The sequence below is a fragment of the Cibotium barometz genome, chromosome 19, assembly GCF_041138505.1.
Source record: "Cibotium barometz isolate CiBa-2024 chromosome 19, ASM4113850v1, whole genome shotgun sequence".
NCBI classification, from domain to species: domain Eukaryota; kingdom Viridiplantae; phylum Streptophyta; class Polypodiopsida; order Cyatheales; family Cibotiaceae; genus Cibotium; species Cibotium barometz.
The window spans coordinates 16,701,614-16,836,170 of NC_141064.1; the positions used below are offsets into that span (position 1 = coordinate 16,701,614).

General features: G+C 42.8%; 2 protein-coding genes across 3 annotated transcripts; one reads left to right on the forward strand and one right to left on the reverse strand.

Annotated features, from left to right (window-relative positions):
- Positions 1-47,910: 47,910 nt before the first annotated feature.
- On the reverse strand, positions 47,911-96,311 carry LOC147628276 (rhomboid-like protein 19). Of its 2 annotated transcripts, none has more exons than XM_086813349.1 (9): positions 96,138-96,311; positions 95,348-95,472; positions 95,175-95,235; positions 50,417-50,583; positions 50,218-50,323; positions 49,342-49,544; positions 49,087-49,221; positions 48,841-48,977; positions 47,911-48,267 (listed from the first exon to the last, which is right to left on the reverse strand). In XM_086813349.1, the coding sequence occupies exons 1-8, from the start codon at positions 96,165-96,167 to the stop codon at positions 48,860-48,862; spliced, it is 945 nt and encodes a 314-aa protein (XP_086669475.1). In that variant the 5' UTR covers positions 96,168-96,311; the 3' UTR covers positions 47,911-48,267; positions 48,841-48,859. The 2 variants fall into 2 exon arrangements, with proteins under 2 accessions (XP_086669475.1, XP_086669476.1); XM_086813350.1 differs by having other exon boundaries at positions 48,016-48,227.
- A 13,247-nt stretch (positions 96,312-109,558) lies between these two features.
- On the forward strand, positions 109,559-110,192 carry LOC147628277 (uncharacterized). The gene is made up of 2 exons (XM_086814129.1): positions 109,559-109,918; positions 110,005-110,192. The coding sequence occupies exons 1-2, from the start codon at positions 109,649-109,651 to the stop codon at positions 110,008-110,010; spliced, it is 276 nt and encodes a 91-aa protein (XP_086670255.1). The 5' UTR covers positions 109,559-109,648; the 3' UTR covers positions 110,011-110,192.
- Positions 110,193-134,557: the final 24,365 nt, after the last annotated feature.

Here is a 134,557-nt window from a genome sequence, read left to right on the forward strand (position 1 = left end):
CTCTACTTGCTGCTGTTTTACCCACTATTGAACAAGCTCGTTGGGATGGTAAAGATGCGCAGGCTCATGCCTTGATTGCACTTTCTATGAAACGTAACATCACCCCACATATTCGTTCAGCTAAAACAGCAAAACAGGCTTGGGATATTCTAGCTGGTTTGTATGCAGGTCGTAACGAGGCAAAAATCGCTTACCTCCGTAAAGAGCTAGAATTGAAGATTATGCAAGAAGATGATGACATGAATGTTTTTCTTGCTGAGATTAAAGATCTCAAAGAACAGTTGATTTCTGCAGGTGAGGTTATTCCTGATCATTCTCTTGTGCAGACTGTTCTTGATGCTTTACCTGAGACATATCAGACTTTTGCTTCCACGTGGAGACTTCTTAATGAGGACAGACCTGATGCTGTCAAGTATGATACTTTAGTCAACAAGCTCTTGCAAGAAGCGCAGTCCAGGCAAAACAGGGCCAGGCAGCGTACAGTTGATCAAGCATTTATTGTTGCCCAGCAGCAGCAGAGAAGAAGTGGTAAGGCAGCCCCTTCCACTGTTTCTTCTCCTATTAGTAGGTCTGCAACTTCTTCTCCTTCCACAGGTAGCAACAATAAGACTGAGAAGGCTCTTGATAAAGGCAAGAAAAAGACCAGGTGCAACTATTGTAAGGCAAATGATCATGTCATTAAGAATTGCCCTAAGCTAAAGGCTAAAGAGGCAAAGAAGAAAGAGTCAAATGCAGCCACAATAGCGGATGCTTCTACAAATGCAGATTCTGCAAATGTTGTGCAGGATACAGAATGGGCGTTTAGCGTGTATTGCCAGTATGACCCATCTGTACATGATGCATGTTTGGCAGTTTCTGTTGACTCTCATGTATGGTATTTTGACAGTGGTGCTACAAAGCACATTACCTCGCATCGTGATATGTTCACTTCTCTTGAGGCTGTCCCTAATGGGAATACTGTCTCTTGAGGCTGTCCCTAATGGGAATACTGTCACATGTGCCAATAATGCTTCTTACCCAGTGAAGGGCATTGGTAAAATTATGCTTACTGCTACAAATGGCAGCGCTTTCACACTTTCAGATGCTTTGTATGTGCCAGGGATAAAGAAGAATCTATTGTCTGTCTCTGCGCTTGCTAGACTTGGACTTGTAGTCAAATTTGTGGATGACAGATGTACTGTTCATGATTTGACTTCTGGTGATACGATTATTGTATCTGGCACCTTGTTTCGTGGGCTGTATAGGCTCAATTCTTATGACAAGTGTGTGGAAGATTCAGCAAATGCAGTTTCTGATGAAAAGGCAGTTTCAGATGCAAAACTATGGCATGCTCGTTTTGGTCATTTGAACTTTGCTAGTTTGCTGCGTTTGCAGAAATTTGATATGGTTGCTTCATTGCCCCCTCTTGAGGCACCATTGAAACATGTTTGTGAAGGCTGTATTTTGGGCAAAATGCAGCGTTCTGCGTTTCCAAAGGATGGTTCTGTGCGGGCCACTCGCAAATTGCAACTTGTACATAGTGATGTATGTGGGCCTATGCAAACTCCGTCATTTGGTAAACACTTGTACTTCGTGACTTTCATTGATGATTACTCAAGGCATGCATGGGTATATCCACTGAAGACAAAGTCCGAAGTGTTTTTGTGCTTCAAACAGTTTTTTCTTATGGTTGAAAATGTATCCAATTGTACAGTGGGCACCCTCCGTACTGATCGAGGGGGGGAGTACATGTCTAAAGAGTTTGATGCATTTCTGGCTAGTCGTGGGATAAAACACCAATGTACAGTGCCGTATACCCCTCAGCAAAATGGTGTTGCTGAGAGGAAGAACAGGTCACTTATGGAGATGGCACGATGTATGGTCAAGAGCCAAGCTTTGCCACATGCGTTTTGGCTTGAGGCTGTCATGTGTGCTGCATATGTACTCAACAGGTGTCCCACTAAGGCCTTGCAGTCTATTACTCCATACGAAGCTTGGCATGGCAGGAAGCCTTCTATTAGTCACTTGCGTGTCTTTGGTTGCTTGGCCTATGCTTTAGTGCCTGTGCAACAACGCAGAAAATTGGATGATAAGGCTGTCAAATGCATTTTTGTTGGTTACAGTGCTGAGAGCAAGGGTTACAGATTGTATCATCCGCAGTCAAAGCGTATCTTGATTAGTCGAGATGTTGTTTTTGTGGAAGATGCTGTGCAGCCTTTGTTATCATGTACCAAAGAGACAGGTGTGAGCTCACGGGATGTATTTGATACGTTGTTGCCTCTCTTTACAGGTGGGAATTCAAATGTAAGTCCTAATGAGGCAAATATTCAGCCTATACAGATTTCAAACGACATCATAGATCAGCCTATTTCTGATGCAGATTTACAAGATGTAATTCATGAGGATAGGGCTGAAAATGAGCAGGCTAGAGGTATGCCTAAATGGCTGGTGCAAACCTTGCGTGACAGTAAAATTGATGCACCTATATCTAGTCGTACTCGTTCAGGTTTTCAGCATGCCTCTTATGCATCAGATTGTTATGCTTTGGCTGTGTCTAGTATGTGTGAAGAGGAAGAACCTCTTTCATTTGATGAGGCACAAAATTTAGAAAATTGGTTGGCTGAATATGATGCTATAATGAAGAATGGTACATGGTCTTTGTGTGATTTGCCTATTGGTAAAAAGGCCATTGGATGTAAGTAGGTTTTTAAATTAAAACGAAAGCCAAATGGCAGTGTTGATCGCTATAAGGCTAGACTTGTTGCAAAGGGTTATGCTCAAGAAAAGGGCATTGATTTTGATGAGACCTTTGCTCCCACTTGTCGTATGACTACCATTCGTAGCATTTGTGCATTGGCAGCTCATAATGGTTGGAATGTACATCAGACATAAAGACTGCATTCTTGAATGGAGATTTGCATGAGGAAGTGTATGTATTGCAGCCTCGTGGTTTTGTTCAAAGAGGGCAAGAAAACAAAGTGTGCAGGTTGAAAAAGGCTTTATATGGTTTAAAGCAAGCTCCACGAGCTTGGTATGAAAAGATACATGCATATTTGACTGCACATGGTTTTCAGAATAGTCCAACAGAAAGCACTTTGTATGTTAAATGTGTGGATGGTGTACATCTAATCATTGCTCTCTATGTCGATGACATGCTGCTCACAGGACCAAATGAGAGTCATATTGCTGATTTTAAGGCTGATTTGAATGCCTCTTTTGAGATGTCAGATTTGGGGCATTTGCATCATTATTTGGGGATACAATTTAAGCAGTGTGATGGAGGTATTGCTTTGTGTCAGACAAAGTATATTGAGACATTGTTGCGGAGGTTTGGCCTTGAAGACTGCAAGCCTATTGCTACTCCAATGGAGACAGGTTTGAAGTTGAGTCTTCATGATGCTTGAGATCACTTTGATGTCACACTCTATCAGACAGCTGTTGGTTGCCTCATTTATGTCTGCATTACGAGGCCGGACATTCAATTTGCAGTCTCACAGGTGAGCAGGTTTATGCATAGCCCAGGGTCTCAGCATTGGAAGGCAGTTAAACGCATCTTTCGCTACTTGAGTGGCACCATACATCTTGGGTTGTTTTATCCCAAGGGGGGATCGTTGCCACCAGATTTACATGCTTTTTCGGACTCAGATTGGGCTGGTTGCTATGACACAAGAGTGTCCACAAGTGGTTTTTGTTTCATGCTCGGTAGCTCATGCATATCTTGGTTGAGCAAGAAGCAACCTACTGTGGCCACTTCTAGTTGTGAAGCTGAGTACAGGGCAGCTTTCACAGCTACGGTTGAGTGTGTGTGGCTCAGACGGCTTATGGCTGACTTGGGTGTTGGACAGGAGTCTGCCACCTCTATCTTCACTGACAGTCAGAGCGCATTGGCAGTCGCGGAAAACCCAGTTTTTCATGCTCGCACAAAGCACATTGAGGTGCATTATCACTATGTCAGGGAGAGACTCTCAGCAGGAGAGATCAGCTTGGCCTATGTGCCAACACAGGACAACCTCGCCGATCTTTTCACAAAGGCGCTTCCTCGTGAGAAGTTCGAAGCTTTCCACAAAGCTTTGGGCTTGCTCCCCTTTGTGGATTGATCTACTTCGGGCATGGCACTCCCCTATACATGAGTGCCAGCTCTCGTTCACACCATCACTCCCAAGGGGGATTTGTTGCCATATACATAGGCAGTGATGTGTGTGAACACACTTAGGACCGCCGGGGCACTTTTTTCCTCTTTAGCAGGTTTTTTCCCCCGGCTTGTATATACGCCCATCATTCTAGGGCTAACTAATCTTTTGTACATTGACACAATCTAATACACTTTGTGTTGTGTGCATTCTTGCTTCTTCTTCTCCAAGCTTTGTGTGCTTTCCTGCAACCCTAATTCCAACAGAAGTAGTGGAAAAATGGATCGAGGCAACGGAAGAGTATTTTGATGTAACCGATTATAACGAGACGAGAAAGATGGCTCTCGCTAGATTGAAAATTGTGGAAACGGCCAGGGTCGCATGGAGGAACCAGTGCGAGACAAACCGTCTCGACCGAAATACCCAGACCTAGTCAGATCTTAAGGCTTACCTCAGGAAGAGGTTCTGTCCTCCGGGCTTCCTGGAAACCAAAATGAATGAGTTCTTGGAACTGAAGCAGGATAGTCGGACGATTGAAGAATACCATCAGGCATTTTCTCTTCTCCTCAAATATTCTGCACTTTTGGATAAAGAGCAGCTGATGGCCAGATTCATTCGAGGGATGAACGAGCCTTTGGACACTTTAGTGAAAAATGTTAAACCAGTCTCAATGGCAGAAGCTGTCAGAATGGCAAAGGACTTTGCTAAAGCATTTGTTATTAAGGTTCCGCGCCAAAGCCTGCACCCTCAAACTTTAAAAGGTTTCAAACCCCGGGAAGTGCTTCAAACTTCCCACCCCCAAAGAGGCAGCAAGGCCCTAATCAAAATCAAGATGCTGGGAGATTCAGAAGTGAAGGAAGACCCTAGAACACTTTCTCAAGAGCCCCACCTCTTTTTCAAGGATTCAAAGGGATGAGCTAAGAAGTGAGAATAGGTGTTTTGGGTGTCAGGGTTTCGGCCACCAGCTTAAAGACTACCCAACTCCTGCCATGTCAAGAGGACAGGGAAGTCAAGGACCCAGAGTGCAGAGACTAGCCCCTTTGTAGTATCAATCAACCGTCTTGCCAAAATCAGGGCAATCCCAGGAGGACTCCAGCTCAACCATCTGCCTCTGTTCAGAGTAGTCTCAGAACTCCCTCCCAGAATTGGGGTAACCAAAGAGAGAGAGTTCCGCCCCAATCTGCAAAGCCAGAGTAGTTACGAGCGATAGCAGAAGTAGTGGAAGAAGAAAGAGGTCAGATTTATGCCGCAATTGAGAACCAAGGGCAAAATCTTCAATTCTCTGTCATCCATACTCCAGCTGAGTATGGATGAGTATAAGGGTAAGCCATTTAAGCTTTTGATTGATTCAGGCAGTACTCATTCATTTATTTCCCCAGCATGCTTGCGTAAGCTAGTCTTAGAACAGAAATCAGGGAAACCTATGCAAGTTGAATTAGCCAGTGGGAAGATTCTTTTCACTCACCATGAGACAGATCGTATTCAGTTCAATCTAGATGGGAATGTAACTGACTGTGAGTTTAGAGTCTTACCTTTGGGAGTTTTCGACAGAGTCCTTGGAATGGATTGGCTCCACAAAAATCAAGCTGACATTCACTGTCATAATGGAACCATTTCCTTCTGTGACCTTCACGGGAACAAAGTTCAAGGAACTGGAATTTTTGGATCCCCAAATTTGCGATTAGCAAATGCTTCTAGGTTACTGAAAGGATTTAGAAAGAAGCAACTCATTTATGTTGTCAAAATGAAATCCGGTAGACACAAAGTTAAAAGCTAAAGGACCAGAATGGTTAAGTGAGTATGATTATTTATTCCCAGTAGAGCTAACTGAGATGCCTCCGATTTCGGGAAGTAGATCATGAGATAGAATTGACCCCCAGAGCTCAGCCCAGTAGCCCAGTGCACGTACAAAATGCCAGTCCCTCAAGCCATTGAACTCAAGGAACAGCTTAGGTAGCTGTTAGAACAAGGGTTTGTAAGGCCCAGTGTTTCACCTTGGGGAGTGCCAGTTCTCTTTCAGAAAAATGCCAGTCCCTCAAGCCATTGAACTCAAGGAACAGCTTAGGCAGCTGTTAGAACAAGGGTTTGTAAGACCCAGTGTTTCACCTTGGGGAGTGCCAGTTCTCTTTCAGAAAATGAAGGATGGAACGTTAAGACTCTGTGTGGATTACAGAGGTATCAATCAGCTGACAGTTAAGAATAAGTATCCTATCCCTAGAATTGATGAGTTTCCGGACAGGCTAAATGGAGCCCAGATCTTCACAAAGATAGATCTCAAATCAGGGTATTACCAGATCAGGATTAATGATCAAGATATCCCGAAGACAGCCACCATCAATACTCGCCTATGGGCATTATGAATTTACTATCATGCCATTTGGATTGACAAATGCCCCAGCTACATTCAATCGCCTAATGCAGGACATTCTCTAAGAATACTTGGATGATTTTGTTCTTGTTTTCTTTGATGATATTCTGATTAACTCAAAGAATGCAGTTGACCATGAAGCTCACATCCGTAAAGTTCTTGAGATTCTAAGGAAGCACCAACTCTTTGCAAAAAAGAGCAAATGCACTTTCTCTATCGAGACCATGTTGAATACTTGGGCTTTCTGGTATCCAAATATAGAATTTCTCCAGATTTTACAAAAGTCCAAGCAGTCATAGATTAGCCTGAACCAAAGATAGTGAAAGAAGTCAGAGGATTCTTGGGATTAACTCGTTGGTATAGAATTTTTATACCTAAATATGCTCTCATAGCTTCCCCCTGACTAATTCTTCTCATCAAGAAGAATACCCCGTTTCAATGGTCTGCCAGGTGTCAAAGCGCTTTTGATAAGCTGAAGACCGCCTTGGTAACCAATCCCATTCTGAAGTTGCCAAATTTCTCTCTACCCTTTGAGGTACTGATGCCAGTGGTTTTACCCTGGGAGGTGCACTCATGCGGGAAGGTCATGCAGTGGCCTATGAATCCCAAAAACTCAGAACGCATGAGAGAAATTATGTTGTCCACGACTTGGAGCTACTTTCAGTAGTCTATGCCTTGAAGTTGTGGTGGAGACATTACCTACTGGGTCAAAGATTCACTTTGATGATAGATCATCAGAGCTTAAAGTGGATCTTCACTCAGAAGGATCTCAACATGCGCCAAAGAAGGTGGATGCAGACCCTACAGGAATTTGATTTTGAAATCAAGTACCGCCCAGGCAAAGAAAATGTGGTAGCAAATGCCCTCAGCAGAAAAGCCTCCTTGCTTGCAATCACAGTGGTGACAAATCCATTGATTAATGAAGCAAGAGAGAAGATCATGTAGGATAGATTCTTTGGTCCTATTGCTACCCTACTTATGCAGGAAAGCAAAACTACTCACGAGTTGAACCGAGCTCAAGGATACAACCTGGAGAAGGAATTATGTATTATAATAGCAGGCTATGCATTCCCAATGATGAGGGAACTAAGGGTCAAATTCTAAATGAAGCCCATGATGGCCTTATAGCAAGACATCCAGGTTTCATCAAGACCTACATGTCTGTAAAGAAAAGCTTCTTTTGGCCTGGACTAAAAAAGGATATACTTAATCATGTACGTCAATGCCTGTTATGTCAGAAAGTCAAAGCAGAGAGAGTAAAAATGCCTGGGAAGTTACATCCCCATTAGATATCCCCTAGATGAAGTGGGAATGTATCAGTATGGATTTTATTATTGGACTACCTTCAGTGCAATTAGGTTACAACTTCATCTTCGTGGTAGTTGACAGACTAACCAGTTTCCCATCTGATTCCAGTAAAAGAAACCTACACTATAGTGGATGTGGCGAGAGTGTTCCCTCAAGGAAATCTTCAGATTGCATGACCTACCCAAGAGATAGTAAGTGATCGAGATCCCAAGAGAACGTCAAGATTCTGGACTGCATTCTTCGAAGCAGTAGGAACTTTCTTGGATCTCAACACAGCTTACCACCCTGAGACTGATGGTCAAACAGAAAGGGTGAACCAAGTAATCGAAGATATACTTCGGTCATGCTGTGGGGCTGGGAACCCAAGAAGTGGCTAAGCTATCTGCACCTAGTCGAATTCACCTACAATGCTTCTTATCACCGAAGTATCGGGATGAGCCCTTTCAAAGCTCTGTATAGACAAGACTGCCTAACACCATTAACTTGGTCCGACCCATTGATTAGGGTCGAGATGTCCAGACAGATGCTTGACAACATGGAGTAGCAGATGTAGTCAATCCGCAAGGATATAAAAGCTACCCAGGATAGACAAAAGCAGTATGCAGATAAGAAGAGATCATATAGAAAATTCGAAGAAGAAGATATGGTCTTCATTCGAGTACGCTCCAAAAGAAGTTCTATATCTCTTGGGAAGTACAAGAAGTTATCCCCCAGATATTGTGGGCCATATCTGATTACAAAGAAAGTAGGTGACTTAGCTTATGAACTTATTCTGCCTCCTCATCTCAAACTACATAATGTATTTCATGTCAGTCTACTTAAGAAGTATGTACCGAGCCCGAATCATGTGCTTATTAATGATGAACTCTTAACTTCTTCAACCCAAGAGCAGCTGAAACTCCAACCTGAAAAAATCCTTGATGTTCGAGAAAAGATTCTCAGGAATAGAACTTTGAGAGAATTATTAGTCAAATGGAAGTTCTATCCTTTTGAAGACGCCACCTGGGAGAAAGAAGCCGAACTGATGAGAGGGATTACCCCCAGCTTTTGCGAGATGAGGACATCTCACATTTTTCAAGTGGAACAGGATGAAAGATTCCTCCCCAGTCCTCAAGATGTCCCCAGTTTTTTCCCTTGTAATCAATCCCCTTTTCAGAATAATAAAAGATCATGTTTCTACCTGTTTTGGCCTAGAGAGAGAAAATATTCTAGAGAGAGATAATTCAGTTTTTAGATATCTTTGGATGGAAAAATATCCCTTCTTATTAAAATAAATTCCCCCGAAACAGAAGTTCAAAAAGAAATTCCTAAGGTGCATTAGAAATAAATTATAATGTTCACAAAAGACCTTAGCCTAAGGGTCCAGATTTTTTAAAAATTTTGGATTAAGGTTCTTATGGACCAATAAGATTAATCCAAATGTAGAGAGGAGATAAATTGAAGAATAAAAGAAAACCCCCCCAAAAATGAGTAAATGCTCACATAAGATGAAGAGTGGACTAAGGACCAAAGAAAACAATTAATAAAAAAGCTGAATTTTGACCTCTCTCAGAGTGGGGATCTCCCCTCATGAAGGAGGCACCTTTTCTCCCATCATTATCCCCAATTTTAAATCAATAAAATGAGATATTTTATCTCTCCTCTCTCCTATTTCAAAACTAGATCCAAAAAGTAAGATGAACTGACCCAAAAATGGTTAAAATTTGACCAAACTGATCTGAAAAATTCTAGAATTAGTTTAATTGGTTAGAGGCTCACTTTTTCCTATAAATAGAAGCATATCCCTTTGTAAAAACTTAATCGTGTTTATACACTATTACTCTACTCCTGTCGTCCTGAGGCTATCTACAGTGAATTTCTTAATAATTCAATTATTTTTGGCCTAATCCTCTCCAAAGTGATTTGGTGGCCACTCTTGCTTCAAACAAGAGTAGAACCCTCAATCCCTCAAGCCAAAGGAGAGCTTACAGCTTCATGTAAGCTAATTTTCTTACTTATTTACAAATTTTAAATCTATGGTTTTCTTGATTTTTATGTTTTGCAGTTGATTGAATTAAATTCAAATGCTATGCCTTGATGAAAAGGCCACCCCCTTCTCTTCTTTACATTCGAGCCTTTCTTAATCCTAGAAAGATTAACTAAGAGATTAATTAAACTCTTCTTATTGTTTACTCTCTTGAATTTAGAAAATTGTATAGATTAGAGTTCTATGAATCTAATTTGGGTTAATTTAAGTTAAAATAGAATGATAAAAATGAGAAATGGTCAGCCATACAAAGGAGGTTATGGCAAAATTTTCTCGAATTTTGTGAAAAAGAAAGTTTGTTTTTATGTTATTCCAAAAGAGTAATTCCCACCATCTTTGCATCTATAAGAAATATTCTAATTACTCCATGTGCATATTCACCTACTATAAATATGCATGGATATCACTGATATTAATTATTAAATTTGATTTTTATGCATAGAAAGATGCATAAAGAAATTTTTTTATTACAAAAGTGTTATTCTCATTAAATTTAATTTCTATGCATAGAAAGATGCATAATGGAATTTTTTTAATTATAAAAGTGTTATTCTCATTAAATTTGATTTTTATGCATAGAAAGATGCATAAAGGAAATTTTTTTATTAGAAAAGTGTTATTCTCATTAAATTTTATTTTTATGCATAGAAAGATGCATAAAGGAATTTTTATTACAAAAGTGTTATTCTTATTAAAATTTATTTTTATGCATAGAAAGATGCATAAAGGAATTTTTTTAATTATAAAAGTGTTATTCTTATTAAATTAAATTTCTATGCATAGAAGATGCAAAATGGAAATTTTTTATTACAAAAGTGTTACTCCCATTGAAATTGATTTTTATGCATAAATAGATGCATAAAGAAATTCTTTTTATTTTAAAAGTGTTATTCCTATTAAATTTGATTTTAGGCAGATGCATAAAGGAATTTTCTTTATTTTACAAAAGTGTTATTCTTATTAAATTTGATTTTATGCATAAATAGATGCATAAAAGGATTTTTTTAATATAAAAGTGTTATTCCCATTGAAGTTGATTTTTATGCATAAACAGATGCATAAAGAGTTTTTATATCAAAATTAGAATTCTCTTAAATTCTATGAGTAATTGATAAATGAATAATTAAATACTCTAAGAGAGAAATTTCTATCGTTTTATATTCACACAGTTCGTAAAAAGAAAATTCAAGAAATCTATCGAGATCGAATTATTCAGATAAATGATTAATTTATTCCTCATTAGAATTCATAACTAATTTAGAAATCAGTTAAGTGTATATTCAAAGAAAGAAATTTGATAAAATAGTAACTGAATTATTAAACCTTTTCGAGAACGTTAGTTCAAGGAAAATCTTATCCAACTCGAACCTTGAATCAGACTATGACCAAGACCAAACTCTTTCTCGTCACAGTTTCGAGGAAAGAAGATGTGAGCAGTTTAGAAAAAATACACTCAAAACTCCCGCCAAATCCGAAACTAAGTTTGAGACCCTTTTGAATTGATCAGTGGATCAAGGTTATAGAATTCGAGGAATTTTGGTATGAAATTCAAAATTCCGATCAAGAAGTTTTGGGGATACTGATTCAAGAAATACTCCTTGTATTCAAAAGAAAATCAAACTGAAAACTTGCATAGAAACCCTGTTTTCTAAAGGACTGTCTTACGCCAGAATGCTGGAGGGAGCATTTGGTTTATGTTTTTCTAAGGGAAGTTCGGTTGCAACAGCTAGCGGGGAGTGTTCAAAGGACGGCTCACACTTTGCAGAAGGTTCGGGATGACTATGAACAGCATGATGTAATCATGCCTATCAATCAGGAGAAAATAAAAGACTTCCTTCATGATTACCTCCCTGACAGTGCATCTGCTAGGATATCCCCTCAGCCTTCTAAAACTACTTCACAATGACGGTTAGTAGCTGCGGTTAGTAGCTGCTGTAGAGCCACACAAGGAAGATGACCAATCTCTCAGCTGACTCAATCAGACAGCATTCAGCTGCTGCTGTCAGCCACCATATTTTTGCAAAGCATGAACTATACTATCCAACATACTCATGCACTCCGGGTTTTTGATCATGTTCAACATAATGAACATCAAGGGGGACTGGGTTGTGATCTGGGATTGGCAGAGAGGTACCACAAAGAGCAGGCAAGGAAGACCAGAAGAGCTACCTAGAAGCCCCCCACAAATCCTGAACCCCCACCCCCATTATACCAGAGCTTCAGAGCTGCACAAGCTGCTGTCGCAGAGCCACCAGATGTACCAAGTGTTGACAGTCCGTCTCAATGGTGGGACATATGACAAAGGCCACCCGATGATCCTCAACGGCTATGAAGGCACATAACACATCCGACAGAATGATCACCCTACTATGTAATCATATGAGTAGTTGTAACTGTACTGTCTGGTAATGCAATCTTGTAATAGCCTAAAGGCATCTTGTAATTAGAGACTGAAGGGGATAAAAGGGGGAAAAGAAAGAGACAGCAAGAGGCATCTTCTTGTAACTTTTGTTATCTAAATTAAGAGAGAAGAACATTGTCTCCTTCTATGTGTCATTCACGCTTATGTTGCCTGAGAGAGAGAGAGAGAGTGTGTGTGTATTGTCCACATCATCTTTAGTATAGAACTGTAGTGTGAGGCACAGAGCGAGCCTAGGGGCACAAGGCATTGACGGATTCTCAATCGGACTGATTTCGTCTTGCCAGTCGGATTGACCCTTGACACCTAGCCCTTATGGTAAAGTGCTTTATAATGTATTACTTGATATGGGGGCTAGTCACAATCTAATTTCCTTCAAGTTGGGAAAACCCCAACTCATAGATACCTCTTTAAAGGTGAAAGGTATGCATGGTAGGAATACCAAGGTTTTTGGGCTATTATAAATAGAGACATCCTATGATGGCAACAAGTACTTGGTGGAAGACTTCCTGGTTATGTATTCCATAACATTACCTGAACCAGTAATACTTGGTCATACATGGATGAAGGCTACAGGATGTATGATTGACTAGTCAACAGGGTGTGTCTCTCTGTGGGTGAAACCACAGTTGAACAATCTACTCATAAACCCTTGCCAACTCTCACTATTACCGAGGATTGCAAGAGGAGGAAGCTTCAACATCCACAAAATCTATGGGAAACCCCCTCCACTTCAACGTCCACTATTCAAAACTCTCGATTCTTCTACCTCCACATAGCAAACACCTGAATATCAAAAGAACGAACAAATACGACGAGTTATAAATGTTGGAGATGGCAATTCGCATAGCTACTCTCGGGTTATCGCATGACTAAAAGTTGTGGTGGATTATCCCATATGCAAGAGCATGGGAAGTTGAAGAGCCATATATAGGGTGTGGTGGCACCTTGTCATAGATATCTCCTCTTGCCAGGTTTTTGGGGGGAGAAACTGCTAGGAGATGGGAGCCCAGTCACCAACGTTGCTTAGTGCCCTAGGGTGGTGTGCGTGTTGCTGCTGCATGACTTTGACATGGTATCAGAGGCCTCCTATGTGGTCCTAGGCGGCGGTCCTAACCTCTATTTGATTGAGGTGCTCGAATTGAAGGAGGGTGTTGGAGGTGGCAATTCTCGTAGCTACTCTCGGGTTATCGCATGACTAGAAGTTGTGGTGTATTATCCCATATGCAAGAGCATGGGAAGTTGAAGAGCCATATATAGGGTGTGGTGGCACCTTTTCATATATATCTCCTCCGACCAGGTTTTTAGGGGGGAGCAACGGCTAGGAGATGGGAGCCTAGCCATCGACGTTGCTCAGTACCCTAGGGTGGTGTGCGTGTTGCTACTGCATGACCTTGACAATAAAGTGGGAACCCAAATCTACCTTAAAATGGGTTCCCAAGTTCTCCATCCATATCACCTAAACCTTCCAAGCAAGGAGGACCTCAAAACAAGAATCGGCACAAGACGTCCAAATTACAAGTTTCCCCAAATGCTTATTAAAAGGCTAGGGATACTATGAGGGTAACTATTGCATTTGGATACCAAAACATAAAAGTATACCACTAGTCTCATTGCTGCCACTTACAAATTCCCAAGTCTCCTCAGTGAGATGGATAAAAGCTTCAATAGCTTAAATGCCATCAAAGGGAAAGCTATTGTAAAAGAACCTTCACCACCACCAATGCCCAAACAGGTCTAGATCCCAAAGAGAAACCCTATCACACAAGACATGGTGATTGATGGTGAAGCTTCTACATCACTAAAGGTTACAAAACCATTGTTGGCTATCCAAGCCCCAACCCCATTGGTTTCCCTAGAACGACCTACTATGCATGTGTCAACTCCATTGCTCATTTATACTAGCGAATCCGTAAGATCCATCCGGTCTTATGAGAGCCATTTTCCACCGTTAAAGCTAGAAGTTGACATGCCACAACAAGAAACAAAGGGCGCTCCTAGCCAACAAACACTGATGGACCACTGCTGGAAGGGATGGTTACAAAAAACCAATAATGCCTTCCGTGTGAGGTCAAGGTATGATAGAAAGCAAGAAGGGGGGACTTATGCTCATATCATCACTTTTACCCTCCACATATTTTGCTCCGTGACAAAGTTCATGTCCATATCAAGAGGGATCCTGTTGAAAAAGCTACCCCATGACAATATAGCTTGCACCAACATGTATAACAATATAGCACCTATCACCTATACACATACTAAATATCCGACTAACCATTAAAAAAAAAGATGATGAGAAAGAGCACATGTCAAATAAGAGAATGAAGTATGACTCTACTGTGACTACAATCCGTGAGCATCTACTTTTCTAGACCAACACGAGTGACCTTATCCTAGACTTAGATTGCCAAGAATGGTACTATCAAGGGGAAACTAAGTATTCCTCCTTTCCAGACCCACTCACGCTATTTTTATGCACCACTAGGAGAGATGTTGTGGAGCCACCTTTGTGGACCTGTTCTACCTACAGTTCCATCCCCTTGCACCATGCTTTACCTATAGGCATCGCATGTTGTACACAACATCCTACTTATGTTGGCATTGTAGAACTTATTTTAGGCGCTATGGGACAAGACTATCGTAGTCCATAGTAGGAGAGACACCACAACGATACGATCATGTGAGTTTACGTTACCTAGTGGTGGGAGGACCTATCAAGCTAGAACTTCACAGGAACATCTTGTAGAACAGGGGAGGAGGGCAAGAACTTATGGACTTACACCGTCATTTATTGGAGAAATATTTCTGACTCCTTGTCTCTTGTGGAGCATGGTGGGTGATTTCCTAGGCACCTTAGCTCACTTACCTATAGTACCCGTGTCTTATCACAGTGAGGATGCACTCAGACCATTGCCTAGTATACTGTTACCATATTATAGTAGTGATGTGTGTGAACACACTTAGGACCGCCGGGGCACTTTTTCCCTCACTAGGAGGTTTTTTCCCCCGTGCATTGTATATACGCCCATTATCTTCTAGGGCTTGTTATCTTTTATTTTTGGCACTCATAATACACTACTGTGTTGTGCTCAAACTTCCTCATCTTCTTGAAGTTGTGTGTGCATTCCTGCAACCCTAATTCCAACAATTGGTATCAGAGCAGGCTTCCTCCTCCCGGGCAGCATCACCGGCACCTGCCGCTTCATCTCCTCCGATTGCGACGAGGTTTCACGAGCGTCTGCAGGTTAGTATATGCCGTGGGATAGTCCGTAGGGCTTGTTCGTTTCAGAATTTTGATCTGAAGTCATTTCGCCCTCCGTTTTTGCATTCCAAGTACTGCGCAGGCAAATTCGTCCTACTGTGCAGATTTTCTGTCAAGATTAAAATCTGCAGGACAGGTGCCCATTCGTCTGTTTTGGGCTGTGCTACATAGCACGGGTCGATTTTATACAGGTTTACCTCTTACAGACAGCATTTACATCTAGTAGTACAGTCATTGGCCATGGCTGACAACAATGATGTATTCCGCATGTTGGCTGCTGAGGATAAGTTGGATGGCACCAACTAACCATTGTGGGCATATATGATGCGACATGTATTGGTAGCAAAGGGGTTATGGAACATTGTGCAGGGTATTGATGCACGTCCTATTGTGGCTGGGAATGCTGCAAATACATCAGAAACAGGTACTGTTGATGATGGTGCAGGCACAAGTGCTGTAGCAGCTGTTCGAGAACCACCACTTTCAGCAGAGCAGATTCGTTGGGATGGTAGAGATGCGCAGGCTCATGCCTTGATTGCGCTGTCTGTCAAACGTACCATTATCCCACATATTCGCTCCTGCAGGACTTCTAAGGATGCTTGGGATGTACTTGCCACATTGTATCAGGCAAGAAATGAGGCTCGTGTTGCTTATCTCCGAAAACAGTTGGAGAGTGAGCATATGAACGAAGGTGATTCTATGGATAGCTTTTTGACAAAGATCAAGGATTTCAAAGAGCAGCTCATTTCTGCAGATGAAATCCTGTCAGACAGTTCACTTGTGCAGACTGTTTTGAATGGTCTACCAGATTCTTATCAGGGTTTTGCTTCCACTCTTCGCTTGATGATGAAAGGCAATCCCAATGCCTTATCATTTGAGGAGTTAGTTTCTGTTTTGCTGCAAGAAGACCAGTCAAGGCAAAACAGGAATATTATGCGTGTCGCAGATCAAGCTTTCGTTGCTAGTCAGAGAAGCGGGAAAGGTAAAGCTGGCTTTTCTTCTAGTAAGCAGAAATCTGCAAATGCTGCGCAACCAAAGAAGGAAGACAAAGATGAGAAGAAGGGTGACAAACAGAAGACATTTTGCAAGTACTGTAAGGGAAATGATCATGTCATCAAAGCGTGTCCTAAGCTGGCTGCGAAAGAGGCTAAGAAGAAAGAGGCTGGTATGGCTGTTGCAGATGCCTCTCCTTCTAACAATGAATCTGCTAATGTTGTGCTAGATACAGAATGGGCATTCAATGCGCAGTGCAGTTATGACCCATCTTTGCATGACACATGTATGTCTGCAGTAGATTCAGATGTATGGTACTTTGACAGTGGTGCCACTAAGCATATCACCTCGCAGCGCAGTTTATTCACTTTCCTTGAGTCTGCTCCCACAGGGAATACTGTCACTTGTGCCAATAACTCCTCTTATCCCGTTGAAGGAGTTGGACAGATTGTGCTGAATGTTGCAAATGGCAACACCTTTACACTTTTTGATGCATTGTATGTGCCAGGGATCAAAAAGAATCTGCTGTCAGTCTCCGCATTTGCCAAAACAGGTTTGGTTGTAAAATTTGTGGATGACAGATGTACTGTTCATGATCTCTCTTGTGGTGACATCATTGTAGCATCTGGTTCACTATGTCGAGGGCTGTATAAGCTCAATATGGATGGCAAATGTGTAGAGGATTCAGCATGTGCTATTATGGATACGCAGGCTATTTCAGATGCAAAACTGTGGCATGCACGTTTTGGTCATCTGAATTTTGCAAGTTTGCTGCGCCTGCAGAAATCTGAAATGGTGTCTTCTTTGCCTAAGCTTGAGGCACCTGTCAAGCATGTTTGTGAGGGCTGCATATTGGGTAAAATGCAGCGTGCTTCCTTTCCCAAAGATGGATCAGTGAGAGCTGAACGCAGATTGCAGCTTGTTCACAGTGATGTTTGTGGTCCCATGCAAACTCCATCATTTGGAAACTACCTTTACTTCGTGACTTTCATTGATGATTTTACCAGGCATGCATGGGTATATCCTTTGAAGGCAAAGTCCGAAGTGTTTTTGTGCTTCAAACAGTTTTTGGTTATGGCTGAAAATGTGTCAGAAAGTAAGATGGGCACCCTCCGTTCAGATCGAGGGGGGGAGTATATGTCTTCAGAATTTAATGCATTTCTGGCTGAGCGTGGGATAAAACACCAATGTACAGTGCCGTATACACCACAGCAAAATGGTGTGGCTGAGAGAAAAAACAGGTCTCTCATGGAAATGGCAAGATGTATGGTTAAGAGTCAAAGTCTACCACATGGTTTTTGGCTTGAGGCTGTCATGTGTGCCACTTATGTACTAAACAGGTGTCCCACCAAAGCATTACAGGTTGTCACTCCATATGAGGCTTGGCATAGCCGCAAGCCATCTGTTGGCCATTTACGTGTTTTTGGTTGCCTGGCATATGCATTAGTGCCTGTGCAACATCGCAGAAAATTGGATGACAAAGCTGTCAAATGTATTTTTGTTGGATATAGTGCTGAGAGCAAAGGCTATCGTTTGTATCATCCACAGACAAAGCGCATTTTGGTTAGCCGTGATGTTGTATTTGTGGAAGATGCAGTTCAGCCCTTGGTTTCATGTACTAAGGAGACAGATATCAGCTCACGTGATGTCTATGATACATTGTTGCCTCTTTTCAGTGGTGCACAGTCAAGTGCAATACCTCATGAGGCAGTTTTTCAGCCTATGCAGGTTTTAAATGATGGCACAGATCAGCCTATATCTGATGCAGATGTGCATGATGCACTTGAGGATGAGAGACAAGAGATTGAGGGCTCTAGGAATATGCCTAGATGGCTGGTGCAGACTTTGCGTGACAGCAAGTTGGATGCCCCTTTGTCTAGTCGCACTCGTTCTGGCTCTCATGGTGCCTCTTATGCGTCAGATTGTTATGCATTGGCTGTTTCTAGTATGTGCGATGAAAGTGAGCCTGTTTCATTTGATGAGGCACAAAGTTCAGAAAATTGGATGGCTGCTATGCAAGCAGAATACGATGCTATTATGAAGAATGGTACATGGTCTTTATGTGACTTGCCCCCTGGCAAGAAGGCCATTGGCACTAAGTGGGTTTACAAATTGAAGCGTAAGCCTGATGGCACAGTGGATCGCCATAAGGCTAGGCTTGTTGCAAAAGGTTATGCTCAAGAGAAGGGCATTGATTTTGATGAGACTTTTGCTCCCACATGTCGTATGACCACTGTTCGTAGCATCTGTGCATTAGCAGCTCATAATGGTTGGAATGTACATCAGCTGGACATAAAGACTGCGTTCTTAAATGGAGATTTGCATGAGGAGGTGTATGTATCGCAGCCTCGTGGTTTTGTTCAAAGAGGGCAGGAAAACAAAGTGTGCAGGTTAAAAAGGGCTTTATATGGTTTAAAGCAAGCTCCACGAGCTTGGTATGAAAAAATACATGCATATTTGACTGCACATGGGTTTCAGAATAGTCCAACAGAAAGCACTTTGTATGTTAAACGTGTGGATGGTGTACATCTAATCATTGCTCTCTATGTCGATGACATGCTGCTCACAGGACCAAATGAGAGTCATATTGCTGATTTTAAGGCTGATTTGAATGCCTCTTTTGAGATGTCAGATTTGGGGCATTTGCATCATTATTTGGGGATACAATTTAAGCAGTGTGATGGAGGTATTGCTTTGTGTCAGACAAAGTATATTGAAACATTGTTGCGGAGATTTGGCCTTGAAGACTGCAAGCCTATTGCTACTCCAATGGAGACAGGTTTGAAGTTGAGTCTTCATGATGCTGGAGATCACTTTGATGTCACACTCTATCAGACAGCTGTTGGTTGCCTCATTTATGTATGCATTACGAGGCCAGACATTCAGTTTGCAGTCTCACAGGTGAGCAGATTTATGCATAGCCCAGGCATTAAGCATTGGCAGGCAGTGAAGCGTATCTTTCGCTATTTGAGTGGTACTCGGCATCTTGGGTTGTTTTATCCCAAGGGGGGATCATTGCCGCCAGATTTACATGCTTTTTCAGATTCTAACTGGGCTGGTTGTTATGACACACGCGTGTCCACGAGTGGTTTTTGCTTCATGCTTGGAAGCTCATGCATATCATGGTTGAGCAAGAAGCAGCCTACTGTGGCCACTTCTAGTTGTGAAGCTGAGTACAGGGCAGCTTTCACAGCTACGGTTGAGTGTGTGTGGCTCAGACGCCTTATGGCTGATTTGGGTGTTGGGCAGCCATCTGCCACCACCATCTTCACTGACAGTCAGAGCGCATTGGCAGTTGCGCGGAACCCAGTGTTCCATGCTCGTACGAAGCACATTGAGGTGCACTACCATTATGTCAGGGAGAGTCTCTCTGCAGGAGAGATCAGTTTGGCTTATGTGCCAACACAGGATAACCTTGCAGACCTTTTCACAAAGGCTCTGCCTCGTGAGAAGTTCGAAGCTTTTCGCAAAGCTTTGGGCTTACTCCCTTTTGTGGATTTGTCCACATAGCTAGACACTTCCCTATACATGAGTGCTAGCTCTTGTTCACCGCATCACTCCAGGGGGGATTTGTTACCATATTATAGTAGTGATGTGTGTGAACACACTTAGGACCGCCGGGGCACTTTTTCCCTCACTAGGAGGTTTTTTCCCCCGTGCATTGTATATACGCCCATTATCTTCTAGGGCTTGTTATCTTTTATTTTTGGCACTCATAATACACTACTGTGTTGTGCTCAAACTTCCTCATCTTCTTGAAGTTGTGTGTGCATTCCTGCAACCCTAATTCCAACATATACTAGAGGACACATATATATATGAAGCACACCCAAGTGAGAGAGAAAATTAACCTAGTGAACGAAGAATCAGAGCATACTTACAAACTATGGTTATCTAACGATGACCTTGCTAGATGAGTTTGATTTATAGGTTATTGGGGTGTAGTCATGTAGACCAGATCCAAATTTACATGTAGTGGACATGCAACCTCGATATGGATAGGATTTTCCTCATTGCCCAGGTGTATTCTAACCCATCCTCACCATTTGCTATTGTTTCAATCTTTTGTATGATTCTCCATTTAGTGTTGTTTGAGTGCTTTCTTGCATCGTTACGTAACCAATCTATGAGTTTTCTAGTTATTACTTGGATAACCATTTAGGATTTGATCCTCCCTGACTTAGAGTATGATACAAGAGTATTCCAAGTACTCCACCTTCCTTAGTGTGACCTCTTTAGTTAGAATAGAGCCTTCTAGGTGAATTGTGAAAGTGAAATTAGTTTAAACCTAAAAAATTTAAAAATAAAAATAAAAGCAATGGGGAGGCAAAAGAAGTTCATAAGCTAGATCTCCTACTTTCTTAGTAATGGTGTACGGCCCACAGTATCTCGAAGATAGCTTTTTGTACTTTCCTAGAGATAAAGAACTTCTCTTGGGTCGTACATAAATGAAGACCATATCTGCTTCTTCAAACACTCTCTCTGATCTCTTCTTGGCAGCATACTGCTTTTGTCTATCCTGGGCAGCCTTGATATCTTTGCGGATTGCTTGCATTTGCTACTCCATATCATCAAGCATCTGTCTGGACATCTCGACCCTGATCAATGGGTCAAACCAAGTTAATGGTGTGAGGCAATCTTGTCCGTACATAGAGCTTTGAATGGGCTCATCCCGATACTTCGGTGTGTGATAAGAGGCATTGTAAGCAAACTCCACTAGATGTAAGTAGCTTAGCCACTTTTTGGGTTCCCTGTCCCACAGCATGACCAAAGAATATCTTCAATTACTTGGTTTACTCTTTCAGTCTGACCATATATCTCCTCCGAAGAATATCTTCAATTACTTGGTTTACTCTTTCAGTCTGACCATCTGTACTGAGATCCAAGGAAGTTCCTACTGCTTCGAAGAATGCAGTCCAGAACCTTGATGTGAACTTAGAATCTATGTCGCTCACTATTCTTCTAGGTAAGCCATGCAGCTTGAAAATCTCCTTGAGGAAGACTCTGGCAACATCCACTGTAGAGTAGGTTTCTTTTATTGGAATCAGATGGCCAACCTTGGTTAATCTGTCAGCTACCACAAAAATGGAGTTGTAACCTAATTGCACTGATGGTAATCTAGTAACAAAATCTATACTACGTCGGGGAAGATATTGGAACAAGGAGTAAGAGTTGTTTTCTGAATTCGGGCATGGATCTGGTTGATTGACCTTGCTGGTCTGACGGATGAGTCCATGGCTCTTTTATATGGATTTGTTGGTTGATCTTGCTGATCTTCAACGGAGACTCCATTTTTGTTAAAGTGAATACTTGCCGGTTACTATGAGCTAGGAACTATCGAAAAGGCCCCTGAGTGGACAGGGGGTGAGCGTTCTGGTTGCCAATGATGCCATAGGTACACCACGATGAAGGAATTTTTTGGAAATAAGGATTCAACTGGATTCAACTAGATAATTAGAGGATTATGATAATTTTTTGGAAATAAGGATTCAACTGGATAATTAGAGGATTATGATCAATGACACTATGGTTTCATTAAATGATTGTTTTAAAGACCGTTGAATCTGTGAAAAAGGCAATTTCATATTAGGTGCGTAAGTGGTGTGACTAGTTTTAAGTTTGCATGAATATCCCGCTAGGGGGCCTGGGAACTCTTTTCCCTGTTGGTACCCGGGACAACCTAACCAAATTCTTAATTGGATCCCATCACTATAGTGGTTGGGCGGTTGGCTAACCCATGGGACTGGATGGGGTTAGGCTGGACTGATGGATCCCTAAATTGAGACTCAATTCTGTTCTCGTTCAATAGATGAAGTAAATCCCGGACAAAAATTGTTCTATGGAAAAGAATCAACGGCTGTGCCTCTCAATGAGGAAAAAAGCGTTGGTCTCTATGATTTAATTACAATCTTTTCCCTGATCTGACTATGGGACTTATGGGTTCGGTCAGATTAGTTTAGTTAGTTGACTACGTTAGAGAAAAGTTATCCTGGAGGAATCACCCGTGCGCTCTGGACAAGGGAAGTTTTTCCAGGTTCGGTTTTGGAAGAACCGATGGATTAGTCTCTTGTTCGGATATCCGTGGGGGCGAGGCTTCGAGTGTGGGACCCTGCCCCGCGCAAGAAGTTCTACTTCCGCTGCTAGCACCCCTGCATTCGTTGCGCGGTGGGGATAGGGACCTCATAGCTGGTATCAGAGCGAATTGGCTAATGAGGATCAACCGAGAAGCTAAAAATGTCAAAAATTTATGAAGAAGCAGTAAAAGGTTGTAATTGTGTGATAAAATTCATACAATTTGATATTCAAACTGAAATTTGTAAATTGATAATTGGGTCTTCAGATGGAAGTACCGCAATTGTATGGAATCCCTGACTTGCTTGAGGCCTAGACATGATGGTATTTACCTTATTGTTCCAAGGACTGTGACTACTGTATATACCGAGGGTATAACTGCAGCTCTTTACTGGCAGTATATACGAGTAAATCTAAGACTTGAAATTATAAGCATTAATACTATCCAGACGATGAATTCGAATGTGGTTGATATGATTTAAAATTCTGGTTGAGAACTGATGAGTTGATTTGGATTCTGATTGAAAAATGAAGATTCCTGAATTTTGGTTGAAATGTAATAAACTAAGCAAAACCACAATGAGGATGAATGGGATGAGTCCCTCCTGTGATGATGTTCGTAGCTAGAATGACGTTAATGACTTCAGCAAATCACTATGAGATTAGTAGATTGTGCTGGTGGCAGATTGCTGCTGTTAACATTTGACCTAGTGGATCAAGTTAAGGGATGTCAAATTAAAAATCTGTATAATTAAAAATTTCCATGAAGGATTGTTCAGATAGAAATTCAGTCTAATGGACCATTATTGTGATAAGGATTGAATGTTACGATCTAAGTGAATTATTATCTCATGAGATGAGTTTTATATAAGGGATCTTTATCCCAGGATTCTGTTGGGTTCACCAGACTATAAGGAATCCCAGAATCAATTGGATCTTAAGAAAAAGAGTTCTCCTCTAATTTTGCGAGATGAGGACATCTCGCGTTTTTTAGGTGGGGTAGGATGTAAGATTCTTCCCTCCGTCTTTTGAGGTGTGCAGGTGTAAGAACCTCCCCTTCTAATCTTTTAAAATTAATGATAGTTAAGAGTTACATAAATTTTCATTTATGTTTAATTCAAATGGTTTTTATGTAATTTCTCTCTCTCACTCAAGAAATGGTCATACTCATGACCCATTCTCAATCCAAATGAAGCTTTTCATAAAGTTTTTTCTTAATCCAAGATTAATCTATACTTGAGGCCAAATTAATGGCTTTTTTCTATGCTTTTAGTTTATGTATTTCATGAATATTGATGATTCAATCCATTATGGATTATTGATCCAATTAGGGATCATTCTAATTATTTCTTAATGATAAGCTTTATCCCTTAGAAAAATTGAGATTTATCAGTCATAGCAGCGGAGCTATGGTAAAATTTTTATAAAAATTACGCATAAAATAATTTCATTCAAAGCATGAAAAGAGGACTTCTTACCATATTCTAGGAATTATCATCCTAGATTAATTGAAGATATTCATTGTAATCGTAGAGAAATTGATTTTTATATTATGCATAATTTGTGGAATGTATAAGGGATGCAGCTTTCCTGGCATCTTAACCCTTTTCTGCCTTGACTCTTTGACATGTTAAGCACTGACAACATGATTGAGTACATCCCTTTTGAGTATGATTGAGTACATCCCTTTTGAGTATGAGACTACTTTGTATTGAGGCTACAGGCTGAGCTGGCAGTCTTCTGGGATTGCCCTGATTTTGAGGAGGGGGACCCTGATTGGATTGACACGAAGGAGTTGGTCTCTGAATTCTGGGACCTTAGCTTCCTTGGTCCATTGACATAGAAGAAGTTGGGCAATCCTTGAGTTGGTGCCCAAAACCTTGACAACCGAAACACCTATTTTCACTTCGAAGCTCTTCCTTCTGCATTCTGGAAAGAGCCGGAGTTCCTAGAAAAGAGCTTCGAGGAAAAGGCATTCCTTCCATTCTGAAGCTTCCCATCTCCTAGTTCTGATTAGGACCTTGGTGTCTTTTTGGAGGCGGAAGCTTGGAAGTACTTCCCGGGGTTTGGAACCTTTTGAAGGGTGAGGGAGTTGGCTTTGGCAGGACCTTAACAACAAAGGCCTTCGCCATCCGTACTGCTTCAGCCATGGAAACTGGCTTGGAATTCTTTACCGGGGTATCCAAGGGTTTGTTCATTCCCCGAATGAACCTGGCCCATCAGCTGTTCTTCATCCAAGTGGTAGCGAGTATTTGAGGAGGAGAGCGAATGCTTGGTGATATTCTTCAATAGTTCTGCTCTCATGGGTTAACTCCAAGAATTCATTCATCTTAGTTTCCAAGAAGCTGGGAGGACAGAATCTCTTCCTTAGGTATGTCTTGAGATCATTCCATGTCTGGGTGTTCCGATCCAGATGGTTTGTCTCACAGTGGTTTCTCCATGCTACTTTGGTTGTTTCTACTATCTTCAGACTTGCAAGAGCCACTTTACTTTTCTCAGTGTATCCAGTGACATCGAAGTATTCTTCCATTGCTTCAATCCACTTTTCCCAGCCTCGCTCAAGTTTTTGCCTTCACCCTTGAAGGGACCTGCTAAGATCTGTGAAGGGATTTGCGAACATCGGGGTCAAGCTCTTCCTCATCCGTGAGAGGATCTGGCTGTCTGCCCCACGGTTCGCGCGTCTCATGATTCTGCCAAAACGATACATCGTTAAATTTCTATTTGATTTCGTCATCGAGATCCTAAGACTTAAGAAGTTCAAAATCAATTACTTCAAACAGGGTAATCGTTCTTACTAGAGATCTACGATATACGTTTGAGAAAATAGATCTTATTTCTTTAAACTCGATATCTGATAGTCAAATCACTTAGGTAACTGGAATTTTTTCACAAAAAATTCTTTATTTACATAAAGTTTGCAATATATACATAGAGCAACATGGCTTTAGAAAATCAAAACCTTGCCCAGAAAGCACAGGCGATTCCTCCAAGAAAATTTTCTAACAAGAATCTTAACTAATGGGTCAAGGCCTTAACTATCCTTTCCATTCTGACCAAACCCGTAGGTCATGTGGACTTGCACTTGTAGAAATCATCGTTTTTTTCCCTTAAGCGAGGCACAGCCGTGTTAATTCTTTTCCATAGAACAAAAATCTTCCTGGGACTTATTCACATCATCTTATTGATTTATTCGCATAGAAATATCTTAAAATATTATTTTCTCCATTTTGATCCTTAACATTAATATACTATAATTTTCTACATGAAATTATGGTGAAACCTTCTCTTTTAACACCGAATTTAATTTATGTATTTTCTAATTAAAGTACAACGAAAATATCTCTTTTAAATAAATAAAAATACCCATGTTTTGAAATATGCCAAGAATTTCTCTTTTAATATTTAAATTATTTGTATCTAGAATATCATGAAAATTCCTCTTTTGCATCTTGTTTTTTGCATGAAAAAATAAATATAACAAAAATTCATCTTTTCTCTATTTAATAAATTATGCATAAATACTATAAAAGGATTTTTCATAAATATAACAAAAATCATTATTTTAGTATAAAAATATCCATGCCTAGAATATGATGGGAATTCCTCTTTTTGCTTTATTAAATTTATGCATAAAAATAAGATTCATCTTTTTTTTAAAAAAATTTACCACTGCTTCGCTGCAATTTCAGAGAATGTTGAATTTTCTAATCTTAAATAAATACTCATAATTGAAATGTGATAGAAACTCCTCTTTTAAACTAAAATTTTATTATGCATACATAGCTTAATTATAAACATAATTATATTTAAACCTTTTAATTATTCTTAAAATATCCATTCATCATTACTATATGAAAATACTTACAAAAATATTAGCATAACTCTCTTTCAATCTTAAAATGAATTAATATGATTTTTCTTAATCATAAACAAGCTTAAAAGAATTAATCATCATTTTTAACTAGATTAAATCATAAAAATATTTAATCTTCTTCTCTAGCTTATCAAGCCTAGAGTTTTGATTAATATAATGAGATTATCATTAATATCCATCCTTTTAACAAGGATCTAACCATAAAGATGATTAATCTTTCAAAAGGAGAGCTTTACTAAAAAAAAATATTATAATTAAGCATAAAGAATAGCATTAAACCATTTAAACATTATAAATCATTAAAAAGCTTGATTTCAAGACAAAACCATTGACTAAAAAGCTTCCCAAGAATTAGAGGGGTTGGGAAGAAGATTATCATTGAGAAAGATAGAAAAACACCATGGATTAAGGCTTACCCTTAATTTTTGGCTTGATTCTTTCAAAAAGAGATTTTTTTACTTATAAACCTTAATTTTTAACTAATAAATCCAGTACTTGGTCAACTCTTCATCTTATGTGAGCATTTACTCATTTTTGGGATATTTTCTTTTATTCTTTATATTTTTGTCATCCCAACACTTGGATTAATCCTATTGGCCCTTTAGAACCTTATTTGGACCATAGTAAAAAATTTCTGAAAATGTGAACCCTTAGGCTAAGGTCTTTAATACACATATTCAATTAATTTCTAATGCGCATTGAAAAAATATTTTTGAACTTCTATTTTAGGGGAATTCATCTTAGAGATTAGGAGAAACTTTATATCTAAAAATATCTCAAAATTAAATTATTTCTCTCTAGAAGATTGTCTCTCTCTAGGCCAAAAATAAGGGAAAACAATGTTTTCTTGCAGTTTGAAATAGGGGATGATTACAAGGGACTGAGAGGAGAGCTTATACATCTTTTAGGGCTAAGGAGGAACCTTACAGAAATGATATCTGGTACTCCCTGAAGCAAGTGTGAAACTAATTTTAGACACATCTAATCTGTTTAAGCCATAAAAATACATTTTTTTAATAACACCCAAAAAATTTTGGTTTTAAGTTTTTTAGCTTTTAAACTTTTTTTTCCCTAGCCTCGCATCTCTAGGTTCACGCCTCTAGACTCACATGTGCAAATTCATGTCTATAGGCTCATATCTCCGAACTCACATATGCAAGTTTAAATTTGTGGGTTTTCACGTACACATGCCCATGCCTTTTTTGTATGAACTAGGCTCATGTATTTTATTTTTATAAAAAAGGCCTACCTATGGGCGGTACAAAATTTTATGTAATAGGGTTATGATAAGGTTAGTGAGTGCAGTTATTGGTGGTGAGTAATAAATAATTACACTTTAATGTCCCAATAATTATGAAGAACGAGAATTTTCCTTAGAAATTATAGCTAGTATAAATTACATGATGATAACCAAATCCTTAAAGGACATGAGTAAGTATGTTCTTACAAGTCTTTAATACACTAATAATTAGTTAGTATAATATTAGATATACCTACCCGTTGACTCACATCTGTTTGACTCATGTCTATTGGCTCATGTATCTAGACTCATTGCTCACATGTCCAGACTCACATGTATCTAGACTCATTGCTCACATGTCCAGACTCACGACTCACGTGTCCAGACTCACATGTATCTAGACTCATTGCTCACATGTCCAGACTCACGACTCACGTGTCTAGACTCATGGCTCACATTTCCAAGCTCACGGCTTAAGTCTCTAGGCTCACGTGTGTTGACTCACATGACTAAAGTCTTTTTTCATTGGACTATAAGCTCTCTTTTCCCAACCCGAGAGTCGGTGTGTTGGCCTAATTTTTGGAGTTTTTTGAGGTTTTTTGGACTTGATGGGGATGATCAAGGACCCTAATCCTAAATAATGGTAATTAGATAAGTAAATTAAGTATTTTTTGTTGATTTGCATGTTTCTAGGCTACCAATTGAAACAATGCATAAAAGAGTATTAATGCATGTATAAAAATTAACAATCCCACTCTAATACACACCTAATGGAGCTTAATGCTTATGTTTTTGGAGTGGATTCCACTCCTAATTATAACGATTGAGTTATTCCTTGGCTAAATGAAATGAAATCTAAGCTTTCTGGGCTCCAAAATCATGTAAATCACCAAGAAACTAGGGTGTTTTTTCCTTCCAAGATATGAAACTAGAGTACCCTAATGCAAAAGCTTCAAATAAAAATAAAAAACAACAAACTAAATGCATCCAAGGCCCAAAAATCATATGTAGGGTGTTTTTTCCTTCTAGGATATGAAACTAGAGTGCCTTAATGCAAAGGCTTCAAATCAAAATAAAAAATAACAAACTAAACACATCCAAGACTCTAAAATTGTATGTTTTTTGGAGTGACCTCCTAATAAACATTGAGCAATATTGGGTAAATCCTAATACCTTGGAATGGACGGATGAATGGAGCTAACTAAGCCTTAGGCTAGTCCCTGTCGGCGGTGGCACCAAATATGTTCAAGTCAAGAGCTTACCTTAGCATTGCCAAATCAAGTGTTGTTAGGACTTGCCTTAGAACTACAAATTGCAACTTCCCAATGTGGCTACACTAGCTTGTCCTGCCGCGTCCTCTCACTCCGTTGTCATATCGAAATGCTTCTTTGCCAATGAGGTGAAGGAAGAGCTCCCTATGCCTTGATGGAGGCAAAAAGAGATAGCTTTTGTGATAGTTCTCTCTCACAAAATGCAAGGAAAGAAGGAGAAGTTAATGCAAGAGGGAATCCTACAAACAAACCTATCTAGCATGCATCCATTAACCAAGCAAGATTCAACAGCATACATGCAAATCACAAGTAGTATATTGCATAGAAAGGATTGTGTATTGCTTAGTGTCAAAATTGACTTATATACAAGTGACTAGTTTTCACAATAGGCTGGCCAAACTTAAAAATGATCTGTCCTCTATTACTAGTCTTAAGCAAGCATAGATAGGAAATCCTTGGAGTTTCCCTCTATTACTAGTCTTAAGCAAGTATAGATAGGAAATCCTTGGAGTTTCCCTATTTGTTGGCATTAAACTCAACTAAGGCCACTTTATATGTTTCAATGTCGTCTTAGAAAAGATAGCGCCCAGTCGAGCGGGCAAGATGGAAAAGCACCTTACAATAGGTCGATCGGATAAAACCATGTTAGCCTATAGAATAGTTAACAGCTCATTTCACCTTGGTACCATGCTTTGCTTTCTTAGTGTACTAAGATTAGGGTGTGTGATTGCTCCAAGTTATCAAGATCAAAGAGATCATTCAATGAAGAGTTCTCAACCCTCTCATGATCTTGATTTACCACATCCTCATTGCCTCCATCTTAAAATGACCTTGGCCATTAAGTGGGGTTTTTGGATCTCACTTATGTGTTTTGCATAGAGTTTGGATCTCCATGTAGAAGTGCTCTTTCAAATTGGCCAGTTGTTCTTTGTGAATTTGATGCACCATATTTGCATTGCATCCAATTATAGTGGTCCACATGGTGATGAGTTATAAGGCACGAGCTAGCAGCAAGAGATGGGGCTTTACGTGTTTGTACTCAAACCCTTTCTAAGTTGAATCTTGTGCTATGCACAAAGCTTGCTTCTCTTTGGCAATGAGCTTCGTAGTTTAATAATGGTTATTCTAAAGAAAAGATAGACTTTTCTAAAATTTTAGGAGGACTATTTTGGAAAAAAATATATGATTAGCACAAAACAAGTGAAGGAGAGTGCTAGTGAGTGATTTGTGGGCATGATTTTGCATGAAATGATGGATATTGTTTTAAAAAAACATAATTTTTTAAGAATTTACAAGGGTTTTGTTCAAATTGCAATTGATAGACAAAATGAGTAGGGGATTGGCTTTTATAGTTAATTTAGTGGTACATTGGATAGTTCAATTATCGTTAAATTTATTGAATTGTCCATTGTAATGGCCAAGTTGTATGCAGATCATTTTAGCATCTCGCTTCTTGAGTAGCATCATTCATCTTGTACGTCATACCCCTAGGGATCTCCTAGATGTACATTTGTTTCATATGTCATGTACATTTAAGTTTTTACCCTACATGTTAATCGCCATCATACAAATCATATTGTATACAAGTTTCATATGTTAGACCATGAAGTTTAGACCATTTGAGTTGTACGTTGGACCATAGGTGGAGATGTACCAATTGAGATGCACATCGGTCATTCACCTCATATAATTGTATGCATATATTATATCATTGCATCGATATGTCAAACCACTAGAGTGATGTCATATCATTTGGATGCAAACATTGAACAATTGCAGAGTTTTTAGAATATTAAGAACTTTTTAATTTGATTTTTTGATGTTGGGCTTTTATCTCTAGTGAGTTTGTAATACTTTCCCTAACTATTTGTTCTTATAACTACTAATCATGGTCTATTCAATTCAAATACACTTGGGTATTTCGGAACCATTGCACATGCATGGACACTAGTTCTAACTAAATTTGCTTGGTGGTTGATTAGGTGGGCGGTTCTTGTGTATCATGGCTTTTTGGCCATAATTTATTTCTCCCTTTAAAAATTTTGTATGTCCCTCCTCCTGTAGGTGTAATGTACATGTTTTACCCTAGGGCTAAGAGGTTCATGTGGTAACTTGTCTTTTGGGCAAGTGACTTATGTCTCTCATAGGGTTTTGTAGTGATAGTTGCTTCATTGATTGTGTTTGAGTTGACTCTTGGGTTATGCTCGCGGCTTCAAAGCAGTATTGTTCTTTCATGGGTATCCTTGTGAGAGTAGCCAATTTTTTTATTGTGAGGTACATCCTCAAAACGATGGTCATTGAAAATTTTTACTAATTCTTTGAAAATACCTCAAGAAATGTAGCATGTAGCGGCGCTTATGAAATCTATACTCTACTGCACGATAGGGTCATAAATCTATCTAAATTAGGATAGCCACTACCCTTGTAGAACTCATTTACATGTTATACAAGGTGATGTCGATGTGAAAGGTAGATAAAGGGTTGTATAGGAGTGTGGAAAGCACTCTTATGGGTTGTAGAGGTGTGAAAACATCTACTGTACAAGTCAAACACCTATAAGAGTGCTTTCCACACCTATAAGAGTGTGGAAAGGACTCTTATAGGTTGTAGAGGTGTGAAATTGCACAAGTGGTACACTGTAGTGTGTTCATTAAAGGCTATGGCACCGGCCTAGTCAATGGGAGAATGGATATTTTGTAAAAAATAATTAGTATATCTATAGAAAACAATTGGCATTGAGGAATTGTGGTAGAAATTAGTAGCCGGAGCCCAAAATAGTCTATGCAGATTGTTGGACCTCAATCTTAGCCCAAACGTAAGGGTTCTACAAGACTACCAAACTACTCGATCTAAAATGCATCTTATTCCATCTATACACGTATATAATTGCAAGAAAACACATAAAAACCAATTACCCGTCTTAGTCTCAATCGTCTAGCCAAAATCCACCTCTTTTAAAGCTTGCTTTTTTTGCATGCAACCATTCATCAACATCACCTTTTACAAGAAATAAGCAATCATCTTTCACACCTCTTCGAAGCAATTGCTAACTCAAAGATTCATCATACAATCAGATTTGACCTAATTACATGTTAATAATAGATTAACACTTGGATCGACTCCTAATCACATACTAAAACTTCCTAGGTAAGTGAGAACCACAAGAGAGGAGTACCATCACCTTGCTATCCCAAACTACTCCAATTCACAAAACCGTTTGTTGATTCTGTGACATATGTTTGAATATTCAAACAGAGTCAGAGCAAGAGCCAATACTTACAGTCATTGAAGATGATGAAACCACAACCCCTTGTTGGAATATAAATTATCTCCAAAGGATCTACTTGCACCTTTTCATGCTTGTACTGGTCATTTTATGACACCCTACATTGGCGTATTTAGCAAATATTATTTGGGATTTTTCTACCATTTTTAAAGGCATTTTATGCTACTAACTCTCGGCCTGCTACAACTGGTCAGCTAGCTCTCTGGAGGGATATATAAGGGTTCTCACCCTTCCCATCACTTTTCATCTCATTCTTGCATATCTCCTAAAGGTCATTGTCTAGAGGTAACCCTTCCCCTCACTTTTCATCTCATTCTTAACATATCTGTTGGAGGTCGTTGCATAAGCACCTACGGGCTTCCCTTGTGCTCATTTCAGCATAATCAACTGTTTCCAGCCTTCTTCAGTTTGTGCTTTGGGCCTACAACCTATGATGCTCTCTCTTTCATGGTATTAAAGCCAAACACTGATCTACATGTAAGAAATTGCTACCTTTTTTTATTGGAGTAGAGGCTTCATCATTGTGTTGCGTTTTTTGCATCTATACTACTGAACTGCTGCATTTTTGCTATTGGAGGCTGAGGCTCTCTTCTAGGTGTTGAGGACAGGGTTCCTGAGAGATTTTCTTTCTCTATTTTTGTTTTCCACCCTCCCTCCCTTTCTTCCTTCTCTCCTCTTGCTATTGTGCACAACTTGAGAGGAGGCTATTCCTTCTCTCTCCTCTTGCTATTGTGCACAACTTGAGAGGAGGCTATTTGCTGTTTTTTTTACAGCCCTCTTTCTTCAGAGAGGGTTTTTTTCAGAGGACATGGCTTCAGGAGATTTCTCTAGTGCTGCTCCTTCTCCCATTGATACTCCAGCTCCTTCATTACCTGGATCCCTTGCTCCTGCTCCCTAGGTGGTTCCTCTTCCCAATATTTCTTCTTTGAGTTTCTCTCATCCAGGTCTTGTTCCCACCCCTACCCATATACCATCCTACAATCCTCCCCAAGTCAGTGACTCCATGAACCTTACAACAATCAACTATCATACATGGTCTTTCTACACTCAGTTATTGCTAGAAGGAGCTAGTGTATGGATGGCTATCTCCACACCTCACTTGGTGGACTCTGCTTTGAGAAGCATATTGGATGCTTGGGCTCGTCTTATCATCATCCATTGCATGACTCCATCTATACAGGCACAGTTTATCTCTACCCAGAGTAATGCTCATCAGATGTAGACAGAGATCCAGAGGAGGTATGGGAAAGTTTCTACGGAGTGAAGATTGCCAAATTGGAGTCAGATCTGGAGAAGCTTACAATCAAGGAGTCAGATAACTTAATTGAAAAGATTGGAGAGTTCACTCATATCAAGCTACATCTTGAGGAGTACAGGAGTACCATCAACAATCCCATCCATAAATTTATTGGTAAATTGTCTGCTTCCTTTGATTCTTTTAAGGATGTAAGATTCCTCCCTCCAGCTTTTGAGGTGTGCAGGTGTAAGAACCTCCCCTTCTGATCTTATAATTATTTTCCTCTCTGAAATAAAAGAAAGATCCTATTTTACCCTGTTTTAGCTTGGAGAGAGAGAAAATATCTAGAGAGAGGTAATTCAAAATTGAGATATTTTTGGATATAAAAATCCTCCTAATGTCTAAAATGGTTTTTCCTAAAACAGAAATTCAAAAAGAACTTTTCAATGTGCAATTGGAATTAATTAAAAATAGGTTTAAAGGACCTTAGCCTAAGGATCCATATTTTCAGAAATTTTTGGATTATGATCCAATTAAGGTTCCTATGGGCCAATAGGATCAATCCAAGTGTAGGGAGGAGATAAATTGAAGAATAAAAGAAAAACCCTCCAAAAATGAGTAAATGCTCATATAAGATGAAGAGTGGACTAAGGACCAAAGAAAAGAATTAAAAAAACTGAATTTTGACACCTCAGTGTGGGGATCTCCCCTCATGAAGTAGGCACCTTTTTCTCATCATTATCCCTAATTTTTAATCAATAAAATGAGATATTTTCATCTCTCCTATTTCAAAACTAGATCCAAAAAGTAAGCTGAATTGACCCAAAAATAGTCAAAAATTGACCAAACTGATCTGAAAAATTCTAGAATCAGTTTGCTTGGAGGCTCACTTTTTCCTATAAATAGAAGCCTCCTCCTTTGTAAAAGCTTAATGGTGTTTATGCACTGTTACTCTACTCCTGTCTTGAGCCATCTACATTGAATTTTTTAATAATTCAATTATTTTTTACCTAATCCTCTCCAAAGTGAATTGGTGGCCACTATTGCTTCAAACAATAGTAGAACCCTCAATCCCTCAAGCCAAAGGAGAGCTTACAAGCTCCATGTAAGCTAATTTTCTTACTTTGTTTGCGAATTTTAATGAAAAATCTATGGTTTTCTTGATTTTTATGTTTTGCAAATGATTTAATTAAATTTAAATGCTATGCCTTTGATGAAAAGGCCACCCCCTTCTCTTCTTTACATTCTAACCTTTCTTAATCCTAGAAAGATTAACTAAGTGATTAATTAAACTCTTCTTATTGTTTACCCTCTTGAATTTAAAAAACTGAGTAGATTAGAGTTCTATAATTTTAAATTGGGTTAATTAAGTTAAATGAAGAAAGATAAAAATGAGAAATGGTCAGCCATACAAAGGAGGTTATGGTAAAATTTTCTAAAATTTTATGAAAAAGAAAGTTTATTTTTATGTTATTCCAAAAGAGTAATTCCCACCATTTTGCATCTAAAAGAAATATTCTAATTACTCCATGTATATATTCACCTAATGAATATGCATGGATATCACTGATATTAATTATTAAATTTGATTTCTATGCATAGAAAGATGCATAAAGGAATTTTTTTGTTATAAAAGTGTTATTCTTATTAAATTTGATTTCTATGCATAGAAAGATGCATAAAGAAAATTTTTTTATTGTAAAAGTGTTATTCTTATTAAATTTGATTTCTATGCATTGAATAAAACATAAAGAAAATTTTTTATTATAAAAGTGTTATTCTTATTAAATTTAATTTCTATGCATATAAAAAGATGCATAAAGAAAATTTTTTTATTATAAAAGTGTTATTCTTATTAAATTTGATTTCTATGCATAAAAAGATGCATAAAGGAATTTTTTATTATAAAAGTGTTATTCTTATTAAATTTGATTTCTATGCTTGCATAAAAAGATGCATAAAAGAAATTTTTTTATTATAAAAGTGTTATTCTTATTAAATTTGCTTTCTATGCATAGAAAGATGCATAAAGAAATTCTTTATTATAAAAGTATTATTTCTATTAAATTTTATTTCTATGCATAGAAAGATGCATAAAGAAAATTTTTTTATTATAAAAGTGTTATTCTTATTAAATTTGATTTCTATGCATAGAAAGATGCATAAAGAAAAAAAATATTATAAAAGTGTTATTCTTATAAAAATTAATTTTTATGCATAAATAGATGCATAAAGAAATTCTTTTTATTTTAAAAGTATTATTATTATTAAATTTGATTCTATGTATAAATAGATACATAAAAGAATTTTTTTTATATAAAATTGTTATTCCCATTGAAGTTGATTTTTATTCATAAATAGATGCATAAAGAATTTTTATATCAAAATTAGAATTCTCTTAAATTCTATGTTTAAATTCTATGAATATTTGATAAATAAATAATTAAATACTCTAAGAGAGAAATTTCTATTGTTTTATATTCACATAGATTGTAAGAAGAAAATTCAAGAAATCTATCGAGATCGAAATATTTAAATAAATGATTAATTTATTCCTCATTGAAATTCGTATCTAATTTAGAAATCAGTTAAGTGAATATTCAAAGAAAGAAATTCAGTAAAATAGTAACTGAATTATCAAACCTTTTCGAGAAAGATAGTTCAGGAAAAATCTTATCCAACTCGAACCTTGAATCAGACTATGACTAAGACCAAACTCTTTCGTCAGTTTCGAGGAAAGAAGGTGTGACTAGTTTAGAAAAATACACTCAAAACTCCACCAAATTTAAAACTAAGTTTGAGACCCTTCGAATTGATCTGTGGATCAAGGTTATAGAGTTAGAGGAATTCTGGTACGAAGTTCAGAATTCCGATCAAGAAGTTTTGGGGATACTGATTCAAGAAATACTCCTTGTATTCAAAAGAAAATCAAACTGAAAACTTGCTTAGAAACCCTGTTTTCTTAAAGGACTGTCTTACGCCAGAATGCTGTGGGGAGGGAGCATTTGGTATATGTTTTTCTAAGGAAAGTTCGGCTGCAATCAGCTTTGGTGGGGAGTGTTCAAAGGACGGCTCACGCGGCAAAGCCTACCCAAGTCTTGACCAACCTCGGTATGGTTGAAAAATGGTGCACTTCCGGTACGATATGGGCGAGGGCCGACGAAGCGGTCCCTAAGTGCATAGATGAGATGACATGTGAATCAGATATATGTGAATGAATGGATGAGATGTAATGTCATGTGAATCGAGATGTAAATGAATGATATGAGATATGAATGGATAATATGTGATGAAAATGGATGTGAATGTGTATGTGAAGAATGGATGTGGATGTGTATGTGAAAGAATGGATGTGGATGTATGTGATGAGAATGGATGTGAATGTGTATGTGATGAGAATGGATGTGGATGTGTATGTGATGAAAATGGATGTGAATGTGTATATGAAGAATGGATGTGTGAAAGAATGGATGTGGATGTGTATGTGAAAGAATGTGATGTGATGTAAAGAGATGTGATGTGACATGAATATATGTGGATGTGAAGTGATAGATATGAATGTATGGATAGATGTGGGTAGTCGTACATGTGAACGATTGGATGGATATGGATGAATGAGATGAGATATGATGAGGATAGATGGGATGTGATGTTATGTGGATAGGATGTATGTGATGGAATGGTGATGAGAATGAATGTGATGAATATGAATGAATGTGATGTGATGGATGTGAATGGATGGAGGTGATGTGATGTGAAGTGGATAGATGTGAGTGAATGAGATGTGATGTGAATCGGGATATATGTGAATGAATGAGATGTGAGGTGAAATGGTTGTGATGTGATGTGATGTGGATTGGGGTAGATATGAATGAATGTGATGTGATGAGATGTGGATATGGGTAGATGCGAGTGGATGAGATCTGATAAGGATATGGGAGGAAAGATATGATGAGATAAAAATGATGTGATTAGATGAGAATGGGAATACATATGAAATGGATGTGGATTAAATAATGTGGATTGATGTGGAACAATGTGGAAAGACGAGAGTTCGTTATAGAAACTATATTTATGACCGGTTTTTAAATGACTGTTTTATGTCAAGCATGGTGGGGAAGCATTTTGATCGTCTTGTGAATGAGGTCGTGGAGACCTAACTGATAAAGTTGTAACAGCTGACGGAGAGTCAATGGAGGACGTCTCGCGTAGCAAGGTCGAGACCGAGGTCTTGACCAGCCTCGGTTCGATTTAAATGGTGAGCTTCCGATACGATGGATGAGGGACCAAGGAAGCGGCCTATGAGTGAAGCGCTAGGTGACATGCGAAGGATCCTAGAGGGTGCTGACCATACGGTGCTCAGGCTCTAGGTCGCCGAAGATACCCACACGTGCATCAGGGAAGATATTGGAACAAGGAGTAAGAGTTGTTTTCTGAATTCGGACATGGATCTAGTTGATTGACCTTGCTGGTCCTCAACAACGGATGAGTCCATGGCTCTTTTATATGGATCTATTGGTTGATCTTGCTGATCTTCAATGGAGATTCCATTTTGATTTTTATAAGTGAAAATATTGCCGGTTACTATGAGCTAGGAACTATCGAAAAGGCCCTTGAGTGGACAGGTGGTGAGCGTTCTGGTTGCCAATGATGCCATAAGTACACCGATGAAGGAAAAATTAGAAATTAGGATTCAACCGGATATTTTGGAGGATTATGATCAATGATACTATAGTTTCATTAAAAGATTGTTTTAAAGACAGCTGAATCTGTGAGAGAAAGGCAATTTCATATTGGGTGTGTAAGTGATGTGACTAGTTCTAAGTTTGCATGAATATCCGGCTAGGGTGCCTGGGAAGTCTTTTCCCTAGTACCCGAGACAAAACCTAAACAAAATTTTAAAATGGATCCCATCACTACAATGGTTGGACGGTTGGCTAACCCACGGGACTGGATGACGTTAGGCTGGACAGATGGATCCCTAAAATGAGACTCAATTCTATTATGGTACGATAGATGAAGTAAATCCCGGATAAAAATTATTCTATGGAAAAGAATCAACGACTGTGCCTCTAAATGAGGAAAAAAGCGTTGGTCTCTATAATCCAAGTGCAAGTCTTTTCCTTGATCTGACTATGGGACTTACGGGTTCGGTCAGATCAGTTCAGTTAGTTAAGGCTCTTGACTACGTTAGAGTAAAATTATCCTAGAGGAATCGCACGTGCTTTCCAGGCGAGGGAAGTTTTTTCGGGTTCGGTTTTGGAAAAACCGAGGGATTAGTCTCTTGTCCGGATATACGTCGACGAGGCCCCGAGTGAGGGACCCTGCCCCGCGCAAGAAGTGCTACTTCCACTGCTAGCACCCCAGAATTCGTTGCGCGGAGGGGATAGGGATCTTTCAAAGGATAATTTTTATTTCCGTGATCCTCTCCCCTCTTTTGAAGAAGTCGTAAGTTATCTCCACGACACGTGCATGCTTCGCGGAAAAGGCAAGTCGGAGTCTGCTTTTGTTGCCTCTGACATGGGAAAAGGCAAAGGCGGAAAAGGGACCTCCAATAACAACAACAAAAAAAAACAAAGGCAAAGGCAAGGGGTAAACAGGATTCAACGAAGTCCAAGTACAAAAGCAATGAATGTGATTGCTGTGGCAAGACAGGTCATACTGAGGCTCGTTGCTTTGCTCGTCATGATGACTCTCAAGTAGCCAAAGCTAAGTATAAAGCCCATAATGCTTCCAAAGCATCTGACAAGGACAACACCAAAGACAAAGGCAGGACAAAGTTTCAGAGGAGGGATCTACCAAAGTTGCATACATAGCCGTCACAAATTCATCTACTCACATGATTCACTCCTCATGATCATAGCAATGACTTCTCTAGAAAAGGTCAATGACACACCTGAAGCGGTGGAATGGGTTGGTGATAGTGGTGCTTCTGCTCACATGACCAATCAAGCCCATATCTCGAAGAACTACAAGACTCTCTTCTTCAGTTTGTATCAACGACTCTTCGCTTCTTGTAATAACCGATGTTGGTAATGTTTCTTTGGATTCCTCTGCCACCTTACATTATGTTTTATATGTACCATGGATTTCTAAAAATCTGTTTTGTATGCAAAGCTTCTCAAAAGGAACTTGGTGTGTACTTTGATGATAAGGTCATTGAAGTGATTTACAAGAAGACTCTCTCGGTTGTTGCCAATGGAGTCCATGATGGGGGTCTCTACAAGATCACCAATTTTTCTTCCCACATCCCTCACACTAACTCACATATTCATCAGCCTTTCTCCCCCTTGATGTTTTTGGTTTCTGAGGGCAGATACTTCTCTGTGGCATTCTTACTTCAGTCATGTACCCATTGTTGCCTTACAAAAGTTTCATTCTTAGCAGGTTGTTAGCGGACTACCTTAGCTCAGGTCTCTTTCACACGTTCGCTCATCCTGCATGACGGGCAAGCATCATCGAGATGCATTACCAGAGGAGATCACTCATCGAGCAACCTGAAGACTGGAGCTTATACATGCAGATCTTGTTGGACGTATGGAGGTTCAAGTCTCTTGGAGGGACTCGATATTTTCTTCTCCTTGTGGATGATTTCAGTCGCAATGTCTAGGTATGTTTTCTAGCTCACAAGTCAAATGCTTTTGCCACTTTCAAGACTTGGATTGTGATGGTGGAAATCAGTCTAGGGATACAGTTTCATTTCTCCTGAATGATAATGGTAGCAATTTTATACCATTTGATAACTTCCTTGCGTCGAAGGGCATTCACCGATAGACCACTGTTCCTTATACTCCTCAGTAGAATGGAGTTGTGGAATGGAAGAACTGGACCATAAAAGAGATGGCTCGTTCATTGTTGCACCATGTAGGTCTCCCTCTTGCTTTCTGGGATGAAGCTGTGGCTACCTCAGTTTATCTCAATAACCGCTCTCTCACAAAAGCGGTTGAGGGGATGACTCCGAAGGAGGCTTTTACACGACACAAGCCTTCTATTTCTCATCTACGTGTTTTCGGTTAAGTTGCTTATGTGCATGTCCCACATCAGAAGAGGACCACACTCACACCAAAGTCAAAGAGGATGATCTTCACGCGCTACAGTCTGAGATCCAAAGGGTAGCGCTTCTAGGATCCTAAGGTTGATGACATCATCATTTCCCGTGATGCTCGGTTTGATGAGAGCTTGTTTGGCATTGAATCCTCTCCACCTAATGCATCTACAGGTTTTCAGGATGATCCATTCCCGGTGGATGTTAGTGATCTTATACCTCTTCCACATCCATCTCCTCTTCCTCCTCCTACTACGACTCCGATGCCAGCTGCTACTTTACAGCCACCAGTTCCTGTTGCACCAGCTTCTGCAGCTCCTAGTCCCTCTATGAGTCCTGCGTTAACTCCAGGATTACCCCCACCAGTGCTTACTTAATCACCTCTCCCAGCAACATCGGATGAGTTCTCTCCTACAGCTGGATCATCTTCTTCTTCTTCACACTTTGAGAGGAAGGCTAGCCTAGCTCAGTGGGTTCAGCAACTCTTTAGAGATGATGGTCTCACTGATGCTTGCACAGCTCCATAACCAAATCCCTGGACCTCACCATTCGTCTTGGGCTTCCACATCTCGTCACACACAGTGAATTATGCTCTCATGAGTTCTCCAGGAGATCAATGAGCCTGAGAGTCTTAAGGAGGCTCTTTCACAGCTGCAGTGGGGCACCAAGCCATGAAACCAGGGACGTCCTATATTGTGAGGAATCACACCCGGCCTGTGGTGCCACAGCCTTCACATCGTTGTGTGATTGGTGTGAAATGGATTTTCAAAGTCAAGTTTCATGCAGATGGTACTTTGGATAAGTAAAAAGCCCGCCTTGTTGCTCGAGGTTATGCTTAGAAGAAGGCAGGTGAAGACTTTGATGAGACATTTGCTCCTACAACCAGGTATACGACCTTTGGGGTTGTTTTGGCTCTGGCTGCTGCACACTTCCATCTTTTCTTGGATTGTGCTCATACTACCGCCGATTCATCAAACATTTTGCACACATAGCTTCTCCTCTACGTGACTTAACAAAGAAGAAAATCTCTTTTCGATGGACGGAAGCTAAGAAGGCAGCCTTCACAAAGCTGAATACAGCCCTCACTTCAGGACCTGTACTCATCATTCCTTATTTGCTAAAACCATTTGTGGTGGAGGGCAGATGCTTGCGAAAATTGCATTGGAGAAGTTCTCAATCAAAAAGGCCATGATGTGGCTTTTGGTTGAAAGTCGTCAGCAGCTAAATGATGTAGAGAAAAGATTATGTATACTCCTAGAAAGCATAATGTAGTGGCAGATGCACTTTCTAGAGTCCCTCAAATTTCAACCATGACAGTGGCCCATCATGAAGAGTTTCAGGAGATGCAGAACACATATGAGAAAGATTCTGATTTTGCAGTTGTTTGGGCAAATTTACAGCAAAAGGAGGGTCTCATATAGATTACTTTATCAGAGACAGTTATCTCTTGATGAATAATTGCCTCTGTATCACTCTTTCTCTTCGAGAAAAAGTCTTGAGAGAAGGCCATCAGCCTCCATATACAGGTCATCGAGGAAGAGCAGCCACTTTGAGTGCACTAGAGTGTTTCTTCTACTAGCCCACACTGCCAAGAGACACCCATGACTTCACAGAGTCATGCTTGGTTTGTCAAAAATCCAAGTGTGACAGACACAAGACTCCTGGTTTGCAGCAGCAACCCTTACCAGTTCCAAATGCTCCTTGGGAATCTATCACTATGGATTTCATCTCCAGGTATTCCAAGAACTCCACAAGGTCATGACATGATTTGGGTTATTGTTGATAGATTCAACAAGCAATCACATTTTATTCCTTGTCATAAAACACTGAAGTCTGCACAAGCTACATGGCTCTTTATCCAGCACATTTTTAGATTACATGGGAGGCCTTATGAAGTAATATCTTATAGAGATTCTAAGTTCACGCTTTATTTGAAAACTTGGGACTACCTTGAAGTTTTCTTCTTCTTGCCATCCTCAAACGGATGGGCAAACAGAGGTCATGAATCTCACACTCTTTGATATGCTCAAAGCTTATGTTAGTGACCATAAGACCCAGTGAGAGAAATACCTCCCTTTGCTGGAGTTTGCCTACAACAATACATTGCATTCATCTATAGGAAAAGCTCCGAATGAGATTATATAGGGTAAAGTGATTCCACCACCAATTGTTCGCACCAAAGATAAGACTTTTGTTGCTGATGAGTTTGCTTTAGATTTGAAAACAACAATGAATCAAGTCCGCTCCACAATCAGGTTGGCTCAAGAGCGACAAAAGAAGCAAGCTGACAAGCGTCGAAGGCATTTGGTCTTCAACAAGGGCAAGTATATTTTGCTGAAATTGGATAAGAGCTGTTTGAAGCAGGGAACCAGCCAAACTTCATCTTTTCCCAATAGATATTATGGGCCATTCAAAGTTATTGACAAGATCAATGAAGTATCTTACAGGCTTGATCTTCCACCTCATTGAAAGATACATAATGCTTTTCATGTAAGTTTGCTAAAGCCTCATGTTGGACCAGAACCAAAAGAACCCATCATTGAAGATCCATCTTTGGTGGAAGAAACTGAACAGGCGCTAGAACCAGAACAGATATTGTTTCACAAGGACCAAACCACCAGAAGTGGCCTTGTGACTCGGAAGGTTTTGCTAAAATTCTAAGATCTACACTCAACGGATGCAAAATGGGTAGATGAAAAGTTCATGCAATCTTATCCAAGGATTCTTCAACCATACGAAGAAGATTTTTAGTTGAGGATAGCTGAATGAAAGCCAAAGGGCTGTCATGACTCAACGCAAAATGAAAGAAAGAATCCTTTATATCCTTTGTAATAATTATACTTTCTGCTATGTTTTTCATGTTTTGCTTTAAATTTAGATAAGCAAGAAAATCCATTCATTTGAATAGATTCGTGCATAGGAGTTGGCTACTGGTGAGTGGCCATAGGTCATGGTGGGTCCACGCACTGGGCTAGAACATGGATAGTGCACACTTCCACCTATATGACCTGATTGGGCACCTATGGCCGGAACTCAAGCATACCAAGGTCAAGCTCGCACATAGAAAGGATTTATGCCTGGGAGTGTGGGCTAGATCCGCCAGAATAGACAGTTACAATCGATAAGATGGCATGACCAATTAAATTATATGCTAGTGATTGCTTGATTTTCATTTTACATGAGTTAGATGCATCAGATTGAAAAACCATTACTGTTTTGTAAATGTGGACGAAAAGAGCTTTCATTTAACTCCCATATCGGGGAGCCCCTAAAATCTAGGGCCGGTTTGCCCTAAGAAGGCTAACCCTAAAAAATAGAGATTTTCTAAAATTTAGGAATCACTTACTATATTTCGTAAATTTTGCATCCTAATTGTACTTGCTAAATTTGGAGGTTTCTATTTTTTGGTAGTTGACACCTCACCACAGAAAGTTCTAGAAGAATGGACAAGTGTCCTAACGCTGGTCACTTGAGCTCCAAGTGTTCTAGAAGAATGGACAAGTGTCTTAATACTTGTCACTTGAGTTTCCAAGTGTCCCTCCACTTGTCCCACCTTCTAACATGTGGTTGGACACTTGTCTGTTTCAGCCTTACTTTCCCTCTTAAGCCTTGAAACTCTCTTTTCCTATAAATACAACCCTTTTCCTCTCATTCTACACACAACTCCCTTGCTGTAAATCAGTCCCTACTCACCCTAAAGCAGCCCACACCACTTGGGTACGACCCCTACCTCTCCATCAACGCTTCCACATGATGTAACTACTCCATCTTCCACCTTTTCCCATGCTATCCATTATTGTGTAAATGAGGTTTCAGCTCTCTTTTTACTCCAATTTCAGCTCTCTTTTTTACTCCATTTTTCACCTTTTCCCATGCTATCCATTATTGTGTAAATGAGGTTTCAGCTCTCTTTTTACTCCAATTTCAGCTTTATAAAGTCTCTTTTCCTTCATCTTTGGATCAAGTACAAAGTTGCAACCATTGTACAGCCCTACATCAACAAGACGGCTGATTGCTCTCTCTCCCATTTGGGCTTCTCACTATCTATGTATTGTAAGAAAATGCATTTACATACTTGCTTATTTTTGTATGTTCATTAGCATAGACTTTTGCATGGTCTGTGAGAGTGAAAATTACTTCTTCACTCTCAAGTTGATTGTAACTAAACTCAATCCTAAAGTACTTGGATCACTCTGCTACAGCTGGCCAACCAGCTCTCTGGAGGTATATATAAGGGTTCTCATTCTTCCCCTCGCTTTTCATCTCATTCTTGCATATCTACTAGAGGACATTGGCTGTAGCAATAGTCTCTTATGCACCTACGAGCTTCCCTCATGCTCATTTTTAGCAATAATCAACTCTTTCCAGCCTTCTTCAATTTTTGCTTTGGGCCTACAACCTCTGATGCTCTTTCTTTCACCCCCATCATGCCATCAAAAAGACAGAGAAAGAGGAAGGGTGAATTCAACTTCTTTTTGGGAGATGAGCTCAAGGATTCCATCACAAAACAAACATCACGATTGTTGAAAGCAAAATATTCATGGTTGTACACCACTACTCAGAATGCTTTAAAGTGTTCAAGAGACCAGTTCAGCAAGCAACCATGGCTAGGCCAAAAGACATCAAGCTATGTCTCTCTAACACATCTGGAGAGAGAATGTTTTCAGGTACATTTCCATGAGCCCCATACTAGGCATTGGCTTTTCGACACTTTAGTATGACCAATAGCTTTGTATGGTACAATCTTCTAGAAGTAAGCCTAGGGAAGGATGAGTTGAGAAACATAGAGAGGCTATAGGTGATGATGATGTCACACATGATCAAGAGTAAGCTATCAATACCACATGACATTATGCATGCAGAGTTTGAGGTTGCCCCGCTGGTTAGAGATGCCCTCTTTTAGACCGTCACTTGCATTCAGCAGGTATACACTCTTGTTAGAGACCGCCTTCTATGCAGTTACATCAAGAATGGGACAGAGAGGGGTCACATGAGTTGGATTGCCCTCCTCCTTGTTGACATGACCACCACCATTACATTACCTACATGTGTATGGTACTCTGAGGTAGTTTCGTGGTTTCATGCACATCATATATAGATGGACCATCTCGCCCCATTTCAATACAGCCTAGATTCCCCCTGCCTCGACCTCTCACGGCAGGAGATAAACAAGATCATCCGGTTAAATCTACTTGGGCTACACATACATCCATAGCACGGGCATCCTCGTGTGAGATTGGTAAGAAATGCAAGTTCTATGGAGGTTACTTCTTGAGACTCTCTCAAGATGGATTCTTTTGAGATCCTGAGATACATATAAATACACATCATATGCTAGGGTAAAGGCTGGCCGAGCCAAGGATATCTCATGGGAGGAGAGGATATGCAGAGTATGTGCCATGGGAGAGGTAGAGGATGAGGCACACTATGTTTAGATGCCCGGGCTACTATGAGATACAGGACCTTTTTCGGAAAGATTCGGCCCACTCGCATGGGTGATACAATATGAAGATCGGAGTTGCTTGATACAGCATGAAGATCAGAGATGCTTGGGCATGTACTTGAGGGAGCTCAAACAGCAAAGGGATGTAGTACTGTGGCATCATGTTGAGTGACAGGTCCAATCTCGAGAGGACCCCTCTTCAAGAGCCATCACAAATTTCTTCGTGGTAATGGAGATACACATTCAAATGGAAGACGTAAATATGTCAGTTATATACATATTTAAACACATGCATTAAGATCTCTACGCAAGCTCTAATGCTTGCATAAAGCTCTAGGCAACCAAGCTTTTATGCATGCATAGTGCTTAGGGTGCATGCGTAAGAGCTCTTGTATGAAATCTATGCATGTATAAGAGCTCTTATGAAATCTATTATGGATGAAACCAAACTCTTGTAGTTCTATGCATGCACTATGTGCATCGGAGCTCTTATACATTCTTAGAGAAGACTTGGCATTGTTTGAAAAGACACATTTGTTTGTTGCATTGATTCCTTGGGATGATCTCCCTTTCAAATGGTGGCATGTCTTTCTTAGTGGAAGGTAGATGCTTTTTGTAAGCACTTGAGAATTACGTACCTTTGCTTGATGAGTTTTGCAAATCCATTGTAATAGTAGTCTACCCAATTGATTGGCTGACCTTGGCTGATCCTGTGAGCCAGAGCCATATACATATTACATCAGTTATACGGATCCACTGGCTGATTAATTTAAATGCCCAGGCTAGCCCAAGCAGTACTACATAATCTGGCTTTAGATTTTCATACTTAAATCCCTTTTGAGTATTGTGGCCTTTTGCAGTATCCAATTCTACTTGTCTTTCTTTGTTAGATTTTGCCTTTTGAATTCCTCACTCATAACCCGGAAAGCTAAGAGCATTGCAGATCATATCCACATTAAGCTGTACCTGCACATTATTCCCTCGGTCATCCTTAACCATACCCTACTTTGTGGTGGGATTGTATGATGATACATACTATACCACTTTTTGGATGTCCATGCCCCATGGCAACCCCTCACTAGTCGGTCAGCGGCAGATGTGGGCATGCAACACTTTGGATCCGTAAAAGTGACCCCAAGGTATACATACTTTTACACAATCTCCATTGGAGAAGGAAGATAATCATGAGGTGGCCACATAGGATGTGTTGAAGACCATAACCTTGTTTTACCCAAATTGACCGCGTAAGGTCTCTCTCCCTGCAAAATCTGTCCAATGCATCCAAGTGTTTCAGCAAACCCTCGACTGATCTGTGATCAAGACCATGTCGTCGACATAGGCACTAGTGTTTGGGCCAACGGTGAGCCTCTGCCTCCAAAACCATCCACAAAGACTGCAATCTGATCAATGTATAGACCGAAGAGTGTGGGTCAGAGCCAGCATCCCTGCTTAACCCCAATAGTGCTAGCAGCTACACATAACTCCGGAGAGTCCAACGGGTGCATGTACCCGGCCAAGTACTGCCTCATCTAGTGTCATCATACCCCAGATCATCTCACATGAACTAGAGCTCCTGCAAGCGTCCTATCGAACAGGATCAGGGGATGAGAAAGTCAAAGGCTCTGGGAATCCACGAGCATCAAAAGTAAAAGAAAGAAAATGGCCTTCAATTCAACACACGTATCTGCGCGCACACAGCAAGTTTATTGATATTTCAAAGCACATCATACTTAAAGCCTCTTCTTCTTTGCATTTTAGCAAAGGTGCACATTGATCCAAGCAAGCATTCATTTACGCATGCAATTTTCATTTAAATTCCAAAATCTTATATCAAAACACTAAGAAAATTCAAATACAAATCTTGCTCAAAACCATTGCCTTAGTTTTTTTGATGCTGTAGTGTATGCAAATATAAAAGAGAATAATAAAACTCAACATGTCAGGCAACAAAATCCTAGATTGCAAAGCTGGACCATGGACATTTCAAGACAGTAGACCATAAGCTTTAGAGGTTAAAACACTTGTCATTCTACAAAGCAAAGCAGGAGGATGCCAATTAAAAGATCCCTGTAATCTCACTTTAGGGGTGCCACAAGATGAATTGTCTTTTTTTAGCTTTACAAGGATTAGTCTTTTGTAAGAACTGCCCACGCATGTGGAGTGTGCATCATCTCCGCAACAACTACCTTGCTTCTAGTTGGCCCTCTTCTCTAATATTTGCTTGCACTGCTTTCTTAAGATAAAGCAACAATGCATACACTGTTTTACCTGTACCTGAAGAAGAGCCCAAGTAAGATTGCATGCAGTGCTTTACCTGTACATGAAGAAGAGTCCAAGTGTGATTGCACATACAAAGGCATCCCAGCTTACGTGAACATGCACGCACCCCCACACACACACAGCTTGTTTTCCAAGTTGAGCATATCAAAATAAGCACCACTTTGCAATGAGGTGATAGCCCAAGTGGTGAAGGCATTGCCTAGGACCAGAGATCCTAGGTTCAAAACCCCACAAGGTGCTTCCTCGACGGCATTGCCTATGGGCGGGTAAAATGCAGCTACAGACAGTGACACACGGTAACTACGGGACAATCATGGGCCTAAGGCTAGTTGGAAAGAATATATATACCTAGATGAATCCAGGAACATGCATGTTATATACTCATAGTAGTCAACCCACAAGACTATATAACTATCAACTACTACGACATCCCCACTAACGTCATCAGTGCCCAATAGTGGGTGTAGAACTCTGTATCAAGATATGCTCTCACACACACACATAAGTGCATATATTCACACAAAGCCCTTCGTACTGAGTTTCTGTCAAACCTCCAGAGACGCAATAAAGATATATATAAGCACCACTTTGATTTTGATGCACTTACCTCTTTCAGCCATCATTTTCTACGCACTATCTTCAACTGTTACTGCAAGCCCAAATGGTGATTTCATGCCAGACTCTTTTTCATCCACTTTTGCTGCGTAGTTTAATCGTTCCTCTAAAGCTCGAGCACCTCGCTCCCTAGCCAACCAGCAATCATGTAAAGATTTCAAAATTTGGATAGCAAAAAATGCAGCACAAAAACCATTTTTATGCTGTTATCAAATTCATAATAAAACTGTGAGGTTACCTCCTCCTTGAGGCCTCAAAGGGATCAGCACCAGGAAGTGAACCCAGCACATGGCCATGTCCTTCTGACTCCAAATGTGAAATCCTCCCACAGAAGAGTTTCTCACAAATCAAACATACAGGATTTATCATAGGCCTGCAGCAAGTAAAATTGCCATTAGATAGAATCAGCTACACAAAAACCAACATGTCACTGTTTAAACATTTCTGTCACTATTTAGAACATTTATATCTATGAAAAAGTTTAGTAACTTGCCTCAGAAAATCAGGAAAGAAAGTTATGAAAGAGAACTCCCCACTGAGATCTCCCTTACGATTCACATCGGCATGTCGTTGATAGAACCGCAGATATACCCAGCTGCTGTAGGTCCCAAAGACGACAAATGGCAAGAATGCCATGGCATCTTTGGCCAAAGCCCCCATTAGAGTTGTGAAAACCACAAAAAGTGAAGGGATCCACTGCATTGAACCACACATCCCACCAACTAGTTCACTTATAATGTTATGCTGAATAGGCTACAAATGGCAACATGCTCTTAATCCTCACAGAGACGTGGGTCTAATCTAATGATCTTTCTTACAAGTGGAACAATGGAAACACTTGACTTATATAAGGAACACCATATGTGTAGATGACCCTTGAGAAAGATTCTTGTATGTGCAACACCTTCGGATTTTCTATACCTTAAAACCCCTCAAATTTATACCCTTATTTACCATAAAAGCATAGGTTTTTTAACATAAAAACGCTCCTACCCATTTTATATACATGGTTTGTCCAAGCTCAAAGAAACCCATATTGTGCATGCATGTGTTACATACACATTAGATGAGTGATGCCTTTTGCTAGCCCTCCCAAGTCGGCACAAGCATACAAATAAGTGGCTCCAAGTTCTGTTAGCTTATAAGTTCTTGATTAAAATAAAATATATATATGGTATGTTCAGCTGTATAAGTAGGCAGGTCATCGCCCCCCTCCCCGCCACCCACTCACCCCCCCAAAACACATACATCCCACACCAGCACCTTTTGAACTAGGTGCACCTCACTATAGCCACATACCTGGAACTCCTTTTGTCCTCACGACACTTTCATAGCAAGCCTCATTTTGGAAGGTGTGTTGAGTGTATACCTTTGCTCGTACTTTCAGCACTGTGACCTCTTGATCAGGCATCAATTGCTTCACAGAAACAAGAAACCCCGCAAGCACTCCGTGAAATCCTGAGAGAGGTTTATACCTGTAACAATCAGAATAAAAAGTAGTTCCTAATTATTTTTTAACCCATGCAATTTAACCCCCCAGAAAAATACAAATAGTCAGGATAACTTACAAATAGTTCTCATTTTTCGTGGCAAAGTATAGGGTGATTGCAAGCACAAAAGTACTCACTAAAGTCCAAAAATTCACGACCACTATAAACTTGAAGAACTCCCTGGAACCCCATATTGGCTCAAGCACTTTCCCACTGAAGAGAATTCCAAGGACACTGACAATTAACTGCCACACCAATTTCTCATCATGAGATATTTCATTTTTATGCCCACAGACACCCACACACAAAAGAACCACCATATCAAGCATTTGTGTAATATTTGTGGACCTTAAAAACACACCATTCTCACCATACCATGTAATGACCCTTCACAATTTTTTCTTGAGACAAGCACACCACCAATAAGCTAGAATAAGATTAAATGCAAGGAGATGCCAAGAATGACACTCTAAAGACCAAGTAAGAATCCAATCATGCGGCAGAAATAGAGCTATTTGTTGCCATTGAAGAAGTGTGCAATGAAACAACTAATGTTGCAACACATGATGATTCTGGGATCATCGACACTGGGGCTTCTAGGCACATGACCACTTTGCATCATTGCCTGTGGGAGATGACATCATGATGGCATGATGCAAAGCGCCCAATAAAAGGTTCATGTACTATTTCACTTATGTCTCAAGAAGGGTGTACAAAAAGTCTTTCCAATTTTCTTTGGATTCTAGACATAAAGAGAAACGTCCTTTTTGTCTCAGCCATCACATACCGTGACTTGCGGATTCACTTCGACAAGAATGGTGCAGTCATTCTTGATGGAGATGATAAGATCATTACAAATGGCATTCAAAGAAGCAACTTGTATGAGTTTTCGGCATTTGGAGTCTAGACTGAATTGGGTAGCAGCAAACTTTGAGAGATATGAGTATACAGACAGCTATGTTAAATATTAATAGTGATTAATATACGAATAAACCAATGCTAGTGGTTGTGTAAACTAGCACTCTAGTGTGTGTTAGCTTAAGTTTAAATAATGTGACTTTAGTGTATGTAAACAGCCGCTAGTGTGAACGTTCCTTTGTGTGTAGAAACAACCTCTTAGAAGAATCTTATGTAAGCAATGATGTGTAAAGGTGACACCTCTTACGGACACTTGGCATTGTGCTTTGACATGTGGCATGTGTGGTGGTAGCATATGCACACACCTTGTAAAGGGAGCCTCTCCTATAAAAAGGACCAATTATCATAATGCAAATATAGTTTTCCATGACTCGTGTATCTTTCCTAATTCCCTTGTTAATTGTGTTGATTATCTTGCTTGTCAATGTCTCTCTCTCTCTCTCTCTCTCTCTCTCTCTCTCCCCCCATCAGTTGTGCTCCTTGTCCTCACCAAGATCCAACAAGCTAGTTGAGCATTTACCACCAATCTTTGACAGTCTGGATATATGTGAAGCTTGCATGATGAGTAAGCAACACCAGAAACCATTTCCACAAGAGGCCAATTTTAGGGCCAAGGCTCCTCTTCAACTCGTACACGCTGATCTCTGTGGAAAGATGAGCACAAAATCACTTAGCGGTTCTTCCTAATTTTTCACATTGGTAGATGATTACAATAGGAATATTTGGGTGTATTTTCTTAAGGAAAAGTCTCGTGTACACTGATCTCCGTGGAAAGATGAGCACAATTGCAGCAGGCAGTTCTTCTAATTTTTTCACATTCGTAGATGATCACAGTGGAAAGATTTGGGTGTATTTTCTTAAGAAAAAGTCTCAAGCTTTTGGAAAGTTTAAGGAATGTTTGCATTGGTCGAAACTGAGATAGGGAACAAAATTGAGACAGTTCAGAATAGACCAAGGAGAATTCATGTCTGGGTTTCTACAAGGAAAGAGGCATAGAGCCGCAACTCACTACCGCTCACACTCCACAGCAAAATGCTGTTGTAGAGCGCAAGAATCACGCTATTGTTGAGATGGAAAGGAGTACGATTAATGATAGGAATCTACCTAAATCCTTTTGGGTTGAGGCAGTTAACACAGTTGTGTGCATTCTTAATAGGAGTGCGACAAAGGCCGTCAAAGGGATGACTCCATTATAGACCTACTCGGGTAAGAAACCTTCACCTGCACACTTGAAAGTTTTTGGGTGTGATTGTTATGTACATGTTCTAGATGCTCAGAGGACCAACTTGCATACCAAAAGCCAGAAATGCATCTTTTTGGGTTACGACATGGAATCGAAGGGGTATCAGCTCTCTGACCCTCACGCAAAGAATACAGGAACAACCACATTGGATGGAGGAGGAACTTCCTTCTTCTTCATCGTGCAACAAGGAAATCGTGCTTCGTCTTTGCATGAAAAACAGGGTTCTTTGCCAACTGAATGGCACTCTGACTGTCACAATGCAACAATGGAATATCCCCTGTATAACCCAAATCAACCACTAACCGAGATAGCCATAATGCCTCCTTGCAAGCCTCTGTGGCTGCAATATACTCGGCCTCGATAAGGCAGTGCACTTCTGCATCCTGGATATCCATGACACAGCACCTCCTGTGAATGTAAACACATAACCGGTTGTAGACTTTCGGTTATCTGGATGACCAGCATAATCCGAATCCGTGTAACCATGCACTAATGCATCCTGTTTGCCAAAGCAAATGCACATATCCTGTGTGCCCTTCAGGTATCTCATGACACCTTTCACTGCTTCCCAATGCTTCTTGCCAGGGTTGGCCATGTATCTAGAAACCACTCCCACTGCAAATGCAATGTCCGGCCTAGTAGCAACCATGGCATACATGAGACTGCCACATGCTGAAGCATACGGAATCTTGGCCATATCAGCCCTGTCTCTATCTGACTGTGGGCTGTCCATAGCACTGAGTTTCACATATGGAGGCAAAGGAGTACTAGTCTTCTTCCCCCCGTCCATATTGAACCTCTGCAAGACTTTGCCAATGTATTCCTTCTGAGACAAATACAACACATGCTGATTTCTGTCCCGAAGTATCCGCATACCCAAGATGTGATTTGCATCACCCAAATACTTCATATCAAAGGTTTGATGCAGCCTCTGCTTCAAGGTATCCATCTCCTTACGAGATTTCCCGGCAATCAACATATCATCAACATACAAGATGAGGATCAATAGACTGCCATCCAAAGCTTTCTTGGTGTACAAGCAGTGATCTATGTCACTTCTCCTGAATTTCTGGGATTTCATGAATGTATCAAATTTATGATACCATTCCCTTGGTGCCTGTTTGAGCCCATAAAGACTCTTTTTCAGCTTGCATACAAGCTTCTCCTTTCCACTTACTGCATAACCCTCTGGCTGTTGCATATATATCTGCTCATGGAGATTACCGTGAAGAAAAGCAGTCTTCACATCCATCTGAATCAAGTCCAGATCATCATGCGCAACCAAAGCTAACACAGCTCTAAGTGTGGTCATTTTGACCACTGGAGAGAAGATCTCCTCAAAGTCCACACCATATTCCTGCTTGAAGCCCTTAGCCACTAACCTGGCTTTGTATCTTGGCTTTGCATCTGGTGCAACTTTGAGCCTGTATACCCACTTGCATGGCAAAACCTTCTTGCCTGCAGGCAAATGCACCAACTTCCAAGTTCCATTTTTATGCAGAGAATCCATCTCTGACTTCATGGCACGCTCCCATAGAGCTTTGTCTGCCCTCTGTAAAGCCTCCTTGTAACATGAGGGCTCCCCACAGTCAGTAAGCATCAAGTAGTCAACCCCTGGAACAAACCTGTCAGGGGCTCTGGAGGGTCTTGTGGACCTCCGTACCCAATGACCATCATTTGCAGGTTGCTGTCCAGCCTGCATATCACCAATTGGTGGCTCCTGTTCCATGCCATAAGGCTGAAAAATCATGCCCGGTATCTCCTCTAACTGTGGTATATCCATAGGGATATCTTCTGCCATCTCTGGCTGTCCATTTGGACCATTTTCAGCACCATTTAAGGGCTGGTTTTCTTGCTGTAATGGCTGATTTACAGCCCTTTGTTGTTGTCCATGATGTCCATCATCATCAAAGATGACTCTGCCAGGCTCCTGTTGCCTTGCAGGCTCCTTATACATGCATGTTTCATCAAAAATGACATCATTGCTGCGTATAATCTTTCTATTCACGGGATCCCAAAGTCTATACCCCATTTCACCTCTGTCACCATATCCTAGGAATATGCATTTGTGAGACGTAGGATCAAGTTTGGTGCGCATTTCCCTGCGTATGTGCACGTACGCAACGCAACCAAACACTCTCAAGTGCTTGTATGACGGAGGCTTCCCTGTCCATACTTCCTCTGGCACTTTCCCACCAAGCCTCGTGTTAGGTGACCTGTTTATAAGGTGAACGGCTGTCATAACAGCTTCAGCCCAAAAACCATAAGGTAATGCAGCATGTGACAACATAGAACGGACCTTCTCCTGAATGGTCCTGTTCATCCTCTCTGCTGTCCCGTTTTGTGGAGGATCATAAGGAGTAGAGAGCTCCCTCTTGATGCCTTTAGCATCACAAAAGTCCTGAAACTGTTTGGACATATACTCTCCACCATTGTCAGAACGCAAAGCCTTCAGTGTTTTGCCAGTTTGATTCTCAACATGAGCAACAAACTTCTGAAACACTGAGAATGTATCACTCTTCAAACGAAGAGGATAAACCCACACCTTGCGTGTGGCATCATCTATAAAAGACACAAAATATTTTGCCCCTCCCAAAGAAAGCTGAGGCATCTCACATACATCTGTATGCACAAGCTCTAACTGAGCATCTTTCTGTCCAAGAGCTTTCTTGTGGGGGCACTGGCCACATAGAAATTTCCAGCAGCTCGGTTGCATTTACATTAGCATGGTGACAAACACCTGCATGCATGAAATAAAGAGTGTCCACCTTAGAGCCTCTGGCAACGAGTGAGCCCTTACTAATTTTCCACTTTCCACGACCAAATGTGGTAACATAATCAGCATCATCAAGCTGTCCAGTAGAAAGCAGATTCTTCTTGATCTCAGGAACATGCCTGACATCATGGAGCATAAGCTGTGAGCCATCTGAAAATACAAGCCTCACATCACCTCTGCCAAGAATCTTGCATACATGGTTATCACCCAAATAAACCACTCCTTCATTGCCAGCAGTATACCTGACAAACAAGTCTCTGCAACCTGTGACATGAAAGGAGGCACCTGAATCAATGATCCATGAGTGCATACCATGACCACCTGTAAGAAGTGAATGGGCATCAAGTGAAGACGTAAATAGGACCTCATCCTCACTGCCACCTACATGTGACACATTGATTTCTTCAATCTTGACTCCACTTTTGCCCTTTGGCTTTACATCTTTGGCTTCATCTTTCTCTTTGTCTTTGCCTTTTCTCTTTTCCTTTTAATCATTTTTCCATTTGTAGCATTGCTTTTTAATGTGTCCCTTCTTGCCACAATAATGGCATTCCAAATCCTTTTTGGAGCGAGACTTGCTCCTTCCCCTTTCTTGGCTTTTTCCCCTTTGCTGGGATCGCCCACGTGCATTCATTGCATTGGACTTTCCAACAGAGTTGTTTTTTCTGTTCATCTCTTCTTGAAGAAGAGCACCCTCAACATCTGCATATGACAGCATAGCATGCGAATTGCTAGTGGCTGTCCTGAATGTGTCCCAACTCTCTAGCAAAGTGCATAACAGAAAAGTGGCTTTGAACTCATCGTCCATTGCCAACTTTTGATTAATGACCTGGCTGACAATACCATTAAACTCATTTAGATGGGCTGTCATAGACGCCCCTTCCTTTATCTGAAGACCTATGAGTTTCTTCAACCAATACACTTTGCTTGAGGCACTTTGTTGGGCATACAAGTCCTGCAATCTCTACCACATTCCCCAAGCTGTCTTCTCTTCACGAATGCTGAAAAGTAATGAGTCTGACACAGACAACATGATAGTAGATCTTGCCAGCTCATCCATATCTTCCCACTCTTCAGCAGTAAGAGAAGCGGGCATTACACCCCTTTCTTTGATAGGCTTGTGCTGCTTTTTCTGGAGCAACACATTGTAGCACTGGGTTTGCCAAATATCATAATTATGCGAGCCTTCAAGCTTCTTGATGTGAAGCAATGAAGAGCTCTCACCTGTGGTTGCCATAGCAATATGCGACCTGTCAATGCCTGACTCCCTGCAAAATGTGCAAACACTGCACCAAAAGCACACAAAGTGCTCACAGTTGTTCTCCCAAGCTTTATCTCCCACTGCGGAAGCAAGAATGCAACTTTTCTCCCACTTTATGTGATGAAATCACCAAAATCTGGTTGCTGCAGATTTTGGACAGCACCTTAAATGTGCTCTGTTGCCCTTCCAAAGTACTGTACAGCAGTACCAAGTGCTCACCAATGATGTACCAAACCTGTACCGGCAAGTACAGCAGCTGAAATTGAACCTTTTGGTCACTCAAAACAGTGTACAGCCATGCCAAAACTTACACAAAGCTGTGCCAAATCTGTACCAGCAGGTACAATAGCAATAAATGCTCTCCTGGCTGTCCAAATGAGTGAAAATCAGACTTTTACAGTCCTGTACACTGCATACAACAGTCCCGAACAGAAATTGGGCAAAAGCCCCTTGACTGCAAGCTGATTTTTGAGGATTCAAGGCATAAATGTCTTGCCTGCTGCTTTGCCAAGCTCAACAAGCATACGAACTTGAAAAGCCCCTTGATTTAAGATCAATTTCTGATCATACATGGTACATTGACGCACATGAAGGCATCCAGAGTGTTCACGATGCTTCCCCCTGGCCACATATACATCAAATACATGAAAGCCCCTTGATTTACAGGCACATTGAGTGCTTGTAAGGCATCAACACATTATCCACAGCATCAAATGCGATTGCCTGCATGCAAATCAATCCAATCGGCACAAAAGCCCCTTGATTTGCACTGCAATTTTGCCCAAATGTGCGATTTCTCACATCATACAGCATGTATGAGTGTTTAATTGCACAATTACATCAAAAGCCCCAAATTTCGACATCCAATTTCCTGCAAATTGATCCTGATTGTGACCAATGTCCTGCAAATTGATCTTGATTGTGACCAATGTCACCCAATTTTGCCAATTTTGCTCAAAATTGAGCAATTCGACACCTGTATCTGCTCAATTGTTGATTGTACTTGCTCAATTGCAAATCCCAAAAAAAAAATTGAGGAAAATACCTTGTAATTTTTTGATTTTTCTCTGATTTGCAGGCGGGTTTTGTTGTTGCAGGAGAAGGGGTGATGATGCTGCTGCTGTTCTGTGCAGGTGGGAGGGGGCACTTCTTGCTGCAGATTTGATGGCTGCTCCAATCAAGATGATGCGTTTGCTGATGTTGATGTTGATACTGTAGTGGGGCTTGGGCTGGTCACAGACGTGGCTGTGTTTGGGCAGGCGAAGGACCAGACGACACTGGCACGTATTCTGAATGCAGCCGGCTCTTACGTTGCCACCTCCGCCTAGTAGCGCTTGAACGCCCGACGCATGAAAGCTTTCGCTTAGTGGCCAGTTGAACGCCCGATGGTTTGCTACCTTTTGCCACGTATTCGCCTTCGCCTGGCTGCGAATGATTCAACGCCCGCTTGGTTTACGCCTTCGCTGTCTCCGCCTACTGTTGACGCCTAGTAGCCTTCGCTTCACGCCCAGCAGTCAGTGATTACGCCTTCGCCTACTATTCGGCTGTGGTAGCCTTCGCTTCACGCCCAGCAGCCAGTGATTACGCCTTCGCCTACTATTCGGCTGTGGTAGCCTTCGCTTCGACGCCTGGCTGGACCTGAAAAGCTGGGCAGCGCTGGTTGCTGCCCAACAGGGCAGCGTAGGCTACCTGCTACGCTGCCTGCCTAGCTTGTCGCTTCTCCTCTTTACACACAGGCTGCGCCCAACACACGAGCGCTGTAGACTAATGCGGGTGACAGCCAGCTGATAGCAGTCACAGGGTACAACTTGCACAGGGTACGACCAGCAGAATGACCATGGCTCCAGTTGAAGGCTCTGATACCAGTTGTGTGGGAGAAGGAAGAATTAGGGTTAGGTAAATTCATGTGGGAGACATACACAAAGAAACAAGGGAGAGAGAGAGAGAGAGAGTTGTGGGGATAAGTCAACTCATGAGGCATGAGTGTGTGACTCCCCTATCACACATGTATATTGCACTAGTACACATAGTGCACTTAGTACATTAAAAGTACTAAGTGTACTATGTACTATAACTTATGGGCTTGTACACACTAAAAGGGTGGGCATTATGCCTTTACCCCAACACTGTACACCAGATTGGGTCCCAAATTACCCACTGGAGGACCCCCTATCCCGATAACGAGATAGTATTTGCTTTATTACTGAGAATGATTGTGGACTGTAGATAAGCCAAACGTAAGATCTCGGAAGATCGGAAGCTTGGCTGAATGGAACAAACGCCTCAATGAACTGATCTCGAGCCTATGCACTCTTCCGAGGCTGAGAAAGGACTGCGGTGGACTGTTCTAAGCTATGTAACTATGCTGTAAATGCTTATGAATGATATGTTACCTTCACCAGATGATTGTTGCATGTATGGATGATGCACAGAAGGCAGAGGCACTAAGCAAGGCTGAAACACAAGGTGGAACTGTTGTAGAACTGCAAACGCAGGGCTGGATTGGACTGAATAGCTGCCGGCTCTGATCTGTGCAGAAACGCAGATGTATATGCTATTCTGGGACCTGAAGAGGTGCTGACTGGCTGCGCCTATGACCTGTATGGCTGCGCCTAGATCTGCAAGGGACTGTAGAGCTGCTGAACTGCTGAATTGCTGCGTTGAGACTGCTGAATTGCTGCGTTGAACTGCAGTGGCTGCTCTATGTAGGCGCCTATGGCTGTAGGGACTGAACTGCTGCTGAACTGCTGTGTAAGACTGCTGACTGAAGCAAACGCAAAGGTTGGAGTAGCAAACGCAGAAGCTTCAAGAGGGATGGATTAGTCTAGGTTGAAGGCGGGGAATGCTCCTAGTGCTGAGGAGGAAGGTGCCTAGCTCACTGAAGACTAAATGCTGAACTAAGCCCTATGCAAGCCTATTTATACTAACTAGGGGCTGGTCATTTATTTAATAAAGTTTATATTTATAAATGATATTAAATGCTAAATAAATACCATAAAATATGGAAAAAAGACCAAATAAATCCTAGTAAATTCCCTAAGGCTTCTGAGATGTTCTAAATGATGCACAGGCATATCAATGCATGTTATGCAAAATGCAGAGTGCTTTCTGATGCAAACCCTAAGGCCTCTACTGACTCTACATGCATGAATGATTCTCTCCAAGTGGGTTAAGAGACTTGACTGACTGACTGACCCGCTAAGGCTAAGGAATGACCTACGTAGCTCTAAGTTCGCGCTAACGAAGACAAGGTCATTGGCACGCTCTACCCCGAGTCGGTTCCTCTTCCTAGAGGCAATGTGGCTGTAGGTGCTCCAAAGTTGCTCCAAGCAAGAGGAGCTGACGGCTTGGCTAAGTATGCGGATGGCAAGCTGTTGTAGCTCCAGTCCATCCGAACCAAAGTCCTCCCACCATAGAGCAGCACCAACTTTGGAGCGGTTGATCTGTGCATCATGACAGCCATAGGAGCCATGAAATGACCTATACATGGAAAGCTGGTCCCTGATCTTGCACCTAACCGATGCATCAGGCACAAGACGGTCCAAGATGATCCTCCATCCAACGCTCACCTCCCGGTCGCTCTCCTACTTGTTGCCTTGGAATTCTTGGTCCACCTGTCACCATTTGGCCATCCGAATGGTTCACTCTTGCTTTCACACTATGTACATATTGGATTGGTGTCCATGGCTTATGGAATGTGCCTATGCAGGTGATTGACACGTGTCATACTGTATAGTTGGATATGATATTCCGCTGGGACTTGATGTTATCATGCCCGGAATATCTGGAGGACTTGGCTTTCCGCTGGGACTTGTGCCTTTGTGTACATGCCCGGAAACGCCTGGAGGATTGGCTTTCCACTGGGTCTGGTATCGCATATACTTGCCTGGAAACGCCTGGTCTTATATGGTTTCATGAACGGAAATTGCTCATGCCAATGCTGCATTGCATAGCATCTTTATGTGCTTGCTTGCAATTGAAATTGCGTGCTGTTTTCATGCTTGCTTGACCAATGTGTAGTTCCGGGTAAGGGGACGCCCGCCCGTGAACCGTGCGTGTGAAACTGTCTGCTGACATGGTTGTGCGGCATGTGAACAGGTGGTAAGTATTACCCAATCTAGGCTCAAATAGCCCTTAGGACTTAGCCAATATTTATAAGTGAGTGCGTTCCCACTTCATTAAAGTTTGGGCGCCCAAAAGTCACTTATAAATTATGACCGCTTCCAAGTTCACACTCACTGAAGTCCCGAGGCGGACAAGACTCAATGTCCAGGACCTGATCCTCCCTTTTTACTCATAAATGGGCATCTCCCCATGTCCCTTCACCTGATTGGACCCCAATTCACTTACTTATTAAGAGAAATTCGTGTTTTCTCTTCATGAGGATTTTTGGAGGCTGAAAACTCTGTTCTTCCACCATTTCTCTCCATTTCCAAGCTCTCCATAGCCATACCCAACTTGCTAGGGTGTTTTCCAAGCTTCCAAGAGTGTTTCCAAGTGCTAATCACTCTCCTACTCACTCCCAATGACTGAAATTCAACAAAACAGCTCTCATTTTTGCTGTAATTTCTGGTCTTTTTGTTGAAAACCCTAATTTCAGCCTTCCTTTCTCAAGTTGAACCATAGGGGAAGCTTTCCCAAGGTTCCCTTCATCCTCTTGAAGACTTTTGTCACGAAGGATTGCGGCAAATCGAAGATATCAACACTTCTAAAGCTTCCAACGCGAAGGCTTCCGCTTGCAACAACTTCTATGAAGACTGGTAAGGTAATTGGACAATGTATTGTCATTACTTACTCATTAGAAGGGCAGGACTCCTTGTTTAGCCGCCCTGTGTAGTATTTCTCTTGTCCTATGTGCTCTTGAAGATGTTGCTACCTTGCTTGGTAGAACATAGAGCCAATGGTAGAGAATATGGGCGCTGAAGTCGGGCCGGGCATCAAGGCAGCTCCTTGGTGATCTACATCGACATACCATTGTTTTCTAAATGCTGAATTTCATATGCATTGGCATGGAGGATTTGGCAATGGATGCCCGTGAAACTATGTATTGAATTTCTCCAATAGTAATACAATATACTCGAGGGAGGGGTCGGCCGTTCCGGCTCATTGTGTGCCTCTTGTCAATTCAGCAATTTACTTCTTGTATTTGAGCAAGTGTCCTTCAAATCTTAGTGTATTTAAGTGTATTGATTAGCATTGTGTTCAACCAAGTTACATTGGTATCACATTGGTATCAGAGCATACGGTTCTCTTTCACTTCTATCGTGAGAGACGATCACCGTGAACACTAGCTATCTCTACACTTAGAACATTATGGACAGCCATACAATGAATGTTGGAGATGCTAATACAAGAGGCAGGGACAATGAAATGCATGCCTCCAATGCTTTACAGGATGAGCAAACTCATGTGGTGCACAATAGGGAACATGAATATGTGGGACAGCTGTCTCGTGGCAAAGAGAAGATGCAAGAAGAAGAGTCGATAGTCTTGAGGGCTGAACTTACTCGTATGCAGGCTCTTCTCCAAGCACAACAAGAAGAATTGAATCTCTATCGCCGCGAGGATCCATTGGTACATGACCGTTTGAAGACCAAGAAAGCTGAATCTTATATGGATCATGCAATGGCAATGATTGCTCAAGAGTTGCACATGCAACCAAGGGATGCAGCACGTGCATACTTGGCTCGTACCGAGGATGCCTATGCAGAAAAGGCAACCATCCCACATGTCTTGGAATCCCCACAAGTGCCCGAACAAGAAGTTATGTCTAAGAGGATGAATCTCCATGCTATGGGAGAGGAACAATCAGTGACTTCACGCCATGCAGGAATATCTCATGTAGCCCGTGAAGGATACAATGTTTATGGCAGTGGTCAAAATGTATGTCAAATGCCATTGCCGGCTGAAAATGTACATGCACAACACATGCAACATGGGCTGCAATTTTCTGTTGGTGCAGGTATTCCGCGTATCTCTCATGCCACTCATGCCTTCGAGTGTGCTCGTGAGGGAGAAGCTATGGCTGAAAATGTATCAATGCATGTTGAGGGGCCAGCCATGCCTCATGCTTACAGGGCACATGTATCTATGCCTTATGCATCACCTTTTGGTCCAAAAATGATGCCAGTCTCACAGGAGCTGTCCCAATGGACAAACATGGGGAAAAACATGTTGAGATGCACACACATGCATCAAAGTCTCGTGACTTCAAAGCCGGAGACAAATCTGTGAAGTTTGACACATATCATGGGGAATACGATGCATCAAAGGCACTTGCTTTTATTGCCCAGTTTGATATTGCTTTCAGTGATGAGGATTTCACTCAGAAATCCATGATCCGGCATGTAAGCATGTTCATGAAAGGCACTGCTGCCCATTGGTGGCTCACGGAGAAGCTCTCACCGAATCCCGTTAGATCATGGGGAGAGTTCAAGGAGAGGTTTTATGCTCAATTCTTGCCTCCCAATGCATTGAATGAGATAACAATGAAGTGGGATTGGGTAAAGCAAAATGAGGGGGAATCGGTAAATGCATATGTACAAAAGTTTTGGAAAGTGCTTTTGGAGGTGTCTCCATTTATGCATGTCACCGAGGCGGAAAGGAAGAGAAGGTTTCAATCGGGATTGCAACCCGTGTACAAAGCGGGATTACAAATGTATCCTGGTCATACCTTACACCAATTAATCGCCGCCGCCACCGCCACCGAGCAATTGGAACTCAAATTGAGTCGATCCAATAAGGCTAAACCCTCATTTCAAGGCAAAGAGAGGGCTGTCCAAAACCTGCAAAATGATGGACAGCCACCTAAAAGGGACCAAAACCAAGCCAAATCAGGTCCAAAAGCTGAAAATAAGTTTGCTAACAAGCGCCCTTATAAGCCGGCAAACTCTGGTCTTAGTGCTGAGAAGAAGGAGCAATATATGCGTGAAGGCAAATGCTTTACTTGTGGCAGCACTGTGCACATGGCAAGAGTATGCCCAAATAAGAAGAACAAAGCTGAAAATGCTAATGTACCGAAGCCTAATGTGCATATGGTTCCGGATGTGCAGGGCAATACTTCACATGATAGCAAAGATAGGGTTGTATGTAAAGCTTGGGGACAGCTCAAAGATCAACCCGCTTTATTCATGTTTGATGATTGTGCATCTGAAAATTTCATATCCACTCAGATGGCAGCTGCTTTGGGCATTGAAGTGGAGGACATGGGTCCTCAAATTGAAGCAGGGGCTGCCTTTGTTGGTAGGGAAGTGCAGGTCATGCCTATTTTTGGCAAGTTGCGCATACACATTCAAGGCTATGTGGATCATGAGGATTTTCTTGTGGCGCCTTTGAATGGCTATGATGTATTGCTTGGAAAGCCTTGGCATACACGTATTGATCCGTGCAAGGCTTACAAGACTAACACGATCACCTTCATGCATAAAGGCCGAGAACATGTAATTGATGCTGGTGAAGAGGGTGATACCATTCCCCTTGTATCTCATGTACAAATTAAGAAAGTAATGAAAAAGAGTGTTTTTGCGTACTTGATTTTTGTACGAGATCCTATTGAGAAAACTAATGTACATGTAAACACTCTTTGTAATGATAGGCTGAAATTTTTGCAAGAGCACAATGATTGTTTTGCTGATGAGTTACGAAATGAGTTACCATCTGTACGACCGGAAGATCATCGCATTGATCTTGTGCCGGGTAGCTCACCACCTAATAGGCCAGCCTATCGTGTAAGTGCATCCCAAAAAGAGAAGATCATGAAGCAAGTAAATGAGCTTCTTGAGAAGGGTTTGGTTCAGCCAAGCTCTTCCCCGTATTGTTCACCCGTCCTCTTGGTTCAAAAGAAGGATGGATCCTTTCGTATGTGTGTGGATTATAGAGCTTTGAATAAGCTTACCATCAAGAATCGGTTTCCGATTCCACGCATAGACGACATCCTTGACAAGTTGGATGGATCGGCATGCTTTAGCCGAATTGATCTCAAGAGTGGATATCATCAAGTGCGTGTAGTGCCTCAGGATGTACACAAAACTGCCTTCAGGACAGCATTTGGGCTTTATGAGTATCTTGTTATGCCTTTTGGTCTTACAAATGCCCCGGCTACATTCAATAGAATGATGGATCGCATATTCCGTGGGTACAGGAAATTTACAGGTGTCTTCTTTGATGACATCCTAGTCTTCTCGAAGACCGAAGAAGAGCATAAAGCTCATTTGGCTATTGTTTTTGAAGAGCTCCATAAGCATAAACTCTTCATAAATGCAAAGAAGAGTGAGTTCTTCTTGTCAGAGATACATTATCTTGGGCATATTGTGTCCAAAGATGGAGTGCGGATGGATCCTGCAAAGATTGATGCAATTCGGAATTGGCCCGAATTGAGTTCGGTGCATGAGATCTGTAGTTTTCTTGGATTATGCTCTTACTACCGCAAGTTCATTCGGCAATTTGCATGGATTGCTTCTCCTTTGCATGATTTGACAAAGAAGAAGGCCGTGTTCAAATGGACTAATGTAGAGAGAGATGCATTCCTCAAATTGAAAGATGCAACTACTCATGGTCCAGTGTTGATCGTTCCGGATTTGCAAAAGCCTTTTTGTGTGGAATGTGATGCATCTGGAAATTGCATAGGGGCTGTCCTTAATCAAGAGGGACATGCCGTGGCTTATGAGAGTCGTAGATTGCATGATGCAGAGCTATCTCTTGGCATTTATGAGAAAGAGCTCTTGGCTGTAATTCATGCACTTACTATATGGAAACATTACCTTCTTGGGGCTGATTTCACTGTGAAGACAGATCACCAGAGTTTGAGATATTTTCTTACTCAAACTAAATTGTCAGAGAAGCATATGAGGATGGCCAATTTCCTCTCTATGTTTCATTTTCAGATCTTGCACACCCCGGGAAAAAAGAATGTAGTGGCCGATGCATTGTCACGAAAGCCGTATGTAGCAGCTATCTCGGTTGCCTCTCATGGGGACTTGTCTACCATGCGTGATTTGTATCCTACGGATGCTGATTTTGCCACTATTTGGACTGATTTGATGGCTGGTCATGCACATGCCTCATATGTGATCAAAGAGGGTTATCTCATGAAAGATAATTGCCTATGTGTGGTGTCTGACATGAGGCAAAAGGTTTTGGATGAGTGCCATGCTCCTCCATATGCTGGTCATAGAGGCATAATGCCTACTACGCACATGATTGAGCGGTATTTCTTTTGGCCTTTTATACTACTCCCTTCATGCAGTCGGCTGCCTTCAGGACAGCCCACGACTGAGTATTTTTAATAAAATACTCACACACTTTAATAAAGTGTTTTCACACTTGTAATCCCTGCTGTCCAGCCTGCGCATGCTTCTGGACAGCACCCTGGCTGCTGGGCATGCTGCGCATGGGTGTGGGACTGCCCCCCACACCTGGCCGCCTACTGTTTAGAGCTTTAATCTCTGTCGGCTGCCTGTCCAGAAGCTCTGGAGCTGGCCGACAGCCCCTCCCAGCCCTTGCCTTGGCTGGTGGGCAAGGCTTGGGCCCTCCTGGCCCCTTGGGGGTGGTTCTACACCTCCCCCATGCCCAGACTAAGTATGCAAGCTGCAAATCCTTGCACTGGGGTAGCCCTATGGGCTGGCCCCATCTCTACATGCAAACTACATGCCTACAGAGGCCTGGCATCCAATTGCAAACCAGATACACAGCACATCTGACATCATTCCAGAGGGAGACTCACAGCGCGGACTGGCACTGCTTCATGTGCAGGACAATGCACACCTGACCTTGGACTCATGTGCAGGACAATGCACACCTGACCTCGGACGACTGAGATGGATCCCTGGCTGACTCGTCCCGGACTGGGCTCACATGGAACCAGTTCACCATCCCAGGTCCTGCACCTTCTGTACAGAAATGTCTACGTGGCATCCAAGTGCGGGATGCACGTGACATCCCCTTCTGCTTAACTTCACGGAAGCTGCATAGCCTCCAAATAATCCGTCAATAAAGCCAGATAATCTTCGAAAAAGTCTTTGTCGAGCCATACCGCTTCATGAGTTCCTCGGTCCTGAAACTTCGTGAGAAACTGTCGTAGTCTTCGGCCTGAGCCATGCTTGAAACGGTGCAGAAGGGTCTGTTCTGGAACCATTACTTCTGCTTCATCAATGATGTCTGGTTCCGCTTCGTCTTTGACCTATGAAGGGGGTGGACCTGCATATGGCTTTAACCAACTGACCTGAAATACATCGTGCATAGTCCAACTCGGAGGTAGCTTTAACTGCATAGACACCTCATTAATCTTTTTCCGGATGGGGAATGGTCCGAAGCTCCTGAAAGACAACTTTGGGCATCGCTTGCCCACCTGCTTTAATCTTTGCTTCATAATCCGAAGATATACCCAATCTCCTTCCGAAAACTTCATGTCCCTTCGGTCTTTATTGGCCTGTCGAGTGTAGGCCTCTTGCGCTTTAGCCAATCTGTCTTTGACGGACTCTAGGATCTCCTGGTAAGACTCCGTCACTCTGTTCGCCTCCGGTACTGAAGACGAAGTCCTGGTTAACAACGACTGGAAAGGCCTTCCAAACGCTGCCTCATATGGAGTCCTGCCAATAGCTGAAGAAAAAGAGTCATTCAAAACAGCTTGAACTAAAGGCAAAAACAATTCCCACTTACCTTGCTGATCGTGGACATAACACTTCAGCACATCAAAGGCCAACTGGTTGTATATCTATGTCTGGCCATCTGTCTGTGGGTGGAATGCACTGGAAAAATTCAACTTAGTACCAAAATTATCAAACAATGCCCTCCAAAAATGACTGGTAAACTTGGCATCTCGGTCTGACACTATGGTCCTAGGAATCCCACCAATCGGGTAACAATGCCGAATGAATAGCTGGGCAACATCCTCGGCGGTCACATTGGCCCTGCAAGGAATAAGCATCACAAATTTGCTGAACCTGTCAACAATAGTCAAACACTGTGTATTACGCTTACTCGGACTGGGAGGCAGATTTGTGACAAAGTCCATCGAAATGTCTTGGAAAGGACCCTCAGGAATTGGCAAAGGCTGTAACAACCCTATCTTCTTTCCACGAGGAGCTTTCACCTTTTGACAAATGTCACAGCGTTGTACATATGTAAACACATCACGCCTCATCTTTGGCCAATAGTATTGCCGTTCTAATTTCTCCAGAGTCGAATTCATGCCCCTATGACCACCTGTAATGGCGTCATGGGCATCATGGAGAAGAGCTGCCCGGAATGATTTCATGACACAGTCGGCCTTTGTAGTAAAGCCAACCATCGCGTATCAGAAAATGGCATGGTCCTGTGGCATCCAATGCCTGTTCCCACTGTGTACCGAATTCCTCGGAATCCGCGTACGTGTGCTTCATGTCTTCTAGTCCAACAAGGTCCAGTCTAGTGGTCTGAATCGCAGATACTTGTCCCTTCCTGCTCAAAGCATCGGCCACTGGATTGGCCTTTCCTGGAAGGTACTCAATCATGCCACCAAACTGCTGGAATATCTGACTCCAGCGGTGTTGTCGATCACTCCACTGTGCACTTGGCATCGTCTGAATCCAGCGCAATGCCTGATGGTCAGTGCGAACCTCGAAGTCACGGCCATACAGGAAATGTTTCCAATGTTTCAAGGCCTGAATGACTGCTAGGAGTTCACGATCATAGACTGAGTAATTCTTTTCGGCGGGCAGTAACTTACGAGACATGTAAGCTACCGGATGACCATTCTGTTGCAATACACCTCCAATTGCGATGTTACTCGCATCGGTGATCATCTGAAATGGTTCGTCCCACGAGGCAAGGGCTAGACAAGGCGCTTCTGATAAAGCCACCTTGAGGTTCTGGAATGCCTCCAACGCTCGTGGAGTCATTCGAATCTTTTGCCTCCTTGTTTTCACTCCCTTTAGCAGATCGGTGAGGTCTGCCGAGAGATCAAAAAACTTGTCAATGTGGGTGGAATATGCCTGGCATATACCCACAAATGATCTAATGTCATAAGCAGTCTGAGGTACTTCCCAGTTAACAATCTCGGCCACTTTAGCCGGATCAAGTCGAATGCCTTCGGCACTGATTATATATCCCAAGTAATGTACCTGGAACAGATAAAATTCTGACTTCTTTTCATTGATATAGAGCTCGTTGCTTTCGAGCAACTTAAGGACTTTCTCCACATCAATGTCATGCTGCTCAACTGTAGCTGAAAATATGAGTATGTCGTCCAAAAATATGAACACACACACTCCAATCAACTCCCGGAAAATACGCATCATCATGCGGTTAAATGTAGCTGGGGCGTTCGTCAAACCAAATGGCATGACCACAAATTCATAGTGGGCCCGTTCTGTACGGAAAGCTGTCTTGGGGATGTCCCCCTCAACAATCCGAACTTGGTGGTACCCACTCTTTAAATCCAATTTAGAGAACACCTTAGCTCCATTCAGCCTCTCGAGAATATAGTCAATTCGAGGCATCGGGAATCTGCTCTTGATAGTCAGCTTGTTGAGTGCACGATAATCGACACACAACCGACAAGACCCATCTTTCTTCTTGACAAATAAGATCGGTGCTGCAAATGGCGACACGCTGGGGCGGATGAAGCCAGCTTGCAACAATTCTTGGAGTTGGCGGTCCAACTCCGATTCCATTGCCTTAGAAAGGCGATACGGAAACTTGCTCGGGGGTTCCGAGCCTGGGAGGAGGTCAATCTTGTGATCCTCCGGTCTGGACGGGGGAAGCTGGGGAGGGAGACTGTCCCGAAGAAAAATCTTCTGGAACTTTTCATGGAGAACCGAGTACTTCTCGGAAGCACTGGCCACCGTCTGGGCTGTCTGGATGTAAATCATCGCACACTGTGCGCCTTTCCTGACTGCTCGCTTAGCCTGCAAGTGGCTTATGAGCGGAAAGTTTGGAATACCTGGCTCACACTTAATGGTCACGGGGGTGTTTGACACATTCCGATCAATCTGGAACGTATGCTTGTCCCACTTGACATCAGGAAGAAACTTGTGAAACCACTGGATACCCAAAATTATGTCTGCTCCTACAAGAGGGGCAACCATAAAGTCACGCACAAACTCTATGCCCTGAATGACTAACTTAGCACCTAGAGCTTCATACTTGACGCTCGTTGTCATACCTGTGCTAAAACCCTCAACTTGTTTGTCCACCGGAGTTAGCTCGAAACGGGCATGCCTAGCGGCCTCTTCCGTGATCACATCCTCCGTGCTGCCGCTGTCAAACAAGACAACGACTCTCTGGCCACCTATGTAGCCAAAGGACTTGAGCAATTCGTTGCGCTCATACTCCTGGTCATGGGCGCCCTTCTGCTTATCTTCGAGCTCCCGGCTAATAATTGCTCCAACTGAAGCACCGGGGGTTGAAGAACTAGGGGTAGCCACTGGGGCCTGTGTGGGAGCTGTGCTCACCACGGAAGCTGTGGAGGCGGCGGCGGCCTTTGGAGGCTTCTTCGGACAATCCCGAGAAGTATGTCCTTTTGTGTGACAAAAGTAACATCTACCCTCCTTCCTGTACTGAGCAAGCTCCTCAGCACTCAACTTGCCACCTGTCTTGCCTGCCTCCGCTTTCTGGTCTGGAGTAAGCTTAGACGCATTGTTCGAGTTCTTGGAGCCAGAGGCTCCCGGGCTCTGTCCTGGGGAAGAGCCCGTCTGGTTCTGGCTTTTGCCCCCCGAGGCGTTAGCCTTAGGAGAAGCCGGCTGGGAAGTCTTGGGCTTGCCACCATTGTGTTTCATTTCTGCACTCTGCGCAAGCGAGAGTGCGTCCTCAAAGGTGGCTGGCCTAAACATACGCACCTCCCATTGGATTTGCGTGTCCAGGCCATACAAAAACTGCCCTTTCTTGTCCGTATCAGATAAGCCTAACTGCAGACACAAGGTCGAAATTCTATTGGCAAACTGAAGGACTGGTTGCACGTTCTGACGCGCTCCCCTGAACTCGTCTTCGAGTCGCTCAAGGTAGTGGGGCGATAGAAACCGCTGCTTAAGGTCACGGACGAACTCGTCCCACACATAAGCTGCCATACCTGATCTGGTGTGGGCATGAGCCCACTGAGTCCACCAAGGAATGGCCTCACCTTCCAAATACCAACTGGCTAAGATCACTTTGTCAATATCTGATTTCCTAACTGCGGCAAAGTAAGCTTCAAATTGATGTAACCATGAATACAGAGTAGTGGGATCGAGTTTACCATTATACTTACTGAAATTCATTTTCTCGGGAAAATGATTCGAGGGCGCCGCCGGTGTCAATCTAGCGTCCAGAGCTCGGAGGTAACGCTCGTGTTCCACTCGTCGCATGGCTTCGTCTTCTCGTTGTCGAATCTCCAATGCACGCATCTGCATCTCAAGCAAGGAGCTTGGCTGCGGCTGTGACCCCTCGAGAGGGTCTCTGTGACGAGGATCTGGTATCTGGGGTACAGAGGGAGAGGGAGGAGGAGATGGAAAACGCGACGCTGGAGAGCGAGAACGCTCCTCCAGAGCCAAAATCCGCGCCTTCTGCTCGTCCAACTTGGTTGTCTGGTCTGCGATTGCTCGCATCATCTGCTGGAACATGTCTTGTACACTCAAGCCGGGTGCCCTAGCTGGGCTGCCTGGTGCACTCTGGTCCCATGGTTCTGGTTCTCTCTCGTCGCCAAAGTTCGCCATAGCGGGAATATGCAGTTCCTTTCCGGAACGCAATCTGACCATCCACTATCTGTGTGGGAGACTTCCGGAGGCTTCCGGAGGCTAAAAACCAACCGTCCTTCGAGGGACAGGAGTCACTCCGAAAGGGGTAGTCCACCGGCGTCTAAAAACCAACCACACGAGCGAAAAAATTTTCTGGTTTTCTTTGCTGAATCTTCGTCCTTGAAGTAGGCTCTGATACCACTGTAATATGCGGAAGCTTCGGAGAAGGATCGGTACTTCAAAACTCAGAAAACAGCACTCTTTTCGCGACGGAATTAACGCACAAAACTGAAAGACGATGTGCAGAAAATAGAGAGAGAAGGGGGAGATGGAGAAGGACACAGTATTGGGTCCCAATTACCCTCTGTAGGGCCCCCACCACGGATGGTGTATTTGCTTTATTAGAATGATGTAAATCTGAAACAAATACAAAGTACTTGACCTTTTCTTGGCTGGAAAACCTGCCCTTGACCTTCAGTCCTTCACCCCTTAGCTTTAGCAATGTTCTTGGCTGTCCTGGCCCTTGGTTGCTTGGAGCTCTTGGTGAATTGTGAGATGACTACAATGAATTATGGGCTGGGCTTTTATACTACTCCCTTCATGCAGTCGGCTGGCTTCAGGACAGCCCACGACTGAGTATTTTTAATAAAATACTCACACATTTTAATAAAGTGTTTTCACACTTGTAATCCCTGCTGTCCAGCCTGCGCATGCTTCTGGACAGCACCCTGGCTGCTGGGCATGCTGCGCATGGGTGTGGGACTGCCCCCCATGTTTTCACACTTGTAATCCCTGCTGTCCAGCCTGCGCATGCTTCTGGACAGCACCCTGGCTGCTGAGCATGCTGCGCATGGGTGTGGGACTGCCCCCCACACCTGGCCGCCTACTGTTTAGAGCTTTAATCTCTGTCGGCTGCCTGTCCAGAAGCTCTGGAGCTGGCCGACAGCCCCTCCCAGCCCTTGCCTTGGCTGGTGGGCAAGGCTTGGGCCCTCCTGGCCCCTTGGGGGTGGTTCTACACCTCCCCCATGCCCAGACTAAGTATGCAAGCTGCAAATCCTTGCACTGGGGTAGCCCTATGGGCTGGCCCCATCTCTACATGCAAACTACATGCCTACAGAGGCCTGGCATCCAGTTGCAAACCAGATACACAGCACATCTGACATCATTCCAGAGGGAGACTCACAGCGCGGACTGGCACTGCTTCATGTGCAGGACAATGCACACCTGACCTTGGACTCATGTGCAGGACAATGCACACCTGACCTCGGACGACTGAGATGGATCCCTGGCTGACTCGTCCCGGACTGGGCTCACATGGGACCAGTTCACCATCCCAGGTCCTGCACCTTCTGTACAGAAATGTCTACGTGGCATCCAAGTGCGGGATGCACGTGACAATAACAAAGCCCACTACATGCTCGGGGCCAATGATCTCCATGGTGGTAGCCCACTCCGCTGCAAGCACATCCGTGCTCTTCCCGATGCCGTATGCATCATGAGATAAGATGAAGTACATCTCTCCGCGGGAATATGCAACCACGCCATGAATACTCCTCTTGCGGATGTCACTCCATCCATCCACAATGAGGGAGACTCCGTTCCTCTCCCATTGCCGCTTTGTGTTGTCGGCCGCTTGTTCTACAATGTGCCTCTCCTTCTCGAGCAATGTAGTGCGCAAGCTCTCAGATGAGGGGAGCGTATAGGTTGAGCCATACTCTCCAATCTTCTTAACCATGACCTTGAAGTATTCCGACCTATTCAAGAAAGCAATTTACTAATGAGAAGGGGACTAGGATGATGAAAACATGAATGATGAATTGGCAATGATCGATTGCACTTACCTAGCCGCTTGAAAGGCAATGTGGCCGTGGAAGAAGAAGCGGGCCACCGCCATATCCACCTCCTCCTTCAACTTGGGGTTCCAATTCTCCCCAAGTGTAGATTGTCGCCGTGGGCCACATAATGGTTGAGAGGCCGTGGAAATGGAGGGTGCCGGCGTCGTGGATGGAGCAACATTCCGACTCGATGGTGAAGGTGATGACGTGCATGATCCCAATCAACCACATGACTCCATTGTAGAGGCTTGAGTTCCTCTCCCCATCATCGCAGGATCCACGGCCACTCATGGTGTCCTTGCCGCTTCGACCGCCTCGTAAACGGCAAGCTTGTCAAGAAGTTCCCATCTCTTCTCGAGCGTGACATTCATGCAAAACCTCACCTCATACCCACTCTCATGCAAGAGGTGGACTCGCACTTTGTCGGTGCCACTTGTTCGCCGGTACGGGCAAAGCTTACATGCCCATGGCCGAGAACCGCCTCCATGAGCGGATGGGGTGTAGTTAACCTCCTCCCACCATGTCCATCTCTTTGTCCTTCTACAAGAAGCCCCAGCACGTTAGGAGGATGCCATGGTCGAAGATGGCTTGAGCCTTGAGCCTTGAGCCTTGAGAGAGAGAGAGAGAGAGAGAGAGAGAGAGAGAGAGAGAGAGAGGCCTAGAGGCTTGGAAGTTGGAAGACTCAAGAGGCTTGAGGGAGAGGTGAGAGAGAGAGAGAGAGAGTCTAGATAGTAGAGAGTAGGGCCTTGTGTGAGAGGCTTGGAAGTTGGAACTTAGAAGAAGCTTGAGGGAGAGAGACTAGAGAGAGTAGATACTCATAGAGTGTAACTTGCCGCTTGAAGGTTGAGGCTTGAGCAATGAGCAAACTTGCAAAGTGCCAAAGACTCAAGACTCAAGAGACTAGAGAGAGAGAGAGTTGCTTGAAGCCTTGAAAGTTGAAACGGTGTGTGTGTGCTTGTAGCCTTGTAGCCTTGTTCTTATATAGATATTAGATAGGCAAGAGAGAGAGGCAAGGGCCAAACCTCAAGGCATCCCCAAACGGCCACCCAAACAGCCATAAAAGGCTAGAAACAGCCAAAAAAAGGGCAAAAATACAGCCGGGCCAGCGCGCAACGGCTCCCTGCCATCCCCCCACAGTGTCGTCCCCCACAACGTCCCCTCTCCTGTAGCCGTCCCCGTCCCTTGTGAGGGACACCTCCAGGGGGACGTCCGACCATCCCCGTTTCTGATCCGTCCCAAATCGGCGTCCCGATGTTCCAAGCATCTGTCCCTTCCGTCCCCTATGACTATGATAAGCTATCTACGGTATCTCCCAATTAACCATCTCGGCCACTATGGCTGGGTCAAGTCAAATGGCCTCCGCACTGATAATGTATCCAAAGTAGTGAGCCTCGAACAGATAAAACTCTGACATTTCTCAGACATAGAGCATAGTCACAAGGGACGGAAGGGGCAGATGCTTGGATCGCCCGGGACGCCGATTCGGGACGGATCAGAAACGGGGACGACAGGGGACGGTCGGACGTCCCCTTCGAGGCGTCCCTCACAAGGGACGGGGACGACTGTAGGAGAGGGAACGTTGTGGGGGACAGCACTGTGGGGGGACGGCAGGGAGCCATTGAGCGCTGTCTCGACTGTGTTTTGCCCCTTTTTTTGGCCATTTCTAGCCGTTTATGGCTGTTTGGGGACGCCTTGGCCGTTTATGGCTGTTTGGGTGGCCGTTTGGGGATGCCTTGAGACTTAGCCTTTGAGGCTTGGGCCTTGGCCCTTGCCTCTCTCTTGCCTTGGCCTTTAGACTTGGGCCTTGGCCCTTGCCTCTCTCTCTCTCTCTTGCCCTTGCCTCTCTCTCTTGCCTATCTAATATCTATATAAGAACAAGGCTACAAGGCTACAAGCACACACACACACCCCTTCAACTTTCAAGGCTTCAAGCAACTCTCTCTCTCTAGTCTCTTGAGTCTTTGGCACTTTGCAAGTTTGCTCATTGCTCAAGCCTCAGGCTTCAAGCCGCAAGCCACACTCTATGAGTGTATCTACTCTCTCTAGTCTCTCTCCCTCAAGCTTCTTCTAACTTCCAACTTCCAAAATCCAAGCCTCTCACACAAGGCCCTACTCTCTACTATCTAGACTCTCTCTCTCACCTCTCCCTTAAGCCTCTTGAGTCTTCCAACTTCAAATACTTAATTATTAATACAATCAACCGTCAACGCCTTCACTCTTTGATTGGCGTATTTTGTTAATATGACTCAAAAGCTTACCATTTTAGTGTAAATTTGTGCTCATTTTGATGTACTTCCAAAGTAGAATAAGTGTAGAGTAGAAAAACTTTTAAAAAAAGTATTTTTTGAGTGTCGGTCCCTCCCCCGTCCCCGTTCCCTAATTATGGTCGTCCCCCGTCCCATCCCCGTCCCCCGTCCCTTGTGACTATGACATAGAGCTCGTTGCTTTCCAACAACTTCAAAACCGCCACCCGGCTGCTACCTACTGAACTGTTGTTTAAGTCCCCTACAGACAAAACTACTGTTGCAACCACTTGCACCCTCTGAACAGCACCGCCATCTGCCTGCACTTTTCAAGCGACGCTTGGAGCTGTTCACTACTGCCTGGCTACCGTCTGTCAAGCACCTACTATTGACAATTAAACTGATGTGCGACCTCCTTGTGGATTGTCTTCTTCTTCAGCTTGGACAACAAGACTACAAGTTGATCGTCATATTCTTCGACATCTGCACGTACCACCTGTGTACCTTGTGTACAAATTTGGGAGTTTCTTGGATTCAGATTTGGACATAGAACATGGAACATAGAGCTTGCACATGAAGCATAGAAATGGAGAGCTTGGACATGGAACATAGAGCTTGCACATGGAGCATAGACATGGAGAACTTGGACATAGAGCTTGGACATGGAACATAGAGCTTGCACATGGAGCATAGACATGGAGAACTTGGACATAGAGCTTGGACATTGTCAAATCCCCTCGGATCCCCTCGTGATCGATCTAGGTTCGAGACTCGAATCCTGCAAACAAACGAACAAACAAACAACAAGGGGGTGCAGACCTGACTCACCTCCCAACCATGACAACTGTGGGCAAGCCCACAGTCTTGGCTGTCCCCACCGAGCCACGAGCTGAGCTAACTAGGATGACGTACCGACCAATCTCCTCCTCGCGACGTCCCATACCGCCACGAAGCTGCCCTCGCGGGCCTCGAGATTGCTGCCGGCCTCGGCTGCGCAAAGCAGGTGCACGTCTGCACTAGATCCAGGCTCCAAGACCATAGAGCTCTCACAAACTCGCGAGACTCTCTATATCCCAATAACTAACCTTGGCCACCCTTTTATAGGCTCTTGGCCGGTCATCGGGCGTCCACACTTGGGCGCCCACCCGTCCATACTTGGGTGTCCGCCCGTTATGGTCTTGGAGCCTGGATCTAGTGCAGACGTGCACCTGCTTTGCGCAGCCGAGGCCGGCAGCAATCTCGAGGCCCGCGAGAGCAGCTTCGTGGCGATATGGGACGTCGCGAGGAGGAGATTGGTCGGTACGTCATCCTAGTTAGCTCAGCTCATGGCTCGGTGGGGACAGCCAAGACTGTGGGCTTGCCCACAGCTGTCATGGTTGGGAGGTGAGTCAAGCCTGCACCCCCTTGTTGTTTGTTTGTTCATTTGTTTGCAGGATTCGAGTTTCGAACCAAGATCGATCACGAGGGGATCCGTGGGGATTTGACAGTGGTTTCTTCGACCTCTTCTTCTCTACCTACCGACTTGCTCGTTCACAAGGTATGCTCTGATACCACTGTCAAATCCCCACGGATCCCCTCGTGATCGATCTAGGTTCGAGACTCGAATCCTGCAAACAAACGAACAAACAAACAACAAGGGGGTGCAGGCCTAACTCACCTCCCAACCATGACAGCCGTGGGCAAGCCCACAGTCTTGGCTGTCCCCACCGAGCCACGAGCTGAGCTAACTAGGATGACGTACCGACCAATCTCCTCCTCGCGACGTCCCATACCGCCACGAAGCTGCCCTCGCGGACCTCGAGATTGCTGCCGGCCTCGGCTGCGCAAAGCAGGTGCACGTCTGCACTAGATCCAAGCTCCAAGACCATAGAGCTCTCACAAATTCGCGAGACTCTCTATATCCCAATAACTAACCTTGGCCACCCTTTTATAGGCTCTTAGCCAGTCATCGGGCGTCCACACTTGGGTGCCCGCCCGTCCATACTTGGGTGCCCGCCCGTTAGTATTTCCCTAACTCAGCTCGTCAATCAGCCTGCCTAGTTCCAAGCTTCCCCAAGCCTCGAAACTCGTCTTGCGTGCGTGTAGCACACGGTAGATACACACTGTGCACATGACAGACATGGAACATAGAGCTTGCACATGGAGCATAGACACAGAGAACTTGGACATATAGCTTGGACATGAAAGCTTGAACTTGGACTTGAAGCATAGGCATGGAACTTGGACATGAACATGGAACTTGGACATGAACATGGAACTTGGACATATATATATACCTTCATAAGGTCAGAAAAATCTTAACTTACGAATTGAGAGATTTGAGAAAGAAATAATAGTGAAGAAGGACAAAGACAAAAACAAAGCATTTGAAAGATCAAAAATAAATAAACTAACAAACCTAGCTACTAAGGAGAGAAAATCAAAAGATAATATCAAACGAAGACTTTTAATTAAGACATTAACCAAAAAAAATACAAATACAAATACAAAAAACAAACAAACAAACAAACAAAAAAACAAAATAGAAAATAGAAAAACAAAGAGAACTGTAAACTCTAGACCTAAAGCACTAAGAGCTAGAACCAAACATTAAGCTAAACTTTAAAAAAGACTTCGACTCAAAAGTGCAACCATTAACTCCAATGTCTGTCCGAACATGAAGTTTAGGTTCATCAACTCTATCATGCATAGTGTGGACAATAAGCTATGACATCCCTACTCACGTCATCAGTGCCCAAGAGTAGGTGCAGGTTTGTATAAGGTTAGTCCAAAAGAACATGCTTTATAAAACCAGTGAACTGAGTTTCCATCACTCTCCGGAGGTGATGGGCATACTTAGCCATGATAGAGACTAGCACTCAAAGTTTGCTCTAAGGTATAACAACAAACAATTACAAAACATAGAAAAGAACCAAACTAAGTCTATATTAAGCTAGAGCAAGAAAGAAAAGACTAAACAAGGCCTACTCTAAGTTAAAACAACAAACCCTACTCTAAGCTAGAACAAGCCACTTTACAAAAAAGAGCATTGAATTATGAATTAAGTGGGCTTTTTAGCTCCCCACTTCTTCTATAAAACTTGGACATGGAATTGGACTTGGATCTGGACTTGGACATGGAATTGGACTTGGATATGGACTTCAACTTGGATTTGGATTTGGATATTGAATCTGGTAATAGCCCACTGAGAGATACTTGTGGGTCATCCCGATGGGATGCTCACAGCTCGGCATTAGAGATCTCGTGCCTAGACATCGACATCGACTTGGATATCCTACATCGACATATCTGTTTGTTTTGTATTCATCGATTGTATTCATCCTGGCCAGTGTACCCGTGGATTGTTCCTGAATAAATTCCTGAAAGGGAACCGAGCCTGTTCCCCGCTCAGTGTGGTGTACTGTGCAAGATCCCCATTCCCTTTTCTCTCGCCTCTCTCTCTTTATATCTTTATCTCTTGAACACGTGGTTGAGTCTGTCACTGCACGCCCCGCTGGGCTTACAAGTTGGCAATCCAACTCCGCTTCCATTGCCTTGGACAAGCGGTACGGAAACTTGCTTGAGGGATCCGAGCCTAGGAGGAGGTCTGTCTTGTGGTCCTTCGGTCTAGACGCGGGGAGCTAGGGAGGAAGATTGTCCCAAAGAAAAATCTTCTAGAACTTGTCATGGAGAGCCTGGTACTTCTCGAAAGCATTTGTTGGGGTAAAGGCGTTATGCCCACCCTTATAGTGTGTACAAGCCCATAAGTTATAGTACATAGTACACTTAGTACTTTTAATGTACTAAGTGCACTATGTGTACTAGTGCAATATACATGTGTGATAGGGGAGTCACACACTCATGCTTTTTCATGAGTTGACTTATCCCCACAACTCTCTCTCTCTCTCTCTCCCTTGCTTCTCTGTGTATGTCTCCCATGAATGATCTCTAAACCCTAATTCAGGTTTCTCCCCATCAACTGGTATCAGAGCAGGTGTTTGTCCCTCCCTCTCCCCCTTCTGCTGGTCGTGCTCTCCTGCTGGCTGCCCTTCTGCTGGTCGCCTCTTTCTGCTGCTGGCTGCTTCCTTTTCTGTTGGCCGCCTCTTCTCAGCTGGTCGCCTTGCTCCTGGTAGCCTCTTGAGCTGGTCGCCTAGCTCCAGCCAGCTGCCCCAGCTGTTCAGCCAGCGTGGGCTGCCCAACAGCCACGAGGTCTGGCCAAGCTTGGCGCTAGAGGGAAAACGCAAAGGCACGTTAGCGTGTAGCGCTGGCCACCACGCAGGCGGATAGGCGAAAGTCCTTCAGCGTGGAGCGAATACTAACGCTTGGCGAGCGAAGAAGCTTTGGGCGAAGGCAACAAAGCGAACCGTTAAGCGAAGGGGCAACCAAGCGTCCAGGCGAACAAAGGATTACTAGCGGGCGCATCCCCCCATTGGTATGGTGAGCGCGGACTGAACACGCGACCTTCAGATTCGGGTGGAGTTCAGTGTGGCGTCTGGCAACGCCGGCACCATCGCTCGCTAGCCGCCTACTGGAGAAGCTCTTGTCTACAGTGAAAGGTGACACCCGCCTCTCCTTCGCCCAGGACAGCCATTTCTTCCACGTAATGCGCACAGAGCAGCACCAACTCGTCTGGAAACATAATAAAAAGCAATAGCTTTCTGCAGCAGCATCAACATCAGCAAACCCCCCTCCTGCAACAGAAATCCACCTGCAAATTCAGAGGTATTTTGCTTCAATTTTTTTTTTGGGACTTGCAATTGAGCAGGTACAATTATCAATTGAGCAGGTACAGGTGCCCAATTGCTCAATTTTTGAGCAAAATTGGCAAAATTGGGTGACATTGGTCACAATCAGGATAAATTTGCAGGAAATTGGTCAAATCAGGATCAATTTGCAGGAAATTGGATGTCGAAATTTAGGGCTTTTGATGTAATTGTGCAATTAAGCACTCATACATGCTGTATGATGTGAAAAATTGCACATTTGGGCAAAATTGCAGCAAATTGCAGTGCAAATCAAGGGGCTTTTGTGCCGATTTGGTTGATTTGCATGCAGGCAATCACATGTGATGCTGTGGTTAATGTGCTGATGCCTTACAAGCACTCAATGTGCCTGTAAATCAAGGGGCTTTCATGTATTTGATGTATATGTGGCCAGGGGGAAGGATCGTGAACACTCTGGATGCCTTCATGTGCGCCAATGTACCATGCATGATCAGAAATTGATCTCAAATCAAGGGGCTTTTCAAGTTCGTATGCTTGTTGAGCTTGGCAAAGCAGCAGGCAAGTCATTTATGCCTTGAATCCTCAAAAATCAGCTTGCAGTCAAGGGGCTTTTGCCCAATTTCTGTTCGGGACTGTTTTATGCAGTGTTCGTGACTGTAAAAATCTGATTTTTACTCATTTGGACAGCCAGGAGAGCATTTATTGCTATTGTACCTGCTGGTACAGATTTGGCACAGCTTTGTGCATGTTTTGGCATGGCTGTACACTGTTTTGAGTGACCAAAAGGTTCAAATTCAGCTGCTGTACTTGCCGGGACAGGTTTGGTACATCATTGGTGAGCACTTGGTACTGCTGTACAGTACTTTGGAAAGGCAAAAGAGCACATTTAAGGTGCTGTCCAAAATCTGCAGCAACCAGATTTTGGTGTTTTCATCACAAAAAGTGGGAGAAAAGTTGCATTCTTGCTTCCGCAGTGGGAGATAAAGCTTGGGAGAACATTTGTGAGCACTTTGTGTGCTCTGGGTGCAGTGTTTGCACATCTTTTGGTGCAGTGTTTGCACATTTGCAGGGAGTCAGGCATTAAAGGTTGTATTTTGCTATGGCAACCACAGGTGAGAGCTCTTCATTGCTTCACATCAAGAAGCTTGAAGGCTCTCATAATTATGATATTTGGCAAACCCAGTGCTACAATGTGTTGCTTCAGAAAAAGCAGCACAAGCCTATCAAAGAAAGGGGTGTTATGCCCGCTTCTCTTACTGCTGAAGAGTAGGAAGATATGGATGAGCTGGCAAGATCTACTATCATGTTGTCTGTGTCAGACTCATTACTTTTCAGCATTCGTGAAGAGAAGACAGCTTGGGGAATGTGGCAGAGATTGCAGGACTTGTATGCCCAACAAAGTGCCTCAAGCAAAGTGTATTGGTTGAAGAAACTCATAGGCCTTCAGATGAAGGAAGGGGCTTCTATGACAGCCCATCTCAATGAGTTTAATGGTATTGTCAGCCAGGTTATAAATCAAAAGTTGGCAATGGACGATGAGTTCAAAGCCACTTTTTTGTTATGCACTTTGCCAGAGAGTTGGGACACATTCAGGACAGCCACTAGCAATTCGCATGCTATGCTGTCATATGCAGATGTTGAGGGTGCTCTTCTTCAAGAAGAGATGAACAGGAAAAACAACTCTGTGGGAAAGTCCAATGCAATGAATGCACGTGGGAGATCCCAGCAAAGGGGGAAAAGCCAAGAAAGGGGAAGGAGCAAGTCTCGCTCCAAAAAGGATTTGGAATGCCATTATTGTGGCAAGAAGGGACACATCAAAAAACAATGCTACAAATGGAAAAATGATCAGAAAGAAAAGGGAAAAGGCAAAGACAAAGACAAGGATGAAGCCAAAGATGTAAAGCCGAAGGGCAAAAGTGGAGTCAAGATTGAAGAAATCAATGTGTCACATGCAGGTGGCAGTGAGGATGAGGTCCTCTTTACGTCTTCACTTGATGCCCATTCACTTCTTACAGGTGGTCATGGTATGCACTCATGGATCATTGATTCAGGTGCCTCCTTTCATGTCACAGGTTGCAGAGACTTGTTTGTCAGGTACACTGCTGGCAATGAAGGAGTGGTTTATTTGGGTGATAACCATGCATGCAAAATTCTTGGCAGAGGTGATGTGAGGCTTGTATTTTCAGATGGCTCACAGCTTATGCTCCATGATGTCAGGCATGTGCCTGAGATCAAGAAGAATCTGCTTTCTACTGGACAGCTTGATGATGCTGATTATGTTACCACATTTGGTAGTGGAAAGTGGAAGATTAGTAAGGGCTCACTGGTTGTTGCCAGAGGCTCTAAGGTGGACACTCTTTATTTCATGCATGCAGGTGTTTGTCACCATGCAAATGTAAATGCAACCGAGCTGCCGGAAATCTCTATGTGGCATAGCCGGTTGGGACACATGAGTGTCAAAGGAATGGAGCAATTGTCTCGTTTGGGTTACTTGCCTTCTCTAAAGTTTTCAAGTTTTCAGTTTTGTGAGCATTGTATATATGGTAGGCAACTACAGTGCCCCCACAAGAAAGCTCTTGGACAGAAAGATGCTCAGTTAGAGCTTGTGCATACAGATGTATGTGAGATGCCTCAGCTTTCTTTGGGAGGGGCAAAGTACTTTGTGTCTTTTATTGATGATGCCACACGCAAGGTGTGGGTTTATCCTCTTCGTTTGAAGAGTGATACATTCTCAGTGTTTGAGAAGTTTGTTGCTCTTGTTGAGAATCAAACTGGCAAAACACTGAAGGCTTTGCGTTCCGACAATGGTGGAGAGTATACGTCCAAACAGTTTCAGGACTTTTGTGATGCTAAAGGCATCAAGAGGGAGCTCTCTACTCCTTATGATCCTCCACAAAACGGGACAGCAGAGAGGATGAACAGGACCATACAGGAGAAGGTCCGTTCTATGTTGTCACATGCTGCATTACCTCATGGTTTTTGGGCTGAAGCTGTTATGACAGCCGTTCACCTTATAAACAGGTCACCTAACACGAGGCTTGGTGGGAAAGTGCCAGAAGAAGTATGGACAGGGAAGCCTCCGTCATACAAGCACTTGAGAGTGTTTGGTTGCGTTGCGTACGTGCACATACGCAGGGAAATGCGCACCAAACTTGATCCCAAGTCTCACAAATGCATATTCCTAGGATATGGTGACAGAGGTGAAATGGGGTATAGACTTTGGGATCCCATAAATAGAAAGATCATACGCAGCAATGATGTCATTTTTGATGAAACATGCATGTATAAGGAGCCTGCAAGGCAACAGGAGCCTGGCAGAGTCATCTTTGATGATGATGGACATCATGGACAACAACCAAGGGCTGTAAATCAGCCATTACAGCAGCAAAACCAGCCCTTAAATGGTGCTGAAAATGGTCCAAATGGACAGCCAGATATGGCAGAAGATATCCCTATGGATATACCACAGTTGGAGGAGATACCGGGCATGATTTTTCAGCCTTATGGCATGGAACAGGAGCCACCAATGGGTGATATGCAGGCTGGACAGCAACCTGCAAATGATGGTCATTGGGTACGGAGGTCCACAAGACCCTCCAGAGCCCCTGACAGGTTTGTTCCAGGGGTTGACTACTTGATGCTTACTGACTGTGGGGAGCCCTCATGTTACAAAGAGGCTTTACAGAGGGCAGACAAAGCTCTATGGGAGCGTGCCATGAAGTCAGAGATGGATTCTCTGCATAAAAATGGAACATGGAAGTTAATGCCTTTGCCTGCAGGCAAGAAGGTTTTGCCATGCAAGTGGGTATACAGGCTCAAAGTTGCATCAGATGCAAAGCCAAGATACAAAGCCAGGTTAGTGGCTAAGGGCTTCAAGCAGGAATATGGTGTGGACTTTGATGAGATCTTCTCTCCAGTGGTCAAAATGACCACACTTAGAGCTGTATTGGCTTTGGTTGCGCATGATGATCTGGACTTGATTCAGATGGATGTGAAGACTGCTTTTCTTCACGGTGATCTCCATGAGGAGATATATATGCAGCAGCCAGAGGGTTATGCAGTGAGTGGAAAGGAGAAGCTTGTATGCAAGCTGAAAAAGAGTCTTTATGGGCTAAAACAGGCACCACGAGAATGGTATCATAAATTTGATACATTCATGAAATCACAGAAATTCAGGAGAAGTGACATAGATCACTGCTTGTACACCAAGAAAGCTTTGGATGGCAGTCTATTGATTCTCATTTTGTATGTTGATGATATGTTGATTGCCGGGAAATCTCGTAAAGAGATGGATGCTTTGAAGAAGAGGCTGCATGAAACCTTTGATATGAAGGATTTGGGTGATGCTAATCACATCTTGGGTATGCGGATACTTCGGGACAGAAATCAGCATGTGTTGTATTTGTCTCAGAAGGAATACATTGGCAAAGTCTTGCAGAGGTTCAATATGGACGGGGGGAAGAAAGCTAGTACTCCTTTGCCTCCATATGTGAAACTCAGTGCTATGGACAGCCCACAGTCAGATAGAGACAGGGCTGATATGGCCAAGATTCCGTATGCTTCAGCTTGTGGCAGTCTCATGTATGCCATGGTTGCTACTAGGCCGGACATTGCATTTGCAGTGGGAGTGGTTTCTAGATACATGGCCAACCCTGGCAAGAAGCATTGGGAAGCAGTGAAAGGTGTCATGAGATACCTGAAGGGCACACAGGATTTGTGCATTTGCTTTGGCAAACAGGATGCATTAGTGCATGGTTACACGGATTCGGATTATGCCGGTCATCCAGATAACCGGAAGTCTACTACCGGTTATGTCTTTACATTCACAGGAGGTGCTGTGTCATGGATATCCAGGATGCAGAAGTGCACAGCCTTATCTACTACAGAGGCCGAGTATATTGCAGCCATAGAGGCTTGCAAGGAGGCATTATGGCTATCTCGGTTAGTGGTTGATTTGGGTTATACAGGGGATATTCCATTGTTGCATTGTGACAGTCAGAGTGCCATCCAGTTGGCAAAGAACCCTGTCTTTCATGCAAAGACGAAGCATGTGGATGTGAAGTATCACTTCATCAGAGAGGTGATAGAGAACAAGCAAATTCAGCTTGTTAAGATTCATACGGATGACAACCCGGCTGATCTGTTGACGAAGAGTTTGCCTCCGGAGCGGTTTGCTCATTGCAGACACTTGATGGGCATTGGATGAGGCCAGTTTCAGCCTTGATATGGCCTTGTATATTATCATGTACATGCTGATTTTTCTTTTCCTTTACTTAAGGGCACTTTGCCTTTAAGTGGGAGGTTGTTGGGGTAAAGGCGTTATGCCCACCCTTATAGTGTGTACAAGCCCATAAGTTATAGTACATAGTACACTTAGTACTTTTAATGTACTAAGTGCACTATGTGTACTAGTGCAATATACATGTGTGATAGGGGAGTCACACACTCATGCTTTTTCATGAGTTGACTTATCCCCACAACTCTCTCTCTCTCTCTCCCTTGCTTCTCTGTGTATGTCTCCCATGAATGATCTCTAAACCCTAATTCAGGTTTCTCCCCATCAGCATTGGCCACCGCCTGGGCAATCTGGATATAAATCATGGCACATTGTGCGCCTTTCCGTATTTCTCGTATGTGACTTATGAGAGGAATGTAATATGCGGAAGCTTCGGAGAAGGATCGGTACTTCAAAACTCAGAAAACAGCACTCTTTTCGCGACGGAATTAACGCACAAAACTGAAAGACGATGTGCAGAAAATAGAGAGAGAAGGGGGAGATGGAGAAGGACACAGTATTGGGTCCCAATTACCCTCTGTAGGGCCCCCACCACGGATGGTGTATTTGCTTTATTAGAATGATGTAAATCTGAAACAAATACAAAGTACTTGACCTTTTCTTGGCTGGAAAACCTGCCCTTGACCTTCAGTCCTTCACCCCTTAGCTTTAGCAAACCCTTGGCTGTCCTGGCCCTTGAATGCTTGAGGCTCTTGGTGAATTATGAGATGAATAATGGGATTATGGGCTGGGGTATTTATACCCCTCCCTTCATGCAGTCGGCTGGTTTCAGGAAGCACCCACGACTGAGTCTTGTAATAAATTGTGTTCACACTTAATAAAGTGTTTTCACACCTGATTAGACCCTGTCCAGCCTGCGCATGACTCTGGGACAGCACCCTGGCCGCTGGGCATTCAACGCAGAGGTGTGGGACTGCCCCCCACACCTGGCCGCCTTCTGTTCTAGGGTTTTTACCCTCTGTCGGCTGCCTGTCCAGAGGCTCTGGAGCTGGCCGACTGCCCCTCCAGCCCTTGCCTTGGCTGGTGGGCAAAGTCTTGGGCCCTCCTGGCCCCTTGGGGGTGGTTCTACACCTCCCCCATGCCCATCTAAGTATGCACATGCAAACCCTTGTCCTGGGGTAGCCCTATGGGCTGACCCCATCTCTACATGCAAAATACATGCCTACAGATGCCTGGCATCCAGTTGCAAACCAGATACTCAGCACATCTGACATCATTCCAGAGGGAGACTCACAGCGCGGACTGGCACTGCTTCATGTGCAGGACAATGCACACCTGACCTTGGACTCATGTGCAGGACAATGCACACCTGACCTCGGACGACTGAGATGGATTCCTGGCTGACTCGTCCCGGACTGGGCTCACATGGGACCAGTTCACCATCCCAGGTCCTGCACCTTCTGTACAGAAATGTCTACGTGGCATCCAAGTGCGGGATGCACGTGACATCCCCTTCTGCTTAACTTGACGGAAGCTGCATAGCCTCCAAATAATCCGTCAATAAAGCCGGATAATCTTCGAAAAATTCTTTGTCGAGCCATACCGCTTCATGAGTTCCTCGGTCTTGAAACTTCGTGAGGAACTGTCGTAGTCTTCGGCCTGAGCCATGCTTGAAACGGTGCAGAAGGATCTGTTCTGGAACCATTACTTCTGCTTCGTCAATGATGTCTGGTTCCGCTTCGTCTTTGACCTCTGAAGGGGGTGGACCTGCATATGGCTTTAACCAACTGACATGAAATACATCGTGCATAGTCCAACTCGGAGGTAGCTTTAACTGCATAGACACCTCATTAATCTTTTTCCGGATGGGGAATGGTCCGAAGCTCCTGAAAGACAACTTTGGGCATCGCTTGCCCACCTGCTTTAATCTTTGCTTCATAATCCGAAGATATACCCAATCTCCTTCCGAAAACTTCATGTCCCTTCGGTCTTTATTGGCCTGTCGAGTGTAGGCCTCTTGCGCTTTAGCCAATCTGTCTTTGACGGACTCTAGGATCTCCTGGTAAGACTCCGTCACTCTGTTCGCCTCCGGTACTGAAGACGACGTCCTGGTTAACAACGACTGGAAAGGCCTTCCAAACGCTGCCTCATATGGAGTCCTGCCAATAGCTGAAGAAAAAGAGTCATTCAGAACAGCTTGAACTAAAGGCAAAAACGATTCCCACTTACCTTGCTGATCGTGGACATAACACTTCAGCACATCAAAGGCCAACTGGTTGTATATCTCTGTCTGGCCATCTGTCTGTGGGTGGAATGCACTCGAAAAATTCAACTTAGTACCAAAATTATCAAACAATGCCCTCCAAAAATGACTGGTAAACTTGGCATCTCGGTCTGACACTATGGTCCTAGGAATCCCACCAATCGGGTAACAATGCCGAATGAATAGCTGGGCAACATCCTCGGCGGTCACATTGGCCCTGCAAGGAATAAGCATAACAAATTTGCTGAACCTGTCAACAATAGTCAAACACTGTGTATTACGCTTACTCGGACTGGGAGGCAGATTTGTGACAAAGTCCATCGAAATGTCTTGGAAAGGACCCTCAGGAATTGGCAAAGGCTGTAACAACCCTATCTTCTTTCCACGAGGAGCTTTCACCTTTTGACAAATGTCACAGCGTTGTACATACGTAAACACATCACGCCTCATCTTTGGCCAATAGTATTGCCGTTCTAACTTCTCCAGAGTCGAATTCATGCCCCTATGACCACCTGTAATGGCGTCATGGGCATCATGGAGAAGAGCTGCCCGGAATGATTTCATGACACACAGTCGGCCTTTGTAGTAAAGCCAACCATCGCGTATCAGAAAATGGCATGGTCCTGTGGCATCCAATGCCTGTTCCCACTGTGTACCGAATTCCTCGGAATCCGCGTACGTGTGCTTCATGTCTTCTAGTCCTGTACCAACAAGGTCCAGTCTAGTGTTCTGAATGACTAATTTAGCACCTAGAGCTTCATACTTGACGCTCGTAGTCATACCTGTGCTAAAACCCTCAACTTGTTTGTCCACCGGAGTGAGCTCGAAACGGGCACGCCTAGCGGCCTCTTCCGTGATCACATCCTCCGTGCTGCCGCTGTCAAACAAGACAACGACTCTCTGGCCACCTATGTAGCCAAAGGACTTGAGCAATTCGTTGCGCTCATACTCCTGGTCATGGGCGCCCTTCTGCTTATCTTCGAGCTCCCGGCTAATAATTGCTCCAACTGAAGCACCGGGGTTTGAAGAACTAGGGGTAGCCACTGGGGTCTGTGTGGGAGCTGTGCTCACCACGGAAGCTGTGGAGGCGGCGGCGGGCTTTGGAGGCTTCTTCGGACAATCCCGAGAAGTATGTCCTTTTGTGTGACAAAAGTAACATCTACCCTCCTTCCTGTACTGAGCAAGCTCCTCAGCACTCAACTTGCCACCTGTCTTGCCTGCCTCCGCTTTCTGGTCTGGAGTAAGCTTAGACGCATTGTTCGAGTTCTTGGAGCCAGAGGCTCCCGGGCTCTGTCCTGGGGAAGACCCCGTCTGGTTCTGGCTTTTGCCCCCCGAGGTGTTAGCCTTGGGAGAAGCCGGCTGGGAAGTCTTGGGCTTGCCACCATTGTGTTTCATTTCTGCACTCTGCGCAAGCGAGAGTGCGTCCTCAAAGGTGGCTGGTCTAAACATACGCACCTCCCATTGGATGTGCGTGTCCAGGCCATACAAAAACTGCCCTTTCTTGTCCGCATCAGATAAGCCTAATTGTAGACACAAGGTCGAAATTCTATTGGCAAACTGAAGGACTGGTTGCGCATTCTGACGCGCACCCCTGAACTCGTCTTCGAGTCGCTCAAGGTAGTGGGGCGGTAAAAACCGCTGCTTAAGGTCACGGACGAACTCGTCCCACCCATAAGCTGCCATACCTGATCTGGTGTGGGCATGAGCCCACTGAGTCCACCAAGGAATGGCCTCACCTTCCAAATACCAACTGGCTAAGATCACTTTGTCAATATCTGATTTCCTAACTGCGGCAAAGTAAGCTTCAAATTGATGCAACCATGAATAAAGAGTAGTGGGATCGAGTTTACCATTATACTTACTGAAGTTCATTTTCTCGGGAAAATGATTCGAGGGCGCCGCCGGTGTCAATCTGGCGTCCAAAGCTCGGAGGTAACGCTCGTGTTCCACTCGTCGCATGGCTTCGTCTTCTCGTTGTCGAATCTCCAATGCCCGTATCTGCATCTCAAGCAAGGAGCTTGACTGCGGCTGTGACCCCTCGAGAGGGTCCCTGTGACGAGGATCTGGTATCTGGGGTACGGAAGGAGAGGGAGGAGGAGATGGAAAACGCGACGCTGGAGAGCGAGAACGCTCCTCCAGAGCCAAAATCCGCGCCTTCTGCTCGTCCAACTTGGTTGTCTGGTCTGCGATTGCTCGCATCATCTGCTGGAACATGTCTTGTACACTCAAGCCGGGTGCCCTAGCTGGGCTGCCTGGTGCACTCTGGTCCCATGGTTCTGGTTCTCTCTCGTCGCCAAAATTCGCCATAGCGGGAATATGCAGTTCCTTTCCGGAACGCAATCTGACCATCCACTATCTGTGTGGGAGACTTCCGGAGGCTTCCGGAGGCTAAAAACCAACCGTCCTTCGAGGGACAGGAGTCACTCCGAAAGGGGTAGTCCACCGGCGTCTAAAAACCAACCACACGAGCGAAAAAATTTTCTGGTTTTCTTTGCTGAATCTTCGTCCTTGAAGTAGGCTCTGATACCACTGTAATATGCGGAAGCTTCGGAGAAGGATCGGTACTTCAAAACTCAGAAAACAGCACTCTTTTCGCGACGGAATTAACGCACAAAACTGAAAGACGATGTGCAGAAAATAGAGAGAGAAGGGGGAGATGGAGAAGGACACAGTATTGGGTCCCAATTACCCTCTGTAGGGCCCCCACCACGGATGGTGTATTTGCTTTATTAGAATGATGTAAATCTGAAACAAATACAAAGTACTTGACCTTTTCTTGGCTGGAAAACCTGCCCTTGACCTTCAGTCCTTCACCCCTTAGCTTTAGCAAACCCTTGGCTGTCCTGGCCCTTGAATGCTTGAGGCTCTTGGTGAATTATGAGATGAATAATGGGATTATGGGCTGGGGTATTTATACCCCTCCCTTCATGCAGTCGGCTGGTTTCAGGAAGCACCCACGACTGAGTCTTGTAATAAATTGTGTTCACACTTAATAAAGTGTTTTCACACCTGATTAGACCCTGTCCAGCCTGCGCATGACTCTGGGACAGCACCCTGGCTGCTGGGCATTCAACGCAGAGGTGTGGGACTGCCCCCCACACCTGGCCGCCTTCTGTTCTAGGGTTTTTACCCTCTGTCGGCTGCCTGTCCAGAGGCTCTGGAGCTGGCCGACTGCCCCTCCAGCCCTTGCCTTGGCTGGTGGGCAAAGTCTTGGGCCCTCCTGGCCCCTTGGGGGTGGTTCTACACCTCCCCCATGCCCATCTAAGTATGCACATGCAAACCCTTGTCCTGGGGTAGCCCTATGGGCTGACCCCATCTCTACATGCAAAATACATGCCTACAGATGCCTGGCATCCAGTTGCAAACCAGATACTCAGCACATCTGACATCATTCCAGAGGGAGACTCACAGCGCGGACTGGCACTGCTTCATGTGCAGGACAATGCACACCTGACCTTGGACTCATGTGCAGGACAATGCACACCTGACCTCGGACGACTGAGATGGATTCCTGGCTGACTCGTCCCGGACTGGGCTCACATGGGACCAGTTCACCATCCCAGGTCCTGCACCTTCTGTACAGAAATGTCTACGTGGCATCCAAGTGCGGGATGCACGTGACAAGGAAAGTTCGAGATCCCTAGCTCACACTTAATGATTACTGGCGCTTTGAACACATTTCAGGTAATCCAAAAAGTGTATGTCTGGCTGGAACTTGCGAAACCATTGAATTCCCAAAATAATGTCTACTCCTACAAGAGGGGCAACCATAAAATCTCGCAAAAACTTGACACCTTGAATCACTAGTTTAGCACCTTGACCTTCAAACTTGATGCTCGTCGTCATGCTTGTGCTAAATCCCTCTACCTTCTTGTCGACCAAAGTCAAAAGGAACTGGGCTCGCCGAGCGGCCTACTCCGTGACCACATCCTCCATGCTGCCGCTGTCAAACAAGACGACGACGACTCTAGCAACCTATGAAATAGTGTCACAGAAAGAAAAGACCGAGACTAGAAAAAAAACACTTCCAAGTGCACACAGTAAGTATAACAGTAGAAAGCCGCAAAATTTATGGGCAACAAACTCAGCCGGAACGGCCAGCCTCCCCTAGGAAACTTCTTTATTACGTGAAAGCTTTTACATGAAATCCAAGGTGAGGGTGCAATCTACACCAGAGTTTCCACATGTCCAAGGTAGCTTTCCACAAAGCTCACATGAGACTATGTCCAAGCTCTCTTCACAAAGGTAAAGAGTCCCAGCCTTCTCCTATTTGCTCACGCCAAACAGTCCATGAGACTCCAACAGAAAGCCTCAAACACCGAGTCAAATCAGCCCCAGAAAACAGCTTTTAACAGTCCCAAATCTGCTCCACAGTTGTCCACTGGTAGCCAACTTGTGTAGACCACCAAAGAGACAGCAGCCCACTGGAAGAGCACATAAATCAGCACTTGTACGACCTGTTATGGGGGGAACCAGAAGAGAGAGAAGAAACACTGCTGGAGCAACCAGTCGAGAGAGAAAACACAGCTGTACAGCCAGTTTATAACGACCAGCAGAGAGGAAGATAGCACTGCTGTACGGCCAGCAACTGGAGCAACCAGAGGGAGAAAAATCCAGCACTGCAATCGACAAGCCTGAGGGCGACCAGCAGAGAGAGAGAGAGAGAGAGAGAGAGAGAGAGAGAGAGAGAGAGAATTTGCTACCGTCGGCCTGTGTTCTTGTGCATATGTCAACAAAAGAGCAGCCCCTCTTTTTTCCACCCTTCAGCCCCCAACCCCTTTTTGTTGGAGTCGGCCAGCTATAAAAATATGGCCTTTGCTTTTCCTCCTTCCAAAAGTGGCTCTCCTTGCCAAAGATAAGCGGTTCCAATGTGTGTGAACAACCGCTAGTTTGTATAAATCTCGTGTAGGAGCAGCCTCTTAAAAGGCATATGTGGTGGCATCATACTTCGAATATGTGGTGGAATCTTATTTAGCATATGTGGTGGCATCACATCTAGCATATGCTTAGAATATGTAATGAGGCCTCTCCTATAAAAAGGACCTACTTGTATAATGAATTCATGCTTTCCACTACATCTTATACTCCCACAAATCCCCATAATCTTGTGTTGATTCTCTTGTTCTTTATCACCTCTCCCTCTTCTCCTCACTATTGTGTGGCTGCACTCTCTAGGCATTTGCTATCACCTTCTTCAGAGAAATGCTTTTATCCTTGAACATCTTCCTTCTTCTATGGAAAATGCCCGTTCTCACCTTGGTTCCATCTTGTGTGTGGGCTTCCCCCAAAACACTGATTAGAGGTGGTAAAAGGCCAGAATGGTGACATCCCCTCCTTCCTATAAGCAGTTGTTCACAACTGTGTAACTCTGGTTCCACCACCATATGATCCAAAATACGTAATGAAGCTTCAGCTTTGTGTTGCTCAGTCATGAAGCTAGTGAGTAATCACGAAGTCTGTAGTGACACAACCATAGGCATAAGAGCACCGCTCTTCAAGTCTAGAAGATCCACTGCCAATTTGTAGCATTCAGCCATAGCCATGCCAAAGAATACTCCGACCAGGAGCTTTTGTAGCCACCAAGCACCTTTCATACTGAGAAATGTCCATGCTAGTGACGGATAGAGAGAAAAATCTAGCACATGAGACTCAAGGTGTTTCTTCCTACCACATTCTGGAAATGAGTGGAACCTGCGGGATAATTGGGATGCCTGAAATGACACCCCCCCCCCCAGTCCATGTTAGGCTGGTACGGACGAACCCACCTCATGCCTATTACACTTGTCAAGGTTGTGAATATAAAATTATGCACAAAAGCATCCTTCTCGATCATTAAATTAATGCTGCGGGCTACTGACACAACTCTACGACACACGTTTGTGCCAAAACCCGCTATGGTCGTGTCATATGAAATCAACTCTAAGTGAGTTCACTTGACAACTCTCGGAGATATCCATCATCTGTACTGCAGCAATCAAACAAGACGATGACCTGCAGGTGACCATGACACTTGAGGAGCTTGGGTGTCTCCTCATCTTGGACTAGATCACAAGTGGAGTTTCTATCCTGGTGGTGGCAGGCAATATGGGGGGAACTCCCTCTTGCTTAGCTTCAAGCTCCCAACTGATGAATCATGATACCCACAAATGGGGTTGGTGGGGGAGGCTGAGCTGGAGGATCCTGACCAACCACCACTGAATCAATAGAGGCAAGCGTACTCGTGGCACTAGCTGGCCTCTTAGGGAAGGAACTCATGCTTGGGATGCTCCACAGTGTGACACAAGAAGCACCTCTACTCGTGTCGGTATTGCCATAGCTCTGTAGGTGACAATCTTTCTCCGAAGATGCACTGACTGGCTTTCTGATCGCGGTTCAATTGTCCATCAGTAGGCAGCTCCAGGCAGAAATACGCAGCCAGACAGGCCGGCTAGCTGCAGGGCAGCAAGGGGCAATCTCAGTCCAGCACACACACTCAGGTCCTATGGTCCCCTTACAGTCCATGGTATAGTGAAGTCCAGTGGACAGCAGAATTCAGCAAGTCAAATCTTGTACTTCATTCTCTTGCAAACAATAAAGCAAATACACGTATAAGGCGGGGGTCCTTGAGAGGGTGGATTGAGACCCAATCTGGTGTTCAGGTGTACTTCACTCAACCCTAAACTTTGCAATTCAGTTTTCAGCAAGCGTTAAGCATCATTATCTTATCATTAAAACACTTCCGCATCAAGTGCGTGTTACAGGTCAGTCCTCTACAGGCTGACTTGCATCTCAGGCCCCTATATAAAGCATGCATGTCTATTGACCCATCTGGTATTTCTGCAAGAAATTTGAGTCCTTGCAGAGCATTTCTCAGGTATAGGGCTCATCAAGGTGGAATCTACAGCAGGGTATCAGGCTGAGATCTATGGCCAAAATTTTCAGTCACATTCTATACTTGGAATTCAGTTCTTTGTACATAATACAATTCAGTTGATTTAGGGCCATTGTGTGTGCTCTATCTCTCTCTTTTTATTCTGAAAACTCTAGCATATATGCACAAAGAGCCCTATATAACTGGCAGGTGAATGCTGCAAGGCTATTGAGGGCAATCACCTCAGCAACGGAGACCATTCACAACATCTGGACAGACCTCATAACACCCTCTGAGGGCATTTGAAGCACCTAACAGACGATTCAGAGAACATGTAGCAGCACGAGCAGCCTTTTTTACATTTGGAGCCCCTGCCCCTTCCTCACTCGTGGGGATGCCTTGCACTGCACGCCATCAATGGTGTTAGGTGGGTGTGCAAGAATTGTGAAGCTGGGCATCTATTCGAGGATTGTCCAATGAGGGCAGCATTTTCACATGCAATCTCACAACCACCAAATCATCTCTTAGGGCCATCCACCTCCCTCAATCTACTTGTATGAGAGCAAAAGAAGATGGACCAGCCAAAAGACGAAGAAATAAGATGTCTGGTTGTTACATGGACCCAAGCACAATAATGACCTCCAAGTCCACACTCCAAGGAATGCCTTCTTGCAAGGTGCCCCATATGCGCTACCTTAAGCATATTACCTTTCTTTTTTCCTTTCACCATTGTTCTTAAACTTCATCCAAGTGCAAGCTCAATTATGTGAAGATGCTAAATTGCAACAGGACATGTCACTTGGAGGGGGAAAAGAGAATACCGTGAAGATAGATTGTTCCAAATACCCACCAGTCACCAAATTCCAAGCAAAAGGAATAGTTCTGCATAGAGAGGAGTCATGGCAAACTGTAAGCATCCTCAAAAAAATAAGTAAGCATCCTCAAAAAAATAACATGGATTGACTAGGCTTTTTTTTAAGAAAAGAAAGCATACTTTCCCGGGACGAGTGCTATGAAGTCAATTGTGGGCGGAACGATTAGCACGACAAGATATACAAGCACAAAGAGCGTAGAAAGCCCTTTGCATAATCTAGAAAAGCCAGTGAATAAGCCTCCACCCTATCAACACCACAAAAGGTGCCCAAAGTTTCAAAAAAATGTCAAATACATTAATTAAATTTCAAAGACAAAGGGCACTCTTAACATGAGCTAATATTCACTACAGTTGTAACCTAATACAAGGAAAGTTAAGTGGTTACAACATACAATATGAGCAGATATGCCAGTAACTAAAAGCTGTTGAAAAAACAATGGACATTATTGAAACAAACAACAGATAATCTTTCTTTCTTTTTTTGAAATAAACAACAAAAAAACCTAAAAATTATTTTAAAATAGACAAGAACTAAGCGTGAAAATTAATTTACATGAAAATAGTAAAAGAATTTCGAAGGCAGCACAACAAGCTCAAAAGGGAGATTTAATTCCATTTGAGGGCATGTAGGTTGAGATACTTGCATGCCTCGAGCCCGAGTGGTGACACCGCACAGGGTTCGAAACCTAACATCTCAATTTACTAATTAATCTTTAAATAAACAAATAGCCGTACTGATTAATCTCTCCAAAAACAAAAAGGATGTAATATTTTCATCTCTCAAAAAAAAGTAGCAGGCGATTTACGAGAGCTGGACTGCAATTATTTAAGCAAAATATCGATTCAAGCGTCTTGCGTTTTTTTTTTTATCAGATCAATAAACTGACGAAGAATTAGTGAACGAACTTACATCGGAGGTAAGAGGAGCGACGCTGTTCATGGCAACACTACAGGGGCGCCATAGCTTGTTCTTTTGTTTCGGCGTTCACAGAAAATGCAGATGAGATGTGACATACATATGAGGTAGATGTGACATACATATGCTGTAAGGTATCTTCCTTGGCCCTTTGTTTTTTCTTAAAGGTAATACATAGTATACTTTTCAATACATATATTTTTTGTCCTTCAATGTTGCCTGGCAAGATCCTTCTAAAGACACAATTGCTTTCTTGTGCATGAACTTAAATTCTCTTGAGGGGTGTGTCTCTGTGTAAGTGAATTTTGAGTTTTCCAAGTGCAAGGTTGGGTTTAAAGTTAAGAGCTATGGCGTTACTTTTGCGCATCATTAAATAACTCAAATCAAAAGCATCAAGGCTTGTTCATATGTGGTATATATGTGTCTTAAAAAGTTGAATATTCGATTTTAAAAGCGATTTTTAAGAATGGAGAGGGGTTTAATCTAAGTCTCCACAACTCATCTGCGTTTATAACCTTGTTTTCTATCTGAAAAAAGTTGACTTTTTGGTAAATGTATATTGGATTGGTGTGAGCTCTCTCTCTCTCTCTCTCTCTCTCTCTCTCTCTCTCTCTCACACACACACACACACACACCCCACACGCGCGCACGCACACACAAATAGAAACAAAAATAGAGGGTGAGGAGGAGCCCACATGCCTAGAGACCGAGGATGTATAATATGATGGATGGGGACATATGGAGAGACCTCTTATGATGATGATCTCATGGATGAACAGGATTAGCCATATTTAAGTTGAATCTCCTAAAATAGAGTTAATTTCATGTGCAATAGTACCTCCTTGTGGTGCAATTCATGAAGGTTTAACCTATATTTATCATTTACTATTAGTTTTTAAGAGGCTATCTCTTCTCTTGGTTAACCTCCAACCCCACCCCATAGATCAACGCTCTCTTTTTGACTCGTGAATGATGCCTTCACTATTTCTAGACTCCTAACAATAAGAGGTTTATGTTCTTGTGACTCATGATTGATGCATTCCTCATTAATACTAGACTCCTCATGAGAGAAGAGGTTTGTGTTCTCATACCTTCTGATGGAATCAAGCCTCTACTACCAGACTGATATGGACATTGTTTAATACCTTGTCCTTTAAAAGCCTATTATTTTTAATAATCCTCCTACATCAAATATGCATTAAAAGTAAAGTAACAAGTGGAATCTCCCTCATTGCATAAATGTTTCTACTTTGAGGATTCTTTTTTTTTTATTACTAAATTTTTACATGTAGGATTTAAAGTTTTTCTATATGTATTGTTTTTTATTTTTACACGTATTGGATGATTTCTATGCATGAGATTTTTAAAATTAGAGTGTCAAAATGAATTTCCTAGATTTTACAATGAAATGGAATAATTTTAGTGGTGTAGGAATGATCTAAATTTTACACTGTAGAAATGATTTCTTTAGCAATTTATACGTGTATCTTTTGGATTTCTATATGCAAAAACCTTATTTGCCACATGTTAGAATTTGATTGGACCTTAATGGAAATTAGTTTTTACAATTTATAAATTTCCTTATAGAGAGTAAAACTGTAAGTTCTACTAAAAATTCGAGGTCCTTTCAATTTCTAATCTATATTTGAATCTTCAATTACCAATTTGACACTAAATTATGCCAAAATTCCCAATTTGACCCTAGTATTTTCAAAAAATCCCAATTTGACCTTAGTATTTTCAAAATTCCTAATATAACCCTAATATTTTCAAAATTCCCATACATTATTCTCTAAAGCAATCTTAAGTACATATCTCATTGTTATGGTTTCATATATTCAAATCACAATTGGATGGTTCTCCCAGCTTTACCTAAATGCTTTTTAGGTAAAGCATTTAGGGTGAATAGAGGAAAAATCCTTTTTTTCAATTCTGCTTAACTAATGTCATGGCCTAAATGCCAAACCCTCGACCCTATCCATGTCTGTGCACCACTGAAGAACTGTTTTAGAGAGAAAAGTGTCTTCAGATGCTCAAGGTGTGATTCCAAAATGGGCCACAATTCTTGCACTTATAAAGCACGCATATAGAAGACTCCTAAAATCATCTAGAGTATTGTGTTTAGAGCAGTGATTGTCATGTTTTTGTTTCAAGCATATTGTCGATTTGGTGTGCACGGCCTTTGTATTGTCAAGACTCAAACTAACATGATAAATTAAGAGAATTGTAATGCCAATTTAAGATGATTTATCATGTGCATTCTATTGTTCATTTCTTCTACTTTCTTACAAACTTCTACTACAATTAAGGGAGCCATTAATTTTGGGGACCAATGTGGGAATTATATCAAATTTTAGGGTCAAAATAGTAATTTTGATGAGCAATATAGCCAAATTAGAAATGGTAGAAATTCAAGGGTTCGTACGAGAATTTTAGTCAAATTTAAGGCCAATTTGTTATTTGGTATGTCAAAATGGGAGTTTTTAAAATACTTGGGTTAAATTGGGAACGTTGAAAATACTAGGGTCAAATTGGCAATTATTTTCAATTGAAGATGCAATAAAGTAAGTATTGAAGGCGAGAAAAATGGTTTTCATCGTTTTTTGATGGAAAACATTAAAATTGACACAAATCTCAAAATATTGACACACATTGCTTTCCTCATGGATTTCTCCTTTGTACTCACATCTCATACAATATTGCCCTTTATGCAAATTAAAACACAACCAACAATTTCCAAATTAACAACTTTCAACCTCTCCAACTTCAAAAAATTGTGTTTTTCTTCAATTTTATGCTATAATAACTTTGAGGCTTCAAAATAAGATGCAATGTAAGTAAGCTATAGAGGGTCTTTTGGCAACATTGCCAAAAAATATTTAGCCTTATTAATGTAAGGGTCGTCTAGGAACTTACCTCTTAAGTTGATGTCTCAACCTCTTGATGGAAAAAGCTACCTTATGCATCTTGCTTTGTTTTCACTATCTTGTAATCATTGATCCATTGGGCATGGAGAAGTGGTCATCTAGGTACTTCCCCTCTTAGCAAGTTTCTAGTCTTGTTACTCACATAATAGAGAAAGAAACTAGAAGAGGCTGTGTGTATTTCCCCTCTTAGTAGCAAACTGCTAGTCTTGCTCACTCACATAATAGAGAAAGAAACATAGGACTAAAATCATCCCTATATAGAGTTATAGACTTTTTTTGGCCCAATCACCCTAATCCAATAGCAAATCTTTTTGCGTTATTTCTATGAGCATCACTCAGAATTTCTCGTTTAAGGGATTATTCCTAATGTGAAATGAGAGGTTTAACCTCAAAAAAACTTTTAATCCCTAGCATCAACAAGGAATGGGGCACATGCATTGGTTAGGTTGTCCTAAGGCGTAAGGCACACCATTTTTCATAGGACATCAAATATATGACTAGCCTTATGGACTATGATATGTATCCACGGACGTTAGTTCCTATTCTAGGCCTTTCTTAGTATGAATGCTAGTAGGCCATAGACTTACAAACTTGATTAACACGCCTTCTTCCAAACCCATGAGAATGTGGCCATGCAGGCCTTGATAGTTTGGTTTCAACCTTGAAGTTGCTCTTGCCTTATCCTCATGTTGGGCTTTTGGCTTAACCTCTTCTCTTTTTTTTCCCTTGTTCTTACAATGGATCTATAAGGAGGGCATTCTTGTAGCCTTCCATTTTGGTGCCACTAAGTGTTTTGAGTTTTATTGTGCCTTGTATTGTGATCTTAAAGACTCTAAAGAGGCATATAGTTTGGGTTTGCAATTTTGTATGTTATACATGAGGAATAAATCTTCTTTGTCTAGGTCCTTGTCTTTCAAAATTTTATATGCTATACATGAGAAATAAACCTTCTTTGTCTAGGCCCTTGTCTTTCAAAATTTTATCAAACCATTTCTTGCACCATAGTGTCTTAACAATCATCCCATGGGCCCTTCTAGATTTTTGATCTCTTCTACATTCCAAGTTATTTATTCTTACATGACAGTCTTGAAGCTAGGTATAATATATTCCATGGGCATCACTACCTTGAGTCAAAAAGAAATATTAAATGGGGTACTATTTTTTTAAAACTTTGTATACAATTTGATAGGGGGTGGTCAAAAAGCGAGCCAAGAGCAGCGAGCACAAAGCAATGAGTAGAGCTCATGTTCTTGTGAAAGTGAGCAGGTAGGGGCATGGTATGATGTTAAGCGAGCATGAAATGTTAAAGAGAAGAGTGGAACCACAGTGCAATTTTGTAGCAATCAAACAAAGAAGACATGAAATGTTCTAAAATGACCATTGCAATAATTTTTTTTTCGAACCAATGGTGCAGATACAAAAAATCACTATTAAACCCATATTGCTTGGCTCGCTAAAAAGATATTGAATCTATAGTATTCACAATGTTGGAGAGCCATTAGCAAACAAAAGACAATAGACAGGAAAATTTATAAAATAACCAAAACATTTCCAAAACAAGTACTACGGTTCAGCTGGTATGACGACCCCCATACATATTTCAACTAAAGTGGGTTGCAGGTTCCTAAAGCTGTTGAGGATGACTTCTAATAGACTTAGTTAGCATGTCTTTTACAATTCTCTCAGAAATACAAACTTGATGAATATGCATATTGTTGTTCACATCCTGTCCAAGAATCATTAAGAACACAAAATATATGTGCTTGCATGCAAGATATGGTCTTTTCTTGGCCACTCTATCTCTGAACTCCACACATGAACACATTGGATTCTTCTGAATAGTGACCTCTATCAGAGATGTGTCTTGGCTCCCATTGGTCAATGGATTAATACTAAATGTTTCCTTTACCCCTTCTATATGTATATGGCTGCCTACAACTTCTGCATGCATATCTAAGGCTGCAGTGATTTGACCAAATGCAGCCTTTGAAATTCCTCGTCGATATGGAAATTGTTTCACCTCCTTGTTTGTCTCGCTAGTGCCTTTTACAAGCTCCTTTTCTAGAAAAAACTCAAGAGGAATACCAATGTCATATCCTGCTCTAATAAGCTTGCAGGCTTCTTTCACTTGTAACTTGGTACCTTTAGCAATGGGCCAAACACAAGGGACATCCTCTGGTGGATGTAATATTGTCTTTGTAATTTTCCAAGTGTGCCTAACATCTGTATTACAAAAATAGCAATACTTCTCCTTTTTCCAGGAGGATAGTTGACAATCACTCCAAAAACAAGGACTGACATCACCCCCTCGCAACCTTGAGCTACACTTTTTCCCTGATGCCCAGTGGTTGCACTCAACTCGATTCACTGTTGGTATCCTCTGCAAGGCCCACTTTGTATCATGCACATCACTTTCAAGGCTCTCTAAAACTTTGCATTGCTCATCGACCTCTATTGCAGGCTCTAACCTCTCTCTTGTCACATAGTTAAACTCAGGCCTATGGCTAGAGTTGCCAAAGTTTTCTTCTGTCGAGTCGTGTAGTGGCCTTTTGGCTCGAATAGTTTTATTCTCACCCTTGAATTTTACCCTATTTGAAAACATAGGGGTCCCCGCCACTGCATCATCCACTGCTCGTGAGGTAGCTATTGGGGATGGACTTGCTTTCTGTCGAGAAAGAGCTCTCTCAACCAAAAGCTCCAATGTAGGCCCACAACCTGTGTATTTTCCTTCCAAGAAAGCCAGTTGTCTGGCACATTGGAAGTAAGCATTGATTAGATCTGTCACACAAGCATCATAAAGACTAATCTTTTGCCTATACCCCTCCCCTGCCAACTAGCTTGCATGCTTGGTCTCTGACATATTTGTCCTTGGGACAAGAGCATTGACAATAGGCTCTCCATCCTACAAGAGAGTGGTAGAAATTGATTAAAAACAATGCAGTGCACATAAGTAGGAGGCACACAATAATACAATGAATAATCTCTTACAAACATTACCTTTAAAATGAAATGACCCCATCGACTAACCCTGTAGTGCCACCAACTGAACCAGCTAAGAAGCTTAGGGATGTTTCTATCAGCTGCCTTGCCAGTTGCCCACCATGCTCGTATCCTGCGAAATTGCTGAAGGGCACTTTCTTTGTTTGGGGCAGTCCTCCACTTCTCACACATCTCCCTGTGCTTTTCTTGATGTGGGCTATAGATGTACCTCTGCGTGTGGACACGAAGGTTGTCTTCCCAATGCCATAAACATGACCTTTCCCTTTCAATCATCTCCTTTCCGTCGTTGAAGACACGTCTCACTGCATTCCAGTTAGCGCCAGCCTCATCCGCCATAAACCCAAAAAAATTTGCTACCTTCCCTGTGTGCTCCACCATTACCAAATTCATATTTTCCCAAAACATGACTTGAGCATCCTCATCCTCTTCTCTAAATTCACAAGTTGCTATTGTCAATAGCTCACCAATCCTGCATGCCACAAATGGAAACAGAGTTATATTAAAGACACAAATTAAGCAATGCTCTCTACCGCTTGTAACTTACATGTGGTCATAAACATGTGCTCCCATTGTATGCCATCCAGTATTCACTCTCGATGCACATGATCAAAGCAGACCCATGCTTGATTAAGATCCCCATTACCATCCTTGTCCATTCGCTGAACAATGTCAATCCCAGAACCAAGTCCAGTAGTAGACATCTTAAAGATAAAGCAACGCTCAGTAGTAGTGGTGGCTTGCAATGGAAATCGAGGACCATGGAAGAACTCAAAATGGCATGTTCTTTTTAGATTAAGAATGGCTTCATATCCTTCACCCAGAGGCCGTGTTGTTTTTCGTGTTTGCATTACCATCTGCTTCACCCTGCATTCATAAAGCATACTTAGTGTATTAAAGATGATAATTGCATACTATTCTTTGCTAAATTGCACTTCCTACGTACTTTTTGACATTTATCAAACTTTGCAACTCTTGCGACATCTCCTGTAGCTCCCTCTCTGTCATGAATTCTCCCTGTGCCTTGTCATCATCAGTGAATGCTCTTAGAACCACCTCCCTTGCCACAATCATTTGTACCTTTCTGGGCCCAGCGTTGTGGTCGATGCCCACTGCACGTGCTACAAAGGCCTTGATATTTCGTATCGATGCTCGGCACATTCCCTTGGAAACCATATGTGTATGTTTGCCATAATGAATAAATAGTCTGCTATGCATTGATTCTTTTGGCATAAAATAATAGACACAGGCAGGACATTCTTTAAGACACATTGGCACATGCTTGCAGAAAAAACACTCAAGGTTCCCGAAGCTCCCAATTGCTAAATTCCCATATTTTGGAGATTTTATCAGCTGCCCATTCCAATGGAGTTTGTTTGGTTGATTCATACGTGTCCTAAAGGAGCAGTGCTCATTCATGCACTGGAAGGTTCCCCCGCAGAAGCTCTTCCTAAGAACAAAAGTTTTATTGGCCCTAGTTTGCGTTTGTGGCTTTGTCCAAATGTTGCCCTCTTATTTTTGCTCCATCCCTTCCATACCTTTCCCACCTTCAAGCTCATATGTACTGAACTCTGGGTACACCTTGGGAAGCTCTTTTACCTTGCCTTTGTAATCACAATCATGGATTAAAGTGTGCAAGACATCAGTAGGAGGTAACATGCGGATTATTTGAAAGCAAGAGACCGCAGTATCAAACTGAACATCTTCCTCTTCCAAATGTTGAAAGCACTTTTCCACACAGGAGAGACCTCTATCTCCTCTTGCAATGACCCATGTGCTTGGACATTGATTTCTTCTATCTCTTCAGTGTCCAAGTCACTGTAAAGCACAATGCTCTCTAATTCAATGCGCAATGCAAAACAGAAAATGTCAAAGTCAAAGTTAATGCCGCTTACATTGGAGTACTCTTTCAAGAACCAGGAGGAAATATAGTTGAGGGGCCTTGTTCTGGGGTCTCAAAATAATTCTCTGATTTGGCAATATATACAGAGGACAATGAATGCTCCAGGATAAAATATGCCTCGTCTCCAATCCCTGCATACAAGTGTAAAGGACAAATGGGCTCATACTCTCCTCCAATTTCAAGTAAGGCCTCCACATTTATCCCACCAATAGTTCCAAGCTTCCCCCGGATCATGTTGATTGACACAAGACATTTGCCATTCAAGAAGGGGACTCGGATGCATGCACCCATTGTAGAATGGAGGAAAACACGAGCCTCCCTGCATAATGCAATCACAACAACAATTAAGGAATTTACATTGAATATTAGCCAAAAATATTTTAATACTAGATGTTCTTGCTCTAATCAATAGCATATACTAGCCATAATACAATTTTACCAGGCTCATTTTAAGACTATGGGTAGAAGCAAATAAAAATATTTATTGCAAAAATAGTCATAATGAAGGGTATCAAAAAGAGTACATGTATATATGTATATATGTTTGTGTGTACACGTGTGTGTATGTATACACACACACACGCACACACGCACACACACACACACATATTTGCTTTGTGTTAGTTCTTGCGCTTTTTCATAATCTCCTGTTAGATTTCAAAAACTCTACCAGTTGGATGCCATAGCATAACTGTGCTATAGATTTAAATAAATCGGAAAAATATTGACCAAACCCTTAAATTTTAGTGTTGAAATTCATTAGTGTTAGGATAAAAAAATTTGTCCAGTGCCTAACTTAGGTTTTTTAGTAGTCGGCTACTTCTTATGAAGCAATTACTTAAGGCTTTTAGTCGTCCTCCACACAGAAGCATCTTCCCTCGAACACACACACAGAGAAGCGATCATGAAGCATCTTCCCTCGAACACACACACAGAGAAGCGATCATGAAGCAGCATACGTCTCCCCAGCAAAGAAACGCAGATCTCACGCGCAGGGCCCTCTCCCCACTCCAATCTTTCTCCCCAACAAAGAGACACAGAAAGGTATCATCATCCATGAATTTGTGCTATTTTGCCTGAATGAATTTGTGCACTCAGCGCACAAAATAATAGGATGTTTTGCTGCCGCCACACTCCACACACAGTAGTATGAGATGTGCGGCGTTACTTCTTGCTATTTTCCTTGAATGAATTTGTGCGCTCAGCGCACAAAATAATAGGATGTTTTGCTGCTGCCACACTCCACACACAGTATGAGATGTGCGGCGTTACCTCTTGCTATTTTTCTTGAATTAATTTGTGCGCTCAGCGCACAAAATAATTGGATGTTTTGCTGCCGAGCATTGACAAAATCATCACGATTTTGAGTTCGTTTCAAGCTTCGGGGGCGCTGCCCCCGAACTCCCCCGCCAAGGGGGGCCTAAATGGCTGTCGCCGGCCCCCCTTGGATCCCCCCGGCGGCAGAAATTTGGAGAGAGTAGTGTAAGAACATGCTATCTATATGGTGCTGTCTCAAACACATTGCATAGACTGTCTCTCTTACTACTGTCTATATTATGCAGACTTTGTGTATACAAGAAGCTCAAAAAACTCACATTTGATGTCTTCTTGGTTGAGAAACGGCTCACACAGTCGAGAGAGGAGACTAGCAAACATGTGCATCTAAAGAACAATAGCACAAAAAGAAAAAAGTTTGTCCTTAAAAAAGTGTTGGATTGCGAAATATCACTTCTAAAGTTTATTAGTACTCACTATTGAATGCCTTCAGATTTGGGCTACCGAATCTTTATATATTTTCCAATAAATTTGAATGCCTTGAATTGAACACCTGAAAAGGGCTCCGTAAATATTTTCCAATGGAGATTTTTTTAAAATATTCAATACGGCTTTGAATGCCTTGGAATTTGGGCCAAAGCACTCCATATGATAATCTCAAAGATATTCTGTTCGTTATAATGAGTTGGCTGTTTTGTTGGATAGTAAATGTGCCACCTTTGTTTGATGATTGTGTTGCAGTACTGAATTTAATCTCTTTAGTGAATGTGCCACCTTTTCTTTAAGTTTGTGTCGTATTACTGAATTTGCTGTTAAAATAATCAATTAATTATACAATACGAGTACAATACTATTTGAAGATTTGTTCTTGTATTTTTGCATGGCTATCTGGTTTTCAAATGAGTTCGAGTCATTTCACTAGAGCATCTTGCTTGAAAGGTTCTTGTTGTGCAAAAATGGATGAGTTACCTCTTGCTAAGCGGAAAAAGAGTGTGCAGGTTGGCCCAGGTGAGAGCCCATCGAGACACACAAGGAGGCAAGCTGATTTTTCTAGCACTTTGGAGCAAGCCGCCTCCTCAAACCCTACTACTACAGAGCATGCGGTACATATCATAGATGACACTAACCTGGAGGTGGATATGGATAGGCAGCATCTACATAGTGATGAAAGAAATGAGGAGGATGGACAAAATGTAGTGGGGGCAATTGAGGAAAATAAAGGTGATCAAAATGAGGGTGAGAATACTCAAGGTGGTGATAATGAGGATGAAAGGGGGAAGAGAACACACATCCACTAGAGGATCAAGAAGAAATAGTTGTCACAACCCAAACTGAAGGAAGCAAGCAGAAAAAAAATAAGGTTGATATTTTTGGGAAGATTCTAGAGACATCTACTCCACAAGCCTTTTTAGATAGGATAGGAGTCAAATTTAGGTCTCCACCTCCACGTGTTCCTCTCTGTAGGATGATCCAGACGGAGGCAATCCGAAAGGTTTCTCCCTCAACAGATAAATCTCTTACTCGAAGCTTCAAAAAACTAGGTGGGTACATTGAGAGCATGGGAGCTTTCACAGTGTCAATTATGGACTTGGAAGGAGAGGAGACACCATTGACACAAGAGAGGGAGGAATCTTGGGATGAGCATTGGAGGACTGTGAATCAACAATTTGAGGAAACTCTTGCACTTGACCCCGAGTGGGGTCCGTACTTGAGCCGAAAAATGGTGCATATTCTTGATGGTAATAATCGACACAATGCTTGGATGGACTGCATTTCTACAGGTGAGTTCTCATTGGGATGTTATAGTTTCTTATGCTTCTTTGTCCTTCCTAATTTTGTGTTTTATTACAGGGTTTCAAGGGGATTTGTCCATGCATTGTTGTGTTCTCTGTAAATTTTATGTGTTCGAGCGGAGGGATGTGGGTGAGCTTTTGTTTTCATTGTCCAGGTTGAACAAGTAAGTTAATTTGTTATCAGAGTCTCCTTCTATGTCAACAAGTTGTTTGTACTCAAGAATATTAACATATTTTTTCTTTGTTTTGTAGGACGCATGATTATGCATTTGTGCCAACCACATTAGGTGATCGTCTATTTCAACTAAGAAGATTGGGAGAGTCCGACCTAACAACTCTCATGGCACATTTGGACAATGAGGACAAGCTATGGGTTGAGAGAGAGATGCAGGGTGCATCTGCCAGAGGAAGGCCTAGTTGGCTTCATTTGCCAATCCAGATTATGACTTGGCTCTTGTTCAAGGATGAGATGGAGCAAAAAATTGATGAGGCATCAAATGGACCACTTGCCGAGTCTGCTAGGGAGAATGTGACTCGAAAGGTAGAAGTTCTCTACAGAGGAAAAACATCAAAATATGCAAGGATTGCTGATCCCTCCAACGGTGAGGCCTTTTGGTGTGCAGTGCTCTCCCTCCCATGGCACGCGTCAAGCAATCATGTGGCCACAGAGGAAAAGCTCAATATGATAGGTTCTGCTTGCATCAGAGACACAGATAAGGCTCACATTGTCAAGCTATTGGACAACTCTCAGGCTGCAGTGCGATCACTTGAGGGTATGCCAAATGATAAGACAAAGGTTAGGGAATGGCTGCACATGTACTCCTACTGGCTTCAGATCACGGAGCTAGGTTTGAGAATCCAAAATGATATTAAAAATGCCGATCGAGTCAGGTTGCCAGGTGGGAGCCGATTCACCTCTTTTGTTGTTCTATGCAGAAGAAAGTACTTCAAAAGGGCTTTCAAAGTGCACGAAGGAGGCATAAAATTTAGCCATGATATTGACCATCAACCAGGCCTACAAAGTGCTGCACGGCGAGTCGTTTATAGGTTTTCCTCCAACATAACCCAGATATTCCTTGTTAAAAAACATGCATGCTTCTTTCTGTGTGTTGTTTTATCATTTGTGCTTTGGCTTGCAGATGGTTGCTTTCTGAAATTGAGGAGCACCAATTGGATATTTTACCCCCTCTCGCTAGTGTGTGGCTTTGTGTTGACAATCAATCTTATATGTATGCCGATTTGAAGCTTGGAAGAGTAAGTGATTGAATTTGTCATTTTGAATCCATGATTGAGAAACATGTTCATATTGAGGGTGAGTTGTGTTTACCCATGTTTGTCATTGAACAGGCCATGTCAAGCATAGAGTCTCGTTTCTGCCCGTGGTGGTTGGACCTTGAAAGAAACCATGTGCCTGAGGAGGAGCTTGATCTGTATCGCCAACATAAGTCTATATTGGAGCTTCGTAGCCAGCAAATTGATCATAATGAGGCCACATCCACATCACATGCAACATCGATTGCATTGGCTTCTTTTCGTAAGTCATTGCCAGTGAATTTAGGGAGGGAAATAGTGAATCGTGCATTGGAGGTGAATCGAACAATGGAAGCAAATAGGGAGCAGAGTCAACAACAGACATCCACCAATAGTAGTGCAAGCGGGATACAACCAACTGAGGGGAATCGAGCAATGGAAGCAAATAGGGAGCAGAGTCAACAACAGACATCCACCAATAGTAGTGCAGGCGGGATACAACCAACTGACATCATAACCAAGACATTGCAAGCTCCAGGTATGTGAGCTTCCTACCTCATCTCTATCGTGATCCGATTGTTTTGACTTGAGACTATGTGTGTTAAATGTCAAAAACCTGTCTATAGGAACCATTTATGCCTTCAATGTCAGTATTGAGGACCTTGCAGCTACTTTTGTGAACATGGAGGATGCATCCTCATTGGGAAAGCAAGTGCTTGATGCCATGAATGTTATTTGCACAGTAGGGAATGTCAAGAGTAGAGGGTCCGATTACTGTGTGGAGTTGATATTTGCAGACTTCCCCTCAAATATCATCATTGGAGGTTGTGTTGCAAACAAGGTTCCATATTGGAATAAGATTGGGGATGGCATGTATGACTCTACTTTTAAAGTTGTTGATTCTTGTCTCTCGGATCGAGGCTTCTTTACATGCCTTTACACTATGGAAGAAGGAGTGACCATTGAGCAGGTTGCACAGAGCGTTGGGTTTGGCATTTATCATAGACAGGTTGTGAGGTGTACTCCACCTATTGGGAAGAAGATGGAGCAAATGATTACTACCCAGGTATTGGTGTTGTTCTCTTTGGGGCTGTCATTTGTGCAAATCTTCTTTGTCCCATTTAAGGTGAAAATGCATGAACAACCAATGTGTCTTTGCTTGTAGGTCACTTGTCTAATATTGGCTGTTTTTGTTCGCTCAACATCTCCTGCTACAAGCTTTGTGATGCATGGGGATCAACTAAGGGATTTGGCACTAGGTGATGATCTTGATGTAGGGCAAGATCTTATCTTTGACATGTATGTATGCATTCAAATCAAGATAGAATTTAAAATGATTTTCGGTGATCTTTATGGCATATGGTTAATGGTTTGTGTGCGTTTTCAAGAGTGCCATCGGAGGATCTGGTGAAGAGAAAGGGTAGACCATGGCGGGGCGGTTGTCAGAGAGGTCAGCGGCTTAGCAAATACATCGTCTCCGTCTTCAGTCGTCCTGGGGACACGATTTTGGATTTGTTTGCTGGCACTGGAACTCTTGGGCTAGTGGCAGCATTTATGGATCGCAATGTCATAATGTTAGACAAGGATGAGCGGATCTATGATCACCTGTTAGAACCATACTCAGCAAAGGTATGCATGTTGAAAAGATAAATATGTTAGTAGAGAATAATTTTGTATTGATAAAGCTTATTTTCTTTTCTTTGTGTCTCTTGCAGTTATGAGGATCACATGTCTACATCAGAATGCCATTAGAGATAGTCTTTTTTTTAATTGAGACAATCATTTTTTTGGGACTATTGGAAGTAATGTTTTGATGGATGTTATGCTTCTGAATGTTTTTTACAATAGCATGTAGCTGATTGTTGGACAATTTTTATTTGGATTATAAAATTTTTAAATCCTATGGTTATGGTTTCTAAAGAGTATTATATTGTTGTGTGAGTGGTATGGCTATTAAAATTGGTGTGCATCTTAATGGCTTGATTTCTATGCTCTCTGGTCGCTGTGGTTTCCATGTGGTTGCAAACAATAGTTTGTTTCTATTAGTAGCTCAATGACCAATTTAACGTCTTTTTAGCGAGCCAAGTAGTATGAGTTTTGTAGTGATTTTTTATATCCGCACCATTCATTTGAAAATGCTTTATTTGCAATAGTCATTTTTAAACTTTTTTAGTCTTCTTTGTTCTGTTCATTATAGAGTTGCACTATGGTTTCACTCTTCTCTTTAACATTACATGCTCGCTTAACATCATACCATGCCCCTACCTGCTCACTTTCACAAGGACTTTATTTCTACTCACTGCTCTGTGCTCACTGCTCTTGGCTCGCTAAATAGACGCACCCAATTTGATAGGCCCATAGAGTTGCTGTATAGAGTTGTTATGAGCTTATGATCAAAGTTACTCCTACTAGCTTCTAGCATCTTAGCTAAAATTGTCCATAGGGTTTTGTTGGTTCTTTTTGTTTTGGTTGTTTGCATATGGATAATAAGGGGTGGAGTTGTTATTGTTACCATTCATTACATCACTTGACAAATTTACCCTTGCCACAAAATGTAGGTTATTGTAAACTAGCTTGCAAACCTTTTCATGCTATCGTCTCTGTTATATAGTGTCTACTTGCAATCCCTCTATGGACTTATTTAAGAATGGTAAGAAACTTATTTTCTTGCACATATCTTTGTAAGATACCATCCTTTCCCAATTTACAATCGCCTCGCTCCATTTAGGTATAAGATCCAGACCTTTAGAAAGATCATCATCTAGCCCCACAAAAGGTTCCCATTGTCCACTTGGGAAAAAAGTTATTGGCATGCAGATGTTGCAAATCCTTGTGTAGGTTCCTCATTGTCTACTAGGACAAAAGTGATAAGCACGTACATGTTGCAAACCCTTATGTAGGATGGTGGTGCTGTCAAACTCCACTAAGATTAGAATAGACCAAAATCTATGAGCCTATTTCATTAAAAAAATCATGATTTTAAAAGGACGTGAGTTATATGCCCACATATGCCAATATGTGTAAGCCTACAAGGTGTAAGCCTACTAGGCATGATGTGAGTCTAGCTCACTAGACTTGTGTGAGCTTATTTCATATAAAAATGCTATGAATCCACCACACCTGAGTCCACAAAGCGTGAGTAGTGAGCCACAATAAACTACACATGAAGAAGGAGCACACGAGCACAACTAGGACGACCAGAAACCTCAAGGTTTGCTCCAGGACAAGAAGTTTTCTAACCATGCAGTCGCCCTATAACGTTTCAAACTTTTTGTGTGATCTTAAGTTAGATTTTACGCTAAGCTAGCCATCGTCAAGTAGACCAACAATTTTTGTTTTTCTTGGAACAATGGAGTTGCAATAGAGCATTGGGAGCAATAGGAGCTTTGGAGGCTACACCAAAATCATAAGCTACAAGTAAGTGCGCTAATTTTTCCCTCATTTTTTCCTTGATTCCATTGGTTTTTTCTTTAAATCGATAGAAAAACTACATGTTAGCTTAGTCACACCATTAATCCTAGGTTATTAGGTTAAACTAGACATTCCTTGCATCATTAGGTATCTTAGGACTAGCCTAAGCTATACATAAAAAGAAAACCTCAAAAAATCATCAGTAAGGGGAAGGAATAAGGAAAAAACTAGGAGAAAATTGGGTATAACTCTTCTAGAGGACATAAAATATCTCGGTTCTAGAGCGTGATTCCGCACCATCACTTAACACATTCATGCACCTACGCTCAAAGATATTGGTGTGAAACCACCCCTTATTTGATGATACTGAACCCTCCTATGCACAATCACTTGCTAGATCTTACCCTTCAGTCAACATCACCACGTGGAGTCAAATAGTATTAGTCTTTGATAGCACCAGTGAAAGCAAAGAACACCCAAGCACGAGTCAAACCACCCTTGACTTAGAGACAGGGAGGATTGGCTACTCAGTGTATGGGCGTACCATTAACTCAAAAGCAAGCCCCAGGATCCCTTGCACATTCACAGCAAAGGAGTCTTACCTCGAGATTTAAAAAATTTATCCTAGGAAACACGCAGTCAAGAGAGCCTTATCTCAAGGAAACAAGCATGGATCGTCAACCTGAGACAATTGCCACACCCCCTCTAGACCCGAGACCGGAGGTGGGACATGACCTAGATAATCTAATTCAAACCGATCCAACAGTTTGCAATGCCGACCACCCACCGTGTTGGCAGATTCATTTCAAGAACACAGAATAGAGCCACGCGTAGGTCAAGAACTAGCTCACAAAGTTCGAGAGACCTTCTACCAAAGAGAAAGAGTCCACCCAGATCTCTCTCCAGCCAACACACGGCACCCATGTATAGTCACTACCCACCTTGCAAGGTGTATCCTGGATACCATATGGATCCTTATGAAGCGCACACGGGCCCACAACTAAGGCACGGTCCAGGTATGGGATACTATCCTCCAGGCCTCACTTGCCCACCTATCATACCTTCACCTACACCAGCTCCGACTATGGCAAGATTGATGCTTGAAATGTTGAGAATAGCCATGGGTTAGGAGATCCCATACCTCATCTGGAGATGTTTAACCAGATCTATGAGGCATGTGGCTATGTGGAAGATTAGGTTAAGGTGGGTGACTTTGGCCTCACCCTCGATGGAAAAGCAGGACAGTGGTTCCGATCACTAAAAATAGAAGATAAGGCAACCTCTGACGCCTTGAAAGAAGATTTCAAAGTAGGATATTCAAGACAGAGAACTCGATGGAGTCCGGTTGAATAGTTACATTATGTGAAGCAAAAGGAGGGAGACTCCACTCGGGACTATATCAACTGGGTGAGATATCTTCACTCTCGCTGTAAACGATAGGGACAAATTCTCTGATGAGACTGATTGGTTGATTCCTAGAAGGACTCGAAGATGTAGCCCTACATAATTCCCTATATGCTCTTGGACACACCTCCTTTGAGCAATGTGGTAGAAGTGCCATGGATTTCGAAGACAATTTCAAGGGAACTCGTTCCTGAAAATTGTATAAGGGCACTTCTAAAGCTTCCTTCAAAACCACAAGCACAAAATCTGAAGGGAAAGGGAAGGAATCCTCTTCAAGGCAACAGGTGGAGTACATAGCAGTTGCATTAAGCAACAAATGACCCAACAATGGATAATAGGTCAAGGCCATGAGTGACCAGGTTGGGTAACCTCATCTTTATCCCAAGAGAGAACTAGTGGGGTGCCCAATTTTTTGAGCAAACCACACTAGTACAAAATGTCCAAATTTGAGACCCAGACCAAATCTCTACTGCCCTTATTACCAAAGATGGGGTAATCATGAATCATCGAATTGCTACCACCAAAGATCTGCTCAACCCTGACCTCTAGCATCGTAGGCCTTGCCACCTAATCTGAGGGGCAACTGCTAGTGTTGCCAGCACGAGCATAGTATAAATGCACCTCAACCCTGCCATGCAGTGGCCCAATGGGGAATCCTCAGGGTACCCTAAGTACCCTTACCACCTCTAGTCCTTCCAACACGACCTCTATTACCTCGAGTAACCCATGTTCACTAGTTCACCTTGATGAAATTTTTTGAAGAAGGTGAGGAGGGAGAGGCGACCAACAACACCATCTTTAAGCCCCCTAAGCCAAGCAGCCCACCCCCACAAAGCACATGTACCCCGTATACTTAGCAGCTCTCAAAAGAAAAAGGCCAAATAGATAAGCAAGGGAGATAGCCGTGTTACCATAAAAAGTGGATTTGATGAGGGGACAACTACAAAGGTTTCATCTTCTTCCTCTGATGAAGAAAAGATACTACCATCTAACAATTGTCTCCCTAAGAAGTTAGATGATGAATATCCAAACCCGATTAAGGAGAAAGGTAGGCTGAAGGCCACTCATCAAGAGCTAGTCAAGGAATGTCAAGCTTGATTGGAGGAGAAACCTTAGGCAATTCAAACTATAGGAAGTTCCTCTATGCATAACATAAAACTAATTGATGGAACCCATGAGCTTATCAGAGGCCTCAACCCCGCCAAGTACTCTTGGAGGACCTTGCTCAAGAAGTTGAACCAGAAGCCATAATAGTTCTGCATTAGGTGGATCCTATTGCTGTTTATCTTAAGAATCTAAGGATAACTTCCCAAGAAGATCGGACACTGATGTTCATATCCCTATACCCTACACTTCAAAAACCCCAAGCATGAATAGGGATAACTAGACTATTGAGCCTCACAGTGCAGTAGTAGCGGAAGGATTAGTGGCATCAAGTGAAGCAGAACCCATGACACACGATGTAAGCACCACCTCGGTAGCACACGTGTGAAGGTGGCGGACTATAACCACCGTAGAGCCGTTGTTGCCATAATGAAGAAGGCACTGTTTGAAAACAATGACCAACTGCTGCTGCAGAGATGGATGATGTTGAGAGTAGAGGAATACTGAGAGTAGAGGAATACTAAGAGTAGTGTGTGCCGACTTACTATCAGTGTGATGTGTAATGAAGTATAGCTTTATAAACTCTCATTATTAGTTGACGCTTATTTCATGAAGATTGTAGCATGTTGAATTTGGCAAGTGTTTATATGTACTAGGTATCAGTTCTGTGTTACTCTGTAATTCTTCTGAAATGAAATCAAGAACACACTTGCATTTCTTCTCTCTTTTGTGTCACATGGTATTCTGGGATGTCTGATTGTGTTGTGTTTCTGTTTAATGGTACATGTTGTGTAAGAGAGAGAGTGTGAGTGTGACATGCAAAGGAGAGCTAGAAACACTGTGCATGAGCTTGTCTAGTTGAGCTGAGTCTATAATGTCACATGGTATTCTGGGATGTCTGATTGTGTTGTGTTTCTATTTAATGGTACATGTTGTGTAAGAGAGAGAGTATGAGTGTGACATGCAAAGGAGAGCTAGAAACACTGTGCAAAGGTTCAGGTTGATGAATTTCCTGATGGGAAAGGGCTATTGGGACTACATAGAAGGTGAGCATGAAGAGGCACTTGGACCAAGAAAAGGAGTGCCAAGAGTGAGAAGCAGTCCACAATCCAGGTACAGAAGATTTATAAAGGGTGGAGTAACCAAACCAAGAAGAACAACCACAAGGAAACCCACGGAAACAGTTTAAAGGACCCATGGCGTCATTAACCGAAAATTTCCCAGTGTTCTTAGGCGATAAAGGGGAAGATGTAGATCTGCATGTGAGGAGGTTTGAGCAATAGTGGAAAGTTGCTAGACCTCAGGATTTAGAAGAACCAGAGCTGAGTGAAATCTACAAAGATGCCTTCATGAGTACCTTCAAGGATAAAGCCACGGAGTGGGTGTCAAGATATGAGGACAACCATTTTCAGACCAGCTAAACACATCTATCATATGAGATTATGTATGCAGAGATGCAGAGATACAAGGCTGAAATTGAATCCAGCCAAATGTGCATTTGTAGTAAAGTCTAAAACAATGTTAGGACACATTGTGTCAGCCCAAGGATTGGCCACAGATCCAGCTAAGGAAGAGGCCATATCCAAAATGTCTGCTCCCCAAAACATAAAGCAGCTTGAAAGATTCCTCGACAAGGTGAAGCGGCATTCAAGGTTTTTAAAATACTTGGCACATGTGGCGTATCCATTATATGCACTGACAAAAAAGGATGCCAAATATGAATGGAGCTTGGAATGGCAGAAGGCATTCCATTGGCTAAAGAACATGGTATCATCTGCACTGGGAATGATCAATTCGAAATGGAATCTTTTTTCCATGTTTATGGAGATGCTTCAGATAAGGTAGTGGTGGGCAACACACTTATGCAGGAGAAATAGAAAGGGTGCATGCAGCCTATACATTATGCCAACAAAGCTCTCACAAGAGCAGAAAAAACTATAGTAGTACAATAGAGGAAGAGGCTCTCTCCAATGATCTTCACTGTGAACAAGTTCCGCCACTATCTTTTGGGAAACAAGTTCTTATTCCATGTGGATCATCAAGCTCTCATCTACCTGGTGAACAAAGCCTTCTTAGTGGCCCAAACTGGCAAGATGGATGCTTCTACTTCAAGAATTTGATATCAGCACACACCCGGAAAAGAAAATGCAGTGGCAAATTTTTTTATCCAGAGACTAGATTCCGGAGAACTTGCTTTGGAGGGTGTGGAAGACCAACTCCCAGATGCTAACTTGTTCACAGTAGCATCAACTGAAGGGGAAGAAAACTGGTATTATGACATGATGCAGTTTTTGAAAGATGGGTCTTTTCTGGAAGGATATACAACAAATAGGAAGAGAAGAGAATTTCCCTAAGGAGTAGAAATTTCACTATGATTAGCTGGGTAGCTCTATAAAAGAAGCATAGACTAGATTCTACGCAGATGTGTTCCAGACCATGAGCAGCAAGCAATGTTAAGGGAAGCACACCACGGCATCACTGAAGGACACATGGGCAGTGAAATAATAGCTCAAAAAATTTTGCAAGCAGGCCTGTGGTGGCCAACTATCATGAGAGATGCCAACATAGAAGCAAAAAAATGTGATGTTTGTCAACGAATGGGTCAACCCGGAGATTCCAATAGGTTGCCCATTACACCAATACTACTTGTCACCATTCATGAAGTGGGGATTGGATTTTGTAGGACCAATCAAGCCACCCACAAAAGGCAGCAGATGTGAATAAATCATTGCAGACAATAGATTATTTCACCAAGTGGCCGGAAGCTAAGGCTGTGAAAAGCAACTCTGCAAAAGAGGTGGTGAAGTTCTTCGAAGACATCATTGCTAGGCATGGGTTGCCAGTGGAAATAATCAGTGATCAAGGGACACATTTCATGAACAAAGTGATGAAGGGATTAACGGAAAGATACTTGATCAATCACACGAAGTTCTCACCTTACTACCCACAGTGCAATGGCCAGGCCAAATCCACCAACAAAGTGCTGACTAAGATTCTAAAGAAAATCATAAATGCCAACAAAAATGATTGCAACCAAAAGTTAGATGATGCCCTATGGCCATTCCGGACATCATTCAAGGTCGGGATTGGGCAAACACCATTCAAAGGGGTCTATGGTTTGGAAGTAGTCATGCCAATAGAGTATGTGGTACCCAGTCTGAGAGTGGCCATTCAGGAGAAGCTTCCAATGGAAGAATCCTCGGAGCATAGAATATAGGAACTCCTGGCCTTGTAGGAAGAGAGGCAAATTAGCTCTTTAAAAGCAGAGATAGTGCAACGAAGAAGAAAGGCTTGGACTGATAGGCATCTTAAGCACATAATTTTTGTAAAAGGAGACCTTGTATTAGTCTACAACGCTAAGTTGGGACCTCATCCCAAAAAATTCAAGATACAGTGGACAGGATCATTCATAGAGGGAAAGACTCACTCAGCCAAAATGCTTTCACCGTAGAAAATTGGGATGGCACACCCTTTCCAAAAGTAGTCAATGGTTTCAAGAGGATGAGGAAATACAAAGGCCAACTAGTGGAAATCCCACTGGAAAAAGAAGAAGCGAAAGACCAGGAGTCGGTCCAGAGCATATACTGTGGCATGATCTCACCAATAGAGGTGGATGCGAAAGATTCAAAAAATCACAAAGCTACGGAAGGGTGGCCAGACCGCAAGGATGTCCACACCACAAAAGCACTGATGATGCAACCTATCAAAGCTCGGACAACAAAAAAGCAAGTGACCAAGAATGTGCTAGCTCGAGCCACGTCAACAGTACAAAAGGCCATATAAGCAACCACATGAAGGGCACGTGTCACGACATCATTAAAAATCCACTTACAACGACAAGAAGGGAAAATGGTGATGCCTTAATAGCATTAAACCAAGGCGGCGGCATGATGTAAATCGAGGGTCACATCAAATTAAAAATGAAGAAGCCAAAAAACACCTCAAAAAGGAAGCTAAAAGGAGAAAACATCATAAAAGAGAACACAAACGGTCATGCTCTCTTGCTTGACATACTCTCACCCATCTACAGCCCTTTTTCAAAAAATAGCACCATGTCGAAGATCAACAGGATGCTTAGGCCCAACAAAAAACTAGAGAAAAGCCTCTACATGCCCATCTTCATCCCGGACATGAGGAAGAAGGAGCATCAAGAGTGGGCAAGGAGGTGTGGGTTTGAAAAATTCCTTGATCGACAGTGGGAGGAGCTTCAGGACCCAGAGGATTGGGGAAGATTGATCAATCAAATTTCAAAAACCAACACTATGCATGTGGAGGGAAAGGAGCCAATAAAGATCTCAGAAAATGCAGTGCACCACGCGTTGGGTTTACCCCCTCTCGGAAGGAGCACTCATCAACACCAACTTGAAGCCAAAAGTGGATGAAGAAATCCCTAAAACAGGTAACATTCACCAAGTAAAAGATGTGGCAGACAAAATCCAGTGCGCAGGAACAATTTATCTGCTTCTTACAGAACATCTTGCTTATGGGGAAGCCGGAGGACATGTCTAACAAAAATTACAAATTGCTCAGAGCAGTGGAGGTAGGAGAGAAGATAAATTAGGCGGCAATTTACAAGGAAAACCTGGCCAAGAGAGCAGCCACCAGCTAAAGAGAAATAGCCCACTGTAGTACATGCACACCTGAGGAAACTTGGGCAACGGATATGAGACATCACCGAGCGACAAAAAGCAGCAAAACAAAGAAGTCACAGGATCCTCAAGGGCTGCCAAAGCAACCTTCGGTTCATTTGAGGATGATGTGGATGATGAGGAAGAATGGCAAAAAATAACCGAGAAAGCCGACAAAAAGAGGAAGAAAAGGGTGAATGAAGAAACGTTGCCCAACCCGAAAGAGGCCACGAAGAAAGGAAAAGGGAAGCACAAAAGAAAAAGGAGGAAGAAGAAAAGAAAAGGAGAGAAGCGGAACATCAGAAAAAGAAAGAAGAAGCAACCCAAAAGGGGAAGATGCCCGCAAGAATAGAACTGATCATACCAGTGGAATTGCAGCCTTGGGTGGTAGCACTAGCACAGAAGGCACAAGAAGGTCCAAGTCACAAAGACAAGTTATCTAAAAAACTAGAGGCGGAACTTCCCACCCAACAGCTGCACATGGACAAAGCACTAATGAGAAAATTCTCACTCACACTCTTTCTTCAATGGAGGAGTATGAAACAAAGGCCCGGAGTGTAATTAATCAATTGAGTGCACTAAACCATAAACAGTATGGAATGTTGATGAGTGCCACAACAAAAACCAAGGAGTTGGAATGCAAATCACAATCCATGGCGCAACAAAACGAGGAGTTGTAGAAGAAGGTGGCCAAGGCTGAAAGGGCCCTAAAAGACCAAAAAGAGCTAAGTGAGGGAAAAATCAAGACTCTCATTAGTGAGAGGCGATTGGTCCAAGCATAGATGGAAAGGTTGAGTAGAATTGGAAGAGGCAAGGAAGCAAGCAAAAGCCTAGGTCGACGAAATCTAGGGGTTAGAAGATGAAGTGCTGGACAACACAACAGCCTTGCCAGTCACTTAGTTTGAAACACAAGCCCTGAAAACCCAGGAAGAAGAGGAAGTCATGTGCCTTCTGTTAGATGCCAAAGCAGCGGTAATCAACACAGCAAAGGCTAGACTAAGCAAAGTATGGGATCAAGCGTTGCAAGTTCTGGTGGAAATCCATGAGTAGTCTTCTAGACCCCAACAAGTCATCCATGACTTGGATGACAACGATGATGGAGATGGGGAGCAACCACAACTCTAGCAGTAGCAACATCAGCAACATCAACAACTAGTGGGTCGTGAATCTTCCAAGACCAGCGCTTCTGGAAAGGAGAAACAAACAGAAAGTGAAGACCAGAGTCTGATGTAGGCATTAAAAGCCGCCTCCTGGAAAGTAGAGCATTAAAAGCTGCCTCCTGGAAAGTAGAGCATTGGGAAAAAGAAGCAAGGAAGTTATCTGAAAGGAACAAAGTGTTGCAGCAAGAGTTGCAAGAAGCCACACCCACAACGGAATATGTAGCCATATTAAGAGATTTTGTCTGTCACATTAGCCCGGTTGCCTGGCCTGACACACCCACGCCCAGTAGATCATAGTGCACAAAATGGATCGAAGCTCGAACCATGAGGAAAGTTGACGAAAGGTCCATAGCTAAATTCCTTCACGAGTGACAATGGCACCCACTTCATAAATGAGGTAATACAATTCTTGCTCTATGAGAGTTCTTGGTCATGTACCCTAAATGTTCACCCTATGACCCCCAAGCTAATGGCCAAGAAAAAAGCACTAACAAGACTCTATGTGCCATCTTAACCAAGATCGTAGAGGCGTCACCTAGGAATAGAAGTTGCCTGGTGAACTCCGCCCTTATCGCACAGCATACTAAGTGGCCATTAACACTACACCCTTCAGCCTAACATATGGAACTAAAGTGGTCATGCCCATGGAAGTCTTGGTGCTAAGTTTAAGGGTAGCGGTACAGGAAAGACTCAGTGGTAATGTTCTGAGCGATTGACTCTTTGAGCTAGAGAAACTCAATGAAATGTGTCTAAGGGCTGTGTATGGTATGATTGTTAAAAAACTAAGGCACGGGCAATGGTTTGATGAGACCAACTCAAGGACAAAGAGATGAATGAGGGGGACATGGTCCTTCTCTATAGCACAAAAAATCACAAAAAGAAGCTTAAATACAGAGGACTAGGACCCTTCCTAGTGATCGAAAGAACCCCCTAGGGTGTTGTGCACACTAAAACTCTCGATGGTGTCAAGATGGCTAGATATTTTCAATGGTAGCAAATTGTGATGCTACTATACGGACTACTCAAATTCCCCTCAAAAAGGGAGGAAAAACAAAACCAGAATGAGATAAAAAAGGAAGCACAAATACAAGCCAAGGAAAGGCATACGAAACTTAGAGGCGAGCAAGTATCTGTAAACATCGCTCAGGTAGTGGACCTCGAAGAAGAGGATTGGGAAGTCAAACCTGCCGGTTTATGGTTAGGAATGACCACACTGAAAAGTTTCACCCAAAGGTTCACACTTGTAGACACGGGTGCTAATCATATTTTAATGTCTTATGACACATGAGACTCTCTTAGTTGCCCAACTTTACACCCTGGCCATTGTCACTACAATCACTTAAATTGTGTTAAGTGATGACACGTGAGACTCTCTTAGTTGCCCAACTTTACACCCTGGTCACTGTCACTCTACCATCACTTAAATTGTGTTAAGTGCTTAGGTGTTGCTAGAATTCTATTTTGCATTGAAAGGAAGGTCCTATTAGCATGAATGCAGGGACAATGAAAGAAGAAATCCTCTTGGGAGAAGGATGGATGGGCCACAACAAGTGTCACATCGATTGGGATGCAAGGACAACAACACTACAACTTGCCTCCTCAGGGAACGTTACTGTCCTTCATGACAGACGAAGAGCCGAAGCCATGGATCCCACCTACACAAGGTACACAATCCTCTACACACCAACCACAACCCCCCTAATCATCACTGAAAGAGAGAGAACCATACTGCCAAAAAAGAGGCCTATCCCTTACCAAGATCTCCCCTCCCTAGCCCCCACAAGAGAAGGATGAGGTGGATCCTCCCCTTAATCTCCTCAACAAGCGTGACCCTTTGGATCACACGGAATTTGAATAGGCCAACCGCATCTTGCTTGGCTGCCAACTCCAACAAGCACCATGACAAAGATCACTCACTACATGGACATTCATGTCCTTCACCTCTACATTGACACCAAGCAGGATGGTTGGAAAAGATAGCACCTACACTCTGCCAATGCAGCAGCTACATGCAACCCAACTCTGCTGCTCAGGCCATCACGTTCAATCTCATGGGCGAACAACCTGTCTGCGGGCGGCGTCCCTTCCTCCTCAACCCTCACATCTGAGCCAAATACTATAAAGCACCACACCACCTCTACATCAACCCAACCTATCTCCCCATCCGCCGTTGATGGGCATGGGACCTATTTCATAATAAACAGCAGCAGAACCCAAAGCTTCAATTTAAGTTTCCTTGGTTCAACCGTTGATGGGCATGGGACCTATTTCATAATAAACAGCAGCAGAACCCAAAGCTTCAATTTAAGTTTCCTTGGTTCAACCCTTGCACTCCCGCCGGTAGTACATACACTAAAGAAAGCATGCTTTCCCATATGCACGCATTCACTGCAAGTATGATTAGGTGCTCAACCTCCCATCATTGCCACTATCTGCTTCTTCAACCTAATCATCACCCTCTTGGTAGAATTTTCTACTTGGCACCATTATGATGAAGGAGCTCAGGGCCTCGCCTTTGACATCAATAAAGGCCCAATCCTCAAGCTCGACGACTACGAGCACATACAGTGGATGCCCGTCTGGTGCCTCCAAACCTTTGAAGACATGATGGAGACTGCCTTCTAGACAAGCTATAAAGCTTTTCATCATTTTTCCTAATACCCCAAATCGTGGTACAATTTTGTTCACACCTACTCCCTCTACTCTACCACCATTAAGATTTCTCACCAGTTCCAAGGATGGACCTAAATTAGGGGGGGAGGTGTCACGTAGGCTGTAACACCTGTGTGACCGACGGCGGCAGACCGAATGGCCAAGGACGTGGCCATCCGGGGTTCAGTGGGAGAGGACGCCCATGCGAAGTCATGGGCGGCCAGGCTAGTGTGGACGGCAGGCCACACACTATATAGCCTGGGGGATGAGGTGCAATCCTCATTCTTCCTCTATGGCTGGGTGGGTGGTGAGCCAGAGGGTGAGCCAGAGGCCGTCCCCTCCTGTGGTAACGCCCGTAGTGGTGTTACAGCGACCTAACACTGGTATCAGAGCGTCAGTTCGATTGGGTCGTCAAGGTCTGTGCGTGACCGGGGGACCGGAGCCCACTCAATGGTTTTCAACCATTCAAAATCTCATCCTTATCTCCACAATGGACTGTGTGGAGGGAGGCGGCCAGAATTGAAAGGAAGAATTCTCTCTCTCTCTCTCTCTCTCTCTCTCTCTCTCTCTCTCTCTCTCTCTCTCTCTCTCTCTCTCTCTCTCTCTCGCTCGATAGCACACACCAAAGCAAATCTACAGGTAAGCATTTTTTTTTTAAGCGTTGAAGCTTGTCTGCGAAAAAATGGTGTAGAGAGAGAATGGATGTAAAGAGAGAGGCGGCTGAGCTTGTCAAAGTGTGTGGCCTCGACGCTAGTAGTAAAAAGCGGCGCTGTCTGGAGCTATGGCTGAAGGTCGCTATCTGGGGCTGTAATGTGCACCGGCGGCCTCGGCCAGCCCACGGCAACCAGACACGACCAGGCGGCCAACCATGAAGAGACATAACGGCTGTAGGAGCTAGTGTAATGGCTGTGAAGAGGCGACTGTAGGAGCGGCTGTAATGGCTGTGAAGAGGCGGCTGTCCACTAATGGGGGGTGCGAAGACCAGCCCCAGGACATGTAAGACGTCTTTGCTGTCCACTTGTGAAGGGGGGCGAAGACCACCTGGGCGCGCGAAGTTAAGCCCAAGCCGCCAGGCGCACACCGTCGAAGGCCAACCCTGCAAAAGCGGCCAGCCCTGACGGGCGGCCGGCCTGCCTGGCCCACAAGCGGCCAGCCTAAACACGGCTATAAACTGCTGTTGTGAGAGGGGGGGCGAAGACCACCCAGGCGGCCGCCGCCGGTTGTGAATGAACGAAAGCCTGTCCAGCGCACAGCGCGGCGGCAGCCAACACAGCCAGCCAGGCCAGCGCGGCGGTGGCCAGCCACACCAGCGCAGCAGGCGGCCACCCAAAACTAGTAGCCGACAGCAGCAGAGCCATTTTTTTAATATTTTTTATTTTTTATTTTATTTTATTTAAAAAAGTAAATACAATAAAAAATCAATCAAACACCTCACTCTCGGTAGTGGAGGGATAACCCGACGGTGACGAGGGATAATCCGAGTGTTTCAGGCACAGCTTCCGGAACAAATTAAATTTTTTATGAGTTGCATGCACTTTTCTCTCGCATCGGAGCATCCCGAAGTAGCGACGCTTGTAGAGGCTCGCAGCGCAACACAAATCAAAAGTCGACGACAGTCGCAAGCGACCGTAAGGGGGGTGACTATTCTCTCTCCATCACTGCTCATTTTATTAGCGTTTTTTTTTGTAATTTTTGAGTTCTCGCATTGTCTTTTGTGCAAGAATTAAAGATGTCTACTAGGCATAGTGTGTCCCCACCGCCTTCTACTTCTCTAGGGTTTTCAGGTCTCTTGTCCTCGGTCGCAGGTTTGACCCCGACCGAATTGTCAGGCCGTATACGCTCGACCGTTGTCCGGTCCAGAGTGCGCTCGTCGATCACTCGTGATCCGCCAGCGCCCTCCTCGTCGATCACTCATGATCCGCCAGTGCCCTCCTCGTCTGTTGACCCCGTCTTAGGACCCAGCGAGCCCGCAGCAGGCCGCAATAGCAGATGACCCCTTTCTGGCCGATGAGCCAGATGACATGAACACCGACATCGCCGAGGGGACCGAGGAGGACCTCTTGGAATATGACGACGACGACGATTATGACCTATTAGACCCTACTGATGTCCTCACAGAGACGGAGCTCTCTAGTGGACTTTTTAATATCTGAATGCAAAACTGAACAATATGGGTAAAGTCCAGGCTAACTTAGTCACGATGCTACAGAGCATGCACTGACAGCCGCCTCGACTAGTACTCCGACTCCTCGTGATAGACGAACTCCTGCGGCATGGGTGAGCGTATCCTCGCCAGTGGTTGCAAGAGTACAGGAGGCCGATGTGCCTGCGGGGCCGTCCATTAGAGACAGCTTCGTCGTTATTGAAAGACTTAAAGCCGCCTAGTTTTGGTGGCGAGGAGAAGGAGAGAAACAAGGACTCGATCAACATGTTTCTATAGCGAAGTGGTCAGATTTGCACGCGCTGCGACAACAGCCTAGCTGGATACAGCCCGTAGAGGCTAGCCTCTCATTAACCAGCAAAGCGTACAAGTGGTGGATGAGTTTGACAACTCGTCCTGCCACTTGGACGGAGTTTGAAATGATGTTTTGAAAAGAGTTTTTGCCTGTTAATGAGGCAGAGAGAAGTTGGGAGTTATGGGACAAGTGCTCGATGGAGAACAAATCCCTGACTCAATACATCTCAGACTAGAGGGAGATAGTACTCAAGCTAAAGGGGATCGATGCATTCCAGACATTGCGAGGCTTTAAAAGAGGCCTCAAAGATGATTACCTTGAGTACGTAGAGCCCTTATAGCCTAAAGACTTAGCAGAGGCAATTAAGTATGCGCAGATATTCGATGACATCAAGCGTCGTAGTGCGCGTGGTTCGAGCAGGGCCAAGGGTAGTGAAAAGAGGAGGTCAGGTCTTAAAAGAAAAGGGTTCCGCAGTGATAAACAAGGGGATAGGACGGACCAAGAAGGACATGGCGGTCATTGGTCTAAAAAACCGCGACCATCCAAGAAGAAAAGAGACATCGAAATCCAAAAGAAAGAGCAGTATATTAAAGCGCGAAAGGAAAATCGCTACTTTAATTGCAATGATGTAGGGCACACGAAGGCTAAGTGTCCAAAGCCTAAAGCCAGCTCGAGTGGCAATGAGCCCAAAAAAGATGGTAAATCCTCTAGGCAGTTGCATACAGTGCAGAGACTCCCTCTCAGTTCCGCAGAGTTCAGAGAGGTGACAGTGTGTCATTGTGATGACCATCACGTTTGTTCAATGACACCAGCGATGTGGCAACCTACTGTAGGTCCGCATGACATGGTGCGCATGTATGGCACCATAGGTGGCCATAGAGTCATAGTTTTTATTGATGATGGAGCTAGCCACAACTTCTTGAACTACTCGTTAGTCAAGAAGTTGGGGTTGACTGAGACCTGGAGTGATCATGAGTATACTATTGGCCTAGCTAACGGATATGACAAAACGGTATGGAATACCGTAGTATTGGGGGTCCCATTATCTATGAAGGACTACGAGGCTTCGCTTGACTTTCAAGTCATGCACTTAGCCAAAGCAAACGTATATCTAGGCAGGGAGTGGCTGTATGGCTTGGGCCCTAGTCTAGCTCGGAATTACCTACATAATACGCTATGTTTTGAGCACAGAGGTAGAGTCATTACCCTCCTGCAGGGCGACCGTACTGTCCCTGCCACACCACTTATTTCCTCCATGGAGCTGTGTACATCGATCCGCAGAGACCAGATAGCAGAGGTATATGCTTGTTACCCTCTTTTGAATTCTGTTTCCGTTGATGAAAATGTAATTGATGTTTGCGTAGACAAACAAGGAAAACAAAATAGCCTTGGACGAGACCCACTATTTGAAAACCCTGTTTGGCATGCATGTGATTCAAACAAGAAAAAATCCAAGGTAAAAGAGACATTAAAGAAAAAGTACGTAGATACTTTAATGAATTTATTAGAGAAATTTCATGATGTTTTTCCTAATGATTTGCCAGATGGCTTACCACCATCTAGAGAAGTAGACCATGGCATCGAAGTTATGCCAGGATCAAAACCTATAAGCAAACCTGCTTATAGATTAAGCCACTCCGAGGCACAGGAGGTGGAAAAACAATTAACGAAATATTTGAACAAAGGCTTTATTTGGCCTAGTTCGAGTCCGTGGGCATCGCCTATTCTTCTGGTAAAGAAGAAAGACGGATCTATGCGGATGTGCATAGACTATAGGGCTCTTAATCAGTTATTGCTCTTAATCAGATAACGATTAAGAACAAGTATTCGATGCCGCGCATGGATGAGTTGTTTGATCAACTCTATGGATCGAGATACTTCACAAAAATAGACCTGAGATCAGGATATCATCAGGTTAGAATTAAACAAGAAGATGTTGCGAAGACAGCATTTAGGACCCGTTTTGGGCATTTTGAGTTTTTGGTTATGCCATTTGGGCTAACCAATGCTCCAGCGACGTTTATGACGCTGATGGACAGCATTTTACGTCCATATCTGGAAAAATTCATAGTAGTTTTCCTAGATGATATTCTTGTGTACAGTAAGACACAGAAAGAACACATAGAGCATTTGCGTCTAGTATTCGAGTTGTTGCGAGAGCACAAACTATTTGCAAAGAAGAGCAAATGTGAATTTTTTGAAATAGAAATTCACTGCCTTGGCCATATTATATCCGCCGATGGTACGCGGATGGAGCCAGAAAAAGTAGAGGCTATTCTTAAATGGCCACCGCCGAAGAATCTCGAGGAACTGCAGATTTTTCTTGGCATGTCGGGGTTCTACCGACAGTATGTGAAGGACTACGCGAAGATCGCAGTCCAGTTACGGTCCAAAACAAAAAACATTAGTTGGGGGGAGGCCCAACAGAAGAGCTTTAATAAGCTCAAGGTGACCGTAGCAGCTACACCTATTTTGACTATTGTCGATCCAAATGAGCCGTTTGTTATGCTAGTAATGAGGCCATTGGGGCCGTACTTATGCAAAGGGGACGCCCAATTGTATTTGAGAGTAAAAAGTTAGATCGTGCGTAGCGTAACTACTCGGCTTACGAGCGAGAGCTAGCGATAGTTCATGCACTGAAAAAGTGGAGACACTATTTATATGATGGTGCTACTTTTGAGGTCCGGACGGACCATGAAAGTCTGAAATGGCTTTCAAGTCAAAATGAACTGAAGGGTAGAAAAGCTCGGTGGGCGGAGATTCTACAGGAGTTTGACCTTCAGATACGTTACCAGAAAGGTAAGTATAACGTGGTGGCAGATGCACTTAGTCGCATACCACAGATTAATGAACTTAGTTTCACAGTCTTCATCAAGAATGATTTCTTGGAGTCACTACGTGGTTTATGTGAGCACGATCCATCTTTTACAGAGGTCTGGCGTACTGTACGCGTACGCACTTCTTCACAGACGCGACCACCTCCCTCGTTGGCATGTATTGCTAGTTCGGAGAGACTGGCCGAAGGTGCAACGAGAAGGGAAGCGAGAGTTAGTCCGGAGAGACTAGCCGTGTCTTCTGGGTATAGGTTGGAGCCGGAGAGCTCTGACGTAGGCCCTTCATCACCTTGGACTGCCATGGCTTCAAAGGGGAGTGATAAACTTCGTCGGGGGGAGAAATATGCTAATTACTCCATTGATGACGGGTACTTACTCTACAAGGGTAGAGTATGTGTACCAACTATTGGTGACTTTCGGGCCCAAATTCTTAAAGAAAGTCATGATAGTCCAAGTGCAGGTTATCCCGGGATTCAGAAGACCTATGCACTAGTAAAAAGACAGTTTTATTGGCCTAGTTTGTTTAAGGATGTCCAGACTTATGTGCTGAAATGCAATAAGTGCCAGGTCAATAAACATGAACGTCTTAAGGTTGGAGGACTACTCCATCCGCTGGAGATTCCTCAAGGGAAATGGGAAAGCATTTCCATGGATTTCATTACCGGTTTACCCAAGACGAGTCGAGGGAATGACTCGGTGTGGGTGGTGTGGATAGGTTAACTAAAATGGCAAAGTTTATCACCACGAAGAAAACTGTTAAAACGCCAGAGTTGGCAAAACTCTTTATTGAACATCTCTACAAGCTATATGGCCTGCCCGCGATATAGTGTCGGATAGAGATAGAAAGTTCAACAGTCATTTTTGGAGGGAAGTCTTCAAAAAGCTGGATACTACTCTGAGTATGAGTATGGCAGATCATCCGGAGTCTGATGTTCAAACTGAAAGAGTTAACCAAATTCTAGAGGATATGTTACATGTTAGTAAGAAGCAATCTAATTGGGAAGAGTACTTGCCCTTATTGGAGTTTGCCTATAACAGCTCCAAACACTCAGCGAGACTGGATTTACACCATTCATGTTAATGTATGGATTCCAGTCGAGATCTCCAATGGCTGTAGGCCTAGAAAAGGAGAAGATTCAATGTGTTAAGGATTTCCTTGAAGAGATGAATGATATGCTCAGAGCCGCACGTGAGAGCATTCGTAGCGCTCAGGATCACGCTAAAACTTATGCGGATAAAGGACGTAGAAAGGTGACCTTTGCAGAAGGTGACTTTGTATTCTTCAAGGTTCCTGCGCAGTCAGAAACCATGAAAACGGGAAAGTGTGAAAAACTTTCTCCGAGATATTGTGGTCCTTTTAAAATCCTTAAGAAGATTGGGGACGTAGCATATAAACTTGAGTTGCCGGAGAGTTCTCAAGTCCATCCTGTCTTCCATGTCAGTAAACTAAAGAAATCAGTTCACGGGTTAGAGAACGCAGTTTCTCCAGAGATTTTGGTGGACTTGATAGAGCCACCAAAGATACCACATGAACTTGAAAAGATTCTAGAGTATCGTGACAGACAAACCCGACATAAAGTGTACCAGGAGGTACTTGTTAAATGGACAGATAGGGATGAGAAGGTAGCTACCTGGGAACGCCGTAATGCAATTTTCAAGAGGTTTCCCCAGTTTGTTTTCGAGGACGAAAACTCTTCTTAAGGGGGGTAATGTCACGTAGGCTGTAACGCCTGTGTGACCGACGGCGGCAGACCAGATGGCCAAGGACGTGGCCATCTGGGGTTCAGTGGGAGAGGACGCCCATGCGGAGTCATGGGCGGCCAGGCTAGTGTGGACGGCAGGCCACACACTATATAGCCTGGGGGATGAGGGGCAATCCTCATTCTTCCTCTATGGCTGCTGGGTGGTGAGCCAGAGGCCGTCCCCTCCTGTGGTAACGCCCGTAGTGGTGTTACAGCAACCTAACAGGAGGTATGTTAACCACAATGGTTAACATTACTCAAAGCGTGGTTACACTTCATGTAATTTATTTTTATACAAAATTGTGCTAAGCACTTCATGTAAAAAGATATGGGATGATTGAGCTTATGACATGCGTAATGCTAGCCATGAGAAACAAAACCTAGGTGTACATAGAGGTAGAGAACCAACTTTGGGTCCCCAATTGTTCTTCACATTGAGGAATTAACCCACTTAGGGTTGGCTAAGTGCATGTTCCTGAAATGACCCTTGCATCTTCTCTTCTTCCTCTCTCATACAAAGAGAATGCTCATCCAGATGAACAATTCCACTGCCACATGAATATGCATAAGGTATGCTAAGAATAACATTTAAAATGGGACAGTGTTTAAAATGAGATGAGAAGGGAGCTTGCCATGAACAATTGGAAAAAACAAAGTCAATCCCATCTCAAGGATGATGACCAAATCTAATGGAATTGGAGATCCCATTTAATACCTGGAGAACTTGGATCAAGTTTTGTTGATCCTTGTTGAATAATTTTTTGCACTTGCATTTTGTTCATTGCATTCTATGACTTTATTTAATTTATCCACTTGGTATTTATTATAATATTTTAATCTCTTGAATGCAATTTAAATTCTCAGCAAATGGTTATTGGCTTTTCATTTCTAACTTCACTTGATTTGGGTCAAGCATGTTGGTGTCTTCAGCTCATGTGTCTGTTGGAACCAAATCAAGGAGATTCACATGTGTGCATATGCCAATTGTTAGATAAAATAAAATGAAAGAGATACTTTTAAAGATCCATTATCTCCATCAAGCGATGAATCACATCCTTGACACAAGGGGACATTTTACTAAGGGTCAATTAGATCCTGAGTTTTTGGTGGACATTTCATGAGCTAGCCGGCAACACCATCGAGATGATCAAGAAGAAGAAAGAAAAGGATGAATATATGTTTACTTATAAGCTTTATTATTTATCATGGACATTCACTTTTGATTTATGTGTAGGGTGGTCTCAAAGAAGAAGTGTGTGTTCGAATGCTCCTTATGTCTCCTAGGTGATCGTGGAAAGATGTCAACAAGCAAGATCAATTACATTAAAGTATCTAGAAGTTTGAAACAAAGTTTCAAGCCTTATGCAAAGGATTTGTTAGGAAAAGGCTTTTTTTTAAAAGGAAAATAAAGGCTTGAAGCCTTAGCCTTGTTAAAATATATATATATTAAACTTTATAAGTAAAAGCCGTTAATGGAAATATCATGCACATGCCTCACACAAGAGAAGTTACCTAGCAAAGCTATCTAGCATATAACATAAAAGAGCACCACCTAGCGCATGAGAAAAGAAGAGCACCTGCACTGCATTGCCTTGCCTTACCTGCATAAAGAGCAAGAGGCACGCCTTCGTATAGAGAAGAAAGCGAACATGCACATACTTCGTGTATAGAGTAGAGAGATCGCCTCCAATACACACTAGAGACCTAGCATGAATCTTAGGTGACTCCAAAAAGAAATATTTTGACAAATTTCATTAACCTTACCTTAGCCATTAAGGTTTACTCCTTAAGTATCTTTCGCTTGGAATTTAATTTATATTCAAAGTGGTTGAATTATTATAATAAAAATCAACACACATTCATTATCTTGTCTTCTATATTTTAAAAAATTATTCATATACGTCATAATGTGAATGCATTTGTTGTTAATCATCTCTTAATTGATTAAACTAATTATCTCATTGATAATCATAATTAATTAACATCTTAATTATCTTCATATTAATTATTTTATCAACATGTGATTGAGCAACATAGTCGTCACATCGTTTTGTGATTGTGATTAACTTACAAAGTAGTATCTTTGGGCATCATTATACAAGTGTACATATGTCTAAAGTGAAGAATTAATAAAAAATTGTGTCCCGTGATACATGACATTGAGGAGGGTAAAGTAAATGTATTATCATGTATTCATTTTGTGTATATTGCATATTTCTTTGTAGATCGTGATTGTGCATTAAATTCAAGCTCGTTATTGCTTCATTGCTATCACCATAGTGTTGACTATTTGCAGAGTTTTAATTAAAAATTCCTTAATGAGTATAAGCCTGCTCTAACTAGCTCCAACTTTGGGCAACTCCCTAATGAACCTATGAGGTTAACGGACACGATGCGTTTATATAAGTGCCAATGTTGATCTTGGCATTGTCTTAAGGGATTAAATCCAGTTATCCAAGTTTTGACTAGGTTGGAATGACCAATAGATCTTGAGCAAGCTATTGCAAATTCTATTCACATTGAGAGCTCGTATAATTACACATATAACCTAAGCAATCCCACTCCTTATCCTTCATTTTCTTCTAATTAGATGGGGGCTACTTAATGAACTTGTGAAGCAATATGCAGTGAGATTAACAGACATGATGCATTTGTATGAGTGTCAATGTTGCAACATCTTGGCATTGTCCTTGAAATTTTCTTGAAGGGATTAAATCTAGTTATCCAAGTTTTGACTAGGTTGGGACTTCCACTAGATCTTGAGAAAGCTATTGCAAATGCTATCCACGTTGAGAGCTCGCATAATTACTTACACATATAACCTAAACAATAATGATTAATCTTCTTATGCAATATCCAGATGTCTTTGCATGCGATTATTTTGAGCTGACAGTGATTCCACTTGAGCTAGTTGTTCATAGAATACCTCTAAAGGCAACATAGACAACTAGATAATTATAGATTGGGAGTGTACAATGAAATCAAGAGTTGTGACCGTAGGGTTCATCTTACACCTAGTGGTGTTCCCCAATTGTTATAATCCCTAAAAGAACAAGCAATTGAGGATTTGTCTGGACTATAAACAATTGAACAAGGGAACACTTAAGGATTATTATAATCCACTTCCATTCATTAACCAAATCTTAGATTAATTAGCAAGAAAGGAACTTTTCTCTTCTATGGATTGTTTCTCAAGATATAGCCAAACAGCCGTGGTCAATGAGGATAAGTCAAAAACCACTTTGACCTCCATCTTTGGAACTTATGCCTACCATGTGATGACATTTGGTTTGTGTAATTCCCCAAGAACTTGTCAATACTTTATGAATGACACCTTTAGGGATGATTTGATGGAGTTCTTGAAAATATTTGTGGATCACCTTGGATTGGGGACGATAGAGAGAAACTTAAGGGCTCTAGAGTATGTTTTGCAAAAATGTCAAGAGAAGTCAGTATCCCTCAAACCTCTTAAATGTGTATTTGGGGTAAAATATGGGGTATTACTAGGACATGTGATAAGTAAACATGAGATTGCTATGGATCCGTTTAAAGTCAAAGGCTTGATAGAGACAACCTCCCCTAGAAGTGTTAGACAATTAAGAGGATTTCTTGGGGCTGCTATAAGCATTACTCTAGATCATAAAAGGCATGGCACAGATCATCTATCCTTTTAACACCTTGTTGAGGATAGAAGGGAAAAACGATTGGCTATCAGAGGCTCAAACCACCTCCTTCAATTCACTTAAATAAGTAGTTACCATTGCACCCATCATTAAGCCACATGATGCATCAAAGCATTCCATGTTAATACTACTTGTTTCAACAAGGTCATATCTGCACATCTGGCATAAACGTATGAGAAGAAAGACCATCCAGTAGCTTCCTATAGTCGTAAAGTCAAGGATGCCAAGGCTAAGTACATGTGTGTAGAATGGATCTATTTGGCCGTAGCAAAGGCAACTAGGAAGTTTCTATCATACCTTGCCATGCAACATACCAAAATTTATGTACCCAAAGACTCTACATTATTAATGAACAAATGAGAACCACCTCAAAGGATAATGACATGGATTATTGAACTGCAAGCATATGATTATGAACTAAAATCCAAACACCTTCACTTCAGAAACTAGTTGATTGCGTGGTCGAACTTCCCAAAGTAGAAACCGAAAAGCATGTAGAGCATATAGTAGACTTGTTTCGCATTGAAGTGTCTCAACAACGGTATGCAAAGATTGCAAGCTTTCTATCAACAACCTAGTTCCCTACTAACATGAATAAAGCTGAAAAGGTTAACTACACATGTACATAAATTTTTGGAGTCTTGTGTATAGAAAAAGAATGAAAGGAACTTATATATTTTGTGTGGATATGTAAGAGATCTTGCATATCCTCAAGGAGTGTCATGACTCTACATGTGGACGTCATTTTGCGGGAAAGCCCATCGCACTTCAAGTTTTCAAGGCAGGTTATTGGTGGCCTTCCCTTTTCAAAGAGTCGTATGATTGGTATAAGAAATGTGAGATGTATTGATTATGTGGGACACATTACACCATCATCTCATAGACAAAAGAATTACATTATAGTTGCAATTGACTATTTTACTAAATGGTCTGAGGCTCATGCGATAAGGAAGGATGATGCCCAAAAAATGGTTGATTCCTTAATTGAGCAAATAACTTATAGATTTGGAGCTCTCAAGTTGGTCTTTGATCGTGTCACTCATTTCCTAAATGATGTCATCAAACACATCATTTATTATCTAAACATAGGACATGATACTCCATACAAACCCTCTACTAACGGCAAGTTGAGAGTACAAATAAACAATACAACACACAAGGAAGCCACTAGATTTACCCCATTCTCATTAGCGT

What these genes read in the sequence shown, in the direction of transcription:
- LOC147628277 (XM_086814129.1), top strand. Translation starts at nt 109,649, where the DNA reads ATGGTTAATGGTTTGTGTGCGTTTTCAAGAGTGCCATCGGAGGATCTG.
- LOC147628276 (XM_086813349.1), bottom strand. Translation starts at nt 96,167, where the DNA reads ATGAACAGCGTCGCTCCTCTTACCTCCGAT. An exon ending in ACGAAAAATGAGAACTATTT is followed by an intron (nt 50,324 to 50,416) that starts GTAAGTTATCCT and finishes TGATTGTTACAG; the next exon opens with GTATAAACCTCTCTCAGGAT. An exon ending in TGCTGAAAGTACGAGCAAAG is followed by an intron (nt 49,545 to 50,217) that starts GTATACACTCAA and finishes GGTTCAATGCAG; the next exon opens with TGGATCCCTTCACTTTTTGT.